Genomic DNA, 120,466 nt, shown 5'->3' on the forward strand with positions numbered 1-120,466 from the left:
CTTGTACTTCCTACATAGTGAGGACCGGAACACGTTTTTAACCAACAGAGTGAGGACATTTTTGCAAAGTGAGGACATTTCGGCCGGTCCTCACTTCTTTAAAGGCTTTTTTGAGATTTTTTTTGTCATTTTGTGTCTTTTTTTTGGTCATTTTGTTTCTTTTTTTTAGTAATTTTGTGTCTTTTTTTGGTCATTTTGTGTCTTTTTTTAGTAATTTTGTGTCTTTTGGTGTCTTTTTTTGTCATTTTGTGTCTTTTTTTGGTCATTTTGTGTCTTTTTTTTAATCTTTAAGTCCAACATAAAATGTGATTTTGAATCACAAAAAAAATAATGTACATTTCAGAATTATACAAGTAGGCCTTTTTCAGGGAACAAGAAATGGGTTAACAACTTAACTCTATGGAGTCTTGGGCTATTTTGTCCATTTTTGAATTCTTTTCATGTCTTTGTAAGTCATTTTGTGTGTTTTTTTTTGGTCATTTTGTGTCTTTTTTTAGTCCTTTAGTCCAACATAAAATGTGATTTTGAATCTTTTTTTTACTTTCAAAACACTATCATGCTCAATAAAGAATTTAAAATGTTGCAAATGTGCGTTAATTTCAGAGTACACTGAGACATTAAACTGCATCATTTCCAATTAAATTCTGGAAAAGTTGGTGTGTTCTAAAACTTTTGACCAGTAGTGTATGTATTTTTTGTTTTGTGGTGAACTCTCCCTTTGAACTGTTTGGAGGATTGTTAGCGTCTAGTGTGTGAGTCAACCTGCACCACCCAACCCGCAAAAATATTGATTAATTAACCGTCGGAAACTTTATGGTTGATGGCAGCAGAGACAATAGTGTGTGTGTGTGTGTGTGTGTGTTCTTGTATTTCCTACATAGTGAGGACCAGAACACGTTTTTAACCAACAGAGTGAGGACATTTTTGCAAAGTGAGGACATTTCGGCCGGTCCTCACTTCTTTAAAGGCTTTTTTTTTAGATTTCAGACTTTGTTTTAAGGGTTAAAGGTTACATGATAATGATAATTAACTGAAACTGTATTGTGTGGTTACAAAACTAACTAAAATTATAGTGAAAATGTCCTTCGTTTTCATCTTTGTCAACTTTTTTCATACATAATGAAGATGGATCAGACAAAGGAAATAAAGGCAAAATTTACTGTGGCCTCTTTTAATCTCCCACCCAACACATACCCCATTACTAAAAAACTAAAACTAATAAAAACTAAACTAAAACTAGCTAACTCACTCTAAAAACTCATTAAAACAAACTAAATTTGAAAACAAAAATTCACAACAAAATTAAAAATAAAACTAATGAAAAATCCAAAACTATTATAACCTTGCAGGGGAATTCACTGTTACAATGAGGGTCCTCACAAAGATAGAAGTACAAGAATGTGTGTGTCTGTGTGTGTGTGTGTGTGTGTGTGTGTGTGAGAGAGCGCTGCTGACTCAGAAGCAGAAAAACTCTGTACCCCAATTTCATCTTTGGGACTTTTACACAGCAAAATCGGGAGTGTTAATTCAACTCACAGTGTTAAATTTAACACTTTTTTTGAGTTTATATAGTTCTCACGGATTCTGAGTTACAATTACACTTTGAAAAGTGTTAATATTTTAACTCTTTAATAGTGTTGAACACTCAAAGTGAAAAGGAATAACACAATTTTGAGTTAAAAGTGCACTTATGTGGTGTCATAAAACAACACCAAGGGTGTCAAATATTCATTTTAACATACATTGTGTTATTTTATGACACATTTAAGTGTTTTTTCAACACTAAAATCATGTTATTTCCTTTCATTAATGTGATAATTAACATTCGTAGTTTGGTTTTACGATACATTAAAAGTGCATTCTGTCTTTAGCCGAACATACAAGTCACAAAATCTGAAAATCAACTCCAACTGAAGTGAATCTAACTTTTGATCACTACAAGTATTAAAACAACTCCAAAATCAACACTCACCAACTCAAAATTATTAACACTGAAAAAACAACACTACAGATTTTGCTGTGTACATATAGAGCGAGGTGGAATAAAGGCCCACTGTTCCTGCCATTACCAAGCTGTGTAAAAGGGGCTAATGTTTTAGCTATTTTCCTATTCACCATCAGTATTGCTTGCTTGTGAGATAAAATAATAAACATATCTACTGCACATCCCAAAAATAGTCTTAGTAAAGTAAAGGTAGCCAGCTCACTGTGTTAAATTTAACACTTTTTCTGAGTTTATATAGTTCTCACAGATTCTGAGTTAAAATTACACTTTGAGAAGTGTTAATATTTTAACTCTTTAACAGTGTTAAATATTTGACACCCTTGGTGTTGTTTTATGACACCACATAAGTGCACTTTTAACTCCAAATTGTGTTATTCCTTTACACTGTTAATTTTTTAACACACATTGTGTTATTTTATGACACAAAGTGTATTGGTAACACTTTACAATAACCAACTAAGTTGTGTTTATAGATGGTTTATAAACCAATTATTAACCATTTACTACATATTCAATCTTTATATGTTTTCAACCAATTTCTTAAATGTATATGAATCTTTTCTAAATCATTAACATGCTTAATATGGTGTTAAAAATGTTATAATGAGTGCAACTTAAACTATTAATAAACTAAAAATTATAATTTAATTGTTTCTTAATGGAAAATTAACTACAAACTTACATTAATATACCATCTATTTGCCATTTATAAATTATTTAGTTAGTTAAACATTAATAAATGATCTATTTACCATTCTAAATGGTCTATATACGGTTTATAAATGATGATTAAACATTAATAAACTATCTGTTTACCATTTATAAATGATGGTTATTGTAAAGTGTTACCAGTGTATTTTCAACACTAAAATCATGTTATTCCCTTTCACTGCGAGTGTTAATTTTTAACATACATTGTGTTACTTTGACTCATTAAAGTGTATTTTTAACCCTAAAATCATGTTATTTTCTTTCACTAATGTGATAATTAACATTTATTGTTTGGTTTTACGATACATTAAAAGTGCATTCTGTCTTTAGCCGAACATACAAGTCACAAAATCTAAAACAAATCAACAAAAAACAAAAAATAAAAAACTCCAAAATCAACACCGAACAACTCAAAATTATTAACTCTGCAAAAAAAACAACACTACAGATTTTGCTGTGTATAGAAACATTCATTCATTCATCATCCTTAACCGCTTATCACAATAGAAACATGCAAAACATATTTTACCAAAATTCAAGTACTACTGGCTAATTCCAAAAACAAATGTAGCAAAAATGTTTAAAAAAAAAGTTGCTGCGATCCCTGAAAAAAATCCCCTAAAAAACTCATGGTCCAACCAGCTAATACTGTAATTCAGGGTTAAAAGCTTGAGCAAACATGAGTGGAGTGTCCATTGTAGGACTTGCATGTAAATCCGAGTAGTTGACAATGTTTGACACTTGAGTATAGGACGTGGTACTGTAGCCACTGCTTGTATTCTGCATGCAGACTGAGGCCAGAGTGTGGAACTTATCGTCCAGGTCCAGGTCCTTGGCCGGGTCAAAGGAATCATCAGCGATGGAGATGGCGTCCAGCTCAAACCTGGTCCTAGTGTCTCCCTCCTCAGCATACTCATGAGGAGCATAATCACCCAGCTCCTCTTCTGGTGCCTGCAGTCTGTACAGCATCTACAGTACAAAGAAAAGGAAAATAAATGTTTTAAAAATAAATAGAATTAGCCTAGCTTTTGTATCCAACATGGTTTCACAGAAATCCGTGAAATAGCCACAGAATCGCTCAAATTTCCGTGAAACTGACACAGCGGTCAGAACAAAAAACATGGCGGACAGTTCTCTCATTTTTAGTGAAAAATCAATATTTTGACTTAGTTTCTGCATAAAAATGGATTTTGATCACATTTCTAGCCAGAAATATATGTTTTATTTTCTAAATATTCACTCAGTGAATGTACATAATCACTTTGTATGTTGGAATAGCCACGGGATATGACTGGCATTAACTTGCATTGTAGCGAAATCCGTGTCAGTTTCACGGAAATTTGAGTGATTCCGTGGCTATTCCAACATACAAAGTGATTATGTACATTCACTGAGTGAATATTTAGAAAATAAAACATATATTTCTCGCTAGAAATGTGATCAAAATCCATTTTTATGCAGAAACTAAGTCAAAATATTGATTTTTTTCACTAAAAATGAGAGAACTGTCCGCCATGTTTTTTGTTCTGACCGCCGGGACCTTGAAAGTCACGTGACTTGGAACAAACCAATAGCCACGACATATGACTGTCATTAACTTGCATTGTAGCGAAATCCTTGTCAGTTTCACGGAAATTTGAGCGATTCCGTGGCTATTCCACGGATTTCTGTGAGACCAGGTTGCTTTGGTAGATTGATTAAATTCTCATAATTACCCGATTAAGTGCGTTGAGCACGGTTGAACGTTGGATTTCAACATCCTCTGAATCTGCAGCATATGAATCCTGGAATCTGTTCCGGTTTGAAGAATACTGACTGTGTCCCCCCCAGGTCTGGGAAATCAGTAGCAGGTAAAAACAGGATTTCAGTTATTTTAACCCTTTGATGCACAACATATAAACACCTTCTAATGCACAACATGGGTCAAAAATGACTTGCATTCATTCCCCATGTTATTTCATGCTGGCTGTGTGTTTGAATATCTTTTTTTTTATTACAACAGATCATTATATCCATTTTTCCTTTCCTATTTTATGATGAAAAATACTTTTTGTATTTTTACATCAAGTTTACACACATGGGTCAAAAATGACCTTGTGCATTGGAAGAGCAGTGATACAAAAAGGGTTTTTATTCAAAAAGTAAGAAAAGAAAACAGGAAAAACCTGGAATACTGAATGATGAAATTAATTTATTGCAAAGATATAAATTATAAAAACTTAGTCGGGTCACTTTATACCCATGTTGTGCATCAAAGGGTTAAAGAACATCAGAAGTCCAACATACAATTTCATAGTTAAAGGGACACTTCAACCCCAAATCAAAAACACACATTATTTCACTTAACTGTGGTGCTATTTATCAGTCTAAATTGTTTCTTTGCATGAAAGTGCTGAGTGTTGGATATATCAGACTATGAAACTATTTTCTTTCTGCCATAGGTCCTGCCTTTACATTATGTTTGTTTTGTAAATAGTAGTACAGGTTACTAGAAAAATACACTACCGGTCAAAAGTTTTAGAACACCCCAATTTTTCCAGTTTTTTATTGAAATTCAAGTCAAATGAACAGCTTGAAAGGGTACAAAGGTAAGTGGTGAACTGCCAGAGGTAAATAAAAAAAGGTAAGCTTAACCAAAACTGAAAGATAATGTACATTTTAGAATTATACAAGTAGGCCTTTTTCAGGGAACAATAAATGGGTTAACAACTTAACTCTATGGAGTCTTGGGCTATTTGGTCCATTTTTGAATTCTTTTCATGTCTTTGTAAGTCATTTTGTGTCTTTTTTTTGTCATTTTGTGTCTTTTTTTGGTCATTTTGTGTCTTTTTTTAGTCCTTTAGTTCAACATAAAATGTGATTTTGAATCTTTTTTTTTACTTTCAAAACACTATCATGCTCAATAAAGAATTTAAAATGTTGCAAATGTGCATTAATTTCAGAGTACACTGAGACATTAAACTGCATCATTTCCAATTAAATTCTGGAAAAGTTGGTGTTTTCTAAAACTTTTGACCAGTAGTGTATGTATTTTTTGTTTTGTGGTGAACTCTCCCTTTGAACTGTTTGGATATACTAAATGAATATTGGAACATTTCTAAGAAAAAGTGTTCATAGAGGTGTAGATTGACTTACCCCACGCATTGAGTTCCTGAGCCTGTTATTTGTCATTGATGCTGCACCCATTGACTGGAAAATCAAGCATTTTAGTGGTTAATACTGCACTATACATTAGAGTAACTTTAGAAATATGGTCAAATTTTAATGAACTGCAACATGCCATTAGCCTGTAAAATTCTAGACATTTACCTCTTAAAATTTGGGCATTACTTCAGTGATTCAGTAATCATAATAAAAAACAACAACAAAAACAATAACTATATTATCAATTTCATTACCTGATTCATAGAGTTCCCAAATGCCATGCTTTGTTCCATTGTTGACTGGCCCATCTGGGGGAAAATAAAAAAGCATGTCAAGCCATGAAAACACTTAACTTTTTAAATATATAATTACATTTTTGGTAACACTTTACAATAACCATCATTTATAAATGGTAAACAGATAGTTTATTAATGTTTAATCATCATTTATAAACCGTATATAGGCCTTTTAGAATGGTAAATACATCATTTATCATCATTCATCATTCATCATATCATTCATAAAAAGCTAATAGATGGTATATTAATGTAAGTTTATAGTTAATTTACCATCAACAAATAATTAAATTATAATTAATAGTTTATTAATAGTTTTAGTTGCACTCATTATACCATTTTAACACCATATTGAGTGTGTTAATGATTTTGAAATTATTCATATTCACCTTTAATAAATTGGTTGAAAACATTTAACGATTAAATATGTATAGCACTTTGTAAATGGTTAATAATTGGCCTATAAACCATCTATAAACATTACTTAGTTGGTTTTTGTAAAGCGTTACCAAATTTTTTATTTGTGTCCATTTGTATTACACTATACATATTCTATTGTTTTTAGAAGTTAACAAATCTTATGAAAAAGGCAGAAAAAGCAGTGCTTTAATTTGTGTACTTTAAGCCCAAAGCTTATTAGTTCCTGTTGAAAAGGCAAATACATTATATATATATATATATATATATATATATATATATATATATATATAACAAGTAACACTTTCATGAATAAATACTTAAAAAAATTTTTTTAAAAAGCCAGAATAAAAAAAAAAACTGGAATGTTTTCAGCAAACATTAGTCAAGAGTTAAAAATATACAGGGGACTATAATGTTTTGACAATTTAAACAATAATAAAATAATAAAATAATAATAAATGATCATTTCTCTACCCAAGAGTCCCTTTGATGGAATTCAGTTGTAGTCATGCCATTATGTGGCATTGAAATGTGCTTCATTGACATCACCGCTGCTGCTGCTGCTGCTGAGTTTGTCTGCAAAAAACAGTCAAAGAGTCAGTCAGGACCACACTAAAAATGAATTAGTGCCTATTTATTATGATTGGAAAGGTGTGCTTTATAAGAAAGTATATTTGAATGTATTTTTAATCACTCACTTTCTTCACGTTGGCAGCACTAGACGTCTTTCTGACTTCCTCACTCTGAATTTGTCCTCTGTTGAACGACTCAACCTGTGCAGAATTTCAATATAGTCTCATATGTTTTCACAGGAAAAAGTCAGTATATTTCTGTTATTATAGTGTGTACAATACAACTGCTGCAGGATGAACAACTCTTGCTTTTTAAACTATTATTGTACTTTTAAAAACAACAATTTACTCTGCAATCTGTTCCCCGTTTCTCGATGTTACTGGTCATCAGATTTTGTACTGACTCGTCACTTGGGATTGGACAGTGCTTTTTCTCACATGACAGCAGAAAAGCCAAAAGTAGCACACCTGGGAAACAGATAGGACACAAACAAATCAAATCATACAGTTTTATGTCCTAAATGATGCTACCATTTTAATAATAATAATAATAATAATAATAATAATAATAATAATTATGCACTTTACATTTCAGGAAATATCAAAGTGCTACAAAAGCATTACAGTCTATTTATAAAAATGATTAAATAGGTTAAAGGATACAAACAGCTAAACAAAGGATAAGAACAGATTAGATTATTGATTATTTGATTTATTTATTTTATTATTATTTAGTTTAACCCATTGAAGCCTGGAAAGCGGATACGTCATTTTGTAGTATTTGTATAAGTTCTCAAATACTTGAATTTTTTTCAAATTTTTGAATTTCATTTCTATCTGCTACAGAGGCTGAAAAATCTATTATTTAGTAGAATAGTTGACACTTTTTTTTCCAGAATTTTCCAGAATTTCCAGAAAATTAGAGGCTTATTTTAAAATCGCCCAGCAATTTTTCAGGCCTCAATGGGTTAATTAAGAAGATTATGTTTGACTGGGACATTTTTTTCAACATTTAAACTAAAAAACAAGATAATATTCACGGTGTGTCCTACCTGCAAGCAGTAGTAGGCCAAAAAAAATGATCCCAAGCCCTCCTGGTCCTACTGAGGAGCCTTTGACTGCACGGATGCGACAGCTGGGCCTCGCTGGGTTTAAGCATTTACACACAGTAACTAACAGGGTTTGTACAGATTTTTTGCCCTGAAGGTCAGAAATTTCCAGTGTCAACTCATAATCTCCGGAGTGAACGATCGGCTCTCTCACCAGGTCGACTGAAAACCCTGTAAAAGAAAAAATGTCATGTTGTCAAGGTTCATGGTGACATTCTGTATAGTAGACCTAGGCCCCGTTCACACGAGGACGGTCTGAACAGAAGACGCAAAAGTGGCGTCGCGTCTTCACTTTTTATTCCTCGTTTAGACGAGCGTTTTCAGGAGGAAATCTGCTGCATACGGTGACGCAAAAGTGTGTGAAATTGGATTGTCTGCAGCCAGGCGGCATCACTTAAAGCCATAAGAGCATCTTTGGGCATGCAGAAGTTTTCACGCCACACATTTTCATCAGCTACTCCTTCCACAAAGTTCTCCACCATCACTAGATCTCCCAGGTCTCGTTCACAGCCGTCTGGCTCCTCCCACCAATTGCTGCATCCAGAATGTGATGGAGGTAATTCCAGATCCTTCTCTGTTCACTAATACTATCTGTACATATCCTGGACATTTGGTGGAAAGACTCCTGTAAGTTTCTTAGAGCTGCCAGAGCAGCTTGAAGGTCCCACCATGGAAATAATCCCACGTTTGTTTATTTCCTGTACTGGAGCATGTATGTGACGTAAACACATACGTGACGTGAGCAGATCAGATCAGAGTTTTGTGTCTTGTCAGTGTAGACCAGCTATTCTCAACCTTGGGGTCGGGACCCCAATTGGGGTCGCGAGATGATTTCTGGGGGTCGCCAAATCATTTTGGAAGTCAGCTCTGTCTCCACTGTGTTCATGTGTTCATATGTTTAAGTCTTTTTGGTCACTTAATGTCTTTTTTTTGGTAATTTTATGTGTTTTTTTTTGTCATTTGGTGTTTTTTTTTGTCATTTGGTGTCTTTTTTTATCATTTTGTGTCTTTTTGATCATTTTGTGGTCAATTTGTGTCTTTTTTGGTCAATTTGTGTCTTTTTTGGTCATTTTGTTTCCTTTTTTAGGTCATTTTGTTCCTTTTTTGTATGATCTGAACTGTGCATGTGAGATTGTGTTCAGTGAGCGGGGGTCGCGGACAACATGCATGTTAAATTGGGGGTCGCGACTCAAAAAGGTTGAGAACTACTGCTGTAGACGACACGCTACGGAGGAGCGGATTCAACTTTTCCACTTTGGAAGGTGGTTTTCAGATTTTTGCGTCTTTAAGCCCCCAAAACGCCGTCACCGTCTAAACGAAAGGCACTTCCGATAAAATATTTTGTCAATTTTACCCGCGAGCGTCCTCGTGTGAACGGGGCCTCAGAGTTTCCTGTAATAGTGGTGATGTTTGCTCACCTTCTGTAGGGTCAAGCTTCCACTTGCCCTCATGTTTTTCATCCAGCTTGAAGGTGAAAGGTCCACCGTAAGGTTCTTCATCCGGGTCTACAGCCGTGATGTTGGTCATTGACTGTCCATCAGTATCGCAAATGTCAATTATGTTCTCAGGCAGGGACGGAACATTGTCGTTCTCATCGCCAACACGGATGACCACGGTTGTGGTGCCTGTCATTGCAGGTTTTCCTAGTGACCAAAAACACACACACATGTTGTCAGTAATGTGATTCATAACATATACAGTATGCAGTGTTGGGGAAGCTGTCAAATACTGGAAGATTGAATGACTGCACTGCAAAAAAAGAAAAGTTGGGTGAACTCAAAATTTCAAGGCAACAAACTTCGATAAAATTTTAAGTTGGACAATTAAACTAAATATTTTAAGTTTTGCTTTTGAGTTTGCTCAACTCTGAATTCAGATTTTTGAACTTTTAATTTTACATTGTAATAACTTTTAATTCTTACTTCTGCTAACTTCTGCAATGTGCTGAATTGGCATGATTGTAACGCTGCTATGAAATGTTGCAACCACAATTTTGAGTTAGCATTGATACGCTAATGGCTACTCTTGTAGCTGTAACAAGCAGCGCCGCTAGCATCATTTAGCTTCTAGCATCAGTTAGCCACTAGCATCAGTTAGCCACTAGCATCAGTTAGTCGCTAGCATTAGTTAGCCGCTAGCTTTCGCTAATTTCGACCGAATTTCACCGCTTTCGCGCATTTCCCAACAAAGAAATAAGAGTTATCAGAACTATTGTCCCTTGTTGTGAACCCCAACTTAAAGATATAAGTAACAACAACTCACCAACTTGTTTTTGAGCAGACAACTGGCTTCCTTTGTTGTGCTAACTTACATTATTGCCCTAAATGTCAATAATTTATATTTCCAAGTTTTACCAACTTAAATCACTGTTTTAGGCCAAAAAATACAAGTTGGCTTTTTTGCAGTGTGGAAGAAGTTGAAGTGCAGCAAAGCTACCCTGTGGAACAACTACTTTGGTTAACTACTTTATACAATCAAATTGAGAGTATATGTGAAATAAAATTATAACAAAATATAATACAAAAAGTCACATGCCTGCAAAAAAAGGTCACTCAATTAACCCATTGACGACTAAAACTGCCTGTAAAACCTGAAGTTTTTCTGGAAATTCAACAGAAGTGTCAACTCTTCTACTAAATAATGTATTTTCCAGCCTCTGTAGCAGATAGAAATGAAATTCAAAAAGTATTTGAGAGCTTATACAAATACTACAAAACGACGTAAACGCTTTCCAGGCTTCAATGGGTTAAGTTTATTACAAAAAATGTAATAAACTTAACCCAAAAAGTGAAGAAGCAATGGTAAAATATAGATAAAAGATCTTTCCTTATATGCCCCAATTTTTTAGTAGTTTCCATAGTTAAAAAATGAATTACAGTTTTTGCTGATATTTACACTTAAATTTACAGTAGAAAAGCCACTCTGTATTTTTTACGGTGTAGTTCTGGCAACCACAGCTGCCGGTATTTTACCGTACACTGTAAAAAAAAATCTGTTTAATTTACGGTAAAATACCGGCAGCTGTGGTTGCCAGAACATCACCGTAAAAAATACAGTGAGCATATGTAAATGTAAATATCAGCAAAAACTGTAATTTATACAGAATAATCCCATTACTTTTAGGATAATTGTGTCATCGTGGAATTTCTCCATTAACTTTACATGAAAAATTTATATTTTTACAGCAAAACTGTGTGTTTTCTACACTAGAATTTAAAGTTTTTTACTATTCTTTGATTGACAGTAATTAAAAGTATCTGCTACGGTGATGTACAATGTTTAATTTTACGACCTATTTCTGATGCAAATTGACAGTGTTTTACTGTTATTTCTACAAACATTTTTTACTGTGTAAATTAAACAGATTTTTTTTTTTTTATAGTGTAGTTTAATTATAAGTAGTTGACTACTCCCCAACACTGCGCGTATAGAAATGCTCCTGTAGGTCATACCATTGTCAACAGCAAGTATTGTGACATTGTAGAGTCCTTTTTTGACAAAGGATGACTCTCGGTCTATGATGTCTTTTGTGGTTATTTTTCCAGTCTTGGAGTCCACTGTCACCCAACTGGCTGGATCGTCTCCCATTGCGTATCTGAAACACAAATGTTATGTTTGACATATTAATATACTAATATAGAATATTGCCGTTCTGTGACATGCACAGATAGACTGTAGATTTTACAGTGAAAAACTGCTAAACCATGACAGTAAAAGACCGTAAAATGATAAATGAGTTAATTCAGTTTAAGTAACAATGAAACATCGTGAATGTATATATCAGCCAAAACAGTATTTTTTTTTTACTGTTTTTTAAAATACATTACTTCACTGTAAAATACACTGCACTGTGATTGTAGCAAAAATATACTGTAATATATATACAAGCCATCATTTTTGCATTTATTATTTGTATAAATACTTTTTGTCACTGTTAAATTAACTAAACACCATATCTCTAACAGAAATATACTGTAATATTTAATGATAATATCTTTAATTTATGAAGCATTTATAAAGATTTTCTTGTCAGCTAATGTTGCGACCACAATTTTGAGTTAGCATTGATACGCTAATGGCTACTTGTGTAGCTGTAACAAACAGCGCCGCTAGCATCTGTTAGCCGCTAGCATCAGTTAGCCACTAGCATTAGTTAGCCGCTAGCTTTCGCTAATGACCGAATTTATAAAGATTTTCTTGTCAATCATATTGCAAAACAGCGTTTCTTTTGATGGAAAAACTCTTTATTTTTTACGGTAAAATATGCAATAAAATGGCAATCTTTAATGTGAAATCAACAGTGCTAATATCCTTTTACCGTAATATTGGAAAAAGTTGCACCGTATTTATTACGGTAAAGTTCTGGCAACCACAGCTGCCGGTTTTTTACCGTAAAAACAACAGTTGTTTTTTTTTTTACAGTGTGGACTTGTAGCTATCATGTTCATGACTCACGCAATTTTGCTGGTGGTGGCAGTGTCAGGGTCTTTAGCTGTCACTGTCTTCAGATACTTTCCCACCACGGTATTCTCAATCAGATGAACGTAATAGTTGTTTGTGTCGAAGAATGGAGACTCATTGACATCCTCCACCATCACTGTGACTTTGCGGGTGGACTGCTTCTGTTTTATCCCTGTCCCAGCTGCTGCACCACCACTAGTGACCACTTTCCAAAGACCAGTGCTGCTGCGACTCTCTACTTCACATGAGGAATAGGCGATCAGATTTTCTACACTGATTATAAGGTCCTTCATGTTAGTCTTTTCATAGTCCAGTTCCTTTAAAAAAAACAAAAAAAGTGGTGTCAGTGTTTGATTTATTTGTACCAAATAATTACTGCAGCTTAGAGGAACACTCCACCGTTTTTTCATATTAAAACATGTTATTCGGTCAAGTAAGACGAGTTGATACAGACCTCTTGCGTCTCAATGCGTGCACTCAATCACCCTGGCGTGCGGCGCCACTTGGCTAGCACTTAGCTTAGCCCAGTTCATTCATTAGGATCCAAACAGATGGACAGTTAGAAGCGACCAAACTCCTCCACGTTTTCCCTATTTAAATACAGCTACACGAGTAGTTAAACGACCAAGTATGGCCACACAAAATAAAACGTGGCGCTTTTCTAAGCGGATAAAAAGGAGAACTATAATGTATGGCGGAATAGCACTTGGGAGCACTTCGACTCGGCGCAGTAATATCATCACTCCTGAAAAATCTTCTCCCCTCAGGAGTGATGATATTACTGCGCCGAGTAAGTGTATTTAAATAGGGAAAACGTGGAGGAGTTTGGTCTCTTCTAACTGTCCATCTGTTTGGATCCTAATGAATGAACTGGGCTAAGCTAAGTGCTAGCCAAGTGGCGCCGCGCGCCAGGGCGATTGAGTGCACGCATTGAGACGCAAGAGGTCTGTATCAACTCGTCTTACTTGACCGAATAACATGTTTTAATATGAAAAAACGGTGGAGTGTTCCTTTAAAGAGACCAATATACAGTCTATGTCAGGGGTGTCAAACTCAAATACACAATGGGCCAAAATGTAAAACTTGAATAAAATCGTGGGCCAACATTGAACAAATTAACCTTTTAATATATACCAAACATGTTTTGCTTTAACATTAAATATGGAACCAGCAACGCTTATAAACATACAATATATAACTAAATAGTGCAGACATGCAAAATCAAATTTCAAATAAAAAACACATCAATGTCATTAATTTATTTATTAAAAATTAAATAAAAATCGTATGCCTCTTTTCTATTTGCATCCTTCTGATTTAAATATCAAAATACAGTTTTTCAACAGGTTAATACATTTAAAGATAAAATAACAATAATAAATCAAGTATTAGCGGTAAATGCGCCGTATAATACCGGCGGGTCAGCTTTTATTGTACAATAATTATATAATAATTTGGTATTGCCTCGCGGGCCAAATAAAATTACACTGCGGGCCAAATTTTGACTTTGAGTTTGACACCCCTGGTCTAGATGATAACTGACAACATACCTTTTCCACATACAGTATTCCCTCGTTGGTTTTAGGATCAGTAGTGATTATGAAGTTGTTGTCTGTGTCTCCTTGGATGGAATATTTGGCTCTCCAGGCATCTGTATCTTTCTGGTCTGTGTCTGTAACTTGTATACGTGCAACTTCAACTTTATCCACTCCTTCTTTCACTTTCCCAGGACCCTGGGGTAAAACACAAATGCAACTTTTATTATGAGATTTTATTCAACTGTCACTGAGAGTAAAAGAAGTAATTACTTACTGTTTGTCCAGTGATTTTAGGTAAGTGGTTATTTCCGTCTTCTATGTTGATGATGATGGTGCTGGAGCTGGAGAGCTGGTTGGGTGTTCCTTTGTCTTTGGCCTCCACTATAAGGGCGTATTTCTCTGCACTCTGATTGGTTTAAAAGAACAGCTTTCAAAATATTTTTGTCGAACATATATAATTTGGTATACACTACCGGTCAAAAGTTTTAGAACACCCCAATTTTTCCATTTTTTTAATTGAAATTCAAGCAGTTCAAGTCAAATGAACAGCTTGAAAGGGTCCAAAGGTAAGTGGTGAACTGCCAGAGGTAAATAAAAAAAGGTAAGCTTAACCAAAACTGAAAGATAATGTACATTTCAGAATTATACAAGTAGGCCTTTTTCAGGGAACAAGAAATGGGTTAACAACTTAACTCTATGGAGTCTTGGACTATTTTGTCCATTTTTTAATTATTTTCATGTCTTTGTAAGTCATTTTGTGTCTTTTTTTGGTCATTTTGTGTCTTTTTTTAGTAATTTTGTGTCTTTTGGTGTCTTTTATTGTCATTTTGTGTCTTTTTTTGGTCATTTTGTGTCTTTTTTTGGTCATTTTGTGTCTTTTTTTAGTCCTTTAGTCCAACATAAAATGTGATTTTGAATCTTTTTTTTACTTTCAAAACACTATCATGCTCAATAAAGAATTTTAAATGTTGCAAATGTGCATTAATTTCAGAGTACACTGAGACATTAAACTGCATCATTTTCAATTAAATTCTGGAAAAGTTGGTGTGTTCTAAAACTTTTGACCAGTAGTGTATATGTATACCAAATTATATTATTTATATTTATTATATTTGATATATAATTTTCACATTTAAGGAGTGAAGTTCCAAAATAAACAGATTTGATATTTTTGATTCATGCTATCAAGTAATGAATCATCTCACCTCGTGGTCCAGGCAGCCGTAAAATGAAATACTTGCAGTATTTCCGCTCTGTTCTAAGTAGAACTTCAGCCCATCTTCCTTTGGAGTGACTTGCTTTAGTGTAAAATCAAAAGTTCTAAAGGCCAAAGTACTATCCTTATCGCTTGCCATAACTGTGGTCAGTTCAGTGCCTGTCAGAATTAGAAGAAAGGAGTTGGTGTTTCATCTTACACTGTAAAAAATGTCTGTAGATTTTACGGTGAAAAACTGCTAAACCATGACAGTAAAAGACTGTAAAATTATAAATTAGTTAATTCAGTTTCAGTAACAATGAAACAACGTAAATGTATATATCAGCCTAAACAGTATTTTTTTTAAATTAAAACAAAGACAAAACATTACTCCACTGTAAAATACACTGGCACCATGTTTGTAACAAATATATACTGTAATATATATATACAAGCATCACTGTAACTTTTGCATTTATTTTTTGCAAAAATACTTTTTCTCATTGTTAAATGTACTAAACACCATATCTCTAGCAAAAATATACTGATATTTAATAGTAATATCTTTATCTTTAATTTATGCAGCATTTATAAAGTATTTTCTTGTCAATCATATGGCAGAACACCGTTTCTTTTGATTTATTTTTTGATTTATGGTAAAAAATGGAATAAAATGGCAATTTTAAACGTGAAATCAACAGTGTTAATATCATTTTACCGTAATGTTACAAAAAGTTGCACCATATTTATTATGTTAAGTTAAGTTCTGGAAACCACAGCTGCTAGTATTTTACCGTGAAAACAACAGTTTCTTTTTTACAGTGTACAATGCAATGTTCTTATACCAGCAGCAAAGTTACAAGAGATAAAAAGAAGAAGTTACCTTGTACTGTTGCCTCCTTTATGCTGACCTCATATTTATTGAGTGTAAACACTGGAGGGTTGTCGTTTGCGTCTTCAATAGTTATCTCAATGCCGAGCCTAGTGTCTATAACAAGACTTTCTTTATTACGGGCCTGAAACGCCAGCTGTAATGCAAATACAAGAATTGTAAAAATAAATAAATAAATGAAACCCTTCACTGCATAAATGCGTGCACACACAAATTCCTTCTCACCTTTAAAACTTTGTATTTCTCATGGTCGACTGGGCCGTTGACGGTTATCATTCCACTGCTTGAGTCGATTTTTAACAAGCCTATGGGCTCCTTTTCAACACCTTCACCATGTATCTCGAAGAAAGTGTAATTCTTCTCAATTTCAATCTGAAGGAAGTAAAAACACAAAAGCAGGGAATTTTATTATACACTTCCTGCATCTGGGCATATGTACTGGCACATGTATGGGCCATGAAATTTTTTTTTGAATATTTAAGAGCTGATATCTAGCCATTTTCCATGGTTAAAGCCTGAACCATGAAATAATTGCCAGAAAATTCAATTTTTGTAAAAACTGAGTGCTTATTAACCTGCTGACGAATTTTAAGAAATAAATAAATTGCATATATGAATTCTAATTTGTATCATATTTGATACATCAGGTCTTTTTGTGCAATTTGTTGCTCACAGTTTGTTTTTCTCAAACTAACAAAAACATATAAACCCTAACATATTTAACCTATTAAGACTTTGACTTTTCCTTTTTCCTCAAACATGCAAAATACATATTTTTTTTCCATATAACACAACGTCATACATCTGCTGATATGAAGTTTTTTAATGCAGCAATGACTGATCCATTCGTGGAATCTGCATATCATTTTTGCTACATCTGGTATTTTTGTGCAATTTGTTGCTCAGTTTGTTTATCTTCAACACATGTATACATCAGGTTTTTGATGATGTAGAGGTCTCAAAAATAACTGTATCTAATATGATACACTTGGCTTTATAGGGTTAATAATGATTTTGGTTATTATCAAGAATCAGCTCTTTAATTAAACTCTCATGAGCTATTTTGTTGTTATCATTATATTTGTCCAAACAAATGCACCTGTAGTTCAGGGATGGGCAACTTAAACGCTGGAGGGGGCCACAATTTTTCACCGAGACTACCACAGGACCACATATAGGACCGTGCACTTAAATATGTTTACAGTGCAGTAACTTAACATGTTTCATGCTCAAATGCACGTATAACAGTATAAAAAAAAAGAATACAAAAGGTTTGAAGCAAATAAAAAATAACCACTGACAAATGTACAATTCTTTTGGTGGGTAGCATCATCAAAAGCACAAAAATCCACAATTAGTTGTGCTTAATTATACTGTTAAATGAGGATATTGTATTTTGGAGATCATTTGCATTTTTTATAGGTTGTTTGCGTCGTGGCTGCAACTATTTAACCCAGATTATATTAAGCCTTTCTGCATTTTCGGCTGTATGAAAAAAAAGTGTTTTCCTGTGTTGTGATTTCTTTTTTTCAGTGCAAGAACAGCAGACTGACATTAATTGCAAGAAGTAATTTTGTGCATTTTTACACTGCGCTTTTAAGATTTCATGCTCAAATGCATGTAGTGCCTCCAGTGGCCCATCCCTGCTTTAGTTGTACCAGCCATTAAAATGAAATAGAAATTGAAGAAAAAGGGTGGTCTAATAATTTTTCCATGACTGTACTATTCATATGCATGCATTGTGTGGATTCTCACTTTGCCCAGGTTGTATGGGAACGGTCCTCCGTAGCCTTCGTTGATAGCAAAGGAATCAATGATCCAGTTTCTTTTTTGTCGTTTCAGAAGTTTTGTAGATGACCTGTGAAATCCTAAACACTGGAAAAACAACATTACATCACATAAAGTACTCACAATTTATTTTCCCCAAAAATTCCAATAAATGTTGGGACGCTTTAAAAAAAAAAAAAACCCAAATGCATCAAATCAGAATTCAGAGTTTATATTTACAAAAAGGTAATGTTTATTAGTTTGACTATTAAATTAATTGTCTTTGTACAGTTTTCAATTTAATGTATATCACAAAGCATTAGCAAAACGATTTAGGCAAGATCCCAATTTCTTTGGAATCAGGGTTGTTTAATGAAGACCTAGATATCAGTTATGATATTATTACACACTATTTATTGGTCAGGAATTGGCATCATATTTATTAATTGTATATAAATTGTTCTTTTACTTTTTTTTTTTTTTCTTACTTTTGATACTGTGTCCTTTTTAACCTGTTTGCTGCTGGAAACTCATTTTCCCTGAGGGAGCCATCCCAAGGGATCAATAAAGTTTTATCTTATCTTATCTTATCTTAATGACAATCATTGATTGAACCTGCATATAACTCTAGAGACTCCAATCAGCAAAGTTCTTCTAAACCTCATCATTAAGTCCATTCTGCAGGTTGACTCCCAAAACTAAAAATGTCCTTCTCTTAATTTAAAGAATTGTTTGAAAATGTTTTTTTGAAATGTGTTTTTTATACAAACAATGTCTGGAAATGTTTCTGTGCAGGATCCTATGAAAAAAATGATTAGTGGATTCATGATATCCAGCTTTATTCATTTATTATTCCAATAGTTATTTTCTGAAGTTTAATTATAGGGTCCATATTGGTTTTATATGCATTTCCTCAGATTTCAGCACAGTGTGAAGTTTTCGGCATTACAAATGAACAGTGCAATGTAATTAAGGCAGTTCTTAGTTAATTAGTTAATTGTTTCATAAGAATTTAGTTCATTTCTGTTTAATGTATTCTATATTCTGCTTCCAACAAAGTTTATGATCTACACGGTCGTCCATAAAGTTGGAATAAAATACTTTTTTACCTCTTCCATGAAATTATTGTGACAATGTTTTATTATTGACAGATAAAGTGCATAACTTCATTAATCAATGTCTTGATTGTGTCTGAAAACAAAATTATTCCAACTTTATGGGCGTGTATATTCACACCCGAAAACTTAATTATATCAATTATTTCACCATTTAATTTCAGTTTTATGTCCAAGGTGGCCCTGATTCCACCAATCACCATGCATTTGGTTTTATTTTCATTTTCATTTAGTGCCCAAAAAGCAATCAATCATGTTGGAATTTAAGGCGGAAGTATAGAGGAAAAAAAAATGGCAGAAAAAAAAGTGTCGCTTGAGATATCTCTAACCCTTATCTCCAGAAAGACCGTCATCAAAGATAAATCCTTACCAGCATTAGGAAAAGACTGAGGCGTATAGTCCCCATAGCGTATTCAAATCCTTTGTTGCTGTCCTGATAAAACCTCTGCACCTGAATGCAAGTTGAACTGCATGCCGATGCAGGTTCTACCTGCAGGTTATGCCTGTGAGTGGGAGGGTCTTGTATGTCATAATAATACTAACCTGACATCAACCCTATAGGTTCTTCCTGGAAGAAACTTCAAAAAACAAATGGGTGTGTACAAATTACTGTGTCTTTGTGTGTGTAAACTTGTATAATATTCAGTATGTTTGGTGTCTTTGTAACAATTTCTGTCAGAAATATTGTGAAGTTAAACCTTCAAGTTAAACAATATAACTTTGATCATTATTATAGCTTATATTATAACTATATTATAACTTTGGTCTTTATTATTTATCTCTTTTCCAAACCATGATACAAAGTTCACCACGGTGCCAAACACTAAAGAAATTAAAACGATGGATGATGAATTATGTAAAAGCAAAACAACATGAAACCACAAAGGATCACAAAAATCTCATTTTAAACAATTCATTTGATTTTCAAAAGTGCTTTAAAAGCAGTTAGCTTGTGAGCCACTACAGTTACTAGACAGTTTGATATGAAAGAAACATTCATTTGATTGTTTGTGTTAATTTTTATGGCTCCATGTGGACAAAAGTGGTAGTGTTTTTTGGAGCGTCACCGCCTCAAGTTGTATAGATCTTGTTCTGGCAAGCATGCATTTCTTCAGTAATGTAAGTAATGGTATGTCTTATAATTAGTAGCCCACGGCAACATATATCTCAGCAACAAGGCCAACATGATATCATAAGCCAGCTGTTTTACAGTAAGATCATCCACCAGCCTGTCTCTCCATGGACTGGATGCTGAATAATGGACCAAGGTTGACACATGTTTTTGTTCTATCACTGATCCTTTTTTAGCTTTTTTTTTAGTTCCCCGGCAAGTTAATTTCTTTGTCTGATGCTGCTCCAGTATCAGCCAGAACCAAAATAATATAACCTCAAAAATGTTATTCATGTGATTCTCTTTTTATCCTGGAATCTGTGTATAGTACCAGTCTCTCTATATTTCTGTTTGGGCTAAATTTATGTTGTTGTATGTTTTTTTTTTTTTTGCCATGTGGCTTTGTACTGGTGTATCGTTGTTTTCATTTTTTGTTGTTGTGGTTATCCTTTATATTATTCTTTGTATGTTATTTGTGTGTACATTGTCTAATTTGTAAATAAATGTTCCTGAGTCTTTGTTGTCTAGAATTGTGTTTTAGTGTTTTGTTTTCATATTGTGGCTCCTAATAAGTAATCCACTGTTCTTTTCTTTGTTTCTTCGTTAATAAAAAAAATAAATAATAATAATTAATTCTCAAAAATAAAATAAAAAAAAACCTCTTCCTGCCTCCTTTTAACTGGCTAACCTACTATTCACTGTGAAATTTAAGTTGGAAATCAGACATTAAGTAGCTATATTAGCAGCCAATGGTCTCTTATGTGGGTCACATAGAGGCATCAGTATTCTGTTTCATAAACATTAAAAAAAACAACTCCTCGTAGCTTTGAATAAATAGATAAAATATTATGAAATTAATATTTCTATGAATGAACATGGACAAAATGTATTATAAAATACAACATATAGTATGACAATGTATTGTATATAATGTTATATATTTTATTTCAAATGCCAGCCTTCATCACAGAGTCTTTGTCATTCAAGACAAAGTTAAATTATTGACTTTAAGACTTTGGTTTCAATGAACGGCACCTTTGTCATTGTAAAAAGAATTTGGATGATGTGGGATGATTTTTATTCACAATTAAATAACAATATTAATATCAGCTTTGACCAGATGATTTCATTATGTGTGAATGTGTTTGATACTGAACACCTTGGGGCTCCACAACCCCAAAGACTTATTTCAAATTTAATTCTCAGATTCACTCTTATTCAACACGTCAATCTTTAGATCTTCATCCTCCAAGATTTCTGACATGCAGAGGGCAATTTTTTGTTCAATTTAGGGAATAAATTATGGATAAATACCTTTTCCCATCTGGCAAAGGACTCCATCTCTGTAAAATGCTTCAAAAGATGTCTAAAAGCTCATTTAACTGCTGTTTTGAAATTCTAGTTCACACACAAATATACTTTTTTAACATGTTCATTTTTGTTTTTAATTGTTTTTGTTATTGTCATTATAACTTGTTGATGTTATACATTTGTTTTTTCAATTATCAGTTTATTACTTTCTAATGAAATTTTAGGTTTTCTGCCTCTCCCTGCACTTTACATTATATGTTATCTTTGTCATTTTATGTCGTTCTAACTGTGCAAATAAAATAAAACCTAAAAAATAAAAAATAAAACCTAAAAATGGAAGAACTGAAGTATGTTTTTTTAATCTTCCAAGTCAAGCTACTGCTTGCTCCTACTACTGAGTGCCTGTGTTTGTTTAGGAACCACAGTTCTCTTGTTTCCTTAATAAACTTGACCAGTCTTGTCTGGCAGGATTGCAAGGTGTGAGGACTTTTCATTTTTACTTTGTGTCTCCTTTCAAACATGTAATTGTAGACAAACCACATACAAATTGTTTTGGGCAGTTATCCGAACAAAATTGGCAACTAGTTTTATATAACGGCCTGTCTTTCTTTCTTTTTTGATGAATTTGTGGAAGTATTTAAGCTGTTTTTAAAAAAAAGATTTTGGTAGAAACCGATAAGCAAAGTTAGTTCCACCTGTTGGAAATGAAATCAGTTTGGTGTATTGTTTTTTTAACAAGACAAAGTAAGAAGCTTGAAGTTATTTTTTGGTGGGTGGAATTATGTCATTGCAGCAGTCAAGTGTTACAGACCTTTATTCTCGCTTCGCTGCATTCATAAAGATTCAACTAAAGCTTTGTTACTGTAGGCAGTTGACTCTGAGTTACCAGGTATTTTATGGTTCTTTTCACGTTCCAAATACTGTGCTTTGCATACCGTTCACATTTCCAGTTCATCAACACAATCAAATTCATTGTGCACCTCCTCCCTTTTGAGTGTGCTGTTTGTTGTCTGTAGCTGTTGTGATAACATTTGAAATATGCTGACTGACAACAGGCCCTCATTCTGTGAGTTCCATTTGCTTTATGCTGCACAATAAAGCATCTGTTAGTTCAGTCCTGGCTGTTTTGGGCCATACAGAGTAAATATTTCACTTCACTTCTGTCAGGCTCCATTACTATGTTTATCAATTCACAGCAGAAACTTTAATTAAACTGTAAAAATCTCATATGTTAGTAGAATTTTTTAAGAGACAAATTATACATTAAGTGCCAGATAACAGCCTGGTGCAGCTTTCTCTACTTGCTTTCAATGAGAGTGTAGCAGTTTGCTTGCTGCTTTTGCGTGGCTGATCACCCCAAATGCCTCAAGTTGAAAAAACTTCACCTCAGAGCTGAAAAGTGCCAACATAAAGCACCATTGTCTGATCAGATGCACTGCAAAAAAGCCAACTTGTGTTTTTTGGCCTAAAACTGTGATTTAAGTTGGTAAAACTTGGAAATATAAATTACTGACATTTAGGGCAATAATGTAAGTTAGCACAACAAAGGAAGCCAGTTGTCTGCTCAAAAACAAGTTGGTGAGTTGTTGTTACTTATATCTTTAAGTTGGGGTTCACAACAAGGGACAATAGTTCTGATAACTCTTATTTCTTTGTTGTGAAATTCGGTCATTAGCGAAAGCTAGCGGCTAACTGATGCTAGCGGCTAACTGATGCTAGCGGCGCTGCTTGTTACAGCTACAAGAGTAGCCATTAGCGTATCAATGCTAACTCAACATTGTGGTCGCAACATTAGCTGACATTTCATAGCGGCGTTACAATCGTGCCAATTCAGCACATTGCAGAAGTAAGGATTAAAAGTTATTACAATGTAAAATTATAAGTTAGTACAATTTACAGTTGAGTTGACAAAAATCTGAATTCAGAGTTGAGTCGCTTTGAATCAATTTGAAATTTGAATCGCTCAAATTTCCGTGAAACTGACACGGATTTCGCTACAATGCAAGTTAATGACAGTCATATCCCGTGGCTATTGGTTTGTTCCAAGTCACATGACTTTCAAGGTCCCAGCGGTCAGAACAAAAAACATGGCGGACAGTTCTCTCATTTTTAGTGAAAAATCTATATTTTGTCTTAATTTCTGCATAAAAATGGATTTTGATCACATTTCTAGCGAGAAATATATGCTTTATTTTCTAAATATTCACTCAGTGAATGTACATAATCACTTTGTATGTTGGAATAGCCACGGGATATGACTGTCATTAACTTGCATTGTAGCGAAATCCGTGTCAGTTTCACGGATTTCTGTGAGACCAGGTTGGTATAATCATGTGTGTGCTCCGCTCCGCTCTGTACCGTGAGCCACAAAACGCTCATATGGGTCCTTATGGGTGGTATTGACAAACAGTCCATTCTGTCATTTAGGTTGGAGATCCTGTTGGATGTTTCACTGCAGACATTGTCCCAACCCTAATCGGTTGATTTGAAAGGGGAAACTGTCACTGACTCACCCTAATCCACCAGCATCCAGGCAAATCTGGACTTGAACACTTGAAAAAAAAACGTATTATTGCCTTAATCCGACTATAACTGCACAACTGAAGTTGTGTTAGTGCGACTAATGTTCTCCAACTCCGATTAACCCATAAGAGCCCGGACCTATTTATCCTTGAAGGAAAATTATGGGGGATATATAACAGACCAAGTGGATCACATAGAACACATTTATGATGGTTTGAAGAAAAGAAAAAAAAAAACCCTAAATGTCAAAGATCTGTGATGTGACATAAACGTTACATTGGGAGTTTATGGAATTTATGTTTATGATATTTCTTATTTTAAAATAAATAAACTAGACACCTTTTCTGCTTACAGAAGCACAAATTTGCCTTTTTCTGATGTATACCTCACAGCTATATTTCTGTTACTTGTTTTATATTAATTTGTTCAGGAAATATGGTCAAAACAGGTTAAATGCAATACAGGACATTAACAGATTAGAATTGTTAAATGGGTTTAAACTTAGCCTAGTAACAAAAAATAAGCTTTTTGAAATTAGCTACTTTTTCACATTTCTGTTTCCAGTCACACCCATATTTTGGAGAAGTCACTTCTTGTCACAGTCACACAGTCAAACAGTCTTGCTGAGGGATTTAATGAGTTGGTGAAGCATAAAGGTGAATATGGGAGATTATAGAACATTTAAAGTGTTTGTTACATGCGTGTCACCGTGGGTTCTTATGGGTTAAGACACCCAGATAATGCGATTGCAATAGGACTTTTGCAGGCATGTATTACAAGAGAAGCTCTGCATGCTCCACCCCCACGCTGGCGTATGACCCCGGAACAAAAACATCCAAGAAAGCCGGTCGCAGTAGCCGGTCAGTAGCGGCGGCACAAACTGTCGAACCAAAGACTACGAATACTGTTGAAACCCTCTAACAGCATCCGGTGTTCTTGTCTGCCGCTCAAAATCACCTCCATCTTGTTCTTGTTGACCGAAAATGCCGTTTTCTCGCCTTTCTCCACTTGTTTATTATGACATAGTAGGGCAACAGGAAAGGGGGGCATATTAACCCGCATATCACCACCCAGTGTTGAGGAGGAGGACACGTTCCCGTCAGTTATTCCATTTTTTGGCTCAAGTTGGTTACATATTGCACATAATGCCACCACTCCCTCACTGACAGCCTCTTTCATCATTTAACATGCAGCTGTAAACGATTTGAGTAATTATAGTTGTAGAAATGAATCCTTGAAATTGTAGTATACATGATTTAGTAAAGCTATATGTTGTTCGGTACAAATTTATTTTAATAGGTCAATAAAAAATAATTACACCCCCCTTCCTTTTTTTTTACTACAAAGTTTGCTACTAGCACATCGAACATTGATTCAGAAAAGAAATCATGAAGTGTAAAAAGTTTGGTTCTAAAAGTGAAAACAGGAGCAGTATTCTCTGCTCTGAAACCTGATATCTGATATCTGATATCTGACTTCTGCCGTGACTTTCTACATGCTGTCACACTGGTTCTCTGTCTCTTTCTAAATTTTCATGCCAAACAAACTACCGAGAATCTTGTGCCAACACTGGTCTGTGCCAATCTTGTGCTTCTGTTCAGGTGATCTGCTCTCATGTTGGGTTTTATTCCTCGTTTAGACAAGCATTTTCAGGAGGAAATCTGCTGCATACGGTGACGCAAAAGTGTGTGAAATTGGATTGTATGCAGCCAGGCGGCATCACTTAAAGCCATAAGAGCATCTTTGGGCATGCAGAAGTTTTCACGCCACACATTTCCATCAGCTACTCCTTCCACAAAGTTCTCCACCATCACTAGATCTCCCAGGTCTCGTTCACAGCCGTCTGGCTCCTCCCACCAATTGCTGCATCCAGAATGTGATGGAGGTAATTCCAGATCCTTCTCTGTTCACTAATACTATCTGTACATATCCTGTACATTTGGTGGAAAGACTCCTGTAAGTTCATTAGAGCTGCCAGAGCAGCTTGAAGGTCCGACGCATGGAAATAATCCCACGTTTGTTTATTTCCTGTACTGGAGCATGTATGTGACGTAAACACATACGTGATGTGAGCAGATCAGATCAGAGTTTTGTGTCTTGTCAGTGTAGACGACACGCTACGGAGGAGAGGATTACACTTTTCCACTTTGGAAGGTGGCTTCAGATTTTTGCGTCTTTAAGCCCCCAAAACGCCGTCACCGTCTAAAACGAAAATATTCCGATAAAATATTTTGTCGTTTTTACCTGCGAGCGTCCTGGTGTGAACGGGGCCATAGATCTGTGAGTTTACAAAACAACAGTTAGGCTAAAAGTCAGGTCATTTGATGTTTCCATTCATTTTAATTAAAGACGCAGTAAGCCCACGCCCTGTCTGATTGTCTTCCAAAATTGCCTTTCTGATCGGGGCCTTTGATAACAGTCTGCTAATCACTAATTGTAGATCACCTGAGGACAGTAGAATTGGCACAGGCTAAGGTAAATACTTCTTTAACATGTGAACATAAATCTACTGAGAAGAAACTGGCTCACACATCTCAACGTTGCTCCCTCAGGAGTGTTGGAATGAGTCATGTTTTGAAAATGCTGTGCCTTTCTTTTACCTGCCGCTGTGGAAAATACACATCAGTCATTATCCTTACCAACAGCTTCAGTGAAATCTCTTCCCAAGAACTGTTATTGAACAACATCCTGTGTGGGAGACTCATGGGAGAGTCATATCAATGAGAAAAAATACTTCAAGAGTCTTGATTTACTTCAGTCTTCATAATGCATTTTGTTGCTTGGCGCTTCATTTTACTTCCCACTGTGAAGTACCAAAACTTTAAACTTCTTTTGTTGTTTCATTGTGTTTTGATTTTGATGTTTTTGTGTTTTTTATGTTGCCTTGTCTCAAAAAAATTCTCTTCATATTCAGTTCTTTTCTCAGTCATGCGTGGGGATCAAATGAGTTCAGCTTTACTAATGCATATTTCCCACACATCTTTCTTAACTGCACCTGGCGTCTGTACTTGGCACATACATAAATCATAAAACAAGTTCTGCCACATCTGCTGACAGACTGAAGGACATCTAATGTAACTTTGTGCACTTTACAGAGGGAACACTCCAACTAAAAGTCAAATAAGATCACATCAGATAGATTTTTGCTGCGACACGTCTAACATGGGGACAACCATTGTGTGGTATTTTTTTAATACTGTATCAACACTGTAGAAAGCTGCTGTCATTGGCTTAAAAAAACTGTGAACAGAAATTGGCTCAAGTTGGTTACATGTTGCACATAATGCCACCACTCCCTCACTGACAGCCTCTTTCATCATTTAACATGGAACTGTAAACGATTTGAGTAATTATAGTTGTAGAAATGAATCCTTTAAATTGTAGTATACATGATTTAGTAAAGCTATATGTTGTTTGGTACAAATTTATTTTAATAGGTCAATAAAAAATAATTACACCCCCCTTCCTTTTTTTTTTTACTACAAAGTTTGCTACTAGCACATCGAACATTGATTCAGAAAAGAAATCATGAAGTGTAAAAAGTTTGGTTGTAAAAAAGTGAAAACAGGAGCAGTATTCTCTGCTCTGAAACCTGATATCCGATATCTGATATCTGACTTCTGCCGTGACTTTCTACATGCTGTCACACTGGTTCTCTGTCTCTTTCCAAATTTTCATGCCAAACAAACTACCGAGAATCTTGTGCCAACACTGGTCTGTGCCAATCTTGTGCTTCTGTTCAGGTGATCTGCTCTCATGTCGGGTCTCTGTGAGAAATGGGGAAAAAGTGTTCAATGGTCAAAAATTCAGCCATAGTCTTTTTTATTAGGGCTATGCAATAGCTGTAGGGGCCAGTGCTCTTCTTCCTCTTCCGGACACAATTACGTCCCGCTACTCGTCCTAAATTATATATCAAAACGTGCGGTTTGATCGGGATCGGTGTGCTATTACTTTTCTCTACGGAAGACGAACTTTTCGCGACATAAGTCGTGAAAAACTGCGCAAAATTTGCATTCAAGGGAATGGGACAACCGGAAAAAAATGAGCGAAAAAGAACAATATTTAGAGATTTTCAAACGTCTACTTCTCCGGCATAATTTCACCTAGAGACTCCATTTAAACTTTAAACAGTAGACACAAGTCTTGTGTATCGGTGTATTAATCCACGTTTCGATAGGTCATATAGTTTTTTTATCAATCCCTGTTCAATGACCATGATCATTTTTGGAGAAATTCTGAGATTATAATGGGTGTGTATTGCATGGTGTGTAGACTAGAGAGAGAAAAAATTGTCAAAAATAAATTTGAAAACTGCGCCCCAGGCCGCAAATTCCACTCTACAGAAATAATTTATACATAGAAACGTAGGAAAATTAGTCTTCTCCCTCACAATCCTCTGGTAAAGCTGTCAGAGTTATAGTTTGGGCGTAGGACGCACAGATGATCCACCAACACTGGTCCTGCGTATTAAAAACGCAGGAAGATTTCTGTAGAAAAGCATATTTGACTGTTTTTCAGATCGCTCTTACAAAGCTATTTCTTCATTTTTCTTCACAAAAAACATATGTAGACGTTCAGGAAGAACTCAGGACGCTCAAAGTGAAGTCGGATCAATGATAGGTATTATGGTTTTGCCAAAAATGCTTTCTGTTCGAGGCCAGAAATTCCAGTCTGTCCACCTCTGGCTGCTGTCACTGTGGTGGGAGATTCCCCAGCTGTTAATTTCCCACACACACACATACATTTTAAGGTTAAAGGGCATATGTTGCTGTATAAATAAATACTTGAAAATGAATGCTTGTTGTAGATGTGCTCCTTGTATATAATATAGTATCATAACATTATTAGTATTAATTGTTTGAAATCTCTGAAGAATCTCATCATAGTGTACACACACCGGCAGTAGCCCCCGTGGCCCTTTCAGAATTTCCCCAGAGGAAATTTTCTAGTTATTATTTTGTACCTTCTAAAACATGATTTCATACAAATCTCTGATTTTGCTCTACCCGGACTTTAATGATGGCAAATGCTAATGCCTTCCCAAATATTACATTTATTTCAACTTGCTTTTTTTTAAGAATGCATGTTTAAAGTGACAGAATGCAGTTCTCAAGAAAAAAAAAGAATGAAAATAAAGCACTGGCCTTGTTCAAAGCCTCTCTCACCTGACAAGCACGGGCATATGCAAGCACTTATAACCTTTTAATCATCCTGAACATGTTTGGGTTCCCGATGCTGTTATATTGCGTGAGCTCTATGAGAATCACTATCCTGTTTTCTTTGCACACTTGTCGGACTGTGAAGCCCTTTGAGATGACATACTACACTACTACAAACAGCTGCAAACTGCTAAGTTAGCAGTTTGCTACAGTTAGCAGAAGGCTGTGAAAACAAACCTCCCTTTGGGGAAATAAAGTCTAATCTACCTAATTTCTAATCTATCTAAATTATTAGAGAAATGGAGGGAAAGTTTTTTTTTTCTGTAGGATCTTGAATTAGGTTTTTTGTCTGAAAGTATGTGCTTTATTAGCTGCATTTGTGGAACAGCCAATAGAAACACATTCTCTCTGAAATTACCAAAGTCTGAAAACAGCCAAGCAGAGGTGCAGAAATCTAGTTTTCTCTCAGACTACTTGATTTACAAATGCTGAAAGGATTGTATGGGAATTTTTTTTGCCCCCTGCCAAAATAAAACTGCCTACCTCAGCTTTAAAGAAGGAGGGCAGATGGAAAAATACACACAAGAAAACAAATAAAGGAATGAACTATGTATTGTTGCAAGACACACAGTGCTAATTCCACACCATTGTATAACCAGATCACTGAACAGACCACAACATTATTTACAAAAGTTACAAAAAGCACCCCAATTTAGTAGTGAAAACACTACAGTAGAGTTATTTCAACCAGTCAGATTTCTGCTGGTCAGTATCAAGGATCTTTTACAAAAGTGTACGTATGTGTTAATCTTATATAAAACTTACACTACCGGTCAAAAGTTTTAGAACACCCCAATTTTTCAAATTTTTTATTGAAATTCAAGCAGTTCAAGTCAAATGAACAGCTTGAAAGGGTCCAAAGGTAAGTGGTGAACTGCCAGAGGGAAATAAAAAAAGGTAAGCTTAACCAAAACTGAAAAATAATGTACATTTCAGAATTATACAAGTACGGTAGGCCTTTTTCAGGGAACAAGAAATGGGTTAACAACTTAACTCTATGGAGTCTTGGGCTATTTTGTCCATTTTTGAATTCTTTTCATGTCTTTGTAAGTCATTTTGTGTCTTTTTTTGGTCATTTTGTGTCTTTTTTTAGTCATTTTGTGTCTTTTTTTGGTCATTTTGTGTCTTTTTTTAGTCATTTTGTGTCTTTTTTAGTCATTTTGTATCTTTTTTTAGTCATTTTGTGTCTTTTTTAGTCATTTTGTATCTTTTTTTAGTCATTTTGTGTCTTTTTCGGGTCATTTTGTGTCTTTTTGTGTCTTTTTTTGGTCATTTTGTGTCTTTTTTTAGTCATTTTGTGTCTTTTTAAGTCCTTTAGTCCAACATAAAATGTGATTTTGAATCTTTTTTTTAACTTTCAAAACACTATCATGCTCAATAAAGAATTTTAAATGTTGCAAATGTGCATTCATTTCAGAGTACACTGAGACATTAAACTGCATCATTTTCAATTCAATTCTGGAAAAGTTGGTGTGTTCTAAAACTTTTGACCGGTAGTGTATATACTATGAAATATTCCATTTTCCACAAATACATTTATAGTTTTAAACATGAAAAAATACTGTCCTGAAAAAGCCTCTAGAGCTAAACATAATGTGCTGCTGAAAGCCCTAAAGTAGCAAAGTAAAAAAAAACAAGCAGGCACACCCTTTCACTGTCAAAACATAACATTTCAAAATCACCAGAGCATGACAGTTTCATGCAGTGCAATAATCCCATCTTCAAGCAAGCAAAAACCAACCTCTACTACGCAATCCTTGGTTTGTGGAAAGTGGCCACACTACAATATATGGCTCTACATTTGTGAGATATTTAAGTCCATGTACAAGTACAAAAGTCAACCATTGGTGTCCACTATTTCTTCAAACATCCAGTCAGATCAGTCTTTAATAATCACAATCTGACACTGAAGAGCAACAAAAGTCCCAGTCCAGCAGTGCCTTTTAAAGCTGTATGTTTTTATCTTGATCTTTCTGGTTACAGATGCCTGCCAAGGTCTTGAACTTTGGTCCCAAGTCGTTGAGAAACATCAAATCATCTCCCAGGTTGCTTAGCGACAGCTGATCCAGTGACTGGCTTCTGCTGCCCTGCCCCTCATAGGCATACTGGTAGGGTCTGTAGACCGGGTGGTCCACCTGCTTTTCCTCAACCATGTACATTCTCTGTGAAATTTAGGGAAATAGAAAGATTTTTTTGGATCACAAAATCAATGTGAACAGATATATAAGATACATATACGTATATGAAGACATTCATCCTGGAAGTGTAATGTTAAAGGCACTTCTTTCATTGCCCAAATAAATATAAATATTTTGTGTTGTTGTTTCTTTTCCTTGTGTTGTTGTTTCTTCTCCTTTCATATGTATGTGTGCGTGTGTTTGGGTATGTATCCAAATGTGGGCGCGTGTATGTATGTATAATTTCGCTGTATAGGTAAATTATATTTATGTAATACAAGACATGTTTAGACAAGGATGTTAACTTGTCATATTTAAGGAGAGGGGGTGGGAGTTTATAAGTTTTACTTCTTCTCACTCCTTTTTGAATATGCATTCTGTCATGTTAAATGTTTTGTCTGACTCTTTTTTTATTTCATTATTATTTGTTTTCATATTCGAAGTTTGATTTAATCTCATTAACTCCATGGAGTCTTGGGCTATTTTGTCCATTTTTTAATCCTTTTCATGTATTTTCGTGTCTTTGTAAGTCATGTTGTGTCTTTTTTGGTCATTTGTGTCTTTTTGTGTCTTTTTTGGTAATTTTGTGTCTGTTGTGTCTTTTTTAATTATTTTGTGTCTTTTTTTGGCATTTTGTGTCTTTTTGTGTCTTTTTTGGTAATTTTGTGTCTGTTGTGTCTTTTTTTAGTTATTTTGTGTCTTTTTTTGGCATTTTGTGTCTTTTTGTGTCTTTTTTTGGTCTGCTTTGTTTTTACGTTTGGATGTGATGTAGAAGCCATGTTTTGGCGCTTTTGGAGACTCCAGAGGGTTAACTACATCACAGTTGTTGGCTGTGTCCAGTGACACTACATGCACTGTAAAAAAAAATCTGTTTAATTTACGGTAAAATACCGGCAGCTGTGGTTGCCAGAATTTCACCGTTAAAAATACAGGGAGTTTTCTACTGTAAATTTAAATGTAAAAATCAGCAAAAATTGTAATTTAGACTGAGTAGTGCCTTTATTTTTAGGGTGATTGTGTCCTTGTGACATTATGGTATTTCTCCATTCATTTTACATGAAAAAACTGTGTGTTTTCTACACTGTAAAAAATATTCTGTTTAATTTACGGTAAAATACCGGCAGCTGTGGTTGCCAGAACTTTACCGTAAAAAATACAGTGAGTGGGTTTTCTACTGTAAATTTAAATGTAAATATCAGCAAAATCTGTCATTTAGACTGAAAAATCACTTGCCATTTTATCCCTATTGTGTCTCTTTTTGGTAATTTTGTCTGTCATTTGATAATTTTACGTATTTTTTGGGTCATTTTGTGTCTTTTTTTGAAAATTTCATGTCTCTTTTGGTCGTTTTCTGTCTTTTTTTTTGTCATTTTGTGTCTTTTTAGATAGTTTTGTGTCTCTTTTGGTCATTTTGTGTCTTTTTTTGATGGTTTTGTGTCTCTTTTGGTCGTTTTCTGTCTTTTTTTTGGTCGTTTTGTGACTCTTTTGGTCATTTTAGGTCCTTTGTTAGGTCCTTTGGTCTGCTATTATTTTTAGGGTAGTTATGTCCTTGTGACGTTATGGTATTTCTCCATTCATTTTAAATGAAAAATCTAATATTTTTTACAGCAAAACTGTGTTTTCTAAAGTTTATGACAGAAAAAAGTAAAAGTTTTGTGCTATTCTTTGATTTACGGTAATTAAAAGTGTCTACTACGGTGATATTACATTTTTAATTTCACGCCCTATTTCTGATGTAATTTGACATTGTTTTACTGTAATTTCTACAAACATTTTTTACAGTGTACAGTCTAAAAGTTTTGCATTATTCCTTGATTTATGGTAATTACAAGCATCTACTACGGTGATATTACATTTTTAATTTTACGCCCTATTTCTGATGCGATTTGATAGTGTTTTACTGTAATTTTTACAAACATTTTTTACAGTGTGTGGCTGTAAGACCATCTCTTACCCTGTCGATGTGATCTGCCATGATTTGGTTCGACCTCAGGCTGAAAGAGCGGTTGTACCTTGATGAGCCTCCCTGTTAGGTGACAGTATTGTTAGCTCTTATAGGCAAAATATACTGTATGTGCATTTGAAATTGTATACAGTCCTTTCAGAAAGGTTATATTTAGCTACGTATTAAAAAATACTGATTCAACAAGAGCACAATTTACCTGGTAGGAGTTCATCCTGTGCGACATGTACTGAAATCAAAGGAATAAACAAATTAAAAAATACATGGACATGATTAGACGTGTGCTATATTTTTTTGTATAGCTCAAAAAACGTCCTCCCCCTTATTTATTCATGTACAGTGCTTAACAAATTTATAAGACCACCTTTCATAAAAACGAGAAAACATAAATATTTTAGAAATCTAAAATGTTGTTTTATTGTTATTTATTTGGCAAATAACAAGCGGAATACACCTTTTTATACCCAAATTTGAGCTGGCTCATATTGTATTTATTTTTACAGTTTTTTCAACATGAAAATTCATGGATAATAATTAGTATATTTTAGCATTAAAAAATATCATTTTGGTTAAAAAGCCTCTACATACTGGTGTTTTAACCATTACAGAAACATAAAAAAATTATTTTGGTAATTACTAATGCTGTTAATTTAGGACAGCTGTGGCATAAACCTGTGTTCGAATAAATTTGTTGAGAACTGTATGTTTTAAAAGAGGAAACGAAGATGTATTTATTTCTGCTTTATTTAGCCAGGGAGTTTCCATTGAGATACAAGATCTCTTCTTCCAGGGAGTTTTGGTCGGAAGACGGAAGCACAATCAGCTTCACATTAAATACAATTTCACATTTTCATTTTCATTTGAATTATAGTTTACATTAAAGCAGCTATTCTCAACCTTGGGGTCAGGACCCCAATTGGGGTCACGAGATGATTTCTGGGGGTCGCCAAATCATTTGTTTTAGTCTTTTTGGTCACTTAATGTCTTTTTTTGTTCATTTTGTGTCTTTTTAGGTCATTTTGTGGTTATTTTGTGTCTTTTTTGGTAATTTGGTTTCCTTTTTTTTTGTCTTTTGTGTCTTTTTTTAGTCATTTTGTGTCTTTTTTTGGTAATTTTGTTTCTTTTTTGGTAATTGTGTCTTTTTTTTGGTAATTTTGTGTCTTTTTTTGGTAATTTTGTATCTTTTCTGGTCATTTTGTGTCTTTTTTGATCATTTTGTGGTCAATTTGTGTCTTTTTTGGTAATTTGGTTTCCTTTTTTTGGTCATTTTGTGTCTTTTTAGGTCATTTTGTATCTTTTTTGGTCATTTTGTGTCTGTTTTTGATCATTTTGTGGTCATTTTGTGTCTTTTTTGGTCATTTTGTTTCCTTTTTTTGGTCATTTTGTTTCTTTTTTGGGTGATCTGAACTGTGCATGTGAGATTGTGTTCAGTGAGCGGGGGTCACGGACAACATGCGTGTTAAATTGGGGGTCACGACTCAAAAAGGTTGAGAACTACTGCATTAAAGTAACACACGGGAGATACACAAATCAGCAAAACAGTAAAAAAAATTCCCTCACAGCAGTTTGTAGAATTCTTATACTTTTCATGTCTGTGCAAGACAGTCTGCAGATAACAGCCATTGCTCATGTAGCATTAAAACACAGGTGGTAGCGCCCCCTTGTGGATTTAAGGAGGCATTGTTCAGAGTCTACAAACACACACCTGTCAGAGCAATGAGATGCAACCTATAAAACAGGAAGCAAACAGCAAAAAGGGCAGCTGTTTGTAGTCACTCACCGTGTTCGCCCCTCCCTCACTTTGGATACGGTCTCTTCGGCGCTGCGAGGTCATGTTAGAGTGGTTCTGTAGGGAATATACAGTGAGGTTAATCAGGGTGGAATAGCATAATAGAGGGCAGCAACAGCCCATGCTTTTTATAGCTACAGATTTAGGTAGACATTACTCTAAATCAGCGGTTCCCAAACTTTTTTAGCCGTGCACCCCCTTCTATGTCCCAACCAAGGTTATTATAGTTAACGAAAACTAACGAAATAACGAAAACTAGAATTGAAGAAACATTTTCGTTAACTGAAATAAAAATAAAAACTAGAGTTTTTAAAAAAACGATAACTAACTGAAACTGTATTGTGTGGTTACAAAACTAACTAAAATTATTGTGAAAATGTCCTTAGTTTTCGTTTTTATCAACTTTTTTCATTCATAATTCAGTGTTTCTATTTGAAAATGCAACACATGGTGAATATGTTTACTGAGACTGGGAACTAGAACCAAAATTCAAAACACCTGGAACTGTAAGAGTTAATAACCTTATTGGGGCTGAAATAAATAAACCAAAGGAAATAAAGGCAAAATTTATTATGACCTCTTTGAATCTGGCAGCCAACATATAGCCCATTACAAAAAAACTAAAACTAACACTAAAACTAATAAAAACTAAACTAAAACTAAGCATTTTCAAAAAATAAAAACTAAACCAAAACTAGAAAACTCACAAAACTAAAACTAACTGAATTTGAAAACAAAAATTCACAACGAAATTAAAACTAAAACTAATGAAAAATCCAAAACTATTATAACCTTGGTCCCAACCGGGTTGACGCACCCCCCAATCCCCCACACCTTCAAAAAAAAAAAAAATGCAAATAAGATTTTTTATAGCCATATTAAAGGTGGAGGATGATGACAGGCTCAGGATCAGAGGCAGAAAGAAGATCAGTTGGGAAAATGTTATAATATTTTGAGCTGCGTTGAACAAAAATTGTAGCAAATTTAAATGAGCGTGGAGTGAACACAACCCCGTCATCATAACACAGGTTGGAAAAATGATACAAGAACAAGAAGATAACTTCTTCTACGCTTCATTATAAGATCAAAAACAACCAAAAATAGATGCAAAAATGACCAAAGATGACACAAAATTATCAAAATAGACACAAATTGACCACAAATACATGTAAAAATTACCAAACAACCAAAAATAGACGCAAAAATGACCAAAGATGACACAAAATTATCAAAATAGACACAAATTGACCACAAATACATGTAAAAATGCACGCACCACACTTTGGGAATCCCCAAAAAAATCATCATAATTATTTGTCTTGTAAACACACTGCAGAAGCTGACTCACCATGTTGAAAGCTGAGCTGTTGTACGTGTCCATTTCCTGGTTGAACTAGTTGATAATAACAGCATTTTAGTTGAGTAAAGATCATTTAGAGAGGTTAATCAGGGTGGAGGAGTTTAGTAGAAGGCAGCAACAGGCCATGACATTCATTGTGACACATTTGAGAAAACATTAGTCTAAATCATGATGATTATTTGTCTCGTAAAAAAACAAACACACAATGGAGGCTATTTATAGAGCAGTTACTCACCATGGTGAAACCGGAGGTGTACGTCTCCCTCTCCGGGGCCATTGCTGGCGCTGCCTGAACCATCTAGTTAATAATAAGAATATTAGTTTTTCAAGCAGTGACAAGTTGAAATTACATTCTTATTTGGCCTATGGCATTTTACAAACATTGTACCAAATGTATCATGAATCCCACAGTGACTCTTAATAACTAAAGTTTCATCAGTACGTGGATTAAACTAATATGTCCACTAGTGCAGTAGTTCTCAACCTTTTTTGAGTCGCAACCCCCAATTTAACATGCATGTTGTCTGCGACCCCCGCTCACTGAACACAATCTCACACGCACAGTTCAGATCACCCAAAAAAGAAACAAAATGACCAAAAAAGACACAAATTGACCACAAAATGACCAAAAAAGCCACAAAATGACCAAAAAAAAGACACAAAATGACCAAAAAGGACTCAAAATTACCCAAAAAAGACAAAAAATGACCCTAAAAAGCCACAAAATGACCCAAAAAAGCCACAAAATGACCCAAAAAAGACACAAAATGACCAAAAAGGACTCAAAATTACCCAAAAAAGACACAAAATGACCCTAAAAAAACACTAAATGACCCAAAAAAGAAAAAAAATTACCAAAAAAAGACACAAAATGACTAAAAAAAAGTAGCAAAATGACCAAAAAAGTAAACAAAATGACCAAAAAAGACACAAATTGACCAGAAAATGATCAAAAATATACACAAAATGACAAAAAACACACAAAGTTACCAAAAAAAAAAGACATTAAGTGACCAAAAAGACTAAAACACATGAACACTTTAACACAGTGGAGACAGAGCTGACTTCCAAAATGATTTGGCGACCCCCAGAAATCATCTTGCGACCCCAATTGGGGTCCCGACCCCAAGGTTGAGAATAGCTGCACTAGTGTACCACCAATATTTATCTCACAGTCAAAAGCTACTAGTGTTCTACGTGTTTGTAGACTCTCTGGTCCTGTTCAACCTTTAGCTACTTGTTGCCTAATCCTGCATAACCCCTATAATTTAGTTTCTTTATGTAACTTCTTTCTGTAGACTTTTAGACTCTTGCCTTTTTGACACACCCTCAAAATGTGCACACTCACACACCTTAAGGCGGCATATCTAAAAACATCTACAGTGAACAGGGCATTGAGGCTGGTGCTGGTACCTTCATGGTGCCCATTTTCACGCCATCTGTCACATTGATGTTCTCTGTCGGGGTCCGGAGAGTGGGCTCAGACTGGCAGAGAAGAGAGAAAAAACACATTAAATAAATAGGTTAGTTGTCCATCCATTTTAAAAGAAATTGGTGTAATTGATAGTGTAGTATATTTTATGCTACAAATGGTATAATTTATGTTACTTGTAATATAAGAGTTTGCTTTACTAAAAGGCCTCAGCATGACCTCTAGATCATGTAACAGCCAGAGTCTCCATGTAACAACTGGTTCAAACCAGAATAATGAACATTAATATCTGGGAGTTGTCAGACATAGAGGCGTTGGAATTTTTTGAATATATACAAGTATAGATTGTATCCTTTTAAGGTTAAAAAGTAGACTTGGCAGTGTGCTTGTGCCCATGCGCTGCATATGGGCTGGAACATTCGAATTAAATGATCTTAACACAGACAGAAAAGCCAGAGAGAACTGAGGGCTCCATTGGAGGGACACCTTTTTTCAGCAGCCTTGAAATTGACAAAGTTCTCCTCCGCTGTACCTAGGCAGTGTACACTCAAAAAAATAACTCATTGGATGAACTCAATTAAATTGTGGGCAGAATTTCCATCCAACAAATATATGTAGCCCAAACTCAAAACAAGTGCATCGATGCAATATAATGTATTTGAGTTAATGTAGCTCACTTTTTTTTTCATTTGGTCGAACTCAAATTAAAAACATGTATGTATTGTATTTAAATTGAGTTACCTCAACTCATTTATGTCGAGGAGAGCTAAAATAAAGAAATTGTGTTCGTTCAACCTAAAAACATAGAATTGGAAAACTGAAAGTCATTCTTTTTGGGTTGAAGGGAAGGACAGGGGGAGTAAATTAATACATTTTAGGTTACACTTCTTAAACTACTTTTGATTTGATTTTAATTGATATATTTTCATTGGATAAACAATACATTAATGTGTCACATCTAAGAAGGGCTTGAATCATTTTTTTGAGTGTATTCTGACGTTTGATAATAAAGAAAACTAAAAGGAACTTCGACTTGGTCTTTAATTCGCTTTTCTCTCTCAGAGAGATGGTAAATTTACACCACAAAAGAGTAATATAGCGTACTCTTTTACTCCCTCTAATCCCTTACCTTGCACTCGGAGCCTCCTCCTTCCTGGTTGTATTTGATGAGGGTCTGGTTGCCTTCATCCTGCACCATGGGCAAGTGCTGGAACTCCTTTTTCCCACACTGACACATAAAGATGAGGAGCAGTACTGCAGAGATACATCAAAACACCACTGTTGAAACATGTTTTCACCACTTAACTGCCACTCAACTGCCATGGGCAATAGTAGCCTAAATTAACCAGAGGGAATAAGCTGGGTGGGGACTGTAAAAGAGCCGCTTTTGCTCCTCCTGAATGACTAACATTAAAATGCTTATGAGCTATAGGCACTTAAAGGATTGGCTTATATTAGTGACTGTATCTACAGAGCAAGGTTATAATAGTTTTGGATTTTTCATTAGTTTTAGTTTTAATTTCGTTGTGAATTTTTGTTTTCAAATTCAGTTAGTTTTAGTTAGTTTTTAGAGTGAGTTTTCTAGTTTTGGTTTAGTTTTTAGTTTTTGAAAATGCTTAGTTTTAGTTTAGTTTTTATTAGTTTTAGTTTTTTTGTAATGGGCTATGTGTTGGGTGCCAGATCCAAATAGATCATAATAAATTTTGCCTTTATTTCCTTTGGTTTATTCATCTCAGCCCCAATAAGGTTATTAACTCTTACAGTTCCAGGTGTTTTGAATTTTGGTTCTAGTTCCCAGTCTCAGTAAACATATTCACCATGTGTTGCATGTTCAAATAGAAACACTGAATTATGAATGAAAAAAGTTGACAAAAACGAAAACTAAGGACATTTTCACTACAATTCTACTAAGTTTTAGTTAGTTTTGTAACCACAAAATACAAAGAACAAAAACAAAACAAAAAACAAAAAACAAAAACGTTTTCACTGGTGAAATTTATACTGTCATTGTTCTTTTTTAAGCCATCAGACTCCAGAGACAAAAACAGTTATTTTACCTCTCAGAACACAGGAGTTTCAGGTCACCAGCTGCCTCGATTTGTGTGTTTGTTTGTGTAGCTTTGGTGTTTTAAAATCATACTTTGGGTTTCCCAAAGTCATACATAAAAAAAAGAAAAAAAAAAGACCTATTTAGGCAGCAGTTGAACGGCAACTTGCATGTCCTGTCAGGTAAAATTACTGTTTTTTTACTGTCAAAGGAGTCTGGAGGCTTTGATGAGAGCAGAGATAACAGCTTCATTCATGAAAATATTCCCAATGTACATCACTTTAAACTGAAGGTAATACTCTGACTATGGATAAGTACCTCTTAGTCAGTTAATCCAAACTTTCCCTTTAACAACCCAACAGCTCCAGTGAAACTAGTTTGTGGCCAATTGTAACTGCACTGCAAAAAAGGCAACTTGTATTTTTTGGCCTAAAAAAGTGATTTAATTTGGTAAAACTTGGAAATATAAATTACTGACATTTAGGGCAATAATGTAAGTTAGCACAACAAAGGAAGCCAGTTGTCTGCTCAAAAACAAGTTGGTGAGTTGTTGTTACTTATATCTTTAAGTTGGGGTTCACAACAAGGGACAATAGTTCTGATAACTCTTATTTCTTTGTTGGGAAATTCAGTCATTAGCGAAAGCTAGCGGCTAACTGATGCTAGCGGCTAACGGATGTTACAGCTACAAGAGTAGCCATTAGCGTATCAATGCTAACTCAAAATTGTGGTGACAACATTAGCTGACATTCATAGCGGCGTTACAATCGTGCCAGAGAAATTCAGAGTTGAGCAAACTCAAAAACAAAACTTAAAATATTTAGTTTAATTGTCCAACTTAAAATTTTATCGAAGTTTGTTGCCTTGAAATTTTGAGTTCACCCATCTTTTCTTTTTTTTTGCAGTGTGTGACTTTCTAAAAACCAAGAGCTTTACCAAGAGCTTTTTTTTCAGTGAAGCTTCCCTCATACCCTGAAAGGTTTTTTTTTTATAATTAAGAGCTTAACATAATTGGCGATATATTCAAGGGTGCAGTACATGCATAGGCTAGCATAAATTTAATGGAAGGAGTGTCGCCGGATAATGTATGAATGGATGAATGAAAGTTTAACGCCTGCACACCAACTGCAATCCACAAATTTGGTTCAACCATTGGAAATCGTGTGAACAGAATGACTTTGATTCGAATTATCAGAATCAATGTCTTTATATTTAAACTTAGCTACTTGATTTGTTTGTTTTAAATAATCCATCCTTATGCTCTTCACCCCTCCTCTACTTAAATGAATGGCTTATCTTTGTTCGAGTATGACTTAACCCTCTGTTGTACACATTATGATGCCAGTTAGGAAAAAAATGTTTGGAGTGTTTTTTGTCTTAAAAAAGACTAAATAAACATAATCTGCAAAACAAATTCAGAAGTTTTTGGGGTACCATTGTACCGTAACGGTGCACAAGTGAAAAAAAAGAGTTTAATAAACATTTAATACAATTTTTAATAATAATTACATGTTTTTTAATAAACATGTAAAAGATTCAGTAGCTTCAACCGGGTACAATACAAAACATTTAAATTTAAAAACATTATAAAAGGAACTTTTTTAACCGGTTTCCTGTCTAAATTTTGCCTGTAGGAAACATTCTACCATTGAACCAATGATCCATTGAAATGAAGTGTATGAAACTATCAAAAATGAAGGTTTACTCACCTATCAGTGGGAATATATAATAATATAATATATATAATATATAATATATAATAATTTTGTTCATTGCACCTCATTTGTTTCATAGCACCAACATTTTTATACTGTATATTCATATTTATTCTGCACTGGAATTCTATTCTACTCCTTCTTTAGACACTTTATATTTTATTGTATTTTTATTGTATTTTTATATTTTATTGCTTGAAGTATGCCTAGGTTGTTCTTTTTACTTAATTGTGTTGTTATTGTCTATGTGTGTAATGCTGCTGCTACACTGTAATTTCCCAGCTTGGGATAAATAAAGTATATCTATCTATCTATCTATCTATCATATTTTTTCCAGATGTAAAAGGGCCACGAAATAATGATTTGAGTGATTTTTTTGTGGCGCAAAATGGCAAAGCTGTTTACTTTGGAAAAGTCTGCAAAATAGGGTCAGTATGGCCTTCTGGAGGTCATGTGACAAATTAAAGCATTGTTATTGGTTCCCTAGACTCTTCCCTCTTTTTTAAAGTATCCCATCACTCAAAAAGATGCATTGTAGAAATTTGACAGGCCAATAATGGGTATGTACCATAGAGGGTTAATGTTGTCAGGGATTGCCATGCTTACACAAAAATGAGAGGAGTCCGAGAAAGATCAATCCAATGCCTGCTGGTCCAAGGCTGGTTGATGGCGGCGCTTTGGGAAGGCAAGACTCTCCGTCTCCACAGTCACACACCATCACTTCCACTTTGTCACTGGTAACCGCACCCTGTTGGTCCTGAATCACCAGGGGCACTGAGTAGTTGTCATAAGCAAGTTCCCTCAGGCAAACAAGCCCAGCTGCTTCACCTGGTGAAGAAAAGAGAGTATATACAATATATATATACACTACCGGTCAAAAGTTTTAGAACACCCCAATTTTTCCAGTTTTTTATTGAAATTCAAGCAGTTCAAGTCAAATGAACAGCTTGAAAGGGTCCAAAGGTAAGTGGTGAACTGCCAGAGGTAAATAAAAAAAGGTAAGCTTAACCAAAACTGGAAAATAATGTACATTTCAGAATTATACAAGTAGGCCTTTTTCAGGGAACAAGAAATGGGTTAACAACTTAACTCTATGGAGTCTTGGGCTATTTTGTCCATTTTTGAATTCTTTTTATATCTTTGTAAGTCATTTTGTGTCTTTTTTTTGGTCATTTTGTGTCTTTTTTTAGTCATTTTGTGTCTTTTGGTGTATTTTTTGTCATTTTGTGTCTTTTTTTTGGTCATTTTGTGTCTTTTGGTGTCTTTTTTGGTCATTTTGTGTCTTTTTAGTCATTTTGTTTCTTTTTTTAGTCATTTTGTGTCTTTTGGTGTCTTTTTTTGGTCATTTTGTGTCTTTTTTTAGTCCTTAGTCCAACATAAAATGTGATTTTGAATCTTTTTTTTACTTTCAAAACACTATCATGCTCAATAAAGAATTTTAAATGTTGCAAATGTGCATTAATTTCAGAGTACACTGAGACATTAAACTGCATCATTTTCAATTAAATCTGGAAAAGTTGGTGTGTTCTAAAACTTTTGACCAGTAGTGTATATATATATATATATATATATATATATATATATATATATATATATATATATATATATATATATATATATATATGTATATATATATACATATATATACACTACTGGTCAAAAGTTTTAGAACACACCAACTTTTCCAGAATTTGATTGAAAATGATGCAGTTTAATGTCTCAGTGTACTCTGACATTAATGCACATTTGCAACATTTAAAACTCTTTATTGAGCATGATAGTGTTTTGAAAATAAAAAAAAGATTAAAAATCACATTTTATGTTGAACTAAAGGACTAAAAAAAGACACAAAATGACAAAAAAAAGACACAAAATGACAAAAAAAAGACACAAAATGACCAAAAAAAGACACAAAATGACTAAAAAAAGAAACAAAAAAGACCAAAAAAGACACAAAATGACCAAAAAAAGACACAAAATGACTTACAAACACATGAAAAGAATTCAAAAATGGACAAAATAGCCCAAGACTCCATAGAGTTAAGTTGTTAACCCATTTCTTGTTCCCTGAAAAAGGCCTACTTGTATAATTCTGAAATGTACATTATTTTTCAGTTTTGGTTAACCTTACCTTTTTTTATTTACCTCTGGCAGTTCACCACTTACCTTTGTACCCTTTCAAGCTGTTCATTTGACTTGTACTGCTTGAATTTCAATAAAAAACTGGATAAATTGGGGTGTTCTAAAACTTTTGACCGGTAGTGTATATATATATTTGAAGAGGGATAGACAGACAGATATGTACTAACCATTGGCAGGGTCTAGTTTCCAAAGCTTCTTCTGATCATTATCACCCAGGGCGAAGGCAAAGGGCCCAGCGAAAGGAGGGATGTCGGCGTCCTGAGCAGGAATCATCACCTTTGTTTCCTTGTTTCCACACAAAATGACACCATTGCTCAACAGTTGAGGGCTGTTGTCATTCAAATCACCCAGGTGGACCAGGACAGTGCACGTTCCTGTGGCTGGAGGCTCACCTTGGTAAACACAGCAAAGAAAGGCAAAAAAAACAAAAAAACACACTTAATTATTGTAGGTATTTAACAACATGGTCTCACAGGAATCCGTGAAATAGCCACGGATTTCGCTTAACTCAAAATCCGTGGAATAGCCACGGAATCGCTCAAATTTCCGTGAAACTGACACGGATTTCGCTACAATGCAAGTTAATGACAGTCATGTTTGTAGAAATTACAGTAAAAAACTGTCAAATTGCATCAGAAATAGGTTGCAAAATTGAACATTGTACATCACCGTAGTAGATACTTTTAATTACTGTAAATCAAAGAATAGTAAAAAACTTTAAATTCTACCGCCATAAACTGTAGAAAACACACAGTTTTGCTGTAAAAATATAAAATTTTCATGCAAAGTTAATGGAGGAATACCATGATGACACAATTATCCTAAAAGTAATGGGATTATTTTGTATAAATTACAGTTTTTGCTGATATTTACATTTACATACGCTCACTGCATTTTTTACGGTGATGTTCTGGCAACCACAGCTGCCGGTATTTTACCGTAAATTAAACAGATTTTATTTTACAGTGTGGTTTGTTCCAAGTCACGTGACTTTCAAGGTCCCGGCGGTCAGAACAAAAAACATGGCGGACAGTTCTCTCATTTTAGTGAAAAAAAATCAATATTTTGTCTTTGTTTCTGCATAAAAATTTATTTTGATCACATTTCTAGCGAGAAATATATGTTTTATTTTCTAAATATTCACTCAGTGAATGTACATAATCACTTTGTATGTTGGAATAGCCACGGGATATGACTGTCATTAACTTGCATTGTAGCAAAATCTGTGTCCGTGTCAATTTTGTGTCTTCTGGTCATTCTGTGTCTTTTTTGATAATTTTTTGGGATTGTTTAGTCATTTTTTGTCTTTTTTGGTAATTTTGTGTCTTTTTTTGTATTTTTGTGTCTTTTCTGGTCATTCTGTGTCTTTTTTGGTCATTTTGTGTCTTTTTTTAGTCATTTGGTGTCTTTTTTTGGTCATTTTGTATCTTTTTTGGGGGGAAACTTAAGGAAATATGCTGCACGTTGAATTATGAGAATGAAGGATCCAGTTCCACTTTTTTGGAACTTCCTATTGGTTTGTGTCCATTTTTAGTGAAAAAAAAAATCAATATTTTGACTTAGTTTCTGCATAAAAATGGATTTTGATCACATTTCTAGCGAGAAATATATGTTTTATTTTCTAAATCTTCACTCAGTGAATGTACATAATCACTTTGTATGTTGGAGTAGCCACGGGATATGACTGCCATTAACTTGCATTGTAGCGAAATCCGTGTCAGTTTCACGGAAATTTGAGCGATTCCGTGGCTATTCCACGGATTTTGAGTTAAGCGAATCCGTGGCTATTCCACTGATTTCTGTGAGACCAGGTTCGTATTTAATTGACCAGAGTAAAACATTATGAAACGTATGACTTATAAGGATACACAGTAGAGCTCTCCCATACCATTATCTATTGAACCGATGACAACTTTGTAAATGCTGTCATCATTAACAAAGGGTGACTCCCGGTCCATCTTCTTAGCTGCAGTGATCGCTCCTGTTTTCTCATCAATGGTCACCCACTCAGCTGGATCTTCTAACAGCACATGCCTAATCAAAGGACAGCAGACACATATTATAACTAGAAAATTTTAATTACAGCTACTGCAAACCGAATTTGGGGCTTTGTTGTGCACTGTAAAAAATGTTTGTGGAAAAAACAGTAAAAAAACTGTCAAATTGCATCAGAAATAGGTCGTAAAATTCAACATTGTACATCACCGTAGTAGATACTTTTAATTACTGTAAATCAAAGAGTAGTAAAAAACTTTAAATTCTACTGCCATAAATTGTAGAAAACACACAGTTTTGCTGTAAAAATATACATTTTTCATGTAAAGTTAATGGAGAAATACCATGATGAAACAATTATCCTAAAAGTAATGAGATTATTCAGTATAAATTACAGTTTTTGCTGATATTTACATTTACATACGCTCACTGTATTTTTTACGGTGATGTTCTGGCAACCACAGCGGCCGGTATTTTACCGTGAATTAAACTGATTTTTTTTTTACAGTGTGTGCAACAGTCAAAATGCTAGTGGTACTATATAAATAAAGGTTGATATAAGTTTTTTGTCCAGAATTTGTCCACTAGAAAGAAGGATGGATGGCTGGAGAGAGAGAAATGCTCAGTAAAGTAGAAAGAATAACAGTAAATATACACAGAGAGACACAGTAAATATACATATCAACAGTAGAAGACAGAAATGTATAGATAGAAAAAAACCCACAACAAATAGAATATATAAAAGTAGCTCAAGATAGAACAACAACACAGTCATGCAGTATTTAGACCATATGTAAAAGATGGATGACATGACAATGTCCCATAAGGGAAGTCAATAAAGGTAATAAATCCACACAGCTGTTGGTTGTTTTGTTTTTATTTTAATTTTATTTTTTCTTCTTTTTTTTTGTTGGTACAGTTAGATTGTATAAATTATATGTTGATTGTAATTCAATGATTGTAAATATTGCTTTTTTTTATTGTTATTAGTTTTTCTTTTCTTTTAAAATGAATAACAGAATTCTAATAATTTATTGTAAATATTGCTTGTTATCTTTTTTTCTGATGCTTGCTTTGGCAATATATACATTGTTATGTCATGCCAATAAAGCCAATTGAATTTATTTTAATTTAATTAATAAATCCAGCCCCCTCATCGGACACGGGCCAAATGAAAACAACTTTTCTCAAATATGATTTCTGTCTTTTAAGGTAGTTCTGATCACGCTGATGTACAGTGATAAACAAATTTATCAGACCACCCGTCATAAAACAGGAAAACAGAGATATTTAAAAAATGTTTCAAAAGCTTGTTTAAAACTAAAATGTTGTTGTTATTTATTTGGCAAATAACAAACTGGAATAATTTGACATCTTAATGCAGAAATATTAATGTGCTTTACTTTTTTTGTAAAAGCTTCTACACTGTAAAAAAAACTGTTGTTTTTACGGTAAAATACCAGCAGCTGTGGTTGCCAGAATTTTACCGTAATAAATACGGTGCAACTTTTTCTAATATTACGGTAAAATGATATTAACACTGTTGATTTTGCATTTAAGATTGCCATTTTATTCCATATTTTACCGTAAAAAATAAGACGTTTTTCCATCAAAAGAAACGCTGTTTGTCATATGGCAGATATGATTGACAAGAAAATACTTTATAAATGCTGCATAGATTAAAGATTTTACCATTAAATATTACAGTATATTTTTGTTAGAGATATGGTGTTTCGTACATTTAACAGTAAGAAAATGTATTTTTACAAAAAATAAATGCTAAAAATTACAGTGATGGCTTGTAAATATGTTAGTATATTTTTTATATTCACTGTGCCAGTGTATTTTGCAGTAAAGTAATGTATTTTTCAAAAAAAAAAAAGAAGGAAAAAATAGTGTTTTGGCTGATATATACATTTAGGGTGTTTTATTGTTACTGAAACTGAATTAACCCATTTATCATTTTATGGTCTTTTACTATCACGGTTCAACAGTTTTTTCACCGTAAAATCTACAGACGTTTTTAACAGTGTACATACTGGTGTATTAACCATTACAGAAACATTAAAAAAAAGATTTTGGTAATTACTAATGCTTTTGATTTTGGACAGCTGTGGCATAAACCCGTGGTCTAATAAATTAGTTAAGAACGGTTAACGGTTTTAAAAGAGGAAACGAAGAGAAGTGGTCGCCACCAACCTGATGTCCTTTATGTCATTGTCGTCATCGTAAACCTCTGGAGTGAACAGCACCTTTCCTGGGTTCTGCTCCTCTTTGGCGTACACGTCAAAGTGTTTTTTCTTATAGTAAGGCGGGTCATTGATGTCAATCACTTTTATTGTGATGTTGGCTACATCATAAACTGGAGTTTGGTCTGTGACAGGAACAAATTTATCATCACAAATAAATAAGGGCTGCTCATTCTTCACGTTGACCAGCAGGTTCACCATCTTAGTCCTCTCAAAGTCTTTGCCCTGGAAGAAACACACAAGTTTCGGTTAGTTCTGGTGCAGCAGCAGGGGTGTCAAACTCTGGCCCGCGGGCCAAATTTGGCCCGCAGTGTAATTTTATTTGGCCCGCGAGCCAATATCAAATTATTATATAATTATTGTAATATAAAAGCTGACCCGCCGGTATTATACGGCACATTTACCGCTAATACTAGATTTATTATTGTTATTTTATTTTTAAATGTATTAACCTGTTGAAAAAGTTTATTTTGATATTTAAATCAGAAGGATGCAAATAGAAAAGGGGCATACGATTTTTATTTAATTTTTATTTAATAAATTAATGACATTGATGCGTTTTTCATTTGAAATTAGATTTTGCATGTCTGCACTATTTAGTTACATATTGTATGTTTATAAGCGTTGCTGGTTCCATATTTAATGTTAAAGCAAAACATGTGTGTTTATTGAACCTGCTGACGGATCATTTAAAAAAAATCTAAAAACAATAGGCATATATGATTTTAATTTGTATCATATTTGATACATCAGTTCTTTTCGTGCAATTTGTTGCTCACAGTTTGTTTTTCTTGAACTAACAAAAACATATAAAACCCAACATTTTTAACCTTTTAAGGCTTTACTTTCTTACATTTTCCTCAAACATGCAAAATATTTTTTTCCATATAACACAACATCATACATCTGCTGATATGAAGTTTTCACGCAGCAATGACTGATCCACCAGTGGAATCTGCATATCATTTTTGCTATATCTTGTATTTTTGTGCAATTTGGTGCTCAGTTTTTTTTTCTTCAACACATGTATATGTCAGGTTTTTCAGGAAAAAAATATCACACTGATGATGTTTAGGTCTCAAAAACTTGTGTATCAAATATGATACACTTGGCTTTATAGGGTTAAAAGGTTTATTTTTTCAATGTTGGCCCGCGATTTTATTCAAGTTTTAAATTTTGGCCCATTGTGCATTTGAGTTTGACACCCCTGTTGTAAAGGAATACAAGATTATATTAGCGTGAAAAAAGCAGAATTACCTTTATGACACTCAGGATACCCTCATTGGTCTTGGGGTCAGTTTTAATTTCGTAGTTGCCATCTTTATTCCCTTCGATGATTTCATATACAGCTTTCCAGCCAGGAGTTTTTGGAGTATCTTTGTCATCCACTGCAACTCTCAGAAGATCGTTTTTGGTGGTAGATTCCAACACTTCGCCGTTGTACTGGACAGGCAGAGCAGTTTCATCTTTAACATCATAACATAACTCTACAAAGCAAGTTTTTAATAATGATAGGAATAAAAGATCCGTACATTCTTCGCCTTGAACGTCGGTAGGTGAGAGTTGGCGTCACCAATGTTAAGAATAACAACAGCAGTGGAGGTAAGGGACACCTTTCCATGATCTTTTGCTTGAAGGACAATCTCGTACTTCTTTACTTTCTGAAGCAGAAAGATGATATTTTAGTCATTAGATCAACAAATGAGTATGTGTGTATGTACACGCATGTGCATCTGATGTACACTACTGGTCAAAAGTTTTAGAACACACCAACTTTTCCAGAATTTAATTGAAAATTATGCAGTTTAATGTCTCAGTGTTCTATGAAATGAATGCACATTTGCAACATTTAAAATTCTTTATTGAGTATGATAGTGTTTTGAAAGTAAAAAAAAGATTCAAAATCACATTTTATGTTGGACTAAAGGACTAAAAAAAGACACAAAATGACTAAAAAAAGAAACAAAATGACTAAAAATGACTAAAAAAAGACACAAAATGACTAAAAAAAGAAACAAAATGACCAAAAAAAGACACAAAATGACTAAAAAAAGAAACAAAATGACTAAAAAAAAGAAACAAAATGACCAAAAAAAGACACAAAATGACGAAAAAAGACACCAAAAGACACAAAATGACTAAAAAAAGACACAAAATGACTAAAAAAAGAAACAAAATGACCAAAAAAAAGACACAAAATGACTAAAAAAGCCACCAAAAGACACAAAATGACTAAAAAAAGACACAAAATGACTAAAAAAAGAAACAAAATGACCAAAAAAAAGACACAAAATGACTAAAAAAAGACACAAAATGACTAAAAAGACACAAAATGACTTACAAACACATGAAAAGAATTCAAAAATGGACAAAATAGCCCAAGACTCCATAGAGTTAAGTTGTTAACCCATTTCTTGTTCCCTGAAAAAGGCCTACTTGTATAATTCTGAAATGTACATTATTTTCCAGTTTTGGTTAACCTTACCTTTTTTTATTTACCTCTGGCAGTTCACCACTTACCTTTGTACCCTTTCAAGCTGTTCATTTGACTTGAACTGCTTGAATTTCAATAAAAAACTGGAAAAATTGGGGTGTTCTAAAACTTTTGACCGGTAGTGTAGGTAAAATAAGTCACTCACATCGTAGTTAAAACATCCTTGCAGCACCAGTCTGGACAATCTGCTGTCAATCTTTTGGAAAGTAATCGGTGGTTTTTGCGGCTTTTGTGACAGCACAGTCAAGGTGATTTTAGAGTTGGAGGTGTTCCTCTGATCTGCATCAGTGATTGATATCTCCACTGGCAAGAACCCTGCAGGAAGATGAGGAATATGTTACAAAAGAGCAGGAAGTGGGGAATGTGAGAAAGGCAGAACAAAAAAAGAACATATAATTATTTTTGTTTGAATTAGAATGATGAGCATTTGTGCAAAACTCACCCTCTTTTGTATTTTCTGGCAATTTGACCTCCATTCGAGGTTGAAAAAACTGTGGTGCATTGTCATTGATGTCCTTTATTTCAATATCAAATGCTAATGAATTGTCTATTGGTAATTTGGTGTCTTTGTTCAAGATGTCGAACTTGATCTGTGGGTAGAGGTAATCGTGAAAAAAGGATTGGTTAAAAATGTACATAAAATGAGGGCTGCACAGTTCATTGAAAATGTATTAAAAACTGCATAATGGACTACACTGTAAAAAAAAAATCTGTTTAATTTACGGTAAAATACCGGCAGCTGTGGTTGCCAGAACTTCACCATAAGAAATACAGTGTAAATGTAAGCGTATGTAAATGTAAATATCAGCAAAAAAACTGTATTTTATACTGAATAATCCCATTACTTTCAGGATAATTGTGTCATCATGGTATTTCTCCATTCACTTTACATGAAAATTGTTTATTTTTACAGCAAAACTGTGTGTTTTCTACAGTTTATGACAGTAGAATTTAAATTTTTATGCTATTCTTTGATTTACAGTAATTAAAAGTATCTACTACGGTGATGTACAATGTTCAATTTTACGACCTATTTCTGATTTAATTTGACAGTGTTTTACTGTAATTTCTACAAACATTTTTTACAGTGTAGTGCAATATTCAAATCACAGGAAGTGAAATATTTGTTATAACGTGTCAAAATATTATTCTGAATATAATATATTATGGTGCTGCAGAGGTGTCTTGGTCTACAAATTGAATTCCACAGACAAAAAAAATTAAATATTGAATATTTTCAATGAAAATTAGAATACTATATGTCCAATATCTTGATCTTTTTTAATATCTGTCAAAATTAGATATTTTTCTGAATAGTGCAGCCCTACATAAAATGTATTTATCATCAGAGGTGTAGGTAATGCAGCATCAGCTCACTTTATAGCGGTCCTTTGTCTCTCGGTCCAGAGATCTGTGGACGTAGACTTGTCCACTGGTCTCGTTGATGCTGAATACTCCCACTGGCTTGTCAGTCACACCCTCTCCACTTAATTTGTAAATCTGCCCCTCTCTCGCCGTCCTGTCGTTAAACATCTGGTGATAAGACACAAGCCATTGAGCTGTGATTGTTTGAATATTTGGCCAAGCCAGGAAATTATTATGTTATGCCACGTTGATTGGTAATTTAATTTAAAAAATGTTGTCCTCACCATCGAAACCTTTTCGGGGAATGGACCTTTACCTTCCTCTTCTACTTCAATTGTAGACAAAACCCACCTTCTTTTGGAACGCACCAAAATGTCCTGTGGAAACCAAAATGTAGGTTAAACATACAACACTGTGCAAAAGTTTTAGGCAGGGGTGAAAGATAAGAATGCTTTCAAAAATAGAAATCTTAATTTTTTATTTTTTTTTATCAATTAACACAATGCAAAGTGAGTGAACACAAGAAAAATCTAAATCAAATCAATATTTGGTGTGACCACTCTTTTTCTTCAAAGCATCAATTCTTCTAGGCATATTTGCCTAAGACTTTTGCACAATATGTAATAATAATAATAATACATTTTATTTGGAGGCGCCTTTCTTGGCACTAAAGGACATTGTACAAAAAGATAGAAAAGATTCAGCAATAAAATACAATAAAGTAATATATAAAGTAAGATAAGAATGCTTTCAAAAATAGAATTGTTAATTATTTATTTTTTTATCAAATAACACAATGCAAAGTGAGTGAACACAAGAAAAATCTAAATCAAATCAATATTTGGTGTGACCACTCTTTTCCTTCAAACCAGCATCAATTCTTCTAGGCATATTTGCCTAAGACTTTTGCACAATATGTAATAATAATAATAATACATTTTTTTTGGAGGCGCCTTTCTTGGCACTAAAGGACACCGTACAAAAAGATAGAAAAGATTCAGCAATAAAATACACAGAATTAATAACAATACAATACAAAAGATAGATTGGACAGGGTAATTGTGATCAGAGGGAATAAGCAGTTTTAAACAGATGTGTTTTGAGTTGTGATTTGAAATGGGGGAGTGAGTCAATGTTCCTGTGTCATCATTTCTGCTAGAAGCAAAACATTTTGACAGGAGTTTGCAATTTCAAACATAAAGCCGTTACCCGATTGTCACGCCTGTTGCGGAAACCTTTCAGAGACTCTGCCAGGGCTGCCAAGGCAACCTGAGAGGAAACAGAGAGGAAGAGATAAGATACACGGCATGTCAGGCTGCCTTCCTGTCAGAGAGCATACACACATCAAAACGCCTTCATGTGTATGTGTGGGAGGAGACCTGAGGTACCAATTTATAATAATAATAATAATAATAATAATATACACTACCGGTCAAAAGTTTTAGAACACTCCGATTTTTCCAGTTTTTTTTAATTCAAGCAGTTCAAGTCAAATGAACAGCTTGAAAGGGTCCAAAGGTAAGTGGTGAACTGCCAGAGGTAAATAAAAAAAGGTAAGCTTAACCAAAACTGGAAAATAATGTACATTTCAGAATTATACAAGTAGGCCTTTTTTTCAGGGAACAAGAAATGGGTTAACAACTTAACTCTATGGAGTCTTGGGCTATTTTGTCCATTTTTGATTTCTTTTCATGTCTTTGTAAGTCATTTTGTGTCTTTTTTTGTCAATTTGTGTCTTTTTTGGTCATTTTGTGTCTTTTTTTTGTCATTTTGTGTCTTTTTTTGTCATTTTGTGTCTTTTTTTTTTGTCATTTTGTGTCTTTTTTTTGTCATTTTGTGTCTTTTTTTAGTCCTTTAGTCCAACATAAAATATGATTTTGAATCTTTTTTTTTACTATCAAAACACTATCATGCTCAATAAAGAATTTTAAATGTTGCAAATGTGCATTAATTTCAGAGTACACTGAGACATTAAACTGCATCATTTTCAATTAAATTCTGGAAAAGTTGGTGTTCTAAAACTTTTGACCAGTAGTGTATTTTTCAAAGCACCTTTAAAAAAAGCATTTACAAAGAGCTTTGACAGACAAAAAAAAAAAGGCAAAAGGCAAGGTAACAACAAAAAGGCAAATCAAAATCAGGGTAGAATGAATAGAAGACACCAGGGGAATGAACAAGTACGAAAGAAAAAAAGTAAAGAAAAAAATAAAAATCCGAATACACAAACACAAAAATGCAAATAAATGGGTAGAAGCAATATAAACAATAAAACTCTAAAAAATTAGATAAATAATAGCACAAAGAAAATAATTTAATAATACATTTAGATTATTCTCAGCCTTCCAAACAATGAAAATGTATTAATTTCCTATTAAAGCTATTGTATAAATTACACTGGAAAAGCATGCGAGTCACTACATATACCTATAAAGGTTCATATTCATAACTCCTAACCGCGTGCAGTCACTGCATACAAACGGGTTCCAAAAAAGTAACACTACTCTTAAACCTACCTGGGCAGGTGGGTTTTAAGACTTTAATGTTCAAACTTTTGTGTTAGTATACACTCTGAATCCTGAATTTAAAACATTCTTAGTTATTTGGAATCCAGGTTGTATTTTTAGTGACACTGATGTTAGAATCACGTACGTCTTGTTTTTCTATTTTTTGGTGTGCATCCCACAGCCTTCTTAACCCTTTGATGCACAACATGGGTCTAAAGTGACCCGACTGAGTTTTTAATTTTCTATATCTTTACAATAAATTAATTTCATCATTCAGTATTCCAGGTTTTCCTAAATCAACTTGTTTTTGATCATCATACATCCTAATATTTTGTTTTCATTTCTTACTTTTTGAATAAAAACCCTTTTTGTATCACTACTCAATGCACAGCATGGGACAAAAATGTCATTATGGGGTACTGTGTGTATAATTTTAAGGAAAAATGAATTTAATCAATTTTGGAATCAGGCTGAAACATAAAAAAATGTGGAAAAAGTGAAGCACTGTTAATACCTTCCAGATACACTGTATGTGTGACAAAATGATACATAAACACGTTAAATATATTAAATATATGAGTGTGTAAAGTAACTATTTGAAACAAATTACTATTATTATAGTATTAGGTCATTTAATTTTAAATCAAATTTGGATGAATGAGTCATTTTTGACCCATGTTGTGCATCAAAGGGTTAAAGCCCCAGTAATAACAAAAATTACTAAAATTGGTGGTGAATTTCTATTATTATAATTACTCTTTTTCTTTTTTTTAGGTACACTGTAAAAAATGTCTGTAGATTTTACGGTGAAAACTATTAAACCATGACAGTAAAAGACCGTAAAATGATAAATGGGTTAATTCAGTTTCAGTAACAATTAAATACTGTAAATGTATATATCAGCCAGAACAGTATTTTTACAGGTTTTAAATTAAAACAACTACAACATTACTCTATTACTGTAAAATACATTGGCACCGTGTTTGTAACAAAAAGCATCACTGTAATTTTTGCATTTATTTTTTGTAAAAATACTTTTTCTCACTGTTAAATGTACTAAACACCATATATCTAACAGAAATATACTGTAATATTTAATGGTAAAATCTTTAATTTATGCAGCATTTATGAAGTATTTTCTTGTCAATTATATGTCAAATCTTTTGATGGAAAAACCTTTTATTTATACGGTAAAAAATGGAATAAATGCAACCTTAAACGTGAAATCAACAGTGTCAATATCTTTTTACCGTAATATTAGAAAAAAGTTGCACCGTATTTATTACGGTAAAGTTCTGGCAACCACAGCTGCTGGTTTTTTACCGTAAAAACGACAGGGTTTTTTTTACAGTGTAGCTGACAGTATAGTTAGTATAGTTATAGTACAGTCACAGCTGCATCTTTTTATTTTAACTTCTTCATACTGCATCAATGTTTTAGCAAATATTTCCTTGTTCCTGATAAATACTTCCTATCAACAGGTGTTTCAAATGACCGTAAAACCAGGACAAACATTACTGCGCCTATAAAAATAAGTATGAGTTGTGTAACACCTGCATACCTTTAAGTCATAGCTGATTCATTCACACACTGGCAGCAAAGTGTTGAGTTGTCCCTGTGAATTACTGTCAGTATTTAACAATATTTTTTATCTCCAGGTGCAGCATAACTGCAGGACCGCAGTGGGAAGGTCAGAAAAACACCTCAAGGTTCAAGATTAAAGTTACAACTAACATAATATCAGTAGAGCATGTACATTATACCCCGATTCAATCATATACTGGGTTTCAATTGTGTTTTAACTTGGTGCTGCACTGTTAAGGAGTTCATGTCACTGTGTATACAGTGTGTATTTCCATTATATAATACGCAAAACTGGTTTTACTTGATGACTACAGTACATCCCCCTCTATTCGCCTGCAGAGTTTTTAAACTTAAAGAACAGCTGCAAATATTAGAACTACTTGTGTGTAGACCTTTTTGTGCTGTTATTCACAAGTTTACAAGTAATCACAAGCAAATTAAAACTCTCTCAAAGCAATTATTTTGTGCTGAAAACATTTGCTTTGCTGTTTAATTATAACCTAATAATAACCTTCTGTAATTTCCCAGCTTGGGATAAATAAAGTATATCTATCTATCTAATCATGCCTTGCCTTGTTTTCTAAATACAGATAATAAAAGGATTTCATGCCTACCAACAGAAGCAGCGTTTGAACGGTCCTCATCTTGGCCCGCTCTGTGTTACATCCGTTGTGCGAGTACTCCAAAACAGTCAAAGTCAGTTTGAATAATATGAGCGCAGAAGACAGCCCACAATGCCTGCAGGCAGCAGGTTGGCTGACTGTGTGGTTCACAAAAGGCTGTTTGTTCGTGCATGCAGTTATGTGCAATATGATCTCATAATTGCTGAGTTTGTACATATAGAATGCATGTGGTATGCTACCTGTTTATTGGCTTCCATGTATAGATGTTTGGGTTTGTTTTTTTTTGAATGACAGAGAGTTTTAGGTACTAGAGAATGTGGACTTTCTGTCTGTGCTGAGAAACAGAGCTCGGCTCAGGTGAACACCCCTCCAGCTCTATAGCTCAGGTTACCATGTCTTATTAATGTCTGCTCTACATCTCACGCAAATGTAGCTCCGTTTCAGAGGTCTTTGAGTTATAAATAAAGTGACATCTTCGTTTGGTACACTTTGTTCTTTTTCTGCATCCGTATTTCCTCATACGTGCTGGATGTGGATGCCATTAGGCTCTAGATTTCTCTGTTTTTTTTAACTTTTGCTCATCTTTCAATGTGAGCATTGATGCCAGAGATCAGAGCACAGCACAAAGCTATAGGGAGTAGTACTTGAGTGTTTATGAAACAAACACACACACACACACACACACACACACACCCTCACTACTCTTCCTCTTCATTGTCTCTTTGTTGGAGTGATGTATAGTTTGTTATAAACTATATTTTATAATACTTATTATTTATAACATACTATGCTATATGCTATTATGGACAGTGGAGCAGCTGCAGTGGACGGCTACATTACATTACATTACAGTACATGTCATTTAGCAGACGCTTTTGTCCAAAGCGACTTATGCTACCTATACACCAGAAGACTTTGGAAAGACTCCTGCAAAACGATCAGCTCACACCTGCTCACATCTAAAGACAAGTGTTAAGAGTTTTTAGTCCCAGCCGAGTCTCAGACTGAGATTCTACAAAGACTGTGAATCTTGCAGGGTCACTATTTACAAGACTACAACTAGATTTCCTTTAGCATTTTTTACCTACCATGCAATTTTTGTGTGTGCAGTGGTTTGTGTTGAAAAAAAGAAAAAAAAAAGAAGAGAAGACGCCCTCACAAAGCTGAAAAAGGATTTCTGTTTTTCTGAAAAGTTGACTATTTTACAGTAAAAATAGATATAAGGAAGAATAAAGGAAAGGAAACTGTAGAAAATAATTAATATATACATTTATGTCTTATTTAATTATAATTTGTTTAATTGAATAATTATACTTATCAGCTCTATCAACTTTCATTTAGTTAATCACACATTCATCATCAATTATTTATTACTTATTTATGTATACATTTTAACTGGATCTGCTTACTGTTCTCTTTACTAAGAAACAGCGCCCCCAAAATCCCGCTTGTGGCCGTAAATATATTACATCTCTATATTTGTATTAAGGACTGAGTTTACTAACATTATTGTGATGATACTGTGATGATAAGTGGTTTTACTGCCGGTCTGGAACCGCTCATCTATTGGTTGTTGATTGTGTTACGTCACTGCGACTTGCGATAATATCAAACACGTTTGACTTGATCGCAGACCCAAGACTAGGAAAAGACTGATATGAAACAGCGCAGATTACTACCTTACACTTAACGATCAGGATGACGGGAGCGCTGTGACTCCAGTAAGACTCCTAGATTTACTAAAGACTTTTAGTTTTTAGTCTGGGACTGGGAAAATCGTTTGGTGTAAGCCCAGCATAACAATAAGTGGCAATAAGGCTACTTTCACTGCGTATGCGGAACAGGGGATCCTTTGTCCCTGTAAAATAGAGCCATACTAACCAGTAACCCCCCACCTACATTCATGGCATGATTCCACCCATTCTCACCTGACTTCACTCACTCCTAATCAATGCTCTACTCTATATGTACCGCCCATTTCCTTTGTTCTGGCTGGCAGCAACACGAAGCAGCATGTGAGGGCCCTCTGTCCCTGGGATTCAGATACAAAACCTATGGTTGTGTGTGATAAAGTGAGTTAACTGCTTCTTCATATGTTGATGTACTTTAATGGTTATTTGTAGATTGGGATGTGATTAAATGTTTGACCAGTATAGATTGGTAAATGCTATAATCATCATCTTGTTTGTTTGCCTTGAGACTACAGACATAATATTGTGTGTAAGTGCGCAGTGCACATGATTTATTAATTGTAGCTCTTCAGGAAATGCAAGAATCCTTATAACCTAATTTAGAATGTTTAATTTCTTATGTTATGTAATTGTTAAATGGATGTTTCTTTGTTATGTAGTACTCTATAATTTCAGCAGTGGTAGGCCTACCCCAAACCCCCCTGGTTAGAGTACTAATAGTTATAGTTTGATAGGTACCTAATTGTTAAGTGTGATGTTATATATTGGTTAACTGTATTGTAATTCTTGTGTGTTTTTCTGTTTATCATTTATAGAAAACCATAACCGTCAAGCCTCACCATCTCCTATTGCTCAATGTGTGCATAGTGACAATAAATGGCTTAAACGGAAACATTAGTTGTCCCTCCTACATTCTTATCGATGTACCATGGTGATGCTCAACCACCGGTGAACCAATCCTAGAGATAGATTCTACAGTCCCCACAGTCATCAGACTTTACAGCATTTCAGTCTAGGGAAATACCCCATGACCCCTCTTCCCCCTTTCCTTCTTTCTCTTTCTCTGGGCAGTGTCTTGATGTGTAATGGTGTCTTATATTTATCAATTTTTAATGACCTTTCCAAGTTTCATGGTGATATCTATTTATGTATTTATTTTACCCTATTCACCTGTGGTGTCTTGACTTTATTGGCTTATTATGCTAATTATACAAATTGCCCAAAGTGCAGCTTTTAGCAACCAAGTTAAATTCCATCCATTAGGCCTATAGATGTAGCCTCGGTATACCCAGACTGCCTTGCGCGCTCAAATTTAATTTCGAACCTCCAGACGGTCTGGCAACCAAGCCAGTTTCTTAGCCCTGTTTTAGGGATCCAATCACAGAGCGGGGAGGGACGGCAAGACGATGACGCGTACTACTCGGCACTTGGAAGCTTGTAGTTTTCCGGATCCAACATGGCTGCTGCAGACGCGAAACTCTCTAAAGCTGCAGATGGTGTTTTAAATAGTTTAGAGCGAAAGTTGAAAGGCGAAAGGTCTCTCGGCGGCTCCGCTGAGATCACCGGCGTTATGGTAGCGGGGCTATTAGCGTTGCTAGCGGCTATTAGCGCCGCTAGCGGCTAATAGCTATTAGCGTCGCTAGTGGCTAATAGCTATTAGCGTCGCTAGTGGCTAATAGCCCCGCTACCGCGGACAGCCGAGCTGCCGAGAGGCCCGCAGCAGCTTGTTTATTGCCCATAAAATCAGTGGATGTGTGTGGCTGAATGACATGAGGGGGAATAAAGCGTAAAAATAAATAATCTTGCAGAAAGCGAGAACTGGAGAAGCAAAGCAGCAAACACTCTCTCACAGACACACACACAACAAACATCCATCTCTGTTGCTCTACTACGTCATCTGGTATAACTGATCTGATTGGCTAAGAGCTACCTACAGACGCTTTGATAGACATTCTAAGCGTCCAATAAACGGCTCCGGAGGATCGTAAACCACACCTCCTCTACGGAGAAATGAACAGCAGGTGTCCAGACCTAATCTCCAATGAGATTTGGTCTGGTGTTAGCCAGGCTACTATAGATGACATTTCTGCAATAAAACTTTAGGCTACTCAACATTTCTGGGTTCAGGGAATTTACGACTCGACTATTGGCATTCCTGTGGGCTTAATTCTCACATCATATCTATCTTATGGAACTAGAAGATCTAAGGAATCCATTGTTAAAAAGCATGCCAGGAAATCATATCAGGAAGTTGACATAATATAGTGCAAAGTGAGCGTATTGCTAGGTGATTTGGCATGGTGATTTTCAAAGTGGTCATTTGACCGCTGACATCATGATATCTAAATGTAACTGGGATCTATGGGTTCCCACAAGTCTCCTCTTCACAGACATAGAGGGGCCTACTTTATGTTGATAACATTCAGTTAAAGGCAAAAACCACAATGTTTTTCTCATGCGTTAACATTTTAATTTTTGCACACTGTCTTTGAATATTTGTAAACTTTGAATTACATAAATTAGCTATCAATGGAAAGCTGAGACTCTTGTGGTTTCAATGAGCCTACTTTAATTCATGTCAGATGGTGTCAGTCCCCATAGGAGCCCATGAGAGAATTTCTTGAATCTTGACCTCACTGTATAAAAATGAGCTACTGTGACCTCTAGGATAATCACAGCATCATGAAGGGCTTTCAGAAGATGTTTAATATATCATAACAAAATGTTCTTTTTGTGATAAAAGCACCATATTTGGCAGATGTGTTGATGGATACAGTTGCAAGAAAAAGTAAATGAACCCTTTAAAATTACCTAGTTTTCTGCATTAATTTGTCATGAAATGTGATCTGATCTGCATCTTTGTTCCAAGTATAGACAGACACAATGTGATAACCTAATACTACACAAATAATTATAATATGTCATGTTTTTATAGAACAAATCCATTAAACATGCAGAGTGATGGTGGAAAAACTAAGTGAACCCTTGATTTAATAACTGGTCCAGCCTCCTTTGGCAGTTTGGCTTAGTTTTAGTTTAGTTTTTATTAGTTTTAGTGTTAGTTTTAGTTTTTTTGTAATGGGCTATGTGTTGGGTGCCAGATTCAAAGTGGTCATAATACATTTTGCCTTTATTTCCTTTGGTTTATCATCTCAGCCCCAATAAGGTTATTAACTGTTTTGTATTTTGGTTCTAGTGTAAACATCCCAGTCTCAGTAAACATATTCACCATGTGTTGCATGTTCAAATAGAAACACTGAATTATGAATGAAAAAAATTGACAAAAACAAAAACTAAGGACATTTTCACTATAATTTTAGTTAGTTAATTTTAGTTAGTTTTAGTTAGTTTTGTAACCACACAATACAGTTTCAGTAAGTTATCGTTTTTTTAAAAACTCTAGTTTTTATTTTTATTTCAGTTAACGAAAATGTTTTTTCAATTCTAGTTTTTGTTATTTCGTTAGTTTTCGTTAACTATAATAACCTTGGGTGTGACCGGCTCTCTTGAGGTCATGTCACAGCATCTCTTTTGGATTGAGGTCTGGGCTCTGACTGGGCCACTCCAAAAGGTGGATTTTTTCTTTTTTTGAAGTCGAAGTAGATTTACTTTGACATACATTGATAACATTGGGAATTAATTTTCCCCATAACCTCCTGAGACCCAAGCTTTTGTTTGGTATGTATTGTTAGTTTCTCCTAGATATTTGATATGTTGGATTTGTAGGACATGATAAGTACAAAAACTAAGCAATGTCTTTGAACAGGAAGTCGTTTTTGAAGAAAAAAAACAAATCGGTTAATTTTACTGTATAACACAATTAATTCACCAGTGTATACAACTTTTATTTCCTTACATTTACTCCCTCTCTTTGGAAGAACGATAGTAAAAGTCTATTCGTTCTCAAATGAGTACTTCCTGATTAGCAGTCGTAGCTTGTTGCTATTGCTAAAAATAGTCAAACTTGCACAGAATATCAAGCTACATACATTCATTCATTCATTCATTCATTACCATTAACCGCTTATCCGCAATCGGGTCGCGGGGGCTGGAGCCTATCCCAGCTGTCATTGGGCGAGAGGCGGGGTACACCCTGGACAGGACGCCAGACTATCGCAGGGCTGACACATAGAGACAGACAATCACACTCTCATTCACACCTACGGGCAATTTAGAGTCACCAATTAAACCTAAGTGCATGTTTTTGGACTGTGGGAGGAAGCCGGAGTACCCGGAGGGAACCCACGCTGACACGGGGAGAACATGCAAACTCCACACAGAAGAGCCGCAGGCGGGAGGCGAACCGGCGACCCTCTAGCTGTGAGGCGAGAGTGCTAACCACTACACCACCGTGTAGCCCGCTACATACATTATTAAGCACAAATAAACAAGTTTTAACCATAAAATCTGATCAGATTTTGTACCTGGTCCACTTTTGTCTGGGGATAAGCTGTTGATTGACTTTAGCAAGGTGCTGCCATCTGGTTTTTACACTAATTGATGTATTGTGCTTTTTCTAGAGTGTGTACTACTGAGGACAACATGTTATAGTTAAGCAGAATTAAGTATAAGGTCCTTAAAACCTAAAATGTAATGTCCACATATGAGGACGCAGGGTCACAGGAGGTTAATGATACCAAGTGGTCTAGTCCCTGAGGTGCTAAAGCAGCCCCAAATCATGATGCTCCTTCCATCATACTCCACTGTTTCACTGTGTTCTTCATTAAAACACATCAGCCTTTGTTTTGTGGACTGATTTGTGGACATTTCCCCAGAAGTGTCAATAGAGTGTCAGGTCACACTTTGGCAAGCAGTAATATTTCTTTGGAAATCAGAGAATTGCTCTGTTGTTTCCTGTCATAGACAACACACCTGTTCTATCTTGTGTGTGTGGTAGACTCATGATGTTAACAATTTACGATGATTCCTTCAAGTTTTTACTTGTTACTCTGGCATTTACTGTTCCTACAATTCTCTATACAATGGGGCGGGAACTTATTTGAGAACAATAGCCTAACACTAAAATGTCCCTGCTTTCAGCATCCACTACCAAATATACATTAACATTTAGTCATTTAGCAGACGCTTTTATCCAAAGCGACTTACAGAAAAGGGAAACAATCAAGGTACAGTGCGATAAGAGGCGTTAGTGAAGCAATAAGTGCTAGTGACGATTCTTAATTAGTATAATTTTCATGTGGTGTGAGGAGAGAAGAGCTAACTTCAGGAGTTGTTTAAAGGTAGGGATGGATGCCCCTGCTCTGGTAGGAACCAACCGGAAACAACAAACCAAAGAACTTGTGCTTTTTTTAACATCACTGTAAAACAGAGCTTACATCGCAATGCTAAAGAGGATAAATAAAGATAAAGATATAAATATACCATGTCCCAGTTTTCACCACAATTAAAATAATAATAATTGAATATACACTACCGGTCAAAAGTTTTAGAACACCCCAATTTTCCCAGTTTTTTATTGAAATTCAAGCAGTTCAAGTCAAATGAACAGCTTGAAAGGGTACAAAGGTAAGTGGTGAACTGCCAGAGGTAAATAAAAAAAGGTAAGCTTAACCAAAACTGAAAGATAATGTACATTTCAGAATTATACAAGTAGGCCTTTTTCAGGGAACAAGAAATGGGTTAACAACTTAACTCTATGGAGTCTTGGGCTATTTTGTCCATTTTTAATTCTTTTCATGTCTTTGTAAGTCATTTTGTGTCTTTTTTTTGTCATTTTGTGTCTTTTTTTTAGTAATTTTGTGTCTTTTGGTGTCTTTTTTTGTCATTTTGTGTCTTTTTTTGGTCATTTTGTGTCTTTTTTTAGTCCTTTAGTCCAACATAAAATGTGATTTTGAATCTTTTTTTTACTTTCAAAACACTATCATGCTCAATAAAGAATTTTAAATGTATCATTTTCAATTCAATTCTGGAAAAGTTGGTGTGTTCTAAAACTTTTGACCAGTAGTGTATATAATCATGTGTTTCTGCGCTAAATCAATCTATCATTGTCAAAACTGTTGCTTGTCGCAGGACTGTTCATGTCTGTGTAGACTGTGAGGGTTCATGTTTGCTAGCAGGTGGGGGCGTATTAGGCTAGCTGTTCAGTGATGCCCCAAAAGTGGATTCACGATTTCTTTTCCAATTTCTTCTCCCCTAAATCAGTTAGTGCCACAGAGAGAGTTATTGTTATTAGTTTCTCTTTTCATTTAAAATGAATAACAGAATTATAATAATTTATTGTAAATATTGCTTTCCTTATCTTGTTATCTTTTTTTCTGATGCTTGCTTTGGCAATATATACATTGTTACGTCATGCCAATAAAGCCAATTGAATTGAATAGAGAGAGAGAGAGAGAGAGAGAGAGAGAGAGAGAGAGAGAGAGAGAGAGAGAGAGAGAGAGAGAATACAGAAATCTCCAAAATGACGAAGGTTTTGGTTTTTGAAACCAAATCCCACTGACTTTGTCTGTTTTATGTGTTGCAGGTCAATAATGAAAACATATGTTATTAATAATAATGAATTTAGAAAAAAAAACATGAGCTAAATGCAAAAAAAACTAGCCACTTGTAATGCCCTTACAGCCTTGTTATGAGCCAATAAAGCTTTATTTTTCCTTCCTCTAGATTGCCTCTGTTTTGGTCCCTTTACTTCTGTAAGTGTAACAACTTACTTACTTTGTTAGCTAGGGTGGATGCCTTTTGTCCATTTCATGTGAATAATGTCTTCTTAATGAGAAGGCAATTATATCTTTTCTTGTTTGTCTTGTGAGTATGCCAAAGTCTGACTAACACAGGTATGAAGTCTGAGCAAAGCCTCAAACATGCAGCATGTGACATCCAGAGCTTCAAAGGAAGATTCCTTAAATATGCAAATGCTGCACATTTTATTCCGGATTGTTCTCCCCTCAAAAATGAAATATAGGTCATATGTGCAGATGTGGCTCCGTTGGTAGATCAGTTGTCCGTTGATTGGAAGGTTGGTGGTTCGATCCCTGACCATGGCATCCTACATGTCGAGAAAGATACTGAACATAATATAATAAGTGCAGTCCATTTACCATGTACAGGCAGCGAAATACGACCTTTATTTACTGTATGTATGACATCGTCCTCTGTTATGTGTCCGCCACCAACTTGCTGACGTAGTAGTGATTGGGTGGGAGATGGGTTGAACAAGCGAAGGAGAGCGTGTCCCGTGTTTTTTTTCAATGTACCGTAATTTTCGGACTATAAGCCGCGCCTTTTCCCCCATTTTTCCATTCTGCGGCTTATATAACAGTGCGGCTATGGATTTATACCGCTAACGGCCACTAGGTTACCTCCTAAATCTATGGATTTTACAGGTTACAGTCCACCAACTTTAACTCTATGGGCTCTATGACCGGTCCGCGAGGAGCGGCAACTCCAGCAGGAAAAGTTGGAGGCAGGTGTACGTACCAGATCGGCTCGGGGTCCTTCATATACTTTTAAGCTATTTTTCACTTGTCTGTGCGTATTTGTGTCGAAAACTACTTAGTTTGTCGGAGTCGCCATGCCATAATCAGCGGCAGACGAAGGACCCCGAGCCGATCTGGCAGGGCGCCGGAAAAGAGTGAAACCGGTAGCGCGCAAAAGTAAAAGTGAAACCGAGAGTGGTACGAGAGACAGAACAAGAGACAGACCGACATTACGAGAGCGAGATAGTTTGTGCAAAGGAAGTTTTCATGCACAAACCTTCATTATGGAAAACAAACGTAGAAATGCACATGATGCAACTTAAAGACAGTCAATCTGGCTGTAAAAGAAGCTTCCTCAAGCAGCCATCTCTTTCCCCACAATCCCCTCTGTGCACCAACCCTTACATATGGTAATTAAACATTAAAACACCTGCGGCTTATAGTCCAGTGCGGCTTATATATGTACACATCATTCAATTTAGCTGCTGCGGCTCATACTCCGGTGCGCCTTATAGTGCGGAAAATACGGTAAGTGGTTTACGTACGTTACGGGAATCACGTTTTTGGATGTCACATGACTCTCTTTTTTACTGTTTAAACTGTCTTTCATAACGTCTTACCAGGAAGTTGTTTGCCCTAAATCAAGGTCAGTGGTTTTGCAGCATAAATTCACAGAAGTTGCAGCATTTTTTACAACGGCGAAGCATATGTGTATGTATAATGACGTGTGTGCTATTTTGTAACGTGCCGCTCTACCGCGACCCGCGGTGCGTACATACATGTCCTAATGGATGGTACTGACACACCACCTATTCTGTCGTTTAGGTTGGAAATCTTGTTATAATCTTGTTGCATATTCAGTTTAATTACACCAAGTTAAATTGTGCCATGTAGAAACCAGCATGCTGTCACATGTTTATTTTCCATACCCACCAGGCCTTTCCTGATCTGTCCTGCTTGACAGTTTTACAGGCTGGCTGTGTTTAAAATGATTTGTATTCTCATAACTTCACACATTGATATGCACCCTGTTCATTGCACCTTATTTGTTTCATAGCACCAACATTTTTATACTGTATATTCATATTTATTCTGCACTGGAATTCTATTCCACTCCTTAAAACATACTCTTCTTTAGACACTTTATTTTTATTGTATTTTATTGTATTTTTATATTTTATTGCTTGAAGTATGCCTAGGTTGTTCTTTTTATTTAATTGTGCTGTTATTGTCTCTGTGTGTAATGCTGCTGCTACGCTGTAATTTCCCAGCTTGGGATAAATAAAGTATATCTATCTATCTATCTATCTATGATATAAGGTGCATATGCAGAAATAAATTATTGTATCATAATTTTTAAAACTAGAAATCCCAAACATATGACCATCAAATCTGAATTCAGTAGAAAGATGTGAAAAGCCTGCTCTGCGGAACAGTGTCATGGCATCGTGGGAAGGTAATAAAAATTAATTTCTACTCATGGCAACAGCTTTTTGATGAGAAGTCAAACTCTTGGCAGAAGGTGAATAGGACAGCTCATACCTTACAACGGCATCACACTGACAATCGTGTTTGTTAAGCCGGCAGGCAAAAGTTTATTTGGTTTTGTTAAGATAATTGCTGATAATTTTGATTGAGAAAACAGCTTTATTATGAGTCATTACTTTGAAGTTGTTGCTCTCTAACAAAAGGAATTTTGTGGAGTAACTGAAGACGAGTTGAAGGTTTAGTTAGAGGTTTGAACATGCGGTTTCCAAACTACTGAAGGGGGGTTTCTATTCAGTCCTACAGGATCCCATACTTCAAAAGGAACCGGTTAATATTGGTGCTTGGTTGTTGCAGTTTTAAGGGCCAAAACCATAACAGTGTTGTTTAATTAAGCAGATTAAGTCCTCAGTTTCACTTTGGATGACCTCAGTGAAAGAGAAAGGGAGTGGCAAAGTAAATGAGGGGTGGCAAAGTCGTAGAACTGGAAAGAAGGGATTAACTATTGTTAACTCTAGGTTCAAGAGCTCAATGGACTAATTTATTATTTTTTTTTACAATTTTGAAGTGAAGGTTGTGTCTATTGAAAGACTTTGGAGTATTCCTGGTATGCAAGCTTGAAGACCATAAGCCCAAACGTCTTCATGTTGTGTAAGTCATTGCCTTGTTGATTTTAACAAATTCAGGAATGACAGTTAATTCAGGCTCGGGCCAGCGGTGGTTGAATTAGTGGTTGATTTTTTTTAGAAAAGCAGGAAACCAAACATGGGTTGTTGCAATACTGTGGTTAAAGATAATGAGTTTGGAAAACTGATTGTGAGTCTGGGCAAATGATCCAATGAACTTAGAAAAGATTGACATGAAGGAGAAAATATTTCTTTATTTCAGATCTCTGGAACTGGTTTGAGCTCAAAAGGGGGGAGGGGTTCACAAACATAGGCCAATACTCTGATGTATGAGTTATGACTAATGTTACAGAACACTTTTTTAGTCTGACACCACCACACCTATATGCATATTGAAGATGCACATATAGAAATACACTAAACAAACCAAATGTGTTGCATAACAGCACGTAGATGAACCAATAACAAGACAAGGTCAAAACCTAGTATACTGTATGGCTGACCGTGTTTGGGGGCAATATCTTACAGGAATAGTAAATGTCAGTAACTATTGGTGGTACTGACACACCACCTATTCTGTCGTTTAGGTTGGAAATCTTGTTATAATCTTGTTGCATATTCAGTTTAATTACACCAAGTTAAATTGTGCCATGTAGGTTTAGGAGCTCAATGGACTAATTTATCTTTTTTTTTTTACAATTTTGAAGTGAAGGTTGTGTCTATTGAAAGACTTTGGAGTATTCCTGGTATGCAAGCTTGAAGACCGTAAGCCCAAACGTCTTCATGTTGTGTAAGTCATTGCCTTGTTGATTTTAACAAATTCAGGAATGACAGTTAATTCAGGCTCGGGCCAGCGGTGGTTGAATTAGTGGTTGATTTTTTTTAGAAAGGCAGGAAACCAAACATGGGTTGTTGCAATACTGTGGTTAAAGATAAAGAGTTTGGAAAACTGATTGTGAGTCTGGGCAAATGATCCAATGAACTTAGAAAAGATTGACATGAGGGAGAAAATATTTCTTTATTTCAGATCTCTGGAACTGGTTTGAGCTCAAAAGGGGGGAGCGGTTCACAAACATAGGCCAATACTTCTGATGTATGAGTTATGACTAATGTTACAGAACACTTTTTTAGTCTGACACCACCACACCTATACATATTGAAGATGCACATATAGAAATACACTAAACAAACCAAATGTGTTGCATAACAGCACGTAGATGAACCAATAACAAGACAAGGTCAAAACCTAGTATACTGTATGGCTGACCGTGTTTGGGGGCAATATCTTACAGGAATAGTAAATGTCAGTAACTATTACTGTAACATTTACTGTGTAAATTTACTGTAACACCCTTATTATTCACGGACAGCTAGATATCTGTTCACAGCATGAAATACCTTTGTAAAAGCACTGCCCTAGGAGGTCAACAACAATGTGTTTGAAAATAGGCGCACCTCGAGCAGTCCTGTCCCTTGAACAAAGAGTGATCACTCAATTAATCACTCACTCTTCACTCTGTCAAGTTCCCATGTACAGTATGTGGCATCAGTTTGACATCAGTTTGGCATCAGTGTGGCATCAGTTTGGCGTCGTTTGGCATCAGCCAAAAACACTCAGGACACGATCAAACACATTCTGCTGCAAGTCTAAATCAGCACCATCAACATTATTATCACATGAATCACAATTGTCTTATATAACATATAAATATAACATAATAATAATAGACTAATCCAGGCGTGGTGTGCACAGCTGAGCACACACCCACACGCAATAAGTCAAGTCAAGTCAATTTTATTTATATAGCCGAAAAATCACAAATCACAGATTTGCCTCAAAGGGCTTTACAGACTAAAGTCTAACCCTAACCCTCTGTCCTTAGACCCTCACAGCGGCCAGGGAAAAACTCCTCAAAAAACCCTTTTAGCAGGGGAAAAAGGAAGAAACCTCAGGGAGATTGACGGAGGAGGGATCCATCTCCCAGGACGGACAGACGTGCAATAGATGTGGTTGTACAGGGCAGATCAACAGAGTAGAATACAGTAGTTAGAGGTTGAAGGGGGAGAGGGAGAGAGGATAGAGACAGAGACAGAGAGGAGCAGGAGTTCTGGGAGGAGACAGCAGCAGGTGATGAAGCGCCACCATTGTCCAGTAGTGATGGTGAGAGTAGAGTGGACCAGGAGAGGAGCGTTCCCATCTGGGGCCGAACCAGATCCACAGCAGTGAGACCAGCAGGAGTGATGGAGCAGGACCACAGCATGACACCCTGTGAAAGAGAGAGCAGAGAAAAGTGCAAGTACTCTAGGAGTACATACGTTAATACACAGGACAAGATGATACTATCTGTTGTGCCATAATCCTAGGGACACCGCCACTACAAGCACCATGCGGCCCTCCCCAACGACTAAGGCTGTGTCGAGCCTCACTGGCGCCGTTGGTTTCGCACAGCATTCTTAGCTAAAACATGACAAGTTAGCAAAAACATCAGAAGCCCAGCCCTAACTATAGGCTTTGTCAAAGAGCAAAGTCTTAACATTTACATTTACATTTAGTCATTTAGCAGACGCTTTTATCCAAAGCGACTTACAGGAAAAGTAAAAGCAAACAATCAAGGTATAGTGCAATAAGAGCTATTAGTGCTAGTGACAATTCTTTGAGGAGTAGACTTATCATGTGGTCTAGGAGAGAAGATGCTCTCTGAAGAGCTGGGTCTTCAGGAGTTTTTTAAAGGTAGAGAGGGACGCCCCTGCTCTGGTAGGAACTGGTAGTGTGTTCCACCAGCGGGGAACAAGAAGTGCAAAGAGTCTGGATTGCCTTGGACCAACGGGGGGCAGAGCCAGGCGCCGTTCATTGGAAGAGCGCAGCGGTCGTGAGGTAGCATATGTCTGAATCAGGGCGTTCAGGTAGGTAGGAGCAGTACCGGAGACAACTTTGTAGGCCAGCATTAGAGATTTGAATTTGATGCAACAGGTAGCCAGTGGAGCTCATGTGCAGCGGAGTGACATGTGGCTGGTTGTAGACCAGGAGCGCCGCTGCGTTCTGGATCATCTGAAGCGGTTTTACTGAGCAGGCTGGCAGGCCTGTCAGGAGGGCATTACAGTAGTCAAGTTTAAGTTTACTCCTCAATAAAGAGAGGGTGTCTGCCTCCCGTACTGAGACTGGGAGATGATTCCACAAGAGAGGAGCTTGATAACTGAAGTCTCTGGATCCCAATCTAGTTTTAAGGACTTTAGGAACCACAAGTAACCTAGAATTTTGGGAACGTAGTGCGCTAGAAGGGTAATACGGCATTATGAGGTCTTTATGATGTGATGGTGCCTGACCATTTAGAGCTTTGTAAGTAAGAAGAAGGATTTTAAACTCAATTCTGGATTTTACGGGAAGCCAGTGCAGCGAAGCTAGACCAGGAGAAATATGATCTCTTTTCTTGGTTCTTGTCAGGACACGGGCCGCAGCATTCTGGACCAACTGAAGAGTTTTAAGGGATTTATTGGAGCAGCCTGACAGTAAGGAATTACAGTAATCTAACCTTGAAGTAATAAAAGCCTGAACTAATTTTTCTGCATCCTTTTTGGGACAGAATCTAATTTTAAAAGCATTACTATGGCTATCATTATCAACGTCAACATGAATATTAAAATCACCTACCATAATAACCTTATCTGTAATTAATACTATGCTTGATAAAAAAAGAGTATGGACCAGGAGGCCGGTAAACTATGACAAATAGGATTGGCTGTTGGGTTTTCCAGGTTGGGTGTGAAAGACTGAGAACAAGGCTTTCAAATGAGTTGTAGTTTAATTTCGGTTTTGGGGTAATTAGAAGGTTTGACTCATATATCGCTGCAACTCCTCCTCCTCGGCCTGTGCCACGAGGGATATGAGTATTAATATGACTAGGAGGGGTAGATTCATTTAGGCTGACATATTCTTCATCATGCAGCCAGGTTTCAGTTAGACAAAGTAAGTCAACATTGCAATCTGATATCTAATCTGATGTTTAAGAGTCCACATTTAATTTTGTTTTTTTTGTTTATTTGTAGTTGAAGTTTCAATCTTTATCAGGTCAATAAGAGTGAGTGACAGTGAAAAATATTGTTTGACTTGTTCAATTAAAGCATTTTCTACATAAAAATGGAGCTCAGACTCTAAAAGTTAATCAGCCATGGCCTCTCTTGCCCCACAGCTTTAGTGGTTTATGATCAGTGTGGCATACCACATAAATAGCTATGTATATAATAAATTATGGTACATATTTCTGTCTTGTCGGATGTTGTAGTCGGAGGAATTTGTACTTGACACTCCAGAGTTACAGCCCCATTTAAGAAGCCAGAGACGCTTAATAGAACATTCTTCATAAGTTTTGGCGTGCCCAAGGTCTCAGTATGTCTCCCATTGTGTTGGGGAGTTTTGATAATTGTGTGTCTTTTAACCCTAAAACCCTATAAAGCCTGAATCATTAAATAATTGCCAGAAAATTCTTTTTTTTTTTAAACTGGAGTGTTTATTGAACCTGCTGACAGATCATTTAAAAAAAATCTAAAAACAATAGGCATATATGATTTTAATTTGTATCATATTTGATACATCAGTTCTTTTTGTGCAATTTGTTGCTCACAGTTTGTTTTTCTTGAACTAACAAAAACATATAAAACCCAACATTTTTAACCTTTTAAGACTTTACTTTCTTTTAACATTTTCCTCAAACATGCAAAATATTTTTTTCCATATAACACAACATCATACATCTGCTGATATGAAGTTTTCACGCAGCAATGACTGATCCACCAGTGGAATCTGCATATCATTTTTGCTATATCTTGTATTTTTGTGCAATTTGGTGCTCAGTTTTTTTTTCTTCAACACATGTATACATCAGGTTTTTCAGGAAAAAAATATCACACTGATGATGTTAAGGTCTCAAAAACTTGTGTATCAAATATGATACACTTGGATTTATAGGGTTAAGTTAAGAAAGTGTAGAAACACCCTGTTTATGATGGCTTTGACTCTCTGGTCTGAGACTTATATGTATGCATTTTGCAGAGAAGAAAATGAGAAGAAACGCTCTGTGTCATCAACTTAGTGACAGACATCAAACCATGTAGAGCACAGTGCAGAAGGGCGGCACAGCTAAACATTTCCCCAAGCAACAGCAGTCCTCGCTGTAAAGGGCACATAAACAAACCTGCAGCAGTATAAGAAAACGCAGTTGGAGACAGGCGGTAGTTAATGTATTGGCAAACTTGTTAAACAAGATGAACCAGTGAGCTTGATTCACAGAGGGGCGAGCAACAACAGCAGTATGACATGATGAGTTGTGATATATGACATAAAATTTTCCTGTGGGAACATTCTGTTCTGATTTGAATGCTGGCAACCAGACCAGACACTCACTGGCAGTTACATGCAGAAGATAGTCCTGTTTAGCTGCTTGCATGGCGAATGAAAATGTATATTCCACTGATATTCCTGTTTACATGCAGGAAACTATGGGCACGACTTGTGCCATTTCGCTCCTTTATGTTAAAATTGTTCGTTTTTGCAATATTTGAGCATATTCAAAATACTGTTGCAATCCTTTTTCAAGTTTCTCTTGTGACCAAAAATGTCGGCAGCATGTCATTTGGACATGCATTGATGCACAGAGCTGACTGCAAACTGCAGGAAAAACCCCAATCAAGGCAAATATTCCAAATGTGCTGTAGACCAGTGGTTCTCAGCCTTTTTTCAGTGATGTACCCCCTGTGAAATATTTTTTCAAGTACCCACTAACCAGGGCAAAGCAAGGCAAAAAAGACTTAAAAACAGAGCGCTGTGCCATCAGTGTCTGATTTAATAAACTTTGGAACTGATAAACACATACAAAATTCAAACATTTGAAAAAAAAAAACCCAACTATTTCAAACATTTTAAATGTTAATAATCCATGACTAAATTTATTGCAAATATTTCTTATCACTAAAATGTAGTGATTCAAACTGATGTAGTAAAAACAGTGACCCTATCACCATTTAAAACTACAAATGCTACACTTCAACCACGACTCCATCTTTGAGTTTTCAAGTGATTGACAGGTGATGCCAGGTGATTGACAGGTTGGGTCGAACCATCCTATTATGGGGGGGGAGACTCTGGGTTTTTAGGAGAATGAAACTGAATAGCCTACAGAATATAAAATTTATTTTATGAAGTTATACTTATATTTTCCTAAAAAAATAATAAAATATATATATACATATTAAATATTTTTAAAGGATCTTTGCATGGATGCTACTTTTTAAATGTATGTTTTAAAATCTACGTACCCCCTAGAGTACATTCACAAAACGCTTTTAAAATCCAAATAATACTGGCATAACCCAACTCTTCAAAAAATGCTCTTTTCGGAAAAAGGCCTCATTCAAAATATCCAAAGGGAATCTGGAACAGTGTCATATTTAAATAATAGTGTTATGTTAGTGAGCATGTATGCCAAGTCAGTGTTGCACGCTCAACAGCTCTTCATATGTGCAATGCATAGTTTACCTGTCATATGTCACTTTTAACAGTCATGTTTAATGCTCTTAAAACAACGTCAGATTCCAAAACACTTAAACAGGTTCTGCTTGCTGTAGTGATCTCTCCTGTTCACACACACAAAGAGTTTGAGAGTCTAAAGTTATTTAAATGAAAGTGATGAAAATCCATGGGAGTTAGGGTGCATCAAATTTGAATGGGAATTTTTAATTTCAAAATATCAATTTGACTGGCATTGCATTTTGTTCCACTTGACATAAAAATGACTTTTGCAAAGTTTTGAGGAATTCCATTGAGATTTAGGGGTGCCACCTAACACATGAACTTTGGTGAAATTTCGAAAAATGTGCAATTTTTGGTCTAATTGCCAAAAGGTTGACCTGGAAATGTTGAGTACAGTGAACTTTTATACACTAACATGTTCTATAGGGTTATCAAAGTAAAAGTTGTTTGTTTGCCCTTTGGGCAACAAGGGCATTTCCCAGAATTCAACTTTCAAGATTCTCCATTCATTTGTCCAATAGACGAAATGAATGGAGGTCAATGGGACATGTTCACATGGCCTTACCCTGAATTTTGTGCAGCAGTGATGGATGTTGGACACACATGCATGTGTTGTTTCTACATATATTGGAACACTTTTAGCACCCAGCCATATCAAAATTCAAGAATTGTGTTTTTTGATGCACCCTAATGGGAGTCCATGTTCTGTTAAAAATAAAACAGTGAATTTATATGTGGATCTGCACAAAAACATCTTGTTTTTTTAAAAAATTAAATAAACTAAGTTAGCAGCATTTCAGAAAACTTAAATTCTTCCGAGAAGAGAAACTGAAAGTGAGTGAAAGACAAACAACACCACTAATTCAGCAGCTTAACCTCTTTTTCATTTTTATTGAGTTCATACCAAGAAGTTCAAGCTGGGACGAGATACACATCATAATTAACACTGTACAAAGGTTGATTTTTTTTATGTAGCCATAGGCTCGATCAGGTGAATACCTGTTGTTTTGTAATATTTAACATCCACACCCTCACACACACACGCACACACATCCACATACTCACACACCCACACAAACATATGTGCAGAAACAAACAAAATATTTGTCAGATGAATAACTCGCTCGTCTCCCAAACTACACCTCATGTGGTGAACTTATTAATTAAAGGTATGCAACACTCAAAACATGTTATGTAGTCACTAACAAGACCAAAATGGCATGCATTTACAAACACAGTTCCATTCATGACACTGTAAATAGTTTGCACATGCACCTTGCAATAGATTCATGATGATGTTGTCAAATCAATTCCATTTTTTGTGCTCACTTCTGCCTCGACAATACAATTAGAAGACTCATTGAACTGCATCATTGCTCATTTGAACTCCGTCCAGTCAGATCGTTCTTTAGGCCATGCAGTCTTTATGTTTTTAATTCTCACTGTAAAGTCTGGGAACTCCTATTAGACGGATGCTTTCTACTGCACTGTAATAAAAATGCCAGTAAAGAAGAGGAAAGCTCAGGGTCGTTAGAGTTCAGGAGTAGTAAATTTTAAAAGCAACCGCTGCTTTTGACAAATTGTCTTGGGTTTCTCTTCTTCTGTATTTGACACACACACACAACTTTACTCTCCTCTTTTACCTCTCTAAGTCTGGAAAGAAAAAACACACCGCAGTTCCTGTTTCATGTGGTTGTTCAGCAACTGTGCTTTCATAGTTCACATGACACAAGATGGGCAGGAGGAGGTTTCCCCCCAGGCAATAAGGGGGGCAAAACTGGAATTGCGAATTTCTTTACATGAGCCAGAACACGTTAGTGCATGAGATTATTTGCATACAAATGTCAAGAAACTTAAGACACCATTGCCAATACGTTTCAACAAACAATTCAATAGAGACACAATTGCCAAGTATTTAAACAAACAACTGAATATAGTTCTTAACACTTGGTAGGAAAAATAGATTTTTACATTGTAAAGAAAGATCCAAAGTACTCAGGGAAACATTCAAAAGACGCAGCAAATCACAGCCAAGTCAACCATGCAGGGTTTTAGAGAGACAGAGAGACTCTTCACCACCTCTATATCTCTCTACACAGTAAAATTCAGTCTTTATTGAGATTTAGTTGCAAGGCATCTTTCCTCCTCGTCTTCTTCTTCTGTTTCTTCGTCCCTGGCGTGAGGGACAGAGGTCAGCAGCAGAGTGTCGGCGTGAACTTCTTCATCATCCGACTGGATCACAGGTGTGTCGACTCCTCCCCCGCTGGTGTCGCTGGAGCCAGATGATGTTGAGGACATGCGAGACTTTGAACTGCGGTGAACTTCGTCTTGCCGTTTTAAAGGCGCCCGTTCCCTATACACAACCTCTGCATCTTCATCCTCCTCGTCCTCTTCTTCCTCCTCAGCCTCTGTAAACAGAAACTGTGAGAACACGTCTGCGCCTGTTTGGGAAGAGCCGCTTTCACATCAAAGCAGTCTCAAAATGTATTGATAGACACGCTGAATTGCCGAAATTGGCTCAACAACTCAGCAACTCTTTTCATTTTAGATGACTCTCCTGATTTATGGTGACACTAGAACAGAAACGGAAAAAATTGAAAAGAGATGATTCATTAGATGGTTCGATTGAGGCAAATTAAAGAAACTACAAGAAGAGTTATTAGTCTCTTGACACTGAAGATGTGACTTTGATCAGTTTCAACTGAAATGTTATACAAACTTTACAGAACTGTTTACTGTCCAGTAAAGGCACCTAAAATGTTTATTTTACATAAAATTTTTTTTTTTTTTTTAAATATACACTACTGGTCAAAAGTTTTAGAACACACCAACTTTTCCAGAATTTAATTGAAAATTATGCAGTTTAATGTCTCAGTGTACTCTGAAATTAATGCACATTTGCAACATTTAAAATTCTTTATTGAGCATGATAGTGTTTGAAAGTAAAAAAAGATTCAAAATCACATTTTATGTTGGACTAAAGGACTAAAAAAAGACACAAAATGACTAAAAGAAGACACCAAAAAACACAAAATGAACAAAAAAAGACACATGAAAAGAATTCAAAAATGCATAATTGTACATTATTTTCCAGTTTTGGTTAAGCTTACCTTTTTTTATTTACCTCTGGCAGTTCACCACTTACCTTTGTACCCTTTCGAGCTGTTTTTGACTTGAACTGCTTGAATTTCAATAAAAAACTGGAAAAATTGGGGTGTTCTAAAACTTTTGACCGGTAGTGTATATATATATATATATATATATATATATATATATAAAATTCCACATTAATCCTACGTGCTAATATAATACAGCACAATGCCTCTGGGGCTGTTTTATTATTAAAAAATATACACATAGTGTCCAAGTAACAAAATGTACAAACTTGTCTGATTGCACCTGAGGTAACAATAAATATGATTCATAGAATAAGGAATGATAATGAGAGTCTTGATTCTTAATCATTTAGGTTTTGGCGCATTATTGACATGTTAATTGGTCTACCTTTGTAAAATCTGGATGTTAAAAGTGGTTACATTGAAGGTGGAGTATGCGATTCTGGAGCATGATGGTGGATTCCTGAGTCTTTTTCCTTGGCTGTTAATTACTGACGCTTTAGGCTGCTGTGGCTTATTCCCAATTCTTCAAATATTGTCAAATACCCAGATATAAAAAATCTTTCCTTCCACATGCCATCACACTGTACAATAACAAATAATAGTCTGGTTCATTACATACAGTCGCTATGCACTTTATGTGTTTTTATTCACATTGTTCATTGCACCTTATTTATTTCACGGCACCAACATTTTTATACTGTATATTCATATTTATTCTGCACTGGAATTCTACTCCTTAATACATACTCCTTCTTTAGACACTTTATTTTTTATTGTATTTTTATATGTTATTGCTTGAAGTATGCCTAGGTTGTTCTATCTATCTATCTATCTATCTATCTAGCTATCTAGCTACCTAGCTACCTAGCTACCTATCTATCTATCTATCTATCTATCTATCTATCTATCTATCTATCTATCTACCTACCTACCTACCTACCTACCTATTAGTGTTCTGTCCCTACTACCAACCCAAAGCGTTCATATTGAAAGGTCAGCCGATGAGACTCAACAATCAACTATCTTTCTTTCCTTTAACCCATTGAAGCCTGGAGAGCGGATATGCAGTTTTGTAGTATTTGTATAAGCTCTCAAATACTCTTTGAATTTCATTTCTATCTGCTACAGAGGCTGAAAAATCTATTATTTAGTAGAAGAGTTGACACTTCTGTTGAATTTCCAGAAAAACTTCAGGTTTTAGGGGCTGATTTTAAAATCGCCCAGAGGTTTTACAGGCTTTTCAGGCCTCAATGGGTTAATGGCTTTAGAACAGCTGATTACGACCCAGAGGTCATCAGTGCACCTGGTAGAGGAGATGCTAGTGGTCCGTCATCTGATCCTGATCCTGAGTTCAGGAACACATCGAGGGCCTCCTGGTCCGAGATGTCCATCAGGTCCATCTGCTCCAGGACGTCCACGTTCACCTCCATAGAAGAGATGCTTCCCATAGGGGCTGCGTATACAGGCAGAACAGCATTACATGAAACACAATGTCCAATAATTTGGTAAACCGAGCAAAGCAGATTTAACCCTATAAAGCCAAGTGTATCATATTTGATACACAAGTTTTTGAGACCTAAACATCATCAGTGTGATATTTTTTTCCTGAAAAACCTGATGTATACATGTGTTGAAGAAAAAAAAAACTGAGCACAAAATTGCACAAAAATACAAGATATAGCAAAAATGATATGCAGATTCCACTGGTGGATCAGTCATTGCTGCATGAAAACTTCATATCAGCAGATGTATGATGTTGTGTTATATGGAAAAAAATATTTTGCATGTTTGAGGAAAATGTTAAAAGAAAGTAAAGTCTTAAAAGGTTAAAAATGTTGGGTTTTATATGTTTTTGTTAGTTCAAGAAAAACAAACTGTGACCAACAAATTGCACAAAAAGAACTGATGTATCAAATATGATACAAATTAAAATCATATATGCCTATTGTTTTTAGATTTTTTTTTTTTAAATGATCTGTCAGCAGGTTCAATAAACACTCCAGTTTAAAAAAAAAAAGAATTTTCTGGCAATTATTTAATGGTTCAGGCTTTATAGGGTTAAAACAGTTGCCCATAACTTTCAAACTATTTCACTCACGTTTCCTGCAGTCGACCTGCAGGTGAGCCGAGGGCAGGTAGTTGTCCACATCATGCTGGTAAACCTCTTCAAAAAAGCGCTGTCTCTCCCTCAGCTTCAGGTGCTGGGCAGACTCGTTGTCTAACACCCGCTGAGAGTTGTCTGTCTCCGCTGATCACCCCAACAACACACATACAAAAAAACACACACAATTACCATTCATTTCAGGGCTCAGGGTGCATATGAAGGCGTTAAAGTTTCCCAGCGTCTGACAGGAATGCATTCGGCAAAGCTACCAAAAGCTTTGGTTATTAAATCACAGGTATTAAAAAAACAAACATGTCTTATCGTCTCCTAATATAGGCTGCAGGCCTTTCTTTGTGTTTCTTTTGCCTAACCTATAACTGTCACGTAACAAGTTTAATTCACTAATCCGATAGAAAAGCAGAAAACACCCAATAAACGGTCGACTGAATATTTATCAGTTGCTAAGATGTTGTCATGTTTGATGTGAAGAGATTTTGCCAAACAAGAATAAATTGGAGCCCAGTAGATGAGCTCTATTGTATTGTTGAGGCGGAAATAATTGCCATAATTGTATGAGTAGCCAGCTGTCAAATACAGCCTATGATATACAGACATTTAATCTCTATATTTATTTTTTCCCCTTTAACTACTCCTTTCTTTTCCTTTCTCATTCTCTGTACCTTTTCATCAGCCCTTTCTATAATGGCATGATATTAGTCTGACCTCTAGTGGTCGTGATGAAAAACACATGAAGTCTGAAGATTAATTTAACAACAAATGAAGATTTCCTAGCATTGAATATCTGCTTGAATATCTGCTGCAACTTTGAAGTGGTAAAGTGTGAAGAACTGCCCAAAACTAAAACAATTTTAACGTTACATTACATTGTGCATGCCATGTGCATGTGTGTGGAGCAAGGTTATAATAGTTTTGGATTTTTCATTAGTTTTAGTTTTAATTTCGTTGTGAATTTTTGTTTTCAAATTCAGTTAGTTTTAGCTAGTTTTTAGAGTGAGTTTTCTAGTTTTAGTTTATTTTTTATTTTTTGAAAATGCTTAGTTTTAGTTTAGTTTTTATTAGTTTTAGTGTTAGTTTTAGTTTTTTTGTAATGGGCTATGTGTTGGGTGCGAGATTCAAAGTGGTCATAATAAATGTTTCCTTTATTTCCTTTGGTTTATCATCTCAGCCCCAATAAGGTTATTAACTGTTTTGAATTTTGGTTCTAGTGTAAACATCCCAGTCTCAGTAAACATATTCACCATGTGTTGCATGTTCAAATAGAAACACTGAATTATGAATGAAAAAAGTTGACAAAAACGAAAACTAAGGACATTTCCACAATAATTTTAGTTAGTTTTGTAACCACGCAATACAGTTTCAGTTAGTTATCGTTTTTTTAAAAAACTCTAGTTTTTATTTTTATTTCAGTTAACGAAAATGTTTTTTCAATTCTAGTTTTTGTTATTTCGTTAGTTTTCGTTAACTATAATAACCTTGCTGTGGAGACGTACCTGGCTACAATCTTAGTATGGGTCATGGATGTTGGTTCATGTGCCAAAATAATGGATGTTTTTGACAGGTTGGCTTTTGACAGGTAATTGGGTGTTGGTGTTGGATTGGAGTGTGTTGTCAGCATGCCCCTTTACTCAGGCATCATCTTTAAGCTGCAATTACTCCTTGCTTGGCATTTGCAGACTCATGTATGGGCAAGACTGGAACAAAAAAAGCAAGAGTCAGCTGTTGCAAACCTTGCAAATCTCTGAAGATCCCCAAGCTAGCAATGCGTGACGTTACTGGGATTTTTATTTTAATGCGTGACATTGCAGACATGTTATGAGAAACAAGCGAGCGTCTGTCCTGAGGTCTACCTCCAGCATCGACCTCTGCCATGCTGACCAGCGGTGGTTGTGTAACTGTGCTACATCATCCTCAGCACACATTGTGCCTTCTCTCATCGGGCTGACACTTTGACTCATGTCACCAGTGTTTAATGTTTGTGAGAGTGTGTATTAATACAGGGCAAGCATATTCTCATAAGCTGTATTTGCATGTGTGATCTATTGCATTAGCATGCATGCTTTTGTGTTTATAGATCGATAGATAGATAGATAGATAGATAGATAGATAGATATATAGATAGATAGATAGATAGATAGATAGATAGATAGATAGATAGATAGATAGATAGATAGATAGATAGATAGATAGATAGATAGATAGATAGATAGATAGATAGATAGATAGATAGATAGACTTTTTTTATCCCAAGCTGGGAAATTACAGTGTAGCAGCAGCATTACACACAGAGACAATAACAACACAATTAAATAATTAAATAAAAAGAAACAACCTAGGCATACTTCAAGCAATAAAATATAAAAATACAATAAAAATACAATAAAAAATAAAGTGTCTACAGAAGGAGTATGTATTAAGGAGTAGAATTCCAGTGCAGAATAAATATGAATATGCAGTATAAAAATGTTGGTGCCGTGAAATAAATAAGGTGCAATGAACAGTGTGGTTCTCACTGCGGTTGTCACAGCAGTCCGGTATTCAAGTACAATAAAATACAATAGAATAAAATAAAATAAAATACTGAGATAGCATAAATAAAAACAACAATAGAAAAAAACACAGAATAGAACAAGAACACTTAAGAAGTTAAAAAAAGAACATCAGTTGGTAGGATGGTTGACAAGATGATGGTAATAATTAAACTGGTGATATGATGCAACAATGCTATATTGACAGTATATAATAATAATAATAATAATAATAATAATAGTACAGTATTTAATATATATAATATAATATAATATGTAATAATAGATAATAAACAATATAAAAATAAAATGAAAAATATAAATAAAGTAATTACAAGTAAAATAATATAATATATAATAATAATACTATATAACAATAATAGTAATAATAATAATAAATAAGGCCGGTATAATAATAATAGTAGTATATTCCAGTATATAGTAATGATAGTAATGGCAGCAACAGTATATATAATAATAATAATAGTAATAATATTAATAACATAGCAAAGTGTCGTGCGTAGATTTAGTGCATGCATGCTTTTGTGTATATATGCGCTTAATGCTCATTTCGACACCCAGTGTGTTGTCAAGCTTCCATGACTAACATGTTTACATGTTTACATGTTTACATGTTTACATGTTTATGCTACCAGCAGAGGGATCCTGCATGCACAGTGACAACATTCACATTACAATCTACAGAGCGTTTGAGTGCGACTTTTCCCCTTTTTGAGAACAAACACATTGGTGTGACCCGGCCTTTCTCTTCAGACAGCTCCATCTCTGGAGACCCAGCAAGTCAATCTGTCAGTCACTCTCCCACAGCCCTGGAGGGGTGTGTGTGTCCACTACCATGCACTAACGACAGCCTTTTATTCTGTCATTCAAGCTGTCTGTGGAGGCTGCAAACCACTCTGCGGTTCACAGTCCCTCTGGCTGATATTTCAGATATGGAACTGGGAATGCAGTCAATGATATAGAGCTTGCAGTGTTGTTAAGAATAAACTGGTGTCCACACATGAATGTAAATAATGTGATTGTGACTAATAACAAATTGGAGAAACTTGATATCGAGGATCATGCTGAGATATTTATTTTTCTGTGGGTATTGGTATTCATGGCATCAGACCACCAAACCCTGAGCTATTGGGTTATCTGGGGATTTTTTTTTGTACCTAATATTAAAAAAAATACTTAACCCTATAAAGCCAAGTGTATCATATTTGATACACAAGTTTTTGAGACCTCTAAATCATCAGTGTGACTTTTTTTTTTCTTGAAAAACCTGATGTATACATGTGTTGAAGAAAAAAAAATATAAACACCAGATGTAGCCCAAATAATTTGCAGGTTCCACTGGTGGATCCATCATTGCGGCATGAAAACTTCATATCAGCAGATGTATGATGTTGTCTTATTTGGAAAAAAAATATTTTGTATGTTTGAGAAAAATTTTAAAAGGAAAGTCAAAGTTTAATTGGTTAAAAATATTTTAAGGTTGCACGAAAAGACCCGGTGTATCAAATATGATGCAAATTAGAATTCATACATGCAAATTGATATTGATTTTTTTTGTTGTTGTTGTTTGTTAGCAGGTTCAATAAACATAAATAGAATTTTCTGGCAATTGTTTCATGGTTCAGGCTTTATAGGGTTAATTGAAATCCCACTTTGCATTACAGTCCTAGGGTCAAGCATGCAATCTATTTTTGGTCAAGAAGTTTGTTTTTTGGCAATTTTCTGTTCAGCTTCTGGACCATCTGCAGAGCAAGTAAATGCACCATTCGCCTTGGTGTATGATTGTACTGATTATTTTCTTGATTGGTTGTGTGGTTGGTAAAATATTTAAACCAAAATACATCAAAATATTTCATAATTTTCCACACCAGCAACAAAAAATGGGTTAGGAAAGAAAAAAGCACCAACTAAACTGATTTTGGAGAAGCTGAAATCATCAAATGATTGTCATTGTTGCTTAAAAATGTCAAACTATTAATATATTATTGTTGTTCAGATTTGTTTTTATGTCAACTGACTAACTGTTGCAGATCTGATCATTAATAAATCATCAATAAGACCATTTGCCACTGCCCCAGCCAGTGGCGGTTCTAGACCAGTTTTACTGTGGGGGCCAAGGAGGGGCCAGTGTTTAATCAGAGGGGCACATTAGCACATGAAAAAATGGCAAAGATTATATTTAAGCATTCAAAATCTTTGAATGTCTTGAAAAAGACACAAAATGACCAAAAAAGACACAAAATGAGAAGACAGAATAACAAAAAAAAACCCACAGAAGACATAAAAATGACAAAAAAAGACACAAAATGACCAAAAAAAGAAACTAAATAACTAAAACAGACACAACAACAGATACAAAATTACCAAAAAAAAGACACAAAATGACTTACAAAGACATGAAAAGGATTCAAAAATGGACAAAATAGCCCTATAAGACTCCATAGAGTTAAACTATTATACAATGTACACATTCTGGGTTCCTTTTGTGTACAATGAGATGTTGTTTGAACAAAAAAAAGGTAAGAAATGTTCCATTGTTCATCGTTATAAATTGATCATTTTATTATTAATTTGACACAGGGGCCACAGCAGGGGCCAAAGGCTTCTTCACAGGGGCAGTGGCCCCTGGAGGCCCCTGTGTAGAACCGCCACTGGCCCCAGCCGTGTTATATCACAACAGCGTGACAGGGTTACTCATGACCATTTTCTTGCATGGCATGTGGCACAGCAGATCAAAGTACGTCATCATATCTGATGTACTATTTAGGGAAACCATTGGCCTCAACATGCCAAACTGCCAAAAAAACCCTTCCATGCTATCTCATTGATCATCCAGCAGTCATGATTCGGTAGCAGTGGGTAGCTGAAGACAAATAAACCACCTTCTACAGGCTGTTACAGGCTCCTGATGATAAAATCACACAGCTTACATAAACTCCAGCTTTCCTTTCTGACCTTATAGAGTTGTCTCTTCCTCTCTCTCCTCTCTGAGAATGCTTCTCTTCCTCTCTCTCTCTCTTTGTCTCTTTCTTTAAAAGTCAGATTTTGCTACTCAAGTTGCCAGTGGACATGCCCAACCCACGCACAAGCTCAGCATGTTTCCATCTGTCTGCCCCAGCGTGGGAGAAAAACATGTATGTAAAAGGCTGACTCATCCACATAACCTCTGAGTTTTCTACCATCCTGCTGTGCAAGACGTGTAGGAGGTCGCCATGCAAATTGGTTAAGGTTACATTACTACCATTCTCTGTGTGAGACCCAGATGGTGTTCATAGCCTCTGAGGGGGAATCCCTTGCTTTTGACAGGGGTTATTAACCACCAACAATCCTTATGTGGCTCATCAAGTAAAGTCTTTTTTTTCCCACTTTGAATCACATATAAGTTTAACCCATAAGAACCCATGGTGACACCTGTGTAACAAACATTGGTAACACTTTACAATAACCATCATTTATAAATGGTAAACAGATAGTTTATTAACGTTTAATCATCATTTATAAACCGTATATAGGCAATTTATAATGGTAAACAGAAAATGTATTAATGTTGAACTATAATTCATAAATGCCAAATAGATGGTATATTAATATCAGTTGATAGTTACTTTACCATTAACAAACAATGACATTATAGTTATTAGTTTATTAATAGTTTTGCACTCATTTTAACATTTTTTACACCATATTAAGTGTGTTAATGATTTTGAAATCATTCATATACCTTGAAGAAATTGGTTTAAAACATTTAACGATTAAATATGTATGTAAATGGTTTATAAACAATCTATAAACATCACTTAGATGGTTATTGTAAAGTGTTACCCAAACATTTTAAATCTTCTAGAATCTCCCATATTCAGCTTTTTTGCTTTTTAGCTAACTTCAAAACGCTTATTTTTTGTTACAAGACTAAGTTTAAACCCATTTAACAATTCTACTCCGTTAATAGGGAACTGAACAAATTAAAGTCACAATTTCGATATATGTTATGGAGATGCAAACAAAAAGGCAAATAGTTATTTGTTTTTATTAATGATTTATTCTTATCTTGTTACTTAAAAATGAATCAGAAAAATAATTTATTGTTAAACAGCACTATTAATGTCACAATTTTGATAAATGTTGTGGAGATGCAAAGAAAAAGGCAAATTTGTATCTCTGTACGCAGAAAATGTCTAGTTTTTTTATTTTAAAATAAGAAATATCATAAACATAAATACCATAAATGCCTAATGTATCGTTTATGTCACATCACAGATCTTTGACATTTAGAGGTAGTATTTAACCCTATAAAGCCTGAACCGTGAAATAATTGCCAGAAAATTATATTTTTTAAAAACTTGAGTATTTATTGAACCTGCTGACAAAAATAAATAAATAAATTTGCATATATGAATTCTAATTTGTATCATATTTGATACATCAGGTCTTTTTGTACAATTTGTTGCTCACAGTTTGTTTTTCTTGAACTAACAAAAACATAAAACCTAACATTTTTATCCTATTAAGACTTTCCTTTTAACATTTAATTCAAATATGCAAGAAAAAAATTATTTATCTGCTGATATGAAGTTTTCACCCAGCAATGAACCTGTATCATTTTTGCTACATCTGGTATTTTTGTGCAATTTGTTGCTCAGTTTGTTTTTTTTAATCTCCAACACATGTATACATCAGGTTTTTCAGGAAAAAAAATATCAGTTATCGAGAGTAGAGGTCTCAACAACATGTGTATCAAATGTGATACACTTGGCTTTATAGGGTTAAAAACTTGTTCTGTGGTATATCCCCCATACGTTTCCTTTAAGGATAAATAGGTCTGGGTTCTTATGGGTTAAGTCTCTCAGAGGCAGTCCAAAGGAAAGAAAACTTATCGTGAGAAAATGAAACCTGCATCAAGTATGGTTGGAACAGAGATTGAACTGACTGCCAGTAAAATGATGCTCGAGACAAGTTAGTGCAAGGGTCGGTGAGCAAGTCTGATGAAATAGTCCTGGCAACCCATGCTATTGTTATAGGCGGCTGCTTTACCCTTATCTTGGCCACAAATTAGGCGTTCAGATCACAAGTGATTTACTGTCGACAGGTCATGGCACAGAAAACGGCTGTGATGGTTGTTACACAGCAAAATCAGGAGTGTTAATTCAACTCACAGGGAGTTAAATTTAACACTTTTTCTGAGTTTATATAGTTCTCACGGATTCTGAGTTAAAATTACACTTTGAAAAGTGTTAATATTTTAACTCTTTAATAGTGTTAAATATTTGACACCCTTGGTGTTGTTTTATGGCACCACATAAGTGCACTTTTAACTCCAAATTGTGTGTTAATTAGAGTGTTAATTTTTAACATACATCGTGTTTTTTTACGACACATTAAAGTGTATTTTCAACGCTAAAATTGTGTTATTCTCTTTCACTGTGAGTGTTAATTTTTAACATACATTGTGTTACTTTGACACATTAAAGTGTATTTTTTAACCCTAAAATCATGTTATTTCCTTTCACTAATGTGATGATAAACATTCATTGTTTTGTTTTACGATACATTAAAAGTGCGTTCTGTCTTCAGCCGAACATACAAGTCACAAAATCTGAAAATCAACTCCAACTGAAGTGAATCTAACTCAGGTGTTAACATGTAACTCGCTTGTGTTAAAGTGTTAAAACAACTCCAAAATCAACACCCACTAACTCAAAATGATTAACACTGAAAAAACAACACTACAGATTTTGCTGTGTAGGTAGGAGAGGAGAGGAGAGGAGAGGAGAGGAGAGGAGAGGAGAGGAGAGGAGAGGAGAGGAGAGGAGAGGAGGAACCAGGCAAATCTGCTGGTTCAACACTGATTAACCTGATGTATTGTATGTCTATGAGTGCTGACAGTGCACTAAAACACATCATGGCTTTGTTACAACCACTGACAGTAAAAACAATATTATTTGAAAAGAAAACCATAGAATTAATAATTCAGTATGACTGCTTTGTGCAAAAAGTGGCCCTGGCAGTGTCTTACATCTCAAACTCATTCTGCTGATGATTATCCTGGGACACAGTAGACGTGTTGTTAGTCTTACCACTGCATAACAAGATCCAGGAATTATAATGGTCGTCTACAGCAGTAGTTCTCAACCTTTTTGAGTCGCGACCCCCAATTTAACATGCATGTTGTCCGTGACCCCCACTCACTGAACACAATCTCACAAGCACAGTTATGATCACCCAAAAAAGAAACAAAATGACCAAAAAAAGGAAACAAAATGAGCAAAAAAGACAAAAATTGACCACAAAATGATCAAATACGACAAAAATGAGCAAAAAAGACACAAACTGACCAAAAAAAGACACAAAATGACCAAAAACGACACAAAATGACAAAAAAGACACAAAAATGACTAAAAAAAGACACAAAATGTCCATAAAAGGAAACAAAATGACCAAAAAAGACACAAATTGACCACAAAATGACCAAAAGCAGACACAAAATGACCAAAAAAAGACATTAAGTGACCAAAAAGACTAAAATACATGAACACTTTAACACAGTGGAGACAGAGCTGACTTCTAAAATGATTTGGCGACCCCCAGAAATCATCTCGCGACCCCAATTGGGGTCCCGAACCCCAGGTTGAGAATAGCTGGCCTACAGTATGAAGGCTACTTGTCATAGATGAGCACCAGGCTATGCGTACAGTAATGCTATAATGTTACAACGACATTTAACATGCTCACAAAGTCATTATAAGTGTGATTGTTCTGGTAGTTTTAATAGATTTTGATTTAATAGGCTAATAACGTATGTATGCTCCAGAGACGGACCTTCCACTTTATCAACTCAAATTCTGCCCGTGCAAAACTCAACACCAGGGGTCTGTTAAAATAATTGATTATTTTCTATTTTCCTCATCTCCATGGTCATCAAAGGTAAATCCCTTTCCCCATATCAAATGACATTAATCCACTCTGAAATGCATGCTTTGCTGCTCACTGATATTGCTACTATTCATAATTTTGTTTGAGTTGGCCTCATGAATGTGAGGCCAAAAGAGGGAATTGTTAAAATAATTGATTATTTTCTATATTTGTAAATGATTTTATGCTTGATTTCTGCTTCTCTGTTTGACTCCCTGGTGTCTGACTCTGTGTGTGACTATCAGGTCAGCCTTGGTAAATATCTCTATGCATTTATATTTATCAGGCAATATGATTTTGATACAATGATTATGATTGTGTGTTAAAGTTATAACATATATTTCATTGTCTGTTTTATATTTTTTAGACTTTTAGAATCTATGTGAGACAGTAAAAATGCTTTGGCTCTGTAACACATAATATCTTTGTGAGAGATAACAAGGCAGGAGGTTTTTGTTGAATGTTCTGGAGAAGAGGCCAGCTCTTCATTTCCCCATCAACGATCTGCGCAGAAAAATGGTGAGGTTTTTTCTGTTGGTGACAGATTATCAATTTTCAAGGTTTCCTCATGCACTTTTTCTAACAGGTCACAACAGTCTGCTGGTCAGTGGAACCACATTAACAGAATGTTTGCTGGTCCTCAGGGACTCCTGGCTCTGGGGTTTGTGCTGGCTTAAGCAGCATTATTTCATTATAGTCAGGCGGCTTAGGGCCAGATTTAAGAATAAAGGGGACACGTCGGACAAAAGCACCAAATTTTTTCCACATGCTCTCTATCACCATAGGTTTAAATTTTTGGTAGGAGCCACTTCATCAAGATTGTGGATCGGAGATGGCACCCATATAAAGCCTATGAGAACCAATTTATCTTCCAATCCACTTAAAAGGTCAATCTTGGTGTCAAAATATGCATTTTCTGGGTCAAGGAATCATTTTAAGCTATCGAGAATATCACTAGAGATCTGACATGAGATGAAAGCGTTCCCTTGTTTTTTTTTGAGCAGTGTACATTGCAGCTAATCCGCACTCTCCTGTGAACATGGATTCATTTTCAGCTCAGGATTCTCTGCTGCAGCACTTGAAGACCTACCAGTCTGGGTGAAAATGAACATATCTATTTGATCAAATAATTATCTAGTGATATTCTCAATAGGTTTAAATGATTCCTTGACACAGAAAATGTATATTTTGGCACCAAGATTGACCTTCTAATTGGCTTGGAAGATATAGAGTTTCTCATAGACTTTATATGGCTGCCATCTCCGATCCACACTTGATGAAGTGGCTCCTACCAAAAATTGAAACCTATGGTGATAGAGAGTATGTGGAAAAAATTTGGTGCTTTTGTCCGACGTGTCCCCTTTATTTGGCTAAGCCGCCTGACTATTAGAACAAAATGACATAACATGAATAAACGTGAATGATGTAATGTAAATAAAACCTGCATTGATTTATTCAGTAATTCCAGATAGATTTCCATTGCAAATGAGGGATGTTTAGCAAAGAAGACAACAACTCCAATGATCCCACGCTAATTTACAACATAATTAAATTCCATCAGAAATTACAAACAGGGTGTTTAGTACTGAACTCTATAGTGAAAACATCAAAGACAGGAATTCACTCTGACCTAAGACAAACTGCCAAGGCTTGTTAGCGACTAACTGAGTTAAGCTTTACAGTATTTCAAGAGCTCTGAAATTCCATAACACTTGTGATCTGTCACAGGACCTATGCCCCTTACCCAGAACCCCTTGCTCTATCTCAGCCCACACTGAACCATAATTACCTAGGGCTTATTGTTACATAATGCTGGCGCAATCCTTTAACTGCACACCCTACAACGCTGGACTCCTACTGGATTGTAGTGCCTGATTACGCAGCTTACCGCCTAGGTTGTGTGAACATGCATGTAGGATGTCTGAGTTGGCTGAGTTCGCAGGAAAGGAAGGAAAGAAAGAAGAAACGAGTTTGTTAAAGAAAGGAGAATGTGGTGTTATGCAACCTGAGCCTGCTGTGCATTATTCCCGGTATAAAGTAGCTGTAGTGTCAGTGATTTGAGGCAAAGAGCTTTACAGGGTCTGCTTGCCTCAGCTAAGTCTCACACTGACAAAAACAAGTATGCAATAACGTGCATTTTGTGTATTTTGTTGTGTGTTAAATAACACACACACACACTAAATGGAAGGAATTTAATTGGCTTTAGAAAGGCAAGAAAACCTTTCTTTTTTTATTTCTTTATCCTCTTTGCCGTGCACATTTCCGAACATCCTAATTATTTTTCCTTTAGACATTTGTATTGCTGCTAATAGGATCATTAGCATCTCTTTATGTCTAGGAATCTATAACTCAGATGTGAAGGTGGTGGGGGTGGGTGGTCCGGGGCCAGAGGTGACAGTTGAGCTGAAGCACATGATTTTTTTCATCCTTCTGATTATTCTTCTCCAGTCTGATCCTTTTGCCACCTCCACTGCTCTGCTCCCAGTAATCCACACTGTTAGTCTTTGAATTCCCATCCAAATATGACAAATTACACATCTGTCTCGGGTTGTTCTTATTCTGCCCCAGCATGCAATGTGCATTTATTTCTGTGTTTTCTTCTTTCTGGCTCCCGTATCAGCATCTTTTCAACGATGAAAACACTAAACTCTGAATACATGCGTCATTAGCCTCCCTCTGTCATTCTAATGGTGCAATCATACATCAAGAGTCTTGGGAACTGCAACGGAAGCAGGGAACAAATGTTCCCATTGAAGCAAAAAGTCACATGATGAAGCATTCACTCTCCCTGTGGCAAGTGGAAAGAAATCCCATGATCATCTTTCTGTTTTCACTGAACTGAGAGACTGGGGTTTATGTGTTTTAGAGAGAGCTAGTGAGGCGGTTGCACTGCATGGCCAGTCACATTTGACAGCCCATCCATCTCAAACTCCACCCTTCCTCTCTCCTGCAGCTCCTAATTCCCCGCGGGGCCCGGTGATGGTGTCACTGCCTCTCAGCAGTATACATCCACATCGTTTTAAGGTATAACTGCTATTATTTACCGAGCCAATCGCTCTCCTATGCTGGCCTCGTGGCCACAGCGATCCATCAAGCATAAATCATTTATGAGTGAGATCACTGCACCACAACAGCCACCTCCCCCGCCATGCTGCCCCACTCCACCCACCGCCCCCATGCACGTATCCATAAACACACAGCCTTGTAGTAGACAGTAAATCCTGACAAGTTAATTTACGATACCATTGTTCCACCTCTTTCCACTGCATCATAAACGTCCTACGTCATACTGCAAATACTTTGCATGAACACATAATTTAAATAAAGTCTACATCATTATTTTCCTCTTGCTGCTGCACTGCAAAAAATGTTTGTAGAAATTACAGTAAAACACTGTCAAATTGCATCAGAAATAAGGTGTAACATTTCAAATTGTATATTAGTGTAGTAGGCACTTAACCCTATAAAGCCAAGTGTATCATATTTGATACACAAGTTGTTGAGACCTCTACATCATCAGTCTGATATATTTTTTTCCTGAAAAACCTGATGTAAACATGTGTTGGAGATTTTAAAAAAACAACTGAGCAACAAATTGCACAAAAATACCAGATGTAGCAAAAATGATACAGGTTCATTGCTGGGTGAAAACTTCATATCAGCAGATAAATAAATTTTTTTCTGTGAGCAACAAATTGTACAAAAAGACCTGATGTACAAATTGATTTATTTTTTTTTGTCAGCAGGTTCAATAAATACTCAAGTTTTTAAAAAATATAATTTTCTGGCAATTATTTCATGGTTCAGGCTTTATAGGGTTAATTACCGTAAGTCAAGGAATAGTACACAACTTAAATTGTAAAAATATTTTTAAAAATGTATGTAAAATTAATGGAGAAATACCATGTCACAAAGACACAATTACCCTGAAAATAACCCCCACTGGATTATTCAGTCTAAATAACAGTTTTTTCCCCCTGATATTTATATTTAAGTTTACAGTAGGAAACCCACTCACTGTATTTTTAACGGTGAAGTTCTGGCAACCACAGCTGCCGGTATTTTACCGTAAATTAAACAGATTTTTTTTTTATAGTGTGCTGCTGCTGCTGCTCCTGCTTGGCTTTAGTATTTATATGTTTATCCTTATTGTATTATACTTATATTACTACAATTTTGAACTTATATTTCTTAGTTTGAGAACTTTTTAACATTATGTAATTCATTTATTATCTCTTTCATTTATCTGTTTCGTTTTTGCTTTTTTTGTTTTTGAGTTAATTTGCATGAAGAGATAGGTCCGTTTGAATTTTTCCTTGCGAAACTTAGTTTTTCAAAATGATGTATTATTGATCAAGGGGAAAATCTATCAAAACGGTTTATTCATTTTAAAAATGTTCTTTATCTGTTTTTTGCAAATGATGTCTTCAATTGTATGTCTAGTCTTTAATTCAATCAATCCCTCCGATTATATCTTGGACCTTGTCTGAGCACTTTCCCTGCAAGTGTCTGATCAGATTTTCTATTCCCAGGCCGTTGCCATTCCCATTCCCAAAGCCATTAAGGTACTTCACTCAGGGCTAAATGCAAAGATGACCTCCAGCCATTCCCACTGCTCCCGATTTAGGTCAGTCATAACAGGGCTTTCAGTAGCCTCCACAGAGCTCACATGTAGCGCCCTGCCTCTTGTCTGTACACATCAACAAACACTCACATGCACCCATGCACAGACACATTCATTAAAGCAGAAAGTAGCTTTGCAAAATAGCACAATATTCTCTTGACACGTAAACACAAAGGAACAGCTTTTGTGAACTTGTGCTCAATTAGAAAGCAAGACAATAGTTGTCTGGCAAGCTGTTAGCAGTTAGCCTGTCCTCTCTGCGTCTATATAAAGACCTCCTTCCTGTAGCTTAGTCAGACTCTAAGAAGTAGTTGTTATCCCTGACTGCGATTAAACCTCATCTGCATCAACAGAGTCACCATCAAGGCTGTCTGGCTCATTTAGTTTAAAAGAGAAGGCCTCTTTTATTTTAAGAATAAAAAAAACGAGGCCTTTTGGTTTAAGGCTGGACTGAGAAGTAAAAGAATAAACTGAATGTGTCTAATTTATAGTTGTGAGTTATAATATAGTTCATCCTCGGGGAAGAGTTTTCAATCGCATTTCCCACAGAAAATAATGGAGCAGTGATGCAGTACCTATTATACACACTGTGTAACATAAATAACATGCCGAAGAGCTAAAAATTAAATTGTCTCAGGTAACTGTAATAAAACTTTCCCTCCCAGCCATATGCAAAAATGTCCTTAGAGGCTGTATTGTGTAGGTGAATGTAATAAATACTGACCACACTGTAAAAAAAAACCCCGTCGTTTTTACAGTAAAAAACTGGCAGCTGTGGTTGCCAGAACTTTACCGTAATAAATACGGTGCAACTTTTTAAAATATTACGGTAAAAAGATATTGACACTGTTGATATCACGTTTAAGATTGCATTTATTCCATTTTTTACCGTATAAATAAAAGGTTTTTCCATCAAAAGAAATACTGTTTTGCCATATAATTGACAAGCAAATACTTTCTAAATGAAAATGCATAAATTAAAGATTTTACCATTAAATATTACAGTATATTTTTGTTAGAGATATGGTGTTTAGTACATTTAACAGTGAGACAAAGTACTTTTTACAAAAAATAAATGCAAAAATGACAGTGGCGGCTTGTATATATATTACATTAATTACATATTACAGTGTATTTTACACTGGAGTAATGTATTTTCCCCAAAACAAAACTGTAAAAAATACTGTTTTGGCTGATATATACATTTACGGTGTTTCATTGTTACTGAAACTGAATTAACCCATTTATCATTTTACGGTCTTTTACTGTCATGGTTTAGCAGTTTTTCACCGTAAAATCTACAGACATTTTTTACAATGTAAATAACATGTCGAAGAGCTAAAAATTAAATTATCTCCTATAAAGAGGTAACTGTAATAAAACTTTCCCTCCCAGCCATATGCAAAAATGTACTAAGAGGCTGTATTGTATAGGTGAATGTAATAAATACCGACCAAAATGAAAACAAAGTGTTAAATTACAACAACAATGTGGAGTAAATTGCTACACAGGACATTAAGTTACAATATAATGTACAGTACTGTAAGTCTGCTTGGTTCCACTTCCACTTCAGCTCAAACTCTGTTGGTTACTTACATGCCAGACGCTTGTTGTGGTTGGTTGACCCAGTAGACGACATGATCCAGTGGATGTGGGACTGGTTGAAGAGAGTGTTTTGCCTTTAAGTGTGTGTGTATTTTTCTCCTCCCCTCCTGTCAAGGCTCCAGGACAGGATGCTGGTGTGTGTAGTGGCTGGTCATCTAGTCATTGCATCTCTTGACTTTGGCACCAGGATTTATCAAAGATAGTACACTAACATTATACTTATATCCTCTCCTTTCTTCTCTTTCTTCTACTCTGCTCTGCCTTTTAGCTGTGAATCGCCAGCTCCCTCCCCCCCCTTTCTGATCGCCTTTGCTGTTCTTTCTAGGATTTCCCTCTCACTGCTTCACACTCTCATCTCGGCTGCCTCTCTGTGTCTCACACACACACACACACACAGACACACACACTCTCTTGCTCTCTCTGTCAGACAGAAAGGCTCAGTAGGGTTGTAGGGAGCTGTGCAGCTTAGGGACGGGGGGGAGAGTGATAGTGGGCTACGGCACTGTGGCCTGTACCAAGTGGTGACAACAAGGGGGTCAACAGGATCAGGAAGTGGATAGGCTTTTTACATAATGTTTAGGAACATACCAGGATTAAACCCCTCCCGTCTTAACCATCACTGCTTTGCTTTGTATATTTATTCACTTTGTTGTAGGATGAAAGCTTTAGAAGTGAACTGCGATAAGAGAAGATGTACTTTATATTAATCAATCACCACAGTCTCTCCCAGCGAAGAAAATCAGAAATGTGCATGACTGACTCCATGACTGTGCTAAATTAAGTAAAATCTCATGTTAACATCTCATGTTGGTCTGTGTGTGAATGTTTTCATTATTTATTTAACTTTAACAGTACCATCTGTTTTCTAATAATGTCTACTGATTACACGACTATAGCCCCTTCTGTCAGTTTTAGCTTTCTCCAACAGCAGACTGGTACATGTTTCCACTATTTGCCTTATAAAAAGTGTTTTCTAGCAATTATTGCCCTTCCGTTGAGTTGAAGCTCTAAGATCCCATTTGAAACAGGGCTACAGTGATGCTACAATGCTAACATGCAAAAGCAGATGGAGGGTATTTTTTTAAATGATTACCATCTTAGTTCAGTCTGTTAGCATGTTAGCATTAGCAAATTAACACTAAACACACTTCACAACTGAGGCTGATATGAATTTCATTAGCGTTGCAGGTATTTGGGCATAATAACCTATAGTATGGGACAAATAAACACATTTAGCCTGAAGACTGAAGATCACCAAGAATTGATCCTATAGGACTAGGATATAAACTATTTAAAATGTAACCAGAGCATTACAACTAAAATAATGTAATAATTATAGCTAAATACAATAAAATAATAAAATATCTTATTTAAACACCCATAAAGTTGTAATAAAATGTTTTACCTCTTTCCATGAAATGTTTGTGTCAATGTGATTTATTTTTGACAGATAAAGTGTGTATCTACTCAAAACTTTATTAATCAATCTCTTTCTTTTTTTCCCCCAACACTATCTTTATTTATTTTCAGACATAACACATACATATAACTACTGGGACTCCGAACATATGCCCCAAACCATGTAAAACACAAATAGTACATATAAATCACAAACAAAAGAAGGAAACTTAAATACTCAATAAAAATTAAAAAATTAAATTAAATTAAATTAAAAAATTAAAAACGACACGATACTACATAAGTAAGTTAAAATAAATAATAAAATAATACATAATAGAAATAAGAGTACAGGTGGGGGAGAATAAATACAAAACCAACCATACACTGCATATAAATGTATAAACACGTAAATTAGAAAGTGGTCAGTCAACACCAGACAAACATTTTTCCAAAATGGGCTGCAGAGGGCTACTTATGGGTCATCCCCAGGTGTTTCCACCAAACCTGACAAGTCTTTATTCGAAAGAAAATTTCTAAAGGGACCCCAGATGTTATCAAAAATATGTTTTTTTACCCTTGATTGCATATGTGATCTTTTCACAGGCCTATATCTAAAAATAATCAACCTCTTTCTAACATATCACAGTGAAAAGGATTGTGAGGATTGTGTCTGAAAAGAAAATGATTCCAACTCTATGGGCGACTGTGTATCTGTTATAAAGGCTTCGAGGTCTTTTGGCAGATAAATAGAATATTTAATTACTTAAAGATAGACAGTTTAATCGTGTCAATCTTTGTGCCAAGTTAATTAAGGTAAAGGGATTGTTTGTGACCCCTGTTCTCATGTCTAGGCAAAGCAAGTCGAGTCAACCTGCTCGAGGCCGTGAATATTTGTAGCTAATTTTAGCAGCCCATCCAATAGCAGATATAAGATACAAGATATTTCACCCACAATCAAATAGTCAGTCTCATGGTGGCTTTCAAAATCAGTAGGGTTTATTTACCCTGAGGATGGTGTGACTCCCTGTTCCAATTTTTTTTATTACAATCCAGCCAAAAGTTTATTTCAGTCTGCACCAAAGAGGTGGGTGGGGGTTTGTCATTACTGTTTATAATCACGTATTATTCATTAATTAATGAAATATAACCCAACAAAAGACCCTTTGGTGGTGTGAATTCTCCTCCAGCAGTGCTCTGTTTTTTACATGGCATTTTAATTCATTAGGAGGACCTGTCTTACAGACAGTGTGGCCACTTAAATTCTCGAAAAGAACAGCAGAACATAACTTGTTAACATTTACATGTGCAGACTTGACAGCTAATTAAAAGGTGAGAAACCCATTGCCCCTAATTAATGACTTGATAACATTTAGGCATGATGGCTTATTAGAAAGTGTGCCATTAATTATGTATTAATAGCAGCAGACAGTCTCTCTCTGTCCCTGGTATTTCCACCCATGATCCTCTGTACTTCTGAGTTAATTTGTGGCGATTTGTGGTTGCATATGAAATTCAATAATAATCGCAATAACGTCAATTCTTTCCCCTTTGCAAATAAAAAACAGTCTTGTTGCCTTTGTTAAAGAAGTTTGTTAATGCAACTGTGAACAGCAGCATACATAAGCATGTGCTAGCATGTAATTAAGCACACACACACATACGTATTCCCATAAATACACACACTGCTGCACACTGTAAGTGTCACATATGGGGGGGGGTTAATAGGCACTTAGCAGCATGGATTCTTGCAGGTTGTGACTCCCCCTTCCCTAATAAGAGGCATCTAACAGCCAGTTACATCACACTTCAGCTGGAGGAGGCCGCTCCAGTCCAACCACTAATGTCATGGAAAACTCATTGCATGCTACCTACTGAGACACATAAATATCATTATGAACGATTCATGGCAGCTTCTGCTTCCATTCTGTGGTCATCTACGATCTCATTTAGACTATTGATATTTGATGTGAGAAGATTTCCCTGTCATCACATGTGCCAACACCACTGTAGAGCACATTTCAGTACATCTCAAAGGTTCCTTATAATAACCTCATTGGTGAGTCAATGTTGCCCTCTGCTGGTAAAGATTGTGTATTACACTTTAGCTCACACTCAAGAAGCACCTGCTGTTTGCACACTAATATATTGTGTAATAGATCATGTGTAAATATCAGGAAGTTCCAGTATTTTTCAGATGTGATGTTATCTTGACCAACAACAGATCAAGGCTGTGCTTTTGCGTACTTTTTTGGGGGGAAATGCAAAATAATTGTAATCACTTTTCAATTTTGTATTGATTCATTCAGGTGAACAAAAGGGGATTTCCAGTGACTGTTACACCGAGCCATTGTATGTGTGTGGTGTGTGTGTGTGTGTGTGTGTGTGCGTGCGTGCGTGCGTGCGTGCGTGTGTGCGTATGCATGTGTGCGTATGCATGCATGTTTTGTGCGTGTGTGTGTGTTGTGCCTGTTGCTCTTTCAGCTCTATCAGTGCTGGCTTCCTCTTTGAAACTGTGTTGTCTCAATTTTCTGCAGCGCAGTCTCTGATGTGGCTTGTGAGTCATACTGTGGTAAATATACACATTTGCGCATGCACACACACACACACACACACACACACACACACACATAAGGAGACAGAGACATGTACTCACATCTGAACACACACTATTCATGGTCACTATAGTCAGTATTCCCTTTGCCTTCATGTTACACTTTGGTTGAGCAATACACACAGTAAGCCTGCTGACATAAGCTGCTGGATTTTCTTTGGTGAACAACACACAGTTAAGCCTCAGTGACAGACACACACACACACACACACACACACACTCACACAAAGAGAAAAAAAAGTTCACATCTTTACTTCACATCTTTACAGCTGCTCCAGACAGTGAAGTCAAAGCCCTCAAACTTTATTAAAAATATCACATTGTGCTGTATGGGGATATTCTGGGGGTCACCATGGCAACAGACATCCAAGTGCCAAACGCACAAATGTGCACACCTGCCTGCCAGTGTTCCAAGTTGTGCCTCTGAGCCTCCCTGTTAGACAGTATCTAGGTGCTGTTTGCTAAATGTGGCAGGACGGAGAGGCGACAGTAGCAATGCCTTTGTTCTCAGAGAAAGGAGCATGCCGCTCTGTCAAGGTGTTAATTAGCCATTGTGAAACAAGAAAGTTGTTAGGATTGTGCTTGCTTCAGCTGCGAGATACACAACCTTTTGTGTGAACGTAGCCACACTTTGTAAAGAATGCAACATTGTGAGTGACAGCTTCTTTGAAAGCCGCAATAATTTAAAAATACAACCAACACATTCATTCTCTCTGTTACAGTACATCCACCTGTTATGTCATTAAAACTTTCTGACAGCACAGAGCTCAGTGTAATATGTCAAGTCGTGTGTTGTCTCTCTTTCTTTCTCTGTCTGTAAGATGGAGTTCACTCAATAGTGTCTGAAATTTGAAATAGTCGCAGCCCTTTGATTGTGTTATGCGTCTGTGCGGACAAGCTGTGAAAGTGTGCGCTTGGAAGGATTGGTTTTGGGTTAACATGATGTCAGTTTTGCAAGTGTGTGCAGTGTTTTTCAGTGTCTAAATGAGATCTAGTGACTCATGTGGAGAAAACAGGCTGCTTGGACGGGGTGAGTGACAGTATCGGTTTGACTCGTCATGCTGAGCCATGCCACTGATATACAGCAGTGAACTAAGTATTTTCTTCTACATATTAGTCATTGTCAGATTTGAAAAAGCAAACCACACAGTAAAATGATTTAGGTGACCTGTAAATATAAAGGCCAACTATATTTTCTGTTTCTTGTCCGTGAAAATGTCAGATCTTGTGTGTGATATTATGTGTTTTTCTGAGTCAACACAACAAAAAATGCACAGCATATTCCATTGTAAAAAGGCGTTATGTAACAGTGATTAAATCTGTGAATGCTGGATGTTGCTATATATCAATTTCCTGAAATTATTGTAATCCATTTATCAACATACTAATGAGAACTTGTAAGAGGATTTGTTTGGCCGCGCGGCAATAAAAATATGAAAAAAGGTGTCAAGATGTCACACTTTTCAAACGGCTCTATTATTTATGTCTCCCTGGGGTTTGTGTGTGTAATAGTTCATGTTTGGAAATAAAACAGCATTTAAATGTTTCTGTACGCATGTGTGTGTATGCGTGAATATATGCATGAGTATGTGAGTCACGCACCACTATCCAGCCCCCTGGGCTTCCAGTTCTGATGCCCATCTTTCAGCTCCTCTACTGCACACTGAACCCAGTGAACCTTCTGCTGTTTACACTCTCCCCCTCCTCCTGCTCGCTCTGTCTCTATTTATCTCTCTCACACACTCTCATGCTCATCTATTCTCCCTCCGTCTCTCTCTTACTTTCTCCCTCCAGCTCCCTACAGTACATCTCTCTTTCTCACGCACTCACGCTCTCTTGTGTTCTTAGTCTTTTCTCTCGCAACCCTTCCTCCGCCTCTCTTTATAACTGCGCCTCTGTGTACCTACCTCTGCAGATCAAGACGTATTCAGACTCAGACAGTCTCTAACTCTACAAGGTTCAGACAGACACTCAGGGTCTCTCTGTGTTAGGGTTGTCTCTTTTACTGTGTGGATGTGTGGCCAGAGAAAGAGACAGACAGAAGAGCAGAGGTGATAGAGGGAGGAGAGGAATGAGAGATGGAAATGGGTAGAAAATGTTGGTGCTTTGCAGACATTTCAGGATTTAATTTGTGTTGAAGCTGAAGATGCAATCACCATAGATATCATCCTCATTCCCAACCACCACCTTCTCCTCCCTGCTGCCTTCCTCCTCCACATCCTCATCATATCATCGCCATCAATGTCCTTCCAGACAAAAACACTCATTCCATCAGGTTGCAGAAAGTCCAACAGCTGCTGTGTCATCAGCCCTCTGCTGCCCACACCGAGCCCCTTCTGTCACTTACAACTTTCTCCAACAGCAGACTGCTAACAATGTGGCTCTATTAGCTGTTTGCGTGCATGCCTGTGTCAGCAAATCTCTTCTTTTTTTTTTTCATGAATGAGGATATGTGTGTGTGTGGGCATGTGCCTGGGATAGTAAGTGAGGAAGGTACATGAGCAGCAGGGCATGCCACTCATGTCAGCTCTTCCAGGAAGTGTGAAGAGCTGTTTTGAGTCGGTTGATGTAACTTTACCCCCTCAAAAAAAAAAAAAAAAAAAAAAAAAAAAAGAGTACGTCATCTTTGGCCCCGGAGTTCTGAATTGCTTTGCTTGCACTTCTCCAGCGCATTGTGGAACTGAAACACGCTATTAATAATCCTGGTTAAGTGTGAGTTGAGTGTGAGTGAGTGAGTGTGCGTGTTGGACACAGCTTGAAAGTCCATTGAGCTGTGGAGAGGAGGTAACATGCGCATCACATGGCATGCACCTCAAAAGAGCACATTTCACTGCGGCAGAGAACAGTTTGTCTCTGTGCGTGTGGGTTTTCATGTGCGTTTGAAAGTGTGTGAATGTGTGCGAGGTACAGTATGTAGTATGTGCACCCATGTGTGCGTGTATGAAGATGCTTACAGAGTGTGAGATTGCTATAATGGGAATTATGCACTCACCAAAAGTCGCAGGTTTCATTTCCATGCAACAACCCAACCTCCTCACATGCTTCAATCATGTATTAAAATAACATGCTTGTCGTTTTAGCACATGCCTGTTGCTTGGTCATAAATTATGCTTGGTCTTGGATGATGCCAATCAACGGGATTGATTCCAGTTTTTTTCACGCTGTCATGCCTTTTCTCCCCGAGGCGGAGCAGCCATTCTTGGCAGCGTTTCTTCACGTGGTGGCACACTTTGGGAACCCCAGGCCTGGTCACGGATAGCACAGATACACTGTAAACGGCTAATCGGGTATCAAACCAGCGGAGAAGAAAAAGCGCCTCCACTCTGTGTCTCATTCATTATTCACAGCCAGCAAATGAAGTTGGTACAGTGGGAGCAATCAATTATAGATGAGAGAAGGTAGGAGGGGAAAGAGAGAGCGAGATGAAGGGGATAGAGCGAGGCCTACCTTGCATGCAGCTGAGTTTTAGCATGTCAATGAACATCACAGTGGCATTCAGCAACCTGCATGCACAGAGCTGCTCCGGAAATGGACTCTGGAGGCCCACAATTTTGCTTAGAGAGAGAACTTTTAGGCGTGCATGCACCTTTTACACCACATCAATAGTATTTAGTTGATAATGCCTCAGTATGCTAACTTCATTTTCTTACTTGACTCGTGTGTGCACTTTTTGCTTTTCTACGGTTCGCTGCGCTGACACAGTCATAACGAAACTGCATTGGGTCTTTTCACAAGAGTCGAGCAACAGTCATAACGTCCCCTTACAGCTCGCTCCGAAACCAGGATATAAAATTGGTCCAGATGCAGCATTGTAGAATTAACACAGTCTTCACATCTCTTCTGTTTTTGAGTCACATGGGCCTTTTTCTGTTCTATTTACTCCTAGCAACTACAGTATATGTCACACACACTAGACCACAAACAGATTTTCTGAGATAATTTAGTAGTGATTCTAGGAATTAAAAATAACATCAGAATGAGCATTCACATGAACACAGGGTTTTATTGCCATCCTTGTTGCTGACTGTTACTCTAAAGCTTTTAGAAATTCTGCACCTCTTCAGCATTATCTGTTGTAAAGATACCAAATTAATTCTCATTCAGTGATTTTATCTTCAGATTTTATCTCTCACATATTTAATTTTTGGGACTTTCCTGGATAATCAAGCGCCCCCATAACCTCGAGTTGATGTTCTTCTTCTTCTGTGCCATTGAGCCTTTGAGGCAGTTTCACAACTCCAACCTGCGGCACTTTTACACCCATTTGCATTCGTTGTGGGGCTGTCCCATACATGCACACACATTTGAGATAACACACACCACTGAGATTGACACGAGTAGCTGAGAGGTCACTTTTGCCTGTGCTCTCTCTGCAGCTGTCCACAGCTTTATAGGCAGTGTTTTTTTTTTTCAGTAAGCCCACCATTGTTTTGAATGGAAAGATTAAGATGTAAAGTGTCAGTTGGAAAATCTGTATCAATCTCTCTGTCACCTCACTATTCGTTAAATGTCAGATATTGGCTTCTGGAAACTGCTCTATTTGTGCCGTCTGTATTTGGTGTTTGTGTGTGTGTTAGTGTGTGTGTGGGCAGAGAGGCTGTTTGATGTGAGTCAGATCCAAACCCAGGCTGGTTTTTCTCACATGTGTGTGGGACGCATCCAGATGGCTCCACAGGACTGCACAAATGTCACTCTGATAATGAGACAACAGGGCCTGTTGAACTGCAGGTAGCAGGGCTGTGGTGCATGCTTTTACACATACACACATCGATGCGGAGAAAGACAGAGAAAGAAAGAGGGAGGCAGCCCTGGATGCAAGAACAAAAACAAATATCAAAAACACAATTAAACATAAATACAGAAAAATATGGTTAGCGAAGACGTTCTCGTGCCATGTTCTTAAAAAATAAATATCCACAAAAAACGTCTTCATCTCCGAGGCTCATTATCGGCCTCAGCAGGGCGACCTGCAAAAAAATGATGAATGCACAATAATATTCACCCACTGACCTGTGCCAAATGACAACTTCACCTCCGTCCCTCTCCAGTCCTTGGGGGTCATCGCAGGTCGCTGCTCAGTTGCCATGGGAACAGGAGACACGAAGGAAAATTCTCCTGAGCACTAAACAGTGACACCTTACGCCGTCTCCGACAGACTCGGTTGAGTTACACATTAAGTGTGAAAGCAGGAGTGAGAAGTTGTTGTTTATTTAATTTTCTTACGAGTCACAAGAGTGTCAACCCCACTCTTTTTCACACTCTCTCTTTCTCTTTCTCTCTCCTGCATAAAAACCCATTTTCACACGTAAGCCTTGTGGACATTTGCTCGCACATATTTTCTTTGTCTGCATCACTCCACTCAGTAGTTCTCTCACACAATATATTCCTGTTATTTTGAACAGCGAAGCACAGGTGCAGCCTTGTCTGTGTGTGTAAGTGAGATAGTATCTGTTATTCCAGCTCTCCGACTGCTGTGACCTAATGTAACTATTGCACCTACATTGTCAACCCTCCAACAGCTCCGTCAGCCTCATGAGGTTCCTGCACCTGTTTGTCTAACACGCACACAAACACACTTAATATATCAGCCCACAGTTGCAAATACTAATCCACTGACACCATTATGATCCAAGGCTCATGGTATGTGTGTGTGTGTGTGTGTGTGTGTGTGGAGTGGAGTGGGTGGCGTTGCTGCTGTATCAAACACTGTTCACTGCTGGCAGCAAATTTCCTCTGAGGTGATCTGTTATAGTGACAGGGCAGCAAGTATTTTTAGCCGGTGAGAAAGGACAAATAATGAAGCAGGAAAGACAGAGGGAGACAACAAGGGGACGAGTAAGGGAGAGAGAGCGAGAGAGAGAGAGAGAGAGAGAGAGAGAAAGAGAGAGAGAGAAATGGGGGGAGTGAAATCTGAGGGTAAACCAAAACCACCTGGATGTTGCTGACTTGCTGCTCTTCTGTTTAGAGCACAGTCTATATACATCATATTACACACTCACATATCCACACCTCACGGTCATGCACACACACACACACACACACACACACACACACACACACACACACACACATGCATACTTAAGCACGTGCATAACTACAGTTGTTGACAGTTCAGATGCAGCCAAAAATTATAGGATATTTCCAGTTTATGGATCATTTTGATAGGCTATTAGACGGTTTTACACACACACACACACACACACACACACACATACATACATACATACACAAGCATGTTCATAAGTATAGTTGTTGACAGTTCAGATGCAGCCAAACATTATAGGATATTTACAGTTTATGGGTCATTTTGATAGGCTATAAGAAGGTTTTACACACACACACACACACACACATACGCTGAAATCTGGGAACAGAGAAACTGTGGTGGTCAGATCAGTAGTTAAACAAGTAAGACAACTTTATTTTGGAAGTAAAACTGAAAGTGAACATATCCTTGACAATACAGCAGATTTGGGGTTGTAGTTTATTTTAGTCATTTTCAACTTTTACAACTTAAAGAAACCTATAAATAAAATGTATATAGATAAACCATAAATCCTTACTTTTGAAACCGAAGCTAGTTTATGCTGACTGAAATGGTGTAGCTTTAGCTTATTACACTTGTAAAAAACTGTTTTTTCAAACAAAAATAATGAAAGAAAATGCAACTGCAATCTGGTTTTGGGGGTTTCCAGCGTGCTGCTTTTTTTGTCATATATGATAGTAAACCAGACATTTTTCAATATATATATTTAAATAATCTAATATATTAATTAAAACTATAATTTAACAATAATGATAATAATCATTACCCACAGCCTCATTAACAATGGACAGTTGTTGGCACTTATTTCACCATTTTCTTCCAAATAAGTTAATAAATAATAATCTGGATTTGTTTAAAATCTGTCAGATCATCTGACAGCTTGTGTTTCATGTCACATCCGACATCTGCAAAGTGTCAAAGCAGTTAACTGAGAGGAACAAATAACGAGTGAAATAATACGACTAAAAGTACAGAAAAATGCAGACTTCTTCTTTTTACTTCTCCTTTTTCTCAATGTAATTCCTACAAGAGTAGAACTTTGGGTTTTTGCTTCCCTTTTTTACGGCAGCAGGCAGCTTTGGCCTCAACCCCGTGTGCGGGTAAAATGACATAAAGTGATCAGAGTGTCAGAGTGGTCGGGACATTCTGGTTAGCACACGCAAGTCGTGAGGCCTCTTTGAAGCACAATGTCCCCTCTCTCTCTCTCTCTCTCTCTCTCTCACACACACACACACACACACACACACACACACTCCCTCTCTCTCTCACTGGTTGTTCCCTGAGTCAGCACTCTGCCTCAGCTCCAGTTTCTCTACCCCGGCCCGCCTCTGCCCGCCTGCCTGCAGGACACTATTAGGACATCACTGTGTGTCTGTGTGAGTGTCTATGTGAGCCTGTGCTTGTGTGTATGAGTGAGTGTGTGTGCGTGCCTTTGTGGGAGAGAGCTACTGTTGCATTTACGTGGTCAGGTCCTTTCACCATCTTATGCAATACGATATTTTTCACTTTGCGAGTAACCCTGGATATTTCTGTCTGCTCCACGAATCAGCTATTGTACCAGTGCACCATAAAAGATGCACGTCTCCTCTCTCTCTTCCAAAACACTCCCAGTGGGCTTTGCATGTTGTAGTGTGTGTGTGTGTGTGTGTGTGTGTGTGTGTGCTGAATACTACTAGTTCTGCTAACATGGCCCAAAAATAGCAAACTGGAGAGGTGTGAAGTAAAAAAGGAAAGGACACTTTAGTAGAGGAGTAACTGACACGGGGTGAGTCACTTTCACGCACACACACACACACACACACACACACACACAGATACACACACTCACACACACACACACACACACACGTGGTATGCTCACAGAAACTTGCATGCAAGCACACATGTATATACAGGATTTACAACGGCACATACAGTAACACATAAATAAATTTGTGAAATTGTCTCATGGTGGCCTTGTCACTGTGTGTCTGTGTGTGTGTGTGTGTGTGTGTGTGTGTGTGTGTGTGTGTGTCGTCAGTAATCACAGGTTTGTGTCTCGCTGCCATGTGATTGACTCTATTTCTCAGTTTGAGTCATTACTTCTGTCCATACTAATTATATTCAAAGATGCTCCACCTTTGTCTTGAGGTACTTTTTACACATTCTCAATGGATTAGCATGCTCTTTACAGTTTTTTTTAGCTCTGTAGGCCACCATAGAATCTGAAAATGTAATAAGCTGAGGTGCTGAATATCTCCAGACACCCAATTCAAGGGTCAAAATAGGTCAAATTGCACCCAGAGAGACCCTGACTCTCTGTTTATTGGCACTCTTCCTGTTTACATTCTTTAAAGTCCCGATTGGTCACTTTCATTTATCACATCAACCTCACATGAACTCATTGACTGTAAAACACTGATGCTCTAATTGTTCACTGGTAAATGATTGTTTCCAACCCCTGAATCCAAAAAAAGTTGGATTTTTTTTTTAGAATCACCAAAAACAATAGTTTCCCAGATTGAGCATTAGATATTTTGTCATTGTGCTGTAAACAATTGAACATAGGTCGCAAAGGATTTGCAAATCATTGCATTCTGTTTTTACTACAATATCACAGTGTTTTTGAAATAGAGGTTGTATATTGAGTTATTTCAAATTCTGCTGAGATTGTGTGTCCATTAGGTGCTGGGTATCGCTTAAAAAATTACAATACCAATACCAGACCCCTTAAGGTGATACCGATACCAATAGAATACTTCATTTGATATCTTCTTTTTTTTCTACTTAATTTGATACCCATCATGTGAATGGAAGCGTTCAGTTGCGTACAGTAAAATGCCACCACCATTCCTCCCATCCAAGTGATTTTTAACCCATAAGAACCCACGGTGACACCCATGTAACAAACACTTTAAATATTCTAGAACAGGGGTCTCAAACTCAAATTACCTGGGGACCGCTGGAGGCAGTATCAAAATGACCAAAACATCTAAATTACTTTAAAAAGACACAAAAAAGACAGACAAAATGACTTAAAAAGACACAAAATGACGAAAAAACACACAAAATTACTAAAAAAAAAGGACACAAAATGACAGAAAAAAACTAAATTATTTAAAAAAGACACAAAAAAGACACAAAATTACTAAAAAAAGAGACACAAAATGACTGAAAAAACACTAAATTACTTAAAAAGGACACAAAAAAGACACAAAATTACTAAAAAAAAGACACAAAATGACCAAAAAAGGACACAAAATGACAGAAAAAAACTAAATTACTTAAAAAAGACACAAAAAAGACACAAAATTACTAAAAAAAGAGACACAAAATGACTGAAAAAACACTAAATTACTTAAAAAGGACACAAAAAGACACAAATTACTAAAAAAAAAGACACAAAATGACCAAAAAAGACACAAAATGACCAAAAAAGGACACAAAATGACAGAAAAAAACTAAATTACTTAAAAAAGACACAAAAAGACACAAAATTACTAAAAAAAGACACAAAATGACTGAAAAAACACTAAATTACTTAAAAAAGACACAAAATGACCAAAAAAGACACAAAATTACCAAAAAAGGACACAAAATGACAGAAAAAAACTAAATTACTTAAAAAAGGCACAAAAAACCCACAAATTTACTAAAAAAAGACACAAAATGACCAAAAAAGACACAAAATTACTAAAAAAAAAGGACACAAAATGACAGAAAAAAACTAAATTACTTAAAAAAGACACAAAAAAGACACAAAATTACTAAAAAAAAGAGACACAAAATGACCAAAAAAGACACAAAATGACTGAAAAAACACTAAATTACTTAAAAAAGACACAAAATGACCAAAAAAGGACACAAAATGACAGAAAAAAACTAAATTACTTAAAAAAGACACAAAAAACCCACAAAATTACTAAAAAAAGACACAGAATGACCAAAAAAACCCCACATCATAAATTATTATTATTATTTTATTATTATTAATAACTGGATCTGGGTTCTTATGGGTTAAACAAATACATTACACAATGAACTGTGCTTTAAAAACACCACGATCGACTTCACCACACCTGTGTGGGTTGTACACATGCTTCATTCAATTAAAGAACTCTTGAGATGATTGGCTGCGAGACATTATAATTAGGGGTCAGATTTGATTTTAAGGTCACGATTTGATTCAAATCAAATTCATACTGCCATATTTTTTGAATGTACCACACTAACGCCATATGTTCAAATTCTGAGTTCACCAATTCAGTTTTTGATTCAATCATATAAATTGACGGCACATTTTATTCAATTTCGGATTAAGAATTTAAATTCTAACACCCCTAAAACAAATTGTCTTTTTTTTCTCACTGGGTGCTAAAGGATTAAATGCAGCCTTTATCATCTGACTTTGTTATGTACTGGCAAAGTGATGAGTCAGCAGTATCATCAATGAACCGAAGAACCATAAAAAATAGGGTTATTTTTTTTCACAACTCTAATTTTTGATCGTTAAACAAATTTTCAGTCAGCGAGCAGGGTAATGTTTTTTCCCAGTTCTATTTACATCTGTGTTTATAGGATGTTGTAGTGTGAATGCAGAAGTGAGAATGGGAGAGAGAGAAGGAGAGAGGAAATGATACTAAGACGTTCAGCCTGAGCAGCACCTAATGATCACAAGAGGGAAAAGATACGCGTATGCATATGAACCGACACACACACACACACACACACACACACACGCACACACACCATGTGATCTCTCGATCAGCGCTGTAGTCACACCCTCCCACTCTCTCTGGTTGTTTGATCACAATCTTCTTCCACCTCCTGGGCTCAAGTCAAACAGAAACTTAAGATAATGCTTGCTCGACATGAAATCAGCGATGACCTTAGTTAAATTAACTTAAGATATAATTATTTTTTTTTTATGTTCAGTGAAAATGTAATGAACAAAAAGTAGCTTTAGACATTTAAAGCATTTCCATATGACTCAAGGTCCAAAGACGTTATAGTTTACAATAGTGCTGACTATTACCAGGAGAATATAATCTACTGTCTGAAGGTTATTCGGTATTCAGAAAGCTGTAATCGTGACTCAGAACTTTTGTTTGTGTGAAATGGCTTATCCTATCTATTTTTTTAGAGTAACACAACTTTAAACAACTTTAACACACACAAAAATAATGAAATACAGAGAAAAATGTGTTATTTAAAACCATGTTACTGAATTTAACTCTTTAGTATTAATCCTGTAGCTCTTATACTAAAAGCACTCTGAGCGTGAACATTTTTGCTGACTGATACACTACTCTTCTCCTTTTTTTGCTTGACATCATATTTGGAAGGCCTCAGTGTTTGATGTCTTGGTGAAAATGATTCACACTATGTTAAACAGCATGTAATGTACCCAGAGCTCAATTTATTATTTTCCAACAAAAATACACTACTGGTCAAAAGTTTTAGAACACACCAACTTTTCCAGAATTTAATTGAAAATGATGCAGTTTAATGTCTCAGTGTACTCTGAAATTAATGCACATTTGCAACATTTAAAATTCTTTATTGAGCATGATAGTGTTTTGAAAGTTAAAAAAAAAGATTCAAAATCACATTTTATGTTGGACTAAAGGACTAAAAAAAAGACACAAAATTACCAAAAAAAGACACAAAATGACAAAAAAAAGACACAAAAGGACACAAAATTAATAAAAAAAGACACAAAATGACAAAAAAAGACACAAAAAGACACAAAATGACAAAAAAAAGACACAAAATGACCAAAAAGACAGAAAATGACTTACAAAGACATGAAAAGAATTCAAAAATGGACAAAATAGCCCAAGACTCCATAGAGTTAAGTTGTTAACCCATTTCTTGTTCCCTGAAAAAGGCCTACTTGTATAATTCTGAAATGTACATTATCTTTCAGTTTTGGTTAAGCTTACCTTTTTTTATTTACCTCTGGCAGTTCACCACTTACCTTTGTACCCTTTCAAGCTGTTCATTTGACTTGAACTGCTTGAATTTCAATAAAAAACTGGAAAAATTGGGGTGTTCTAAAACTTTTGACCGGTAGTGTACATAAAAAAAATAACATATGTTTGTTTGAGCTTTATATACTGGTGATCAAATATTTATTGATTTAACATTTTCTATTCCCAGGAAAATGTTATAATTTACACTACAAAACGAAAATAAAATGAATGTAATAAATAGAGACTTTCCTCCCAAAAAATACAACCCCAAGGGTTGTTTGTAGAGCAGCACATTTGGTTGTATATTTATTAAGAATGAGAAAGTCCAGGGTTGGTGGGTTGACTTTGACCTGTTTGTGTGAAAAGTTACATAACTTTTGTGCGTAGCTACCACAATGTCCAATATTTTAAACTTTTTAACCATCTTTTTGTTACATCTAAACATGTACTTTCCCTCCTAACCTAAAGGAAATAGTTTTCTTGCCTAAACCAAATTGTGATTCCATCTCAACGTTAACGACATGTTTGAAACTGTTACATTTATAGTCTAGACGGAATTGTCCAAAAAGTGAAAGTGAGGAGCATTTATGGGTACAAGTCGAGAACCGGCCTACTTTACTTATTTCAAGGGTGCTGAATCCAAAAAAAAAATGGTTCCCAGGCAAAATTTTGAGTTTTTGACCTTCTAATTTGCATATCAAAATGGCGGCCATTGGTCGTTGGACCATTTTCCCCAAGTTTTTTTGTAAGTAGTCAATCAAAGATGAGGAAATTAAGTTTCTGGATCTATAGTCTAGAGTCAAAGCAAGGATATAGTGGAGGCTCAGTGTCTTTTATATATATATATATATATATATATATATATATATATATATATATATATATGCAAAATACCAACTTTTAAGGTGAAATTAAGCATTATTTGTGTCATTTTTTAAGGCCGACATAAATATTCAATCAATATGACTTTTAAATGTTCCAGTTGGTGTTTTGCATATATATATATACATAAAAAAGACACTGAGCCTCCACTATATCCTTGCTCTGACCCTAGACTATAGATCCAGAAACTTAATTTCCTCATCTTTGATTGCCTAATTACAAAAAAACTAAGGGGAAATGGTCCAATGACTGTGCAAGATGGGCAATTTGGTGGCCATTTGATATACAAATTACAAGGTCAAAAACTCAAAATTTCGCTTGGGAACCATTTTTTTTTTATTCAGCACCCTTGAGATATGTAAGGTAGGCCGGTTCCTGACTTGTACCCATAAATGCTCCTCACTTCTTATAGGAGGCCTTTATTCTGAAATCCGTCTAGACTATTAGGTAGGGGGAGGTGTTGACCACCTGGCAGCAGCATGGGTGCTAATTTTGACAACAATCCTGTGGGTTGAATTTAAGGGTAGGAACAAATGACCTACGTGTTCATATGGGTTGGACTTGTTAAAAAAACATGATGATTTGAATAGGGTTTTTTTTTAAATGGCTTATTGCCTGATTTAGCAGGGAGGATTGTGATCACAAACAAACAAACAAACAAATACACAGTCTCACTGAACTGCAGGTCATTGATTCCAATTCCCTTTGACATTGTACTATAGAGAGATCCCAGCCCTGTAAGCTGCTCATGTGACTTGGCCTGACACTTCCAGCTCTGGATCTGAGTCAAATGTTTTGTCTGCGATGACAAAGGGAAAAAGTCAGTGAAAGTAGTCGCCCAGGTTTAGTTTAAGGTGTGGTGAAGTAAAAATAATTGAGATACTACTACTTATAATAATAATAATTGGAGTGCAGGCTAGTTAGGACTAGGTTGGATATGATTTTATTCTAATAGACTCAAATGTAATAGAATTGTTCCAAATGTAATGACAGTTATTCTAGCCTCCCTTGAGAGTTTATGCCAGGTCATATGTGATGGGAACTGGGGCACCCAGTACAGTAAAGACAGCATATGACTTATTGCTACACACACACACACACACACGCACACACAGGACACCTCACCGCGGTTTCACAATAAGTTGTGTGAGTGGTCTTTTGTGGTTTTATGCTTGAAAGAAAAGCACATGATACCACTGCACGCAAATCATAACCGGGTGATTAAGTGAAAAGAGAAGTGACTCCTTATGACTGTGATGAAATCCTCAATGTGTCAGATGTGACCAGTGGGTATTATGCTTCACCTGCCGTAACATGTCAATACTTAGTGTTTATGTTTAGCTCCCTCACCTACAGTGCAGTACTGTGTGCCCGGCAAGCACACCTTTCCCATCTTCCATGTGGGCTGCCATTGGCTGACAGGCTAAGAGGCTAGGGTGTTGCAGCAAATAGCACAAGCCGTGGGCTGGTCCATTCTGCAGCTCGAGGGAGGTTAATGAGTGAAGCCGCTGGGCTATCAGCCAAACATGAGCAGCAATGCTAAGGCTCCCACAATGAGCCTGACTGTATTACCACTGAGCTCTGTCTAATTATACACTCCCAGAGAGGGAGAGAGAGAGAGACAGAGAGACAGAGAGAGAGAGAGCATATTAGGCAGGGGGAAAGAAAAAGTTATCAAGTGTCACTCTGTGTCAGAGAGACTTACTCAGAGGGATGAGTGTAGATTGAAGTTGTAAGGGTGTGATAGAAGGTGTGTGTCAGTCAGAGCGAAGGAGAGAGAAGAGGAGGGAGGGGGTTGGAGAGATCAAGCAAGCTGGGGAGAGAGAAAGAGAGCGCACTCACGGGGAGATAGAGGGAGAGAGAGCAAAGAGGCGTTTAGAGAGTGAGAAGGAGGAGAGGCAGGAATAGGATGAAGGGAGGGGAGGCTGAGCAGTAGAGAGGAGGAAGAGGCTCGCAGTCTCAAAACTGGATATTCCTACGTGCCTGCTGCTGCCTGATCCAATGAGTAAACTCTCTGCTACCTGCTACGCAAAGGCACCCGGCGAGGTATGTGACCACACCGCTTCCTCCTTTGAGTGTGTGTGTGTGTAGGAGAGAGGGAGCGCAGGTGTGTTAGCAACTTTGAATGAAAGGATAAGCACACTGAGCTGTGTGTGTGTGTGTGTGTGTGTGTGTGTGTGTGTGTGTGCTCTGAAGAAAGCATGTTCAGGACTTTCTGTGGCTACATGTCATCCCGAGAGTGAGATGGGTTAATTATAGGGAGAAAATGAGTATGTTTGAAATGTGTGTCTGTGTATGTGTGAATGAGTGTATACGCTCATATAAGTCGGCACCTGTGTGTGGGGGTGTTTGTGCGTGTGGAAGGGCATAACAGAGAGAGTGCGAACAAGAGGGAGAGTGTGACAGATCCAGAGACAAGGAGTGTGTGTGAGAAAGACGGAGACAGACAGAGAGAGAGAAAGAGAGAGAGAGAGAGAGGTGGAGGTTCATCACTCTCCATGACGGCAGATCAGGACTTTCAGAATTAGAGCAGTGGGCTTAAATAGCCCTGGTCCAGAGATAGCCAGGGGCCCTGGAGGAGCCCGCTTAAACTGGGAGGGACGGATATGAGATTGGTGAGGGTGGGGTTAGTCGAGCCGGGGAAATTTTGGAAAGAGATGGAGTGAGTGAGGAAGGAGGAGGAGAGAGGAGGTGCAGATGTTTGGGGTAAATGTGGGAAAGATCTCGTTTAATCACAGGGAGGATGTGCAGGTGTATCAGGCATCTGTAATCTAACTTATTATTATTTAACCAGTGTACAGGATACATGAGGAAACCTGCACTGAAAGAACTTCCAATGTCACCTTTAATTTTTAATCACAACTTTACAACACCACTTGGTCAAGGACTAAATGTGTCCGTTTCTGTATCCCTCTATTGGGAACACGGAGCTATGTTTGTGCTTCTATTACTGACTCCACTCCTCATTTCTCGCCATTCTCGATGGAGAAATACTATGCCAGTGTGCACGATTATGATTTCTGTATGTCTATTTCTGCTACAGCAGGCGCTGTCCTTCTGCTGCAGTGATACCCCATATGCTGCATATAGGAACATTTCACAGGTTCAAACAGTTCTCAGCTATAGATGTCTTCCAAGCGAGACGTACAACATTTGTCCCTGCTGACTTAATTCACTTATTTCCATTACGAGGACGATCTGCCGGAGTGTACAGGAAGTCATATGTCAGTAAGAGATTGCTTCAAGAAATGGTCGTTTTGAGTGCACAGTTACAAAGTGTGCTTCATATGCAAAGGAGATCGTCTCGAGCTCTGCTCGTCATTGCTCGGGTTGGATTTGTCGCTGTCGTGGTGAAGCGAGCACTGTGGTGTTTCAGTGAGAGTTTGTGGCAAGGTGGGGCTCCAGCTGCAGTCAGATGGCTTCCAAACCACTTGTGTTTAATATGTTTTATGGTAACTTACTGATATAATGCTGGAGCTTTGTTTGATCTGGCTATGAACCTGAGAAGTGTCCTCATGAATGACGTAAAGATGATACAGATAAACTGAATGTAGGTATATATCTCGTGGGAAATAGAAATACAACTTGTCTCTGTGGGCTGAATGAGAAATATAGCGTGTTCTCCTATCCCATGTTTCTTAGAGTACTGTCACCCTGAAGAGCAGAACAGGCCTCTTGTGGGAGAAGGTTGAGTGGCTGCTGGCCCTTTAAGAGGTCTATTTTTACAGGGGCACACTCATGCATGGAGCGAGGCGCACAGAGGAGGCAGTGGCACACGGAGACTCTATCTGCTCTGCCTCACTTCTGTGACTCCACACAACACATCCTATAGGACCATAACCTTGTGTCAGAGTGGCTGAGAGGGATTCATTAAACTTGTTCAGGCCATCGAGTCACTTGTGTATTTTCTCCGCGAGCTCAAACATGAAAAACCATCAAAACTGGAAGTTACGAGGTTTACGCCCGACAAAGAGAATCAGCCCCATTCAAGTGGATCTCTCTGAAGTCTAAAAGTGATAATGAGTGGGAGCTTGCAATAAAGACACCCTTATGCACACTGTACACAAATGTGCCAACATTCCCACATACTTGTTTTGATATGCAGATAGCTATCAAAGAAATCTGAAAACATTCATGCCCCCTTCTTACAAACACATAATACACTTAGTTTACTTACACCCACACACTCCTCGAAAGAAACCACAAAAATGAGCACATTTCAGAACATTTTTACACAAACACATCCTTGCACTTAGAGACACGCATAGTGCTGTACACCCACGTAAAAAAAAATTACTTATACCTCCTCAATATCTGGACCTAAAATAATCTACTCCTTATGCAATCTGCATGTTATATAATGCATGGCCTGTCATTATCACAGCGCTCCTTCACGCCCTGCTGTGCCTCTCCACCTACAGCACCACACAGACAGGCAAGAACCACACACACACGCACACACACACCATGCACCTTGTGTTGACAGTCATATACTCTACTCTAGCACTCTCACCCACGTTGAGTGTGTGCTCTCAAACAGCCAGCCAGTTGAGTGAAAGGGAAAGACAGAGAGTGGGTGGGGTGGGGGGACTGAAAGTGAAAGAGACAAAGAGGGAAAACTTAGACAGTGAAGTGTACATTCACGCAGAGACTACGCATTTGCATGATTATATGAATTTGTGCATTTTGCCGTGCATGTTTTAGAGCTTTTCAGGCCGGTAGTTATATGTTTGCTCTGAGAAAATTCCCGTCTTTCACCCGTTGAAACCTTTTGTGGGCGCAGCAGTTTTGCATCCGTAGCTACATTACCCCACATAACCTTATTTGAGTATTTATTTTCTTTACCAGCCTTTTCATTTTCAGGCTCTCAGATAGCGGGGAAACACTCACCAGGTCACTGCAGGATGTGTGATGAATAATCACTCTCACTGTCACTCAAAGTCACACCTATGGCCAAACACAGACTTGCATATCGTGGCATGTCTTCATGTCGTCCTCTCACAGAACGGAAAAGGAGTCAAACCCCCGTCCCTCTTGCTGTTCGGCAACCGGCTAAAAGCTGTGCTGCCCTTACATAAACTTGTGCTGTAATTCATTTAATTAAAAATGTAGATAAAAAGTGAAGCACACATCATTTTTTTATTATTCCAACAGGAAATGGCAAATCAATTTAAAATAGTATCTGCAATGTGTCAACACAGACATATAGGCTGTCATATCCACGATTAACTTGCCTTACTGTAGACTGTTACTTTTTAAAAACAACCCCAGGCAAAAAAAATGCTATTAAATAAGCTTCTCTTTTTCTAGTATAGTATAGGGAAGGACCTGAAATAAATGAGAGCTGATTAATATGAGGGAATTTAGGTAAATTTGAAAGGACCAGGAAAATAGCACCCTTGGTCGATGTAAATACTCCTAAAATTTTCACAGAAATTATTTTAAAAAATGCTACCTATTTATGCACTATAATGTAATTTTGTTTCACAATAACTATATATATATATATATATATATATATATATATATATATATATATATATATACTTGTAGTATCCTTGAATGCTTAATCTATACAGTATAGTATTGCATAAATCTCTAGTGACTGCACAAATCTCTCCTAAGGTACATGCAGATTGTGAATCAGTTCTGCATTTACGGCATTTTTGTGTCAGTCAAGGGGACCTCTGTGCCCGCTGTTCCCAGATCAGCACTCTCACAGTTGAAGGGTATGAGAATTGGCTTGGGAGCTCAGACAAGGAGCCAGGAGTGTGATGAATAATCCCAAACAGAGGCAGGTGTTTGAATACAGTTGACACCGTGCCAGACTACTTTAAGGTGACAGACACACCTGTCGTTGGGGGTGTCCCACAAGAGGGAGGGTGCAGGAAGTGGTATTTCGTAGGATGCATTTACATTCAGGGCCACGTACGCGCGAAGGAAAGATATGTGTATGCATGTAATTGTCCGTGAGCTTGCATATGCAAAACGTGTATGCAATCTGTCAGTTATTAGAGCCTTTTTCTTCGCTCTTTGTGTTCGCACAGATCGTTTTCTTTGGCCCTGACTTGCTAACCCTTGTGTGAGATCAAGCAGTATGTTCTCCTCCTCCTCCACACTTCATCTACAATAGGGGTCAACGACCTTTCAACCCTTACACCCACCACTTACACCCACAGTTTTTCAGCCAGGCCTGCCTCTCTGCCTGCTGCAGCCCAGGAGATCAGTGAATCTGCTCCCGCGTTCAGATAATAGACCCAGCATGCACAAACACAATATATTGCACAGTATCGGTTTTGGTATCACTGTACAGAAAGTGTAACATCTGAGACGTCCTGTAGCCTATAGCATCAATAGTGTCCTGAAAGCCTGTCCTGAACTTGTGTATTACCTTCCCTACCTACCTCTGCTTTCTTTTCTTCTTCTTTTTAAATCCTTTGCAACATTAAAACCACTCAGCAAAACATCTTTATCTAATTTAATATGACTTCTGCTTTTTTGTATAATAATAATAATTAGCAGATATGATCAAATAGCTGCGTGATAAAGGTTCTCTCTCAAGTGGGACTCTCCCTATTTTCATTTTGAAAACAAGCATTAAGCCCACTCAATCCTGTTTCAATATCATTTGCAGCACACTCTGAAACAAACAGCATAAGCCATGTGTTGAGTAAATGGCTGTGACCGTGTGTGGCTGTGCAGCAGATTTGGTGTGGGAGGGGTTGTAGAGCAATAGCAATAATGCCAGTGTATAGCAATGTTGCCTTGAATACCAGCGCTGATAAAGGTACTCCAGACAGTATCTATGAAGCCAGTCTAGACAGTATTTGTGAAGATGAATGGCTCGTGAGCGTCCAACGGGAGACCTGGCCATGCTCTCTCAGAGGAGAAGTCATCACCATGTTTGCTTACAGCTTGTTGAAATTTTCCTGCTAAAATAGAGAACCGACAGAAAACTCAGTTTGACTGTCAGTCACCAGGGGAGAACGCCAGAAACAACAAATCTCTGGAATGAAAAGTAATCCCCCACCTCTTTCACACGCGCACACTCTTGTCCTCTCTCTTTCAAGCTGTTTCTACCCGATCAGACTTTGTCTCGCTCTCTTTCTCTCTCTCTCTCTCTCTCTCTCTCTCTCTCTCTCCCCTCTTCTCTTCCCTCAACCCCCCTTGTAAGCTACTGATCTCATAGCGTGAGAGTACTACTCGCATCAAGGGCTAATCATGTCACAAACTAGTGAGAGCTACCTGTGAGCCAGTGAAGCTGAGCATGTAAAAAGTTGGGACAGCTTATTTTTGTAAAAGTGAGCTGTGAGAATGGAAACACAAAAGCATGACTGTGCATCAGCAGTATGTAACATCACTACAGTTGCAAAAGAAAAGCTGTCATCATACCAGCAGTGTCACATTTGATGTTTCTTTCATGCTTTAACATCTTTGTGATGCATTTGATGATGCCAACAAAGTGAAACCAGAGTCATCTCTTTGTAGATGAAAATGTAGCTGGTGCAGATGCTGCATATGAGCCAAATTATCAGATTGAAGTAGTGGAAAAGCGCAGAAATGAAACTTCCATCTGTAGACACTTAAATGTCAATGAATGACAACAACATAACACCCGCCTTTGAAAATGTCAGCCACAAGGTTTCCAGAAGACCTGTTAACTGTTCCACTTGTTCCCCGCTGACCTGTGTGTGCACACTAGCATGTGCAGTGTATGCATGTGTGTGTGTGTGCATTCACAGAAGCAGAGAGAGACACTGCAGCAGTCTGCCGTGGTCAGAGGAAGAGGAGAACGAGGTGGAGGAATTTTTGCTTCTGCTGACTGGCTGACCTGCATGTAATTAGTCAAGTCATATTTTTAACTGATATTGCGTAAAAGCCAGCTTAAGGAGCCATAGCTGCCCTATTTATACCCTAGGGGCTAATGGCCTGTACCACTACACAGGGGGATTTCCTCCCAGAACTATACTAAGCCTTCCTTAGGCTGTACCAGTTGGGATTCACAAGGATTAACCCAGCAATACATTACAGGCGTCACCCTCTGTCTGTATCACT

The 120,466-nt window shown here is 36.4% G+C and overlaps 4 protein-coding genes across 4 annotated transcripts in view; 1 reads left to right on the forward strand and 3 right to left on the reverse strand.

Moving 5' to 3' along the window:
* Nucleotides 1–3,078: 3,078 nt before the first annotated feature.
* Nucleotides 3,079–19,631, reverse strand: LOC131971571 (cadherin-like protein 26). Its single transcript, XM_059333080.1, has 18 exons — nt 19,596–19,631; nt 18,099–18,218; nt 16,569–16,715; nt 16,335–16,479; nt 15,462–15,631; nt 14,531–14,662; nt 14,269–14,451; nt 12,713–13,035; nt 11,710–11,852; nt 9,676–9,900; nt 8,201–8,428; nt 7,498–7,616; nt 7,275–7,349; nt 7,051–7,152; nt 6,115–6,168; nt 5,852–5,905; nt 4,432–4,548; nt 3,079–3,685 (listed from the first exon to the last, which is right to left on the reverse strand). The coding sequence occupies exons 1-18, from the start codon at nt 19,629–19,631 to the stop codon at nt 3,359–3,361; spliced, it is 2,700 nt and encodes an 899-aa protein (XP_059189063.1). The 3' UTR covers nt 3,079–3,358.
* An 11,019-nt stretch (nt 19,632–30,650) lies between these two features.
* On the reverse strand, nt 30,651–56,849 carry cdh26.1 (cadherin 26, tandem duplicate 1). The gene is made up of 19 exons (XM_059333081.1): nt 56,820–56,849; nt 53,327–53,386; nt 52,402–52,494; nt 52,130–52,285; nt 51,195–51,342; nt 50,898–51,067; nt 49,791–49,919; nt 49,516–49,701; nt 48,209–48,483; nt 45,903–46,048; nt 44,182–44,406; nt 42,479–42,700; nt 39,240–39,364; nt 38,092–38,163; nt 36,914–36,976; nt 35,310–35,375; nt 33,729–33,758; nt 33,521–33,592; nt 30,651–31,551 (listed from the first exon to the last, which is right to left on the reverse strand). The coding sequence occupies exons 1-19, from the start codon at nt 56,847–56,849 to the stop codon at nt 31,333–31,335; spliced, it is 2,487 nt and encodes an 828-aa protein (XP_059189064.1). The 3' UTR covers nt 30,651–31,332.
* Nucleotides 56,850–76,650: 19,801 nt separating this feature from the next.
* Nucleotides 76,651–95,735, reverse strand: LOC131972146 (dysbindin-like). Its single transcript, XM_059333926.1, has 4 exons — nt 95,509–95,735; nt 79,807–79,956; nt 79,012–79,161; nt 76,651–76,997 (listed from the first exon to the last, which is right to left on the reverse strand). Exons 1-4 carry the CDS (start codon nt 95,549–95,551, stop codon nt 76,702–76,704), a joined length of 639 nt encoding a protein of 212 aa, XP_059189909.1. The 5' UTR covers nt 95,552–95,735; the 3' UTR covers nt 76,651–76,701.
* An 18,582-nt stretch (nt 95,736–114,317) lies between these two features.
* The window catches only part of zmp:0000000926 (mediator of RNA polymerase II transcription subunit 1.1), a 17,489-nt gene continuing 11,340 nt past the window's right edge, over nt 114,318–120,466 (forward strand). Inside the window, exon 1 of the mRNA XM_059333897.1 lies at nt 114,318–114,457. The gene's annotated coding sequence lies outside the window, so the exon portion shown is untranslated. The remainder of the gene's footprint in view (nt 114,458–120,466) is intronic.

This window comes from Centropristis striata, chromosome 5 (assembly GCF_030273125.1).
Source record: "Centropristis striata isolate RG_2023a ecotype Rhode Island chromosome 5, C.striata_1.0, whole genome shotgun sequence".
Lineage (NCBI taxonomy): Eukaryota > Metazoa > Chordata > Actinopteri > Perciformes > Serranidae > Centropristis > Centropristis striata.

What these genes read in the sequence shown, in the direction of transcription:
- LOC131971571 (XM_059333080.1), bottom strand. Translation starts at nt 19,631, where the DNA reads ATGGGGACTATACGCCTCAGTCTTTTCCTAATGCTG. An exon ending in TCCCATACAACCTGGGCAAA is followed by an intron (nt 16,716 to 18,098) that starts GTGAGAATCCAC and finishes TACTTCCTTCAG; the next exon opens with ATTGAAATTGAGAAGAATTA. An exon ending in GAATACTGTATGTGGAAAAG is followed by an intron (nt 13,036 to 14,268) that starts GTATGTTGTCAG and finishes TTTTTTTTAAAG; the next exon opens with GAACTGGACTATGAAAAGAC.
- cdh26.1 (XM_059333081.1), bottom strand. Translation starts at nt 56,849, where the DNA reads ATGAGGACCGTTCAAACGCTGCTTCTGTTG. An exon ending in AGACAAAGGACCGCTATAAA is followed by an intron (nt 51,343 to 52,129) that starts GTGAGCTGATGC and finishes CTCTACCCACAG; the next exon opens with ATCAAGTTCGACATCTTGAA. An exon ending in GCCAGAAAATACAAAAGAGG is followed by an intron (nt 51,068 to 51,194) that starts GTGAGTTTTGCA and finishes ATCTTCCTGCAG; the next exon opens with GGTTCTTGCCAGTGGAGATA.
- LOC131972146 (XM_059333926.1), bottom strand. Translation starts at nt 95,551, where the DNA reads ATGTCGTCTACTGGGTCAACCAACCACAACAAGCGTCTGGCAT. An exon ending in GCAGGTCGACTGCAGGAAAC is followed by an intron (nt 79,162 to 79,806) that starts GTGAGTGAAATA and finishes CTGTATACGCAG; the next exon opens with CCCCTATGGGAAGCATCTCT. An exon ending in ACTAGCATCTCCTCTACCAG is followed by an intron (nt 76,998 to 79,011) that starts GTGCACTGATGA and finishes TTCTGTTTACAG; the next exon opens with AGGCTGAGGAGGAAGAAGAG.